General features: G+C 41.3%; 1 protein-coding gene across 1 annotated transcript; it reads right to left on the bottom strand.

Moving 5' to 3' along the window:
- Window positions 1–32,722: 32,722 nt before the first annotated feature.
- Window positions 32,723–140,760, bottom strand: CPO (carboxypeptidase O). The gene is made up of 12 exons (XM_086715224.1): window positions 140,475–140,760; window positions 139,746–139,893; window positions 139,059–139,119; window positions 138,773–138,870; window positions 46,804–46,903; window positions 44,643–44,744; window positions 43,038–43,142; window positions 41,885–41,995; window positions 40,673–40,763; window positions 38,789–38,991; window positions 33,846–33,930; window positions 32,723–32,985 (listed from the first exon to the last, which is right to left on the bottom strand). The coding sequence occupies exons 1-12, from the start codon at window positions 140,758–140,760 to the stop codon at window positions 32,723–32,725; spliced, it is 1,653 nt and encodes a 550-aa protein (XP_086571350.1).
- Window positions 140,761–144,179: the final 3,419 nt, after the last annotated feature.

The following is a 144,179-nucleotide window of genomic DNA, read 5'->3' as shown; positions in this document are numbered from 1 at the left end:
ACCAACACTCCTATCAACACACACCCAAGACAAACAGAAATGAGGGGGTGTAAAGGGAGAGAGATGATTGTTTTCTCATGAGGCTTCACATAATTCCTTTTCCACCAAGAGCATGTGGCAGGAGGTCATTTTTTGCAAATAAATTAACCTCTGTGCTCTTTAGGGTCAATAATACTTTCCCATTTTACTAGAGAATTTAAATTATTGACTGTGTTGTGTCTCCATTCCCTAGAAGGTGAATTGAAGGAATTAATGTTTTTGAAGTAGTTTCATTTCATTTCATTTCATTCATTTATTTATTTATTTATTTATTAAAGTTTATTTATTTATTTTGAGAGAGAGAAGAAAAAAAGCACGAGTCGGGGAGGGGGCAGAGAGAGAGGAAAGAATGAGAATCCCGGACAGGCTCCGCACCGACAGTGTGGAGCCCGATGAGGTGGGGTGGGGGGAGGGTAGCTCACACTCATGAACCATAAGAAGGAAATCATGACATGAGCCGACACCAAGAGTTGGATATTTAACTGATTGACCGGGCGACCCTTGAAATAGTTTTTTAAAAAGTTGGTATTTTGCTAATATTATTTTATTAATCCTTGACAGTTTTTGTAAGATGAGGTAGTGACTAAAAGCACTACCCCCGCTTTCTAGTGATGCACAGAGAAGGTTAAGTCTGCGACTTTGAGAATAAATGGGTTTCAGAATATTCACAGAACCTTCTAGCACATGCTGGCCCAGCGCAAGATTCAGTAAGCGTCCTCTAGCTCAACATCTACATTCCCACGGTAGCTAATTTCTAGGACTGTAGAGGAAAGTCTATCTTCCAAACTGATTGCATGCCAGTTTTCTAAGGACTGCTTTAACTAGTTGTGCCTTTAAAATTGAACTTAAATATTTGGAGCACTCTGAAAAGGAGAGAATTAAGGGTCAGACATCTCAGTACTTCTCTGACAGCCTAGATACCTATTTAACTCCAGAAAAACATATCTTAGAAAGCCATGTTTGAACTCTTTATTAAAATAAACAAACAGTAGCAACAAAATAACTTGACAAGTTGTTGAAAAAAGCTTGTTGATGCAGAATAAAAAGTGGGAGGCTTGGAATTCCAGATAAAGATTCCAGCTCTGCCTCTTGCTAGCTGTGAGCAAATTAGATATTTCCTCTTAAAGCTTCTGTTTCCTCATCCATAAAATGAGGAAAATATACAGTGCAGGTTTGGCAGTGAAAATTAAATAAGGCTAATGTATGCAAAGAACTTGTGAACTCCGTGCATACAATATGGGTTCGGTAAATGATAGCTATTAGAAAAGAGAATCCAAACCTAGTAAGCAGGCTGACTCGACTTGGGGTTTAATATTTATTTGCTTTTTCACAGAAAGTAGATCACTAAGTTATTTTTCTTTTGATGAAAAGCAGATGGGCTCGAAATAAATCTCTGGTTCATCATACACCCTCAGACAACTCTCCAGGAAAGGGAGGTTTTTGCCCTCCTTTGCAAGGTCAGTCTCTTTCCATTTTTTCCCCCAAAATCTCTCCTCACCCCCGCAGGCACTTCTCCTTGATATGTTTAATTACTTCATAGCTTTTCTCTATATAGTCTGTGTTTTATGCCTCCTTTCCTCTCATGCAAGAAAGATAGCTTATTTGATGATATTTCTCATTCACTAAAGAAAGTGCTAAGTCAAATAGCTATAAGGTCTGAAGAGGTGATGTTCCTCCTGTTGGGAAAGCCAGTGGCTAATAGCCATCATGCTAACTTTAAATATAGATTATTATTATTATTGAGCTTATAGCACCTTGGCTGTTTGCCCAGCATGTCCTTGCTAACTCAGGGTCACAAAAAAGAGTAATTCTCTGCCACAACTCAATAAGACATGGGATCTGCATGATTAAAATGGCCTTAGCATTTGGAATCCTGAAATAATGGCACTCCAAATTAAATTAAAAATGGGTTAGATTGCTTTCAGGGAAGAATTGCTATTACCCTGTACCTTTCTTCTTGCTCCCCTCCAAAGTCTTTATTGATTTCATTGTTGCTCAGATCTGATAACATCTGTCCTATTGTTTGGGGGAAATTTAGGATGCTTACAAAGACATACCAAATTAATGAATTAACAGAGGAAGTTTGGAGAAACAAAGAAAACAAGGTGATTTAAATACACACACACACACACACACACACACACACACACACACACACACCCCTAACAGAGGTTGCTGCTATGGTAGACACGTTCTTTGATAAAAGCAGAGTGGAATTCTTTGTTCAATAGTTGCTTTCTGGGTAAATGTGTTTTGTCAGGACATGAGACCACTGGTCCTTGGACAACTCCAGCTCATTTGCCCCCCAGCAACCACGGTGGCCACACAGACCATTCTGATAATTAAATTCCCAGAAAACCTGTTCTGAATCACCCGATAATTGACTGAATTTGTATGTGGATGCCATTGCTGATGAGAATAAAACACCATGCAATAATGCTTTCAGTTTCACCATGGTTTTATTACCTTAGTGGACCACCAGGGACCTGGTACATCCCAGGGGGAAAGCTTTTCAATTTAATTAACCTGTAGACATTGAGCTTAAAGGGTAACAAACAATAGACAAATACTCCCCTTGCCCCTGTTTGTCTCTTATGGAGAATTACAACTACTAATAATAAAATAATTGAAATCCAAAATAAAACTACATGGCCAGGGAGGTGATTGGGCAGGGAGGGTGGAGACTAAAGCTGCAGATGTCTCCCTGGGGCCTCTATACACCAGCCCAGTGACCAGGGACTCTCTCACTTTACTACGAACTGGGAGGCAGAGAAGAAAGAATTAGCTACTTTTCATGGCTAGGATTTCAGGAGTCCCAGGAAAGGGCCCTGCTCCATACAGCCTCTTTCCTCACCATAACACTGAGCCTTTAACCAGAGAGGAAGCCATTGTTTCTATTGTTACAGAGAAGGCTTGGAATGTGAAGTCTCCCAGGCAAGGGAGGGAGTGATGTAATCTCATTAACCACGAGAGGCTGATGACCGATGTCACATTCTCTCGAGGGCTGATTTTGATGATGAAAAAAGGGGGGAAAGACCTGGATTTTGAAAAGGGCCGGGGAGAGAAACAGAGGCCAGGGGTTGGCATACCTTGCATTTTAAGCCAGGGTAGTTTTGTTGGTGAACCATCATCCCTTCATCATCTGAAAGCAAAGCTCCCGATATATGGAGGTGTGTTAAGCATTTATTGTGTGCCAGGTTCTGTGAGAGGTACTTCCCCACACAGAACCTCTCGTGATTATCACAACAGGGTTGCAATGGAGGATTCGGACCCCCTTTTGCAGGAGAAGAAATTGAGGCTGGTATGCAAGAATTAACTTCTCTGAAATCACCCAGCTCCTATGTGGCAAAGCAGGAATTGAAACCAAGGTCAGCCTGATTCCACAAACCATAAGCTTTTTTACTCCAAGTTTGTACTGCAGAGCAGTAAGTAATTAGGATTCAGTGTTCTGATGTTATACCCAATTGCTTGATTGACCTCTCTTTTTGGGTTTCTCTTGGGCATCTCAACTCAGTCTGTGCAGAAGTGAACCCACCATCTTGTATTAGACCATTGCCCATACCCCTTTCCTGCCCTAACCTATTCTTTCTCATACTTTCTTTTAGGAGAACTGTGTACCATCATTCATCTTCAGTCACCTAAGATGGGAATCTAAAAGTACGTCTTTCTCTTTCCCTATCTGGAACCTCCCTACTCAGTGCCCTAATCTAATCAGTCCTATTGAGTATACCTTCCAAATATGTCTCAAATCAGCTTCCTTTTTCCTTTTCTCCATCTCCAATGTCATCTCCCTAGTTCTCGCCCCAGTCATTTTTCCTCTGTGTTCATCTTGTAAAGTCCTAAGTGAATTGGCCGTAGTGCATCCTGCCCTCCCATGCCCCTATCATACCCAAATTGATGACAGGTTGGTTTCTTTAAAACCTAAAGCTTGGTACCTAACAAATGCTGAATGAATAAATAAGAAAATAAACAAAAAACAAATTAAAAACAAACCTACTCTCAAGTACAAATACTAGAATAGCAACAAATCAGCTAGAAAAAATACAAACTGTTTGTGTTCCTTTAAATTGATGTAAGATACATACGCAGTGAGATATGAATCTTAAGTATAAAGTTCAATCAGTTTTGTCAAAATATATACCTATGTAAACAACACCTCAATCAAGATGTAGAAGATTTTTATCAGACTGGAAATTTCCTTCGTGCCTTTCCCTGATGAGTAATGATATTGAGCACTTTTCCACATACTTATTAGCCAACAATATATCTGCTTTTGTGAAATGTCTGATCATGTTTTTCACCCGTTTTTAGATTTGGCTGTTTTTAATTGCACATTTGTAGAAGTTCTTTGTAAATATAGATGAGAACTTTTATCGGATAAAACTAATGTGAATATATGTTTCTAGACTTGCTGTTTCATCTACTTGTATTTTTTGAGAAGGAGAAAAATTTGAGTTTTGCTAAAGTCTATCGGATAATTTTTTTTCTTTTATGGTTAGTGCTTTTTGTGCCTTATCTAAAAAATCTTTGCCAACCTCAGGATTCAGTGAAACTCCTTCTGTTTTCTCCTAGAAACTTGACACTGTAGCCATTATATTTAGGTCCAGAAGCCATTTAAAATCAGTTTTGTGTACAGTGAGAGGTAGAGGTCACAGTTTTGTTTTGCTTTGTTTTTTCCTAATAAAGATATCCAAGACCACTTATTGAAAAGATTTCCTTTCCCCATTGAATTGCCTTCATTCCTTTGTTGCAAATCAGTTGACTTAATATGTGTCTGTTTCTGGATCTGTTAAATTCTAGTGACCTATTTGTCTATCTTGACCCCAATCCCACACAACTGATTACTATATATTTATAATAAGTTTTAAAACAGGTAGTACAACTACTCCCGTTATCAAAATTGTTTTGGCTACTCTAAACATTTGCATTTTTCCTACATATATATATATATATATATATATATATATATATATATATTTTTTTTTTTTTTTTTTTTTTAATTATCCTGTCAATTTTCACAAAGAAAATTCAACTGAGATTTTGATTGAGAATGTGTAGAATCTTTAGATCTGTTTGGAGAGAATTAACATCTTAACAATAATGACTTTTCCAAACCACGAATATGGTATATTTCTCTAGTTTTGGGGGGGGGGGGTATTTATCTTCTCATAGATGTAGGTCTCACATATCTTTTATTGGATTTATTCTTAGCAATTTGACTTTTTGATGTTATTTTAAATATTTTTAAATTTCATTTGTCAATTGTTTGTTGGCAGTATATAGAAATATACTTAAAATGTTCTACATAAATAATCATGTGAATATGTGAATAAACTTCATTTTACTTTTTCCTTTCCAATCTTTAAGCTCTTTGTTTCTTTTTCTTGCCTTAAGACTTTCAGTGCAATCTGAATGGAAGTGGTGGAATTTGCATGCTTCCAATGTTGAAGTAGGTCCATTGATTCACCACTGGACATGACGTTAGCTTTAGGCTTTTTAGATGCAGATATAGATCAGGTTAAGAAGAGTTCACTTATATTTTCAGTTTGTATGAAAATTTTTATCATGACTAAGTGTTGAATTATGTCAAATATTTTCCTGCCTCTATTAAAATGATCATACAGTTACTCTTTTTATTGCCCATTAATATGGTGAATTATATCGAATGATTTTAAATATTAAACCAGCCTTGCTGTTCACTTGGTCATGATGTATTATTCTTTTTATATTTCACTTACTTCAATTTTCTAACATTTTATTTAGGATCTTTGTATCCATGCTCACTAGACAGACTGGTCTGTAATTGTCTTTACTTGTTATGTCTTTCTCAGGTTTTCACGTCAGAGGTATATTGGCATTATAAAATGAGCTGAGGAGTCATTTATTCCTCTCCACTGATCTCCATTGACTTAAAAACACGTCTTTATAATCTTTTTGGTTTGCTTTTTGTTGTTCTGAGGCAGTGATTCTCAAACCACCTACAGGTTGAAGCGAAATAAAAATCGATGGCCCCCTTTCCCAGAGTTCCTGATTCAGTAAGTCTGCATAGACACCAATAATTTGCATTTTTAACAAATTCCTGGGCACCTGGGTGGCTCAGTCCTTAAGCATCTGGCTTTAGCTCAGGTCATGATCTCACCATTTGTGAGTTTGAGCCCGACATCAAGTGAGCCCCACTTCTCTCTCTCTCTCTCTCTCTCTCTCTGTCTCTCTCTGCCTTTCTCTGCTCCTCCTGGGATTCTCTCTTTCTCTGCCCCTTGCTTACTTGTGCCCTATAAGTAAATAAATAAATACATACATACATACATAACAAATTTCTAGGTGTTGCTAATGTGGTTAGTCTGCAAACCAAATTTTGAGGGCCACTTTTCTAGGGTTAAAATATGCATCTTTAATTTATCATAATTTATTTACCATTAATATTACACTACTTCACATAAAATGTATGATTTTCAACAATAAAATTCTATTTACTATCTTTTGTGCTATTGTGGTCATATGTTTTATATGTACCTAAGTAATTAAACAAAATACAATTTTATCATTTTTTTTATTTTTTTTTTAACATTTATTTATTTTTGAGACAGAGAATGAACGGGGGAGGGTCAGAGAGAGGGAGACACAGAATCTGAAACAGGCTCCAGGCTCCGAGCTGTCAGCACACAGCCCGACGCGGGGCTCGAACTCACGGAGCGCGAGATCATGACCTGAGGTGAAGTCGGCCGCTTAACCGACCGAGCCACCCAGGCGCCCCTATCATTTTTTATTTAAAGAGTGAATTCCCACATAGACTTCTAGAACACCTTCTTCTGGAGTTTCCTCTTTCCTGGTACCCTATCCTGAAAATTCCAGGTATTTCTGCACTCTGGAATTCTGATCCCTGCCTTTTCAACTCAGCTAGGTGGCCATCGTATTTCAGCTCAAATTTTCCACATTGTGACAGGAAAATGCCTACCAGAAGGAAGCAATGGAGGTTCCCCTTGTGTGTTTCTCTTCTCTCAAGGATTGCAATTCTTAACTGTCTGTTGTTTAATGCTTAAAAATAGACACATCATATCCTTTGATCATCTTGATGCTTATTTATGGTAGGAGGGCAAATCTGGTACCAGTTATTCCTGCATGGTTGGGAACAAACCTTTGAAAGTTGTAATCTTAAGGTTCTATGACTGAGTACAAATGTGTTTGGTGAAAACAATGCAGTAGAAACTGAAGTTTCTGACCGCCATCCCTTCACCCGACCCTATACACACACATACACCAATTATCTGCAAATTCTGAACTCTGATTACTGTTGGGTGTTACAATGGGCTAAGACTGTATGGCTAGGACTTTGACTCCAAAGGTGTTTTACCTTTTTTTTTTTTTTTTTAAATGAGTTGTCATCAATTAAAAATTTGGAGAGTTTGATGTAGAAGTCCAGAGTTTCTGGGGCACCTGGGTGGTTCAATTGGTTAAGCATCCGACTTTGGCTCAGGTCATGATCTCACAGTTCGTGAGTTCGAGCCCTGCATTGAGTTTTGTGCTGACAGCTCAGAGCCTGGAGCCTGCTTCAGCTTCTGTGTCTCCCTCTGTCTCTCTCTCTGCCTCTCCCCTGCTTGTACTCTGTCTGTCTCTCTCTCTCTCAAAAGTGAATAAACATTAAAAAAATTTTTAATAAAAAAATTTTAAAAAGAAGTCCAGAGTTTCTACTTCTTTGAAATGGAAAGATGTGGGGGCACTCAATGAACATGGCAATAGCAGCCTATAGTAGAGTAGTGGTTGCCTTCTTTGGAGAGGTTATGTGTTTTCCAATTTGCCTCAGTCCCAAGCCAGTCCATTTTACAAAGTTACATTGTCTCTCTGATCCCTGTAGTGTTTGTATATGTCCCCCTGGCATGAAGGGAGATTATCTTACTCATAAATAGCATGCCCACCATATCCAGGGTGACCCACCCCTTCAGTGCCACATTCCCCATGACAGTTTTATGCTATGAATGCACCTAGTTTTCCCACACTCCTTATGGGGATATTATCACTAAGGAAAAGAAATAAAGGAGCAGGAAGCAAAGACATAGAATGGAGTTAAACTTGGCTGGCATAGCCCTGATCTTCATGCAGGTGGAAGTTCATCAGTAAGTAGTCAGGGGCCGGCCACACTGCCTGCTCCCATTCTGATTCCAAGGTTAAGATGTGTTTATGCCTTTCAGCCAACAAACCTCTCTCTTTTTAAGACCTTCTCAGATATTGCTTTCCTGGAAATTCAATTTGGCCCTGCTCTGAATTTTATTCCCATAGTTTTGCTTGAAAACTCAAAGAAATGAAAAATCATATTGTTTCGCTTATGCAATAGGGATATGGTCTTTGTGTTTTATAATCAAAATGCAGTTTTTTTCTTGAATTTGCTGTGTGTGTGTATGTGTGCATGTGTTTGGAGGGATAATAATATTAACTAAGATGCTTTGGCTACTTACTATGTACTAGGCACTCTGCTAAGCATTTTATATGAAAGGTGAAGTTTTATTTTCAACAACAATCTTGAGAAGTAGGAATAATTGTTTTCTTAGTATAGATGGCAAATGAGGCACAGAGAACCTACATACCTTGCCAGAGACCTAATGGCAAGTAAGTGGTGAAGCTGGAATTTGAAATCTCTGAATTGAAAATGATGAAATATCTGAACCATGTACTAGCCCGTGTGTGCCCTTTGACTCCCTGTAACGGTCATAAGCAAGAGTGTCAAAGTCACGTGCAGTTACCCCACTTACCACCACTCTAGCAAGTCCCTGGGTTGCACAATCCAGAGGGATCTTTCATACCTAGAGTTATGCTCTGAGGTGGCCCTGGAGACTCAATCATCCACTAGGAAAAAGAGCCCACCCATTAAAGTTTCTGCCTCTTTAGAGTACAAGTCAACAAAACATGTGAAACAAACCACAAAATGTCACAATAAAATAACATAGAAAGTGAGTATCACTCTCTATGCTCTACACGGAGTTTGTAGCTTGTCCCTGTGTATTGGCCTCAGAAAGCATGAAAGACAGAGGCTTGAAGAAAATCCTGTTAGTGTCCCCAGGGCTAAAAGCTCTGGAAAGACTTAGCTGAGGCCACCAGGTAAACCTTGAGGAGTGTTCTTTTTTCTCACTCAGGGTCATGGAACATTAAAGTTGGAAGAAGCCTAGGAAGGTATTTTTCTTCAGCCATCTTGTTTGGTAGACGAGGCAACTGAAGGCCAGAGGTGGGGTCTGACTCCCCGGATACTAGGCCAGTGAAGGCAGAGTTGAGTGCAGAACCAAGGCCTCCTGGCTCTCTGATACAGTGCTTTTTTTGTACACACTCCACTATGGCACCTCTTCTGGGCGGGCCGTAAGGCTGCACTCCAAGTTCAGGCGACAGGAGCAGAGGAAGAGCAGGAGTGATGGCATAGCTGGCAGTGGCATAACGGCGATGGTTCAATCAGAAGCCAAAATATCGAGTTACTAAAAAATAGAAATGTCTCCCATCCATTGCCACCAAAACTTTTTCGCAGGAATTCTCCAGCTATCTTCCAGGATATTGGAAGTAAAGGGAAACAGAGGCTATTCTTTTTACTTACTTGGTTAATTCTCTGATAATTCTCAGGAAGCAGAAAAGTTAAAATTGTGAGGGCCCTAGGACACACTGACGGGTCTATGGAGCTCCTCGTTTGTTTCCATCCTTGGACGTGGCGCCTGCAGCTTGAGTTCTTTCATGGGTAGCGTCGTAAATAAAGAAAACGGGCTTGCAGAGGTGAACTGATTTTCCTAAGGCTACATATCTTCTCACTTCAGAGCACCTAGAACCTCTGCATTTTTGGCCATTCCTTCTGGAGATGGGTAGCCATCAAATCAAATATATCTAAACTTAAGGGAGACATCAGTATGGGGAGGCAAATTTTGAGTACAGAGTGGGGATAGTCTACCCATAGACCAGTATAGCTCTCTAGCCCATGACCACGGCCAGGCACTCAATTTCCCTAAGCTTTAATTTTTCTCATCTACAAAATAACAACAATAAAGCTGCCTTGTATGATTCATATAAAGATTTCATGGCTATCTTTACATTACATAAAATGGCTTTCGTGTAGTAGACATTCAAGAAATGTTAGAGCTTGTTCTTTCCAATATCCTCTGTCAGTGGTCAAGATATTCAAGAGGGGCAAGAACAAAAAAATCTATAACTGGTTAGGTATAATCAAGATATTAACAGCAATACATACCCATGACTTCAGGAAAGCTTCTGATCAGACTTCTCCACGGCAGAGCCATTTGTTCCCCATGTATGGAATACACATGTATGGAGTTTTTAAAAGTTTTTATTGCAGTTCTTTTTAGTTAACACATAGTGTTTTATTAGTTTCAGGTGTGCAACACAGTGATTCAACAATTCCGCACATCGCCCGTAGCTCATCATGACAAGTGTGTTCCTTAATCCCCATCACCGATTTCACTCATCCCCTCACACACCTCCCTCTGGTAGCTATCTGTTTGTTCTCTATAGTTAAGAGTCTGTTTCTTGGTTTCTCTCTCTCTCTTTCTTTCTCTCTCTCACTCTCATTTATTCCCTTTGCTTGTTTGTTTTCTTTCTTGAATTTCACAGACGAGTGAAATCATATTGTATTTGTCTTTTTCTGACTTGTTTCTCTTAGCATTATACTCTCTAGCTCCATCCATGTCATTGCAAATGACAAGATTTCATTCTTTTTTATGGCTCAATAATACTCTGTTTTATGTATATATATATACCACTTCTTCTTTATCCGTTCATCAAGCAATTGATGGATACTTGGGCTGCTTCCAGATCTTGGCTATTGTAAATAATTCTGCCATACACATAAGACTGTACGTGTCCCTTTGAATTAGTGTTTTTGTATTCCTTAGGTAAAGACCCAGTAGTGCAATTGCTAGATCATAGGGCAGTTCTATTTTTAACGTTTTGAGGACTCTCCATACTGTTTTCCACAGTGGCTGCACCAGTTTGCATCCCCACCGACAGTTCACAAATGTTCTTTTTTGTCCACATCCTCACCAACACTGGGTTTCTTGTGTTTTTTATTTTATCCTTTCTGACAGATGTGAGGTGATATCGCATTATAGCTTCGATTTGCATTTCCCTGATGGTAGGTGATGATAAGCATCTTTTCATGTGTCTGTTGGCAATTTGTGCATGGGTTTAAAAGAGAGACTAGTTGAATAAAGACCTTGGATGGGTCCCTCTTCAAAGGCTATACACTCTGATACGTGCATATGACAGTCCTGTTCTCAGGTTTTGGAAATGGGAAACAGAAGTCTAGGAGGATGAGCTACATATGTCAATGATAAACCAATGATAAACCAATGATAAACCAATGATAAACCAAACTCTAGTTAAGATAAGGATATCTTTTATGGACTTATAAACACAGAACTGATCACAAGTGAAAGTACTTAGTAAACAGCTAGAAATTGACATAATGAACTATGACCAGATCTGTGTCTTCCCAGCTGCCATCTCACTTTTCTAAGAACTGTCTACCCACCCGAATGGGTGGGCTTTTGTAGCTATATTTATATTGACTGACATGTCTTTTACTGGCCATAGCTGATTGGATTAGAGATGAACAGTATGATGTTCACCATGTGCAAAAGGTGCTGGTGGGAAGAGAGAAAAGGATTAAGTAGGCACTGGGAGAGAGGCGGAGGCAAATGACACCACGGTCATAAGAAGGTTGGCAATAGCCCCCTTGGTCCTAAGGATTGTCCAGTCCCTATTTCCTTCTTTCCTGGATCACACCGGTTGTTGAGTTCTATGAGACAAATATGGATTCTTCTAACAAATTATCATTTTCACATTGAGTCTGTTTGTTACTTGTGCTAAAAATCTCTTTATTGAGGCAGTGTCTCTGATGATTAAGTGGTCAAGGTTATTATTCAGCCTCCTTGTACTGGAAGTGTCTTGTTGGAAAGGATCAGTTTCTCCTGTGGCGATCCAAGGGAGAAGGGCTTCTGCCAGAAAGTTACAACAATCTCTTTGTTCAAGGTTATCTGCCATGTAGTTCTATTTCCCCCTTTTATGTACCTGTGTTCTCCCCCGACTAAACTGAAAGCTTCTTTAGGGAGATGACTCTCCTTACTCAACTTTTCATCCTCTGTAGCACCTGGACCGTAATGCTATTAAATTTGCTGACAGTGTTTATGTAAAAAGAAAAAGAAAAAAATAATAAAGAAACTTTCTACTTCAATAATTTTGCATTTGGGCAAAACTTCTTTTGCCTCGATTTAGGAAATAATCACATTTCTTTCCTTTTTTTGTTGTTGTAACCAATCTCTCTCCTCAGCTTTGTGTCAATGAGGAGATAGGTTTATTTAGCCAGTAATTTCCACTGCAGAAAATCTTGGGCCCAGATTGCCCTGCAAAAGCAATATGTTCTGTTTTATTTTTATATTACATTATATTTATTTTAATTGCATTCTCCATCTGGTCAAAGATAGCATTAGGCACCATAGATGGAGAAAAGAAACAAAGAGATATCTAACCATGATAATAACTGGGATTATTATTTTTAAAAAAATCATCCAAGGGTACTATAACCCGCAGGCATGAGACACGAAACAATAGCCCTCACGTTAGAGAGCTCTAGAAGGATTCTGGAGAGGAAGAACAATGAAGGGAAATGGACCAGACCAGGACTCCTAGTGTCCCTTGAATGGCCCAGAGTGGACTCTTGTACTCACCTGGAACTTGTACACCTGGAACTAGTTCTAGGACAGTGTGGGCCCCAGTGAGAAATGATACATATAACCCCTGAACTATCTTGAGCATTTCTACTATTTCCAAAGTAGTTTCAGCAGTTCATTAATGCACAGTTCCAGTCACATGTTTTATGAATAAACTTTAGAAGAGACCTCCATGAGAGAGGTCATTTTCTTCTCATTTCGGGGGACGTTTCTGCTAGCACCTGGAGGTCTTCCAAATGAAGCTGATGTTCTGTCAATGGTTTAGCATGTCAAAAACCAAATCCTAAAATTGGATGCCTGCAGTGGACAGCTAGGCGCTCGGTTTCCAGGTTAGGATGGTTTATGAGAGGTTGTCAGAGATGCTGAATCAACTGTTCCTGCTTTTAAATCTGAACAAATGAGGGGACTTGAGGGGAGGGTTTACACGTGAAAGTTTGCCAAAAACGAGTAGGTGGTGACATTCCCGACGATGATCCATCTCTCCTCCCACCCCCTGCAGTCTATCGCTTAGGATAGTTTATGTTTCAAGAAACAAAAATCCATTTGAAACTGGCATCAGCAACTAATGGAATATGTTGGTTCACGTACTGACGGATTTAGGGGTATATGGCTTCCCGGACGGCTGGAAGCAGAGATTCACCATATTCTCAGGGCTGTGTTGATTTGAAAGCCTTTTGTCCACCTTTCGTGTCAGATCTTTTCTTCAGGTTGGTCCCAGGCTCAAATTCCAGAAATGGAATCACATCCTTTTCCCATGTCAGTCAGAAGACAAGACTACATCTTTACTAGTCTTTAATAAGACAAAAGAAGCATTTTCACCCAGGACTCCAAGAAAAAGTTTCCTTGTATTTTATTGGCCCAAACCAGGTCATGTGCTCACTGCTAAGGCAATCCTTGTGCTTGGGAAGGGGTGCGTTGGCTCTGCAGATTGGCTTAAGTTTATCAGAGCTCATCTCTGGAACAGAACAAGGTCATTCCCGTTGAAAGTGGGGCCTTTTACCAAGGGGAATCTGTGATGCTATCATCATGAAAGGGGGGAAATGGATACAGGCAGCAAAATCCCAGATACCTACTACAATGTTCAGAGCCATTAAAGTACCACTGTCCAAACCTTTCCCTAGCTGGGCCCCTTTCACTTACAGTTACTACTCTTAATGCTAATTTCAGTATATTTTGCAGAATAATTAAAGAATCTGTATACCAACAAAAGGCAGAATAGGACAGCTGTTATTCATCAGGGGAGAGACTTTGTGTCCTGAGAGGTCTAACAGGAACTGTCCTTGAAACAGCAAGCCCAAATAGGAAGGTGGGTTTAACCATTAGAATGAAAGAAGGCTGGGGCGCCTGGGTGGCGCAGTCGGTTAAGCGTCCGACTTCAGCCAGGTCACGATCTCGCGGTCCGTGAGTTCGAGCCCCGCGTCAGGCTCTGGGCTGATGGCTCGGAGCCTGGAGCCTGTTTCCGATTCTGTGTCTCCCTCTCTCTCTGCCCCTCCCCCGTTCATGCTCTGTCTCTCTCTGTCCCAAAAATAAATAAAAAACGTTGAAAAAAAAAATTAAAAAAGAAGGCTGTCCTAGACACAACTGGTTCCTCACCTATATCCTTTTTATCAGGTTACAGGCACCTTTCCCCAGCTGCTAAGAGCTAACAGCTTGAAGTTCCCCATTCTTTGGGGATGAACTGTGATTGGCTGATGGTCGTTAAGCCCTGCCTTCCTCCCTTACCCCCAGCCAATCACCAACTGATGAGATACAAAAGCCCCACTCCCTTTCCGCAAGCTGGGACCCACCTCTGGTGTGTTTTATCTCCTGAATGCCTGTGCTTCAGGATGAGGCTAGACTCTAGCGTCCTTGCTCAGCTCTTTCCCCTTCCTTTTGATTCCCTTACAGCTTCTTGAAGAGCAGCCCCTGCATAAGTACACCACCTGAATCTCTACCTCAGACTCTGGTTCTAGAGAACCTGACTTAAAACAGAGGCCACATGGTATAGAAGAGGGAAAATCAAAATACAAACTAACAAGTGGGAACCAGGAGCCTTTGTTCAAGATGAGTTCCCAGAGCTAATGCATTATAAGAATCAGAAGGTATTAGAATGAGTTAGGACTTTACTGTTTTCCCAGGAACAGGAGCCCCCACTCCCAAAGCGACTTAAATGTAAAAGGGATGAGGTATTAGAAAGGACTGGGTGCCACAGAAGACCTAAGGGCTGCAGGCAACCCTCGGTAGAAGGCTGTTCACAGAATGGGCAGCATCAGCTGCTGCTTCTTTCCTGCTCTCTCTCACTCTGTGCTGGCTTCATTGTTTTCTTCTCTACTCCCCAGGACATGGAGGTGGAGGAGGGGACAGAGTCACCCCAGAGCTATGAATATTTCTCTCTTATACCCAGGAGATTGGACTGGACTCCATTGTCCAGTTTGGTTCCAAGAGAGGGAAATTTGGCTGACTTATATCAAGGACGCCCCGGACCAATCAATCGGAGCCAGGGAGCAAAGTTATTTAGCAACGATGACTGCTTACTAGCCATTGACACCACAAACAGAGACACTTTTAAGGTTATTTATTTATTTTGAGAGAGAGAGAGAGAGAGAGAAGAGGGGAGGGGAGGGGAGGGGAGGGAGGGAGGGAGGAGAGGAGAGGAGAGGAGAGGAGAGAGAAGAGAAGAGAAAAGAAGAGGGAGAAGAGAAGAGAAGAGAAGAGAAGAGAAGAGAAGAGAAGAGAAGAGAGAAAAATCCCAAGCAAGCTCAGCACTGTCAGCGCAGAGCCTGCCTCGGGGCTTGAACTCACAAACTGAGATCATGACCTGAGCCAAACCAAGAGTGAGACACTTACCCAACTGAGCCATCTGGGCAACCCAGAGAGACTTTAAAACCCAGTTCCCAGGTTAGATGGGTTATCTGGAAATACAAGCTTAAGAAAAATGGAACCAAGAATGATTTGACCAGAGGGGAGAAGTCCTGAAGAAATACCAAGACAACTGCATTCAGATACTCAATAAGTTGTCATGTAGAAAAAGAAATAAGGCTGGTCTCTGCTGCTTAAGAACATAAAAAAAGTACATGCAGTGTCAAATAGAGAGAGGTAGAGGCAGATTTGTGCAGAATAAAAAGGAGCTTGCTAACAATTAAGGATGTTCTATGTGAGGGAATGGGCTTTATTTCCAAGCCTACACAGTCCCCACAAGTGTCCAGGAAAAGACTGAAGGTTAACAGGGGTAATACTAGCTGCCATTGTTGAATACCCGCTACCAGCCAGGTTCCATGGTAAGTGTTTTGTATACACTATCTCAAATTCTCACAATAATCCTGCAAGACAGAAACCCTATTATTCCATTTTAGAAATGAAGAGCCTGAGGTCTAGAGGATTAAGTGACTTGTTGAAGATTGTATTACTTATAAGGGGCAGAGCCTGGATTTGAACCCATGTCTGTTTAATTCCAAAGTAGAGATGTTGCCGAGTAGATTCCTGCCTCAGAGGGCAGTTAGATTAGACAACTATTAAGGATTATCAGAGTAATTTTGCCAATGTACTGGACCTCAGTTTCTGCCCAGTAAGGTTCATGACCTCTGAAGTCTTTACCAAAGAAAGCATACCATGATTCTAAGTAGGACCTTCTTTTGGGAGAAGAGACCAGGTGTTCTACCTCAGTGAGGTCAGAATAAAAGAAAATCGATCTGTCAGTAAGTATAGGCCGCAATGATGAACAATTCCAAAACCTCAATGGCTTATCCCAATACCTCCAGCAGAGGTGAGCCAGAGAGCTCTTCCCATGACAGTCAGGGACCCAGGCTGATGGCCCATGCTTGCATTAGCACAGCTGCAGCAGGCAAAAAGCACAACGAATTGTGCACGGGCTCTGGAAGCTTCTGCCCAGAAGCGACACACATCCCTTCCAGTGACATATCTTTGGCCAACTCCTGGTCACAGCTAACTTCAAAAGAGGTGAGGAAGTGTAATCATATCACAGGACCAGTGATGGAAAGACATAGATTTGGGATTGTATTAATGAGTTCCACAATAGGAGTTTGACAACAACAAATAGTAAGAGTTCACATTATGTAATCATGATAATTAAGAATTCCGAGAGGAAGTTGTGAAAATATAGTGTGAAGTTCATTCTCTGAAGATTGGGGGGACCATAAATTGGCTCACCGTACCAGGCTGCCAAAAGATGAACCAAGCCGGTCATTTTCATTCTGTGCCATGGAATGCCTCAGATACCTCGGTACAAAGTTAAGGGTGGGGTTCTGGATTCCCCTCCTTTTCTCTCCTCAACTATTTTCACCTGTTTCACTTGGGGTATGTGTGTGTGTGTGTGTGTGTGTGTGTGTGTGTGTTGACGTGTTTGATGGACTGGATGCGTTTTGCTTCTCAGCATCCATTCCTTCTTTCAACCAACACCCCAATAGTCACTTGAAGAATTACTTTTTCTGTATTGTATGCAACCTTAAGATGTCCTATCCACCAGTCAGAGACCACCGGTTCCTTTTATTTGCGGCTCTCATCATCCAGGTACAGCCAAGCACGTGATCAAAGCTGAATCAGATTCTCCTTAGATTTTGACCCATAGACCTGTGACTACAACGGCAAAAGAAATGGTCAGAATTCATTCAAGACCACTTTGGTTCCTGCTACCTTGTGTATTCTCAGTCTTATGCTCCCATCCTTCCTTCAGTCATATGAAAATACTAATATGTTTCCAGTAAATTCCCTTATGCTTACAACCAAATAACCCTAAGTGGATAAAGTTTCATTAAGATCGGTTTTTCTTTTTTGCTTGTTTGTTTTTTACATAGAGTTCCACTGCTAAAATATTAGAATTTGTACCAGATGGTTTCAGATGTCGTTCCTAGTCCTATGTGTTTAAGTTTAAAGAACAATAACAGAAGAAAATGCTTATTGCAGATCAGGCAGCTGACTCAATACAAACATTACCACCAACGGGGAACCACAAAGAAACCTAGGTCAGTAATATGCTTGCATAAAAAATGTCTCAATATCTTTCCCACCGATCTTCCTGCACTGGCTTGTGAAATGCAGCTCTTTCTAATGTCCAAACATTCAAAAGCTGCAGGCTTGCACATTCTGGGGCTGTGTGATTTGGGCTTCCTTTGTGAACCTCACCCTATACTTCTCTCTGTAATGGAGGAGAAAGATCATTGTCCCGTGCACTTGCTGACTTTGAACGAAGTGCTCTTTAGGTTTGCGCCATTTCTGTACAACGGAGACACCATTTTTGGTGAATAATTTGTGTGATCCTGGCACTACCTCCTCAATCTTCCTGGCTGATATTTACGAGTTTAAATATGGCTAATGATATAACAATCCTGCCAGATGGTCAATAGGAACTACATGGATTTAGATATCTGAGCATCAGGCAAAAAGCTTGATTCTTTTGACTGAGACTCAAACATAAAGCCACTTCTGGAAAATAATTTAATCGTGAGGCGTCGTAAGCACTGTAAGAAGTAAACAGAAGTAACCAGCTCAGGTAAATGAAACAAGAAAGAATGGTCTTAGCGTGGACCATACGTTCTTGTCAGCCGTTGTGTCTTCAGGGCCGGCCCATGTCTTAGGACTCTCTGCTCGTGGGTTCTGTCTGGACTACCAGTTATCAAAGGGGCTGCAGACAGTTAACGCGTCTCCTCTGTGATCTTCCCAATATTTACTTATTTTGTTTGGAGGACCTGGCTGCCTCGTTGTAACTGTGCATAGATTTTCCTGATCGTTTTCATCACCTTCGTGGTCTCCACTGCGTTTCTCTTGTAAAGTGTCTCGTATGATAGTCTGAATATCCATCCTGTCGTGCTCTGTCTAGAAGGTGCTTCATACTCTCGTTCTCTGCCGAGTCTCTACCCTGAATGTCTGCCCATTCTGTAGTGCCCCCCGGCCTCCCTGTCTCTGCCTCTCTCACTTGCTTATTGACGGTGTCCTTTGAACTCCCAGCACCCGTGCCGAACAGCCCAGTTCTGCGCTCTGAATTTTTTCTCACTCTGTGCCAAATGGATACATCTTCCTACTTGCCCAGAAAGCAGCTGGGCTGCTGCGGAAAGGCTGGCCTCTTGAAAGAACACCATCCCAGCACTCAACACTGAGTTTTTATCTGTAAATTTCCATTTGTTTGTTTGCTTTGTTTTCTAACTTTTAAAGTATCACTTGGCTGCGGCAAAGGCAGGCGTATATCAAGTGCTGTCGGCAAAGCATGGAGACGTTCCTCCCGTGCATTTATTGTCTACACTTTAAAGGCTTTGAGTGAGGATTACTCTTAGAATTAGGGAAGAGGGTTGAATGAAGAAAGCGTTTTAACGGGAGAAGGGATTTGTGGAGACTATAGAACAGAGTTCCAGCGGAAGAGGGTCAAGGAAGACAGAAAACAGCTAGCTTTCTATAAGAATTAAAGGGAAATCACATACAGACCCTGGAAGAGTTCAAAGACACATAAAGACTGGCTGCCGCTCCTTTAAGTATCATTTTCCTTCGTACAAATTTCCCAAGCAACCCACCTGGCTGACCTTACTGCTCTATCATCCATATGGAGGTCTCTGGCAAAGTCCAAGGAGCTATGAACAACAACAAAAAATACAAATAAGAACCCTGGAAATAGAGACTCAGGTCCCAAGCTATGAACACCGCTAGTAAATTATGTGAAGTTACTAAAGAGTCGTCGCAGTCCTCCTGACCCTGACCTTATAGGGCTCATTCATTCTTATAAATGCGCCTGTGGAAACCAGCCTCAGCCAACAGCTTCCTTCAAGGGAAAGATATTTGCCTGTCCTCTCTTCCATCCTCCATCTTTAGGTGTGTCCTGAGATGTCGCTGTCACGTCTTGGGAATTACAGCATCAGTCTGCCACACCAGTAATGCCGTCAGCGTGACTACCTTTCTTAACGTGTGCATCACACACGGTGACTCTGGCCGTGGCCACTATTCTCCTTTGTCCCCACTCCTCCCCGTCACCCCCACATCGGCATTTCCCTAGCCGTGTGGGATCCGGGGCCAGCCTTGAGAACAGCTCTGCCTCTCAGGGGAGAGGCTGATCGGCTATGCTCTTCACCCCGAACGAGGAGCCCTTTCGCTTGAAAAGAAAGATGTTTTATTTCCTCCCGGATGAGAATAATGAAATATTCCTTGTAAACCTGGAAATTAACATGCAGACAATACATGTCCTTCAGTTCCCTTTTATTGGTCTTCAGAGGTGAGCCCAGGAAGAGCTGTAAATACGTATCAGGGTCGCTGCTGGCCTGGAGGTACTGAAACACTGCTGACAGCCAGGCCAATTGTTGCTGTCTGATGACTCCAAGAGCCGCCTCCCATCTCCTCCCCCCCCCCCCCCCCCCCCCCCCGCCATCTCACTTCCGTCTCCCTACCCTGTTTACAGTGACTTTGAGACTGGTAAGAAGCATTTTGAGGTGACACTCCAGCCGCTGTATGGTCTGGAATGCATTATAATGCTATGTCTCAATTACAATGTTCTTTGGTTGATGCAGAAGGCATGAGCCAGGGTCCAGCCTTAGAGCACACTGCCATCTCCTGGAAAACCCTCTATACACGAGGCCTGCTGTCATTGCTCCTCTCGTGCCAGGGATCGGAAAACAGGCCTTGGTCATGGCCCGCTGTCGTTAGCACCAAAGATCTGGGTGCACCGATCTGGGTGTCCCTTCAAATGGGAACACACCAGTTCCTGAAGGAAATGCAAAGGTGTTGTATTGGCATCTTAATTAAAAGCAAGTAACTAGGTTGGGGAGGCCACTGGTGCCGAGACTGTGATTACTACTCCTGCCTTCTGCTCCCGATGCTGGTAACAGACGCTGCTTCCTGTAAATGAGTGCCTGGCACCGGTACAATCCTGCCCTCGGGATCTTGAGGAAAAGCAGCAACCTTATTCACACTATTAAGGACAGCACTGAGGACTCTGGGAAGAAGTCACCGGCCCAGGGAGAGCGTCAGAGAGAAGAGAGCCCTGAGTCCTTCAGCCATTTGCTCTGTGGCAATTGTTTATCGAGATCCCACTTTACAGACAGACTGGGATAACTAATGAGATATTTTCGGAAAGCACCAAAGACACAGAAAAGCACCTCTGAGTTTCCGTTTACACTCACAGCCTATGAAGGCCACCCAGCAGTGTCGTAGGGGGCCGGTGGATTTCCTAAGACTCAGCTTTAGTGATTAGAGCTGGTCGGTCGTCAGGTTTTGGCTGGAACAAAATGCATTTGGGAAGATATCAGACTTTTCATCATGAGTAAGAATAGGGTAACGGATTTCTCTACTAACAGCTTTCTTTTGAAATAAATGATTATCCGCATAAAGACAAATACAAAATATTCTCATTAGCTGAATTAATTGATTTCAGTTAACTAACTGAATTGCTTAATTTTCACTAGCCACCCTCTCAATGAGTAGTTCTCATCTCTTGGAAGACCCTTTGAACAATCTGAAAACGTACGTATCCTTTCCCCGGGAAAATGCGTACATGTTCCGCATATGATTTAATAAAGTTCATCGCCGTCATCATCGAAGCCAATTAAAATGCAGCTAGAATCCTTTTGCAAGCCTGCCTTTAAGTTTTGGGTCTCCTGGGAGAAGAGAAGGGCCACAGGAATATTTGCAAATGAGCTGACCTTTGGGTTGGCACCTGCAAGGAACGGCCAGGAACATTCCCCTTCCCTTCCATTCCCTGACCTTATACTGAAAATAGGTTTAAATGCTTGAGAATCCTGGATTTGCAGACACACATACCTGAGAACACCTTGCTTCAGCCTAGCTCCAGGAAAACAGAGTGGAAGCACGTGTTCTGCTCTGGCACCCGGTTGGACTCCTCCTTTGGTCTCACCCCCAGAGAGCAACCCTAATGCAAGTAATTTGAGAACACAGCCTTCCACGTGACAGGAGGATCAGACACCGCCTCTTCTGACACGGTCATGGAGGTAGCCCCACAACCCTTTCAGGGGACTCTTGTATATGAAGAAAGGAGCACATCTCATGACATGAAGGGTGAGATGGATTGCCAAACCGACACTAAAATAGCGATAAAACACTGACATCCAGAGTTTATCCCAAGGTTTGGGCTTCTCACCAAAGACTTGTATCTTTGGCTCTGTGTTTTCATCTTTGTCATCAGTTAATAGCAGGAAGCCTTTTGTCTTCCCTTTCTCATCTGTTGCCAGAGGCTGTATGGTCACAGGAGCACGTTCTGATTCAAGCCTTCAAAGAAGTTTCTATTCTCCATTTTGGCTTTGCATGGATCACTCCAGCAGGTTACTGGGAACGCACCCTTGTTTCTCCGTCTGAAGGTGATGCAAATGGCAGTGTTTCATATCTATATAATACTTGTAACTTTTTGGAGATTTCTCCTACTTCAGCCTCATTTCTTTCCACTTAGCAAATGGGAAAACTGAAGCGCACATAAGTGCAGAGAAGGAGCGCAAGCTTCTGGCACACAGTAATGATGATGACAAGGAAGCACGAATCGGTTCTTGTGTATTAGGCAGTTTGTTTCGCACATCACATGTCTTGTCTCGTTTACTGTCCCCAACAGCCCTATAACAAGGTACGATTATGATCCCTTCTTTTCAAGTTAGGAAACTGGGAGGAGATTCAGTTAGCTCTTGCCGCAATAATGCCGTGTAACAAACAACTACATGTTACCAGTCGCATGCAACAGTAACTAGCTACTGATGTCATGCATTTCTGGGTTTTCTGGATGTTGGCTGCACTCAGCTGGGTTCAGCAGGGGTGGTTCTTCTCCCTCTGTCTCTCATCCTCCTGGATCAGTGGACTAGGTGGGCCATATTCTCCCCGCGGTGCTGGTAGAGATGAAAGCAACAAAGTGGAAACGCACGAGGCCACTGAAGTCATAGACTCAGGACTCATGTGGGGCTGATTCTTCTTAACATAAAACTAACCAAAGCGAGTCACATGGGTGAGCCCAAACTCAGAGAATGGGGAAGTACACCCTGCCCAAGATGAAACCATGGCAAGAGTAGACGTAGGGAAACATGAAGAACTGGAACCCAAGCTAGCTAAGAGGCAGGGTTAGAATTTGAACAAGACTTTAAACCCAAGTTCTTAACTACTATCTTACATCACAGGGACTTAACAAAAGGCCACCGTTGTTATCTTAAAAATGCAATTTGTCCCTTTATGGATTAAATGGATTACTGTAAACAAACAAATGAGAGTAGGAGACAAAAGCTCTTAATAAGAAGCCATGGTGGAAGAATAAGAAATGGGACGGAGAAGGAATTGGTAACGCTAAATCAATTGCCCAGCGCTCACTATTTACAGAATACTTTGCTCCTATTTTATATCACCATTTCATAGCAAATGAGGAGAATGTCTCATTTTTGTCTTCTGTGTATACTGGCATGGGTCAAATGTTTTGAGATTCAAAGTCACTTTTAAATCGTGATTTGGGACATGCGCCCCATTTTAGTGGCACGCTTAACTTTAGATAAGTCAGGTACGCTGTACTCTCCTGGAAAGGGTGCAGGGGCCAGAAACATCAGGCTCTGACCTCAAGAGGAACAGCAGGAAAGCAAGCCAACATCGATGAACCAGACGAAGACAAATAGAAAGGAATGGGCCAGTGGTTTAAAATGACCCACGAAGACTAATGAGATTGGGATAAAATACAGACACGGATAAAGAGTAGATGAATGACACATAAGAAACCTTTGCCTCCCAGGAAAGTAGGATGACCTAGTTTCTGTAACTTTGTAACCTCAATTTGGAGGTAGACGGCTAGTGTCAACCACAGATAATCTCGTGGAAGGTCAACCCTTGTCAGGGCCAGTTATCCAAATGTCACCCTCCAGCAAGAAGCCAATGAAGGCTGGAGAAGAGGTCATTAAAAAAGAATTGACTGACCCCCTCAGCCATCTAGGACCTTCTCACTGGGTTTCCTTCTTCTTTTTTTTTTTTTTTTTTGGAAGTGGTCTGTTGGGACTACCTTACACAATGATTCTACTTTCCATCTCCTCTTCCCCTAACCTGAAATCATATTTAAAGGACTACTGATAACCTGCTCTTTGCTGTATATGTGTATGCCTCATTGCTGTGATGCAGAAACTTGTCTTCTAGGAGGAACAGGGAAGAGAGCCCAGAGAGCCCAGAGAAGACCAAAAACAACTCTGGGGTCAGCCAAAGAAAAAGGCAATGAATGAGAGGGATTGGTACTTACAAGAGAAGGGAGACAATGGGGCGCCTGGGTGGCTCAGTCAGTTGAGCGTCCGACTTCAGCTCAGGTCATGATCTCGCAGTTTGTGAGTTCAAGCCCTGCATCGGGCACTGTGCTGACAGCTCAGAGCCTGGAGCCTGCTTCAGATTCTGTGTCTCCCTCTCTCTCTGCCCCTAACCCACTTGCATTCTGTCCCTGTCTCTCTCAAAAATAAATAAACATTAGAAAAAAAAAATTTTTTAAAAAGAGAGAAAGGAGACAAGATCCTCCTTCCTGGTGACATCAGTGAGGCGTGAGTCTCAGAGTGAGTCTCAGCCTCGGTGCTGAGGCCCAGCAGGTCGCCAGGATGTGGGGGAACCCTGTGGTGCATTCTGGAGTCATTCACTTATACTTTGCCTCCCTCCTCCACCCCATCCCTCCACCCCATCCTTCCATGCCAAGTGTCCTTGAAGGGCAAAACCCTCTTCAGTGGTGTCACTGTGAGACATCTTACTGATTCCAGAATAACAGAATGCTGACAAACCAGGAGACAGAAGAGAGAATATTGGGAAGATTTAGTCATTGATAATCACATCAGACATATCCTAGGCAAGTCAGGTCACCATGGGGGAGGACAGTTAACAGTTCAATATACCCAGGCATGCTTTCCTTTTTATTGTTACTCTATGGTGAGAGTGCCCTTCCTGTACCTTGGAATTTCCCATGAGGGCTGGGGAAAGGGGTAGTAGAAATACTAGTTAGTCTCAACTCCTTACATATAGTGAGCACTTACTCTGTGACTAGTGAGGTGGTCTAGGGTGGACAAGTGACTTTGTCGTGGAAAACCAGCCCCCTTCCAAGTGTTTTACAAACATTATCTTACTGAATGTTCCCAACAACTGTATAAGGTAGATTGTCTTAGTATTCCCATTTTATCAATAAGGCCGTTAAAACATAGGTTCAGTAACTTCCCCCAGATATACAGTCATGAAGTAACGGGGCTGAGCTTTTGACCTTTTGAAGCCTTTTCAACAAGGCTTCAGAATTTTTGCCACTGACACTGCCCTGTATTTTCCCCCATAGACGAAACCTGGGAAGAGTCCATGAAAACAGTTACCTGTAGAACCCGTGTGGAGGCCCAGAGACATTGTTGCTACAATCCAATCAGGTTGACCTCATGATTAGAATGGGCTTTGGCTTTGGTTTGGGGGACCTTGAATCTAGTTTTGAATGTATGCCCAGCGCACAGTTTCAAGAAATGTTTGACTTGCTTCTTGGGAATATGATCCTCGGAATCTGTTGGAACAAATTCTGAGAGAAGCCCTTCCCTTTCCCTGGTAGAGTGGTCAGCTTTGCTTTCTGACTGACCGGTGCCCACCCATCCTTCTTCCTCTACAAGTGCCTGACTTCACTCCTTGTCTCCGTCTATATGGTTTGGGAGAGCTGATCTATGAGTAGACATGTGGCCCAGGCCTGGATATCAGCATATTCCCACTTCTTGACCCAAGGAGGCCCATTCTTGGGTCTTACTGGAACTACTGGAAAAGAGAAGCACTTTTCCTGGTAGCAGAGAGGCTAGGATACAGTCCTGGAGCTGTTAGGGGTTGCTTGTCCCCAAATGGGAAGGGTCTGCTTCAGTGAAACCAACAGAAAAAAAGCTGATGCAAAATTAAAATATGAAAAATCGCCAACCCTGAGAACATATTTGGAATTCCCAGATCCTTCTGTTCCTGAACTCCCTAGTCTAGACATTTCTGTTACACAAACCGATAGATTCCCTTTTTAAAGTTTAAGCCAGATTGTTTGAGGTTCCAGTCCCTTGTATCAAAAAGAAAAAAAGAGAGAGCAATCTGGCTGGGACACCTGTGGACCCTTGGAGGAAGGCACACCCCTTAGTCCTAGGACTTAAGAACTCTATTCCTTCCGAAGCAGGGTCCTGGGAATTTCCTCCTGTTATCAGGGGCAGCAGCTGACATCAGATGCTTAAGGCAAAGGTCCAGAAACAACCAGATGTTTCTGGACTGAGAGTTAATTCCAGCCTTTTCTTCGCTTGAGAGAGGGTTTGTTCAGGCTTATCCCCACAGCCACTGCTCCCCTGCAAGCCTGGCTCCCGATTCTACTCCTCCAGTCCATCCCACCCAACCCCATTCTGCCTCATAAAAGACTTTGAGAGCATTCTTACTTACAAAAACATAATTGAATGGGAAATCCATAGCCATTATCAGGATCTCAAATTCAAGAATGTGTCTTGCATGGGCTACAGGTCATTTACACAATCTGCCCATTTCTAAGTTCTACTCGAGATTTAAGACAACTAGGTGAGGGGCACCTTGGTGACTCAGTCAGTTAAGTATCTGACTCTTCATTTCGGCTCCGGTCAGATCTCACGGGTTTGTGGGATCGAGCCCTGTGTCTGGTTCCACACTGATAAGGTGGAGCCTGCTTGGGATTCTCTGTCTCCCTCTCTCTCTCTCAAAATAAATAAACTTAAAAAAAAACAAAGACAACCAGGTGACATTTTCCCTGGCCCTCACCCACCTCACACAGAGGCTAAGTTAATGGCTCTTTCATTCTTAGTTCCATGTATATGGCCTCTGTTTTAGTCCTTATCCTTAAGTGAGGTTTACTTTTCTGTGTTTTGAACTAGACTCAAAGTCTCTTTGAGGGAAGAGACCTATCTTTCCCATTTGACCTCCTTTCACTCAAAAAAATAAATCAAGGCACTCTCTGCTCATCTAGTGGCGGTTTTACCCTGATTTATTTTATCCATGATTATCCCCCAAGTGTGTTCCCTGGAGCAGCAGTATTAACATCCCCAGGGAATCTTTCAAAACTACAAATTCTCAGGCCCCACTTGCTGAATCAGAAACTGAGATGGGGCCCATCAGTCCACGTTTAACAAGGCTTCCGGGTGATTCTGATACAGGCAAATGTTGGAGAACTGCTGCTCTAGCCTCTTGCCACTCAATGTGTCGGGGGGTACCCATAGCATCAGCATCGCTAGAGAGCCTGTTACACGTGAAAATTTTACGCTCTGCCACGGATCTTTTGGCGTGGCCCAAGAATCGGTGTTTTGACGTGATTTCCAGGGGACTTGTGCACTCTCGAGCAGCACTTTCGAAATTTTCAAGGTTATTCAATTACCGAGGGATCTTGTTAAACCCAAATTCTGATACCCGAGATTCTGAATTTCTAATAAGCTTCCAGGTGAGACTGAAGCTCCTGGATCGGGGACCACACTATGAGTAGTAAGGGCCTAGAGTGAAAACAGGAAGTGTTTCAGGGCTTTGGGGAAATTGTGGGAGGGGGCTGAGGGGTGTCTCTAGACCCACTACTACCCTCCTCCTTGTTTTTGTCTGACGGATACATCATGCCGTAAGGTACATTTTTAGTCGAAATAGGAATTCTGCTGTAAAACAAATCTTTGAGGCAACTGCGTTAGAGAAAATAGTCAACCTTTAAAGTGATAGACTTGCGAACCTAATTATAAAATAAATGTCATAGGGTACATTAGCGTATGTGCAGGAAGAAGCTGGTGGATATTATGGGGTTTTTTTAAACTTTTTTTAAAAGCTTCTACCAAGTTTCCATATTGAAGGAAATTTTGAAACATAAGATTGAAATGAAGGTTGCCCGTGTCTAGAGACCTGATTTAAAGTTGGAAAATAAACCTAAGTTTCAGCTGACGCTTCACCGTGACAATTTCATATTTCCTACTTCCTGTCTGAAACTCAGTGGTTTCCTCATTTTTCCATACTGCTTCCCTTTTGGCTTCCATAAACCCACAAGTCCATTTTCAGCATTGGTCTATTGCACCTTTCTAGTTAGGGAGGGAGGAAACAAATTTGACTTCAGACAAGTTCTCATGATCTTGTAGTTCCACAATTATTCTAGTCATCCACTCCCAATGATTTCAATGCGCTTTTTTCACATTTCCGTGTTCACATAGACCCCACATTGAATCTTTCTGAATAGCACCTCTGATTTCTGTCCCTTGGTTCCATTTTTACAGCCACCAACTCACTTGAGTCTTATTTAGTTTATATGTGCACAGTATATTTTCTGAACTGTTTGCCTCAGACTTCTCCACTCCAACCGTCTCCTTCTAATTCATCCTCCCAGACTTAACTTTACATAACATGTGTTTATTTATCCTCCCTGTGCAAAAGCATCGGTATTCCCAGCAGCCTATCGGGATACTATTCGAACCGTTTGACATTCAGGATCTATAACCACCTGATTCCACCTTGACTCTCTACCTCACTTTCTCTAAGATCCTCTATCCAGTTAACTGGGTTTTCAGGGAGTTCAAACCTATGAATACATACTACTCTTTGTCTCCTCTGTGTTTCTGTGGTTGCTTTTGCATCAGAAAAGACAGTCGCCTTTATTTGCACCATTATTTTGGAGCTGACTTGCTCTTTTTTTTTTTTTTTTTTTAAAGAACAAGTTCTTAGGGGGGAAAAAAAAACCTGATAAGAGCTCTATGGGAAAGGCACACGCAGCTTGGGAGGGAGTTAATACACTCACCATTTAAGCTCTTTGGAGCTTTACTTTTTATTATTATTATTTTAAATGAATGACTCCTGAGAAAGAAATAAAATTCCTTTTTCAGGGTAGCTAAGAAAAGACTATGCAGTCTTGATTACAGCAGAGTGGAAAACTGTTGTAAGTGGCCATTATTTTCTCATAAAGTTTTATCGTAACGCCAAATACTTCAAAATTTACAAGTCCATAAAGGCTAATCTTTTTTTACTTTGCTTTCAACAAAGACAAAACTGGAAATGCATATGTTTTCCTGAAATAAAAGCCTTATCTGAAACCAGATTCCTCACATTCTAGAGTGATAACATCTTCAAAATACAAATATTTCCGTTCATGCAACATTGATAATCCCCAGGCATATTCTGATTATTAAATCCTAGCGCTACTTTTATTAAAGGTCTTTTTAGGAAAGTAAGACTGTATTTTGTTTGGATAGTACTTCCCAAGGAGGGAGTCTTACGTTGGGTTCCCTAGAGGTAGACCTCCAAGCGTGGGTTCACGCACAAATGGTTTACTCAGGAAGTGCTCCCAAGAGAAGCTGGTAAGGGATGGGGGAGAAGGACAGGAAAGGGGAAGCCATGCACAGTTGTAACTTCAGAGAAAGTTCTTCGGAGGGTAACTTCAACCTCATCCCAACAAAACCTCTCCAACATGAGTTACACTTGGGAGTTTTCCCCCAACCCACTGCAAGGGGACAGAACTTTACACTCGTGAATTTAATGGTTCCCATCCAGGCAGTGGCCAGGGGTTTCTGGTGGTAGGTACAAATCCCATACACGTCTCACTCTCTGTGACTATAGGAGAAGTACGTGCAGTAGCCAAAAGTAGTCATCAGAAGATGAGTCACACATGTGTGAACGGTTGGAGGCAAAAAATACCTCCGGGGCAGAGATAGATATAGGAGAAGGGGCCTGAAGGGATACGGATGAAGCATTGGCGGTGGCCACCGGACAGTGCTTCCGATACCCTGGAGCCAGAAAATTCCTACAAATATGAAATTCTCAGTAATTATTTGATCAACCAACAATTATTAAGAGCAGTGTGACCGCGGTCATGCTACTTTTCTTTGTCTCGATTTCGTCTTCAAATAAATAAACGTACCCGACAAGAATCGTATGAGTATTGCACGAAGTAATATGCAGTCAAGTATTTCAATCGCTTCATAGTGAAGCGGAAGTGAGTGCTTATTCATTTTAATTTTTTAACTTCTTTACAGTTAGCATTGTGATTGTATATATGTAGGCAGTGGGCTTCTCTTAGTGTCATGATACATTCATGCCAGATTACAATGTATGCATGAGATGCGAATCATACTGGGGTGATATGAAGGAGACATTTTTAGGAACATATCAAAAGATGGCTAAACTGCGCAAGAAAAGGAAGGGAAACAGGAGCTCGGTCATACATAGCAAAAACAAAAATATAACTCATCTTGCCACTGATGTAGAAAAAAAATAGGAGTTAGAGGTTTGCCTACCATCTGAATTTATCATTTTGCATCATTTTAAACTCTAAATTTACCTATAAGTCAAGAAGATTTAGATCCTTTGTAGGAACAGTTATGGAAAAAAAAAAACACACTAAGAGAGTTTGGTGGAAGGAAAGAAATAGTAACGGAAAATGCAAGATATTCAAACTTTCTTAAAAATTAAAGGAAAGGCACCATGGAGACACCTTTATTAGCACTGACAAATTATGTTGAACCACATAAAATCACCAACACTTGGACTTTTTGACCTATGAAGGGAGCAATTTCATATGACTCAACCTAATACCTGTTGGGAGACAGTCATCTATGGACTTCTCTTGCTCCTACGCATCTTGCTGCCTATGCCAAGGATGCAAGGTTCTGACCACTCTTCACCTGGCCCGTTTCTCTGAGTTGTGTTTGCAGCAAGCAAGCAACTGTGAGTGATAAGGAAGTGTCTCCTTCTGGGATAAAGAGCAGTCTTGCTGACTGCTTGCTGTAAAAGCAGTGAAGTGCTCAAGCTCAGTGTTTCTTTCCTATGACACCACTCACTGCAAGAGCAGGTGTCATCTGGGCTCTTTTGGAACTTGAGAGCAAGAGGAACCAGTGCAAATACGTTGATGCTCAAGCTGCTTATTGCGCCGTGAGTAACGTTGTCCTGTGTCTCTGACTCAGGAGGCGCATGTCTTTCAACATCGGTGAAACAGTGACAAGCTAAGTTCTTAGCTTTAAATTGGGGTAATATCAAATCCCAGACCCAGCAACATCACAGTACAAACTTGAGACACTCTCAAGTTTGCATTAATTACAGCAGTGGTGAAGTTTCCCCGACCTACTGCCATTTAAGACCAGGAAGTTGAAAGCTTCCTTAAGAAAGATCTGTGTGGGGAGTGCCTGGGTGGCTCAGTAGGTTGAGCATCCAACTTCAGCTCAGGTCATGATCTTGAGGTTAGTGAGTTCAAGCCCCGCATCGTGCGTGCTTGTGCTCGTGCTCAATGCTTTCAGTGCTGAAGCTGTCAACTCAGAGCCCTCTTGGGATGCTCTGTCCCCCTCTCTCTGCCCCTCCCCTGCTTGCATGCGTGCCTGCTCTCTCTCTCTCAAATAAATAAACATTTTCTTTTTTTTAAAGAAAGATCTGTGTGGTTGTTTATCACCTTTAGATCTTTGCTCTTAGGATCCTTTCACAAGAAGTAAAAAAACTTCCAGAAAAAGTAACATACATGTCCTGGCCCTCAGATCTCCTCATGCTCTCAAAGCCACGGGAAGCCCCCCAAGAAAGCTATGATTGTGTCCTAGACTCTTGGGAGAATCCATGTAGGAGGTTTCAGGCAAGCTAATAGCTTGCATTTCCATCTGCTCCCTTCTAATTATATTTGTCCATAGGCTCAGTCTTTAGACATGAATTAAGTTTTGTAGGTCAGAGTTTCTATAGACTTGGAGGCTCAAATTGTTAAAAGACAACCATAGAAAGTAAAACACAGGCTAGATTAAGGCTGATAACCTGTGTCCCGAGGCACAGCTCCTTGGCTTTCTTCTTGAATATGGCACTGGTGGTCACAGTAGGTTTCTTCCCTCCTGGGTTGACTACTGAGGACACCCTACCGTTTTCTCCTGACAATGCCACAATTGTGGAGTTGGCATTTTCATGTAAATAGCTGCTCTCTGATTCATTAAGCCCTATTGCCCCTGACATTTTTTTTTTCTTTCTGACCCTCATTAGCCGCACACTGGCAACACAGGAAGAAAGAAAGAGGGCAAAGAAAGGCAGTAAAAGGGTTACGACCAAGAAGTATATTGTGACTGTGACCAACAAGGAAATTTGGAAATGGGTGACTGAACACCCAAGGATGCTCTGTCGGCTGGTTACAGCCACAACATTTGTTCAAAGCCTGACAAGTGCTTAGCACCATTTCAAGGTGTCACATAGAGATACATAGGAAATGACAGTCATAGACACTACCTTAAGAGCACTTACAGTTTAATAGACAAGATAGTACAATTAAATGCCTGTATTCCCATGTATGTACGATCCGGCCCTTGCTTACCTCTCTACTTACTCTTTATTTCTCTCATAGTATCTGTCACAAGCTACAATATTCAGTTTATTTGTGTTCTTAATCATTACGGCTCCCCTGAGCTGAGATTTGCCTTGTATGCAACAGGGTGTCCATTCCAATTATTTACGGCTACCATCCCCAATCTCACCCACTGAAATAGAAATTCCCAGAGGACGGGGACCATGTCTATCTTATTAACCACTGTAAGCCCAGAGCTTAGCAAAATGTACCTAGCAGATTCTCAAAAAAATTTTTCAAGTAAACAAACAAATGAAATATTGAATAAATTAAGGCAGCAACAGCTACATAGAGGGATTACGTAACATCTTCTGAGTGCCGCTAGTCATTCGATGATGCAAAATTAAGTGTGAACCTGGTTCAAAAACACAAGCAAATTTCTCAAAATATTTCGATGAGAAAAAAAAAAAAAAAATCTCCAGGCCCTGAAACTGACCGCAGATGCGTAAGTGAGCGTGGCCAGGATCAGCAGACCTTCCTAGCTAACCGATAGATTCATGAGCCACTGAACTTTGGTCTGATCGTAGCAGTATTACAGCAACAGCTAATACTCTTTTAAAGTAATAAAAATTGATCACCAGCAAAACACACATGAAAATGAAAACGTGATTCGTCTTTATTGAAATAGGAAGTATCTTTGGTTAAATTATTTGATTCCTCCTTAACGATAGCCAAGCACCTTCGCTGCAACCACGTTCTCGTCACTGGGGCTGAGCCGGCGTGGGGGAGCATGCGCTCAGAGAAGAGACATGAAGGAGAATAGCAGGCCCAGCACCACGGCGGAAGATGCTGCCTTTCCAGCACTGTCCGCGCCCCAGTATTTCTCAGAGACGTCATCCAGGACCGAGAGTATAGCTGCCATGCTCTCCTCGCAGGTGGCCTGAATCTGAGCTTCTGGCAGAACAAATCCGTATGTACCATTGTCCCGCAGCTCAAACGTGTATGCGAAGGGGATCCCGATGTCCCGAGCCCAGTCTCTTGAAGACCCGGATGTGGCATCTACAAACAAAAGCATGAAGGCAGAGGTAGAAGTTATACTGGGAAAGGACACGTCTCCATGGCCATTTCAGGGAGGAAAGGCTCGGTGCAGGAAAATGAGTAGACTTTTTCACAGTAAGGATTCATGGGTAGTTGTCTTCTCCCTCTCGTTGAAACGAAGCCCCCGTAGGGCAGGAATTACGTCGTGTCTAACTTCTCTGTTCCCTCTCGCCCGTCTCCCAGAGTACCTCGCATCATGCCCGGCACATAGCAGAGGACTAGTTAAGCTTCTCCGCGGAATCAGAAACTAGGAAAACCCAGCATTACATGGCAAGTGAACTGACATATAAAGGAACTGAAGCAAAATGAGCAACAGGGAAAATATTATGCAAATATCATCCAGGTGGTCCTCAGGTGGGTGGGAGATGTGGTGGCTGAGGATGGGGAAAAGCAGTGCATTGTCCTTTTAACGAAATTTTTTATTGTCTTCGATCTTTTCTCCGAGCCCCACCTGCTTTGCTTTCTCAGCCTGATAGGTCCTCTGAGAACTGAATCAACTGACCAAGGGTCACTGGAAAATGTCCTTCCTGTTAACTCCTGTACCTTCTCACTTGCCAGCTCTTTTTAACTGAAGCCAGAGGGAGTTCTGGTATGCGCCAGTGTATTAATTTTTTTTTCTTTTAGCTCACACCTTATCCCTAGAGAGCATAATTCTAGATTGGTACAGATTCCCTTTTATCCTCAGTCATTTTGATTTGTACAACTTCCTGTTGACCTCTGGAGCTCTTCCGTCCTTCTCCTGCCCATCCCACTCCCCAAAGTCCACTGGTTTCTTTTGTTCCTTAGATACTATTGAAGAGGAGAAAAAAAAAGCTACTTACATAAAATATCTGCACTCGATCCAACTCTATAATTGGTTCCATGCTTTTCTTTCAATGCATTTGCTGCCTTCTGTCCAACTTGGATCTGTAGGTGGGAAATGCAGAGACAGATATCTGGTGTTAAAAATAAATCCAACAATCCAGAGGGTTTCATATTTTGTCCAAATCCTTTTCCAGAGTTCCAGACCATCTTCCTAACTTCCTATTGGACCTCTATACCTAGGTAGCCTGCTGGTACCTCTGACTCAAAACATTCACACCCAATTTCATCATTCCCCCACTAATAAAGCTATTCTGGTTTCCATATTTCTGATGCCCCATGCTCCTGCAAACACATGTAAAATCTTGCCCTCACCTTTGACTCTCCTTCTTTCAAATGGTTACCAAGTTGCATCTCCAGTGCCATCACCCTATTTCAGTCTCATTACCTCTGAAATGGACTATTGTCATCTTCTAGTAAGTTTCCCTTCCTTTCACCAATCCTTATCCTAACTGATCTCCTCTGGCTTCCAGGTGAACTTCTATAGAGTAGAACTATGATCATGATCTTGCTCAAAGGCCCTACACTTAGCTGCCCATTGAATTAAGCCCAAGCTTCTCAGTTTCATATTTGAGGTTGTAGGCTTATAGAATTTCAGAGCTGGAAGCAACACCCTTCCTCACACCTACCACCATGTTACCTGACTACACGGGAAATCCGTCAGAACCGGATGATTTCTAATGTTTCAACCTTGCTCTCTGCAGACCCTTTTCTGAGATCAGAGCCACCAATACTGAGAGATCAAGTGCATTGGCTATGTTTAGTAGCCTTCTGATAAATCTCCTCACGTACCCTTTCAACAGTCTTCTCTAAGTATTCTCCACCCCTGACTCCCTGTTTCCCCTTAGATTCTACACAAACACCACCCAAATCCTCCTACCACTCCCTGCCTAGACTGGGATCTACCTTGGCTTTCTTTACCTCTTAGGGCAGCCTGACTGCTCTTGCAGATGCGTCAGTTCCCCTGACTTCTGACTAGGGATGAGTCTAACTTTAAATCTTGTCTTTTCCTTCCTGGTCCTGTGTTGTCCAGCTGAACCCTAAGGTATGACAGAGTGGCGCTTGGGTAGAGTAGGGATAGGCACAATGAAATTCAAAAGGAAGAGTAAAAAAGGTAGTAAGTCGTGGTGGGTCACATACAGCAGTTGAGAGCAGCATCCTCAGGGTATTTGGGACTTTCTGTGTGTGGTGAAAATAGAAGAAAAAAACATTCAACTGAACATATGTATTTAAGATTTTCGCCTCTTTACTCAATACTGAGAATTCCGTCTTGGGCCATTCACCTTCTCTCTCTCTTCCTGAAAAGAGATTCTACGTCTGGCTTCGTTCCTGGTCTCACATTGTCCAGCATTGGCATGATGGGTAGTAAGGGCTAAAGACGCACAAGAAATAAAGCTGGTTTTCATCATTAACACTGCAAAGGGGTATAAGAGTTGTCTGTAGAAGAAGAGAAAATGATAAGAAGGAGAAGAAAGTCAGAGAGGGGATTTCTGGGGAGAGAAATTCTGCTAAGGAAATAAAAATGAAAGGTGAAGAGAAAGGATCAGGGTAGTTGCTATCCGTAAGTGAAATGAACAGCCAGGGGAAACAATTTCTGTGATTTACCAACTACAGTTCCTTTCGAAGTTCTTTCAAAGTCCGGTAGAGACACAAATTGCTTTTAATTATTTGTCATTCCTACATGTCTCTGCATTTCTTTGAGTGAAACTACATGCTAACTGGTCCGTGTGGGCCTTAACTTGTATTTGGATTATATGGACCAGTTCCAGGCTACATTTTCCTTCCAAATGGCACTTGGATTTTTTTTTTCTTCTGCAGTTCACCCCAGATGATGATTTCCCTCTTCTGATTGCCAGCCATTACTTATTTTATCCTACGTAATTCCTTTCCCTCAAATCCTGGCTGTGAACTTCTGATTTTTTTTTTTCAATGATTCCATTAGCAATTCTAATGGGGAAGTCGATAGGAGTAGGAAGAATAACATAGAATAACATATAGGAGAAGTATACAATGGTGGCCCTAGCTTATAGACTTGGTCCTTTCCAAGAAGATAAAATAAAATGCGAAGATTCTGACTTCTATCTTTAGGGGTGGACCTCCTGATTATTCTTCCCTCTTCTTTTGACACTATACCCCAAGGCCATACAGAGCCAATTTCTCTGCTGCCTTCTTCTCAGCCTACAGGAACTTCAGTCAAAATAATAAAAATCCCTTTGCCAGTAGCACATAGTTTACATTTCTAAAGACCTCAAGCTTCCTTCATAACTCCTTCACTGGGCCCAGAGAATTTCCTATAGTCGTATACGCCCAGGCAGACACACAAAAAAAAGGTTGATGAAGGCCCTGGCATGTGTGTGGGGGGATGGAGCTTGGGATGGAATCTAGAAGTTGAGAAGGAAAGGGTTCAAATGAAAGAATGTCCGCATTTAAAACATTAGAATTTTTACAGCTATTCTAATTTCCAGAGCCATTTAGAACAGGCCTATATATAGTTATGTTTCCCCTACTTAGTGATTGCCAAGTTGTCTATCATGCAGTGTAATATTTATCATGATTTCTACAAATTTCTGGTTTTGTAAATATATGGAGATTAATTGCTAGTCTCTGGTAGTTGTAAATAGTACCCAAACTGGAAATCTCCTTAAACAGTTGGCTTGATTCCGTGCCTCTGTGCACTCTATCAAAGCTTACCCTTAGGTTCTTAACCCAAAACCACTGCTAGCTAGCTTCAACAAGGTTGACACAAGGTGGCAAAAATTTCACACTGTCTTTTTTAGAGATGATTGTTTATGCTAACTCTTCAGCTCCTGAGACTATAAGAGATACAGAATTGAAGCAACCTTTCTCAATTCAATGTCCCAGTTTCTGCCTGTCGTCCTAAAGTGTTCTCGGTAATTCCCACCTTGGAGTTACCGTCCAGCAGTGGTGATATCTGTGTGACAGGTCTCTCCTGCCCTCTTGCCTCTTCTAGCCTGTGGCCAGAGGGCTCTAACCAGAGAGCCAACAGCACAAGAACCTCTCACCTTTGCATACAAACCTTGCAAAATGGTCACCTAGTATCTGTTTTCCTGAGCCACAAAAGGAACAAAGTTCCCTAAAATTATACCGGGGTTACAGGCTGCTTTTTTATTTTGCTGGTGGAAGGCGTGTCCCATCAAAGATCTATAACGGCCTGTCTTTGGTGGTTCATTTGTGTTTGCCACAGATCCCTTTGGGCAGAAAGTAGACGTCTACAACAAATGCCACAGAAACTGGGATATAAAAAGGGTTCTGGGCATCTCAGCTGAAAGCCCTGTTTCTACAGTTTCCTTTGCTGAAGAAATGAGATTTCTAGAGCTCAGGGATAGGAAGAACTAGGACACAGTGGTCTGGGCATCTAAGTTGATAGGAGTTCCTAGAAGTTGCAAGCCGTTGAGAGCAGAGAGGCAGTATGAAATGACTAAATGAATGTAGCCTCTGGAGTCTGAAGACATGAGTTCCAGTCCGGACTCTACCAACCACTGTCTGGGTCCCGAGGCCTCTGTGATCGCAATAACAAGTGTTGATGAGCATGTGGGGCAATCGGAACCCTTGCACACTGTTGGCCGGAATAGAAAATGGTGCAGTCCCTATGGAAAACAGTATGTTCCTCATAAAATTAAAAATGATTCATCGATTCATCTGATGATTCATCGATTCCATGTCTGGTGGTATACCGCCAAAATTGAAAGTGGGATCTCAAAAGAATATCTTTGTATACCTATGTTCATAGAGGCATCGTCTGCAATAGCCCAAAGGTGGAAGCAATTCAAATATGCACTGATGTATAAAGAAAATGTGATACGTACACATGATGGAATACTAAGCCTTAAAAAGGAAGGGGATTCTGACATATGACACAACATGGATGACCCTTGAGGGCATTATGCTACAGGAAATGAGCCCGTCACAAAAAGACAGATATCACACGATCCTACTTGTAGGAGGTTATCTAGAGCGGTCAAGCTCCTAGAAAGTGAAAGCAGAATGGTGGTCGACTGGGAGCTGTTTTTAAGGGGTAGCGAGTGCCAATTATGCACGACAAAAGAGTTTTCTCGAGATTAGTTGCACAATAATGCGAATACACTTAACACTCCCGAACTGCCCGCTTAAAAATGGCGAATTTTAGGTCTTTCCAATTTTGTCATAATTAAAAATCGAAAAAAAAAAAATAATGCTTTACAAAAGATACCAAGCGTTCCAACAATTCTAAATGTCCTCTCCCTTTACTTTGTGTCTTTTGTCCTCGGGTTCCTGAAAGGGCAAAGACACCTGTCCTTTTCAGCACTTTTGCCCGGTGCTCGGGTAAACACAGCTTCAGAAGAGCCAGGTGAGACAAAGTGCAGTTTCCCTGCCCGGCTTGGGCCTCGTGGGCGCTCCCCCTTACAGACATTCCTAGGCAAATACTAGAAGCAGAGCTTAGAAGAAAATAAAGCATTGTGTTTAGCAGAGAAGAGAGCAGATATTATTTAGCCATGTTATTTTAGATATGCCATATTCCACTAACAGCTGGCAAGTTCTTTAAAGCACGGTTCAAAAGCTATAATTGCTGAACGGAGCTTCAAGAGAATTTACAGAAATGAAAGCACATTCCTGCAGATTATTAACATAATCGTCTCATTTATATTATAGACGAATACCTAAGATGTCTCCCAACTTGACACTTTGTGAAACAGGTAGTTAATTAATGTAGGTAAAGCAGCATTTAACCTGAAGCCTTCCCAGCAGGCGTCTGGCAAGGTGTAAAAAGCAGACGAAAGAAAATAAGGAAGAGCGGGGAGAACAAAAGCGGGGCTGGAGCCAAAATCTCGAAAATGGAAACCGAGGAAAGGGAGGCAGGGGTCCCATGGAGGCTTTTGTTAAGACTCCGCTGCTGTGGGCTTACCAGCTCCTCGTGGTTACTGGACTTATTTTTAGTGTAGCCATAAGGAGTGAGAATGAGCTGCCCAAAAGAGTGCATGGTCAGGAAGCACACGATGTTGTCCTTCTTGCTCTCTATAAAGCTGGAGACAGCTTTTGTCTCCGGTTCCGATACCGGTCCTGTCCCACAGAACGTTATATCTTGGCAGTTTCTAGATGCGCCGATGCCTGGAATATACGGGACACCACGGGAAGGTCAACATGATGCCAGTTGAGAACTGAGAACAAGGAGTCACCCTTGCTCAGGGCAACCCGTGGGTGGAATCAGGGTTTTTCCTGGCTTGCCGAAGTTAGTTCCGGTTAAATTCGCGAACGAGGAGGGTCACTCAAGGAGGAACTCAGAAAGGCGGGACGGCTGGCGTTCAGACTTAGAGACAAACTCCACGCTTCCATGGGCTGCGGAAGGCGATGCAAAATGAAATGGCATTCCTTTTACTTAAATCTGTGCGGGGCCCTGAAACAGACGTTTGGGAACCAGTTCGTGGGTTCCTAGGTCAGGCTCTGCCATAGCCTTATTGGCCTAAGTCTCTTTCACTGACTTTCTGGCTTCCGTATCATGAGAGTTATTTTGCAAGGACGCAGTAGCCTGTTCTCACTGATAGTATAAGGACCATCAGCCGCACACCTTGTCCGCACTGGGCACTGTGGTTGGCTCCTCCTCTGTGGAAACTGATCAAATCTCCACAACAATCTACCGATTGGATGGTATGACTACGGGCCACATTTTATTATTTTATTTTATTTTATTTTATTTTATTTTATTTTATTTTAGCTTAGTTTAGTTTAGCTTAATTTAGCTTAGTTTAGTTTAATTAATTAATGAATTTATTTTGAGAGAGAGAGAGGAGGGGGGGCAGAGAGAGAGAAGGAGAGAATCTTAAGCAGGCTCCACGCTGTCAGTGCAGAGCTCGACTTGGGGGTTTTGCATCTCAGGAGCCATGAGACCATGACCTGAGCCGAAATCAAGAGTTGGATGCTTAACCAACGGAGCCACCCGGGCACCCCCCCCCCCCAGGCCGCATGTTAAATAAGAGAAAACTAAAGCAGAGAAAGATGAAGCAATTTTTCCAACACCATACAGCTGTCAAGTCTGAATTTTAACCCTTATCATCTGGTTTTTAACCAGACTGAACTATTTTTTTTACCTCTTTATTTGCTTCGGATTCCTTGGGCATGTTGAGATTCAGAAACATGAAAATGCTTTAAGAAAGAAATGTTGGCCTTATTTACTTCTGCCTCCCTGCTATAAAAATAATCTGCATGGATAATTCTCTGACTTTTTTTTCTTTATGATAATTCGTATATTTAAAAATAAGGTGTGGGGCACCTGGGTGGCTCAGTTGGCTAAGTGTCCGACTCTTGATTTCAGCTCAGGTCATGATCCCATGGTTCATGAGAAAAACCCAGCATTGGGCTCCATGTTAATAGTGTGTAGCCTATTTGGGATTCTCTCTCTCTCTCTCTCTCTCTCTCTCTCTCTCTCTCTTTCCCCCCTTTCTCTCTCTCTCTCTTTCCCTCTCTCAAAATAAATAAACTTAAAAAAAAAGAATTGAAGTTTTAAAAAGTAAGTAAAAATAAGGTGATAGATTTCAAACATATTCACTTTGATCTAGGTTTTCTTTGCCCTTGTTTACCCCATCCCACTTGATGAGAGTCCTACATTTGAGTGTTGCTGGTTCTTACTATATAGATGTCATTCCTTAGAACAAAAACACTGGTCAAGAAGTCCAGAGAGTTGTGCAAAATTAGCTGTCTACTTTTGTAAATTATATCTCTAGTAGTTCACCTCGGTCCTAGCTTCTCCTCTCTGTTTTTTGTTCAGCAGGTCACCTACTAAACATGTACTTACTGCACCACGATACATTGAAATTTCGATTGAGATCTGTCCCAAAACATGTGCCATTATTGTGGGGTGAACGGGATTTCCTCCAAAGCCGATCCTGTAACAGAGGAACACAGAAATGCTGCTGTTCTAAGGTCTCATAAATCACAGTGTTGGTAATGATTGGGTGGCTCTCAAACATAAAAATATTCTCTAGGATTGTCTGGAAAAACTTGCCTTTAACATAATGAAGCTTGTGCATGTAATTTTTAGTCTCACATAGGGGCCAGCAACCCCCAATAACAGAAACATGTGTACAATCCAAGCGTACCTACATGTAAACCATCAAATTGGAGGGAGTATGGCCTTTTCCTCATGAGCAGATGAGCAGTGCCTGGTGGACGTGATCTGCTTAATCAGGGATAGCTTCAGAGAGTCATTTTTTATGTCCGAGTGATACAGGATGAAAGGTAAATAGCTTGGCAGATGGAAAAGGGCTGTTCCAGGTGTATCAGTGATGGTCTCTGCATATTTCTGGAAGCAAAAGACTGATGAGCAGAGATGAAGATAAAGACAAGTTTCTCCAGACAAGCTCAGAGGAAAGAATTTGATTCACACCCACGCCGAAAGCCTATTGCAGAGAAAGGGGTCCCAGGAACAGCTTTTGGAGGAGCAAAGGGAGAGAGGGAGGAATGGATACTCTTTAGAAACAGGGCTTCTTGTTTGTGGAGTGATATGCTTTAGTGAGATTTTAAAGAGGAAGCTTTCTACTAACTAAAAACCTTACAAGATATTGGTTCCCTGTGTGAATGATCACAATGAAAAATGAAAGTTGGGTTAGAGTTTATATATCATTTGTGCCCCTCATGCTTCAAAACTAGGTGGATACTAGGCAGCATATGAATCTTACACCAATCTGGCAAGCAAGCCCCAAACTTTAAGGAGGTGGAGTTGGAGTTGGAGAAACTCCAACTGGAAAACTGGGGATACGTTAAAAACAAACAAACATAAAAATATGTGTTGGATTTCAACTGTAAAAAGACCTCAGCTCTCTCAATCCTAAACTTGATGTAGATTGTTGGCTTAACATTATTGAGTTGATTTTTATTCCAAATGGGGTTTCTTTCTTTCCATGGCCACAAAACATGTTGGTCGCTCCAACGACTAAGGTCAGAAAAATGAACCTGAGTCAAGATCTAGTTCGTGAACTCATTCCAGAACCAGACTCGACATACTCACAGTTGTCCAAGTGTAGATATAACCATCTATGTTCAGAACGGGAAGCACGTAAAAGTCCAGGTTTCTAAGCAACTTTTTTATCCTTGAGTCGTCTTTATAGTTTTGTAGAATCTGAAAATTTAAGAGAGAAACATTTGGAATGCTCCTGGGAAGAGATATTTTCTTTCAATTTTCTAACAATTTCAACTTAATTACAAGAGGTGATTGCATATGGAACTTCTACCCTTCTACCCTCCAGCCTGCCTCAGTTGTCCTGTTTGTTATGGTAGTGGTTCTCAAGCTTCATTGTGCATCAGAATCATCTGGAGGGCTTGTTAAAATATACACATCCAGGCTCTCTTCCCTCATTTCCATCCCCTACCCCTAATTCCCTAGGTCTAATGTGGTAAGAATTTGCATTTCTAACAAGTTCCCAGTTATGTTGATGCTGTTGATCCAGAAACCGCACTTTGAGAACTACTCTTTGTAGGTATCTCTCTGTTGGTTTCTCAAGACTTATAGGGTCCAGCTAATAGGTAACAATTCACTGAGCAAGGTATTTTCCACATGCTAAATCTCTCCATCCATACAACAGACCCCCTGAAGAAGCCACTCCATGCTCCTTCTGCTGGTGAAAAAGTAGGGATCCTAGTGTTAGAAAAATTGCCCAAAATTATTTGAAAAAGATAGCACCAGGCTTTACTCATCTCTGACTTCCAAGGTGTATTGTCATATACATTTAGGTATGTTAACCTTCCAGTAAAAATTATTTGGGATCCACTAAAAAGAGATCAGAATACCTAACCCAGTTTTCAGTAAAGCTACTTATACATTCCATGTTCCTCGGGGTGAAGGAGTAATTCATGCCTACATGGGAAAGAAGCATGCTTTCTAAATAGCTGTTGTGACAGGTATTTTGTTGGGTGGTTAACCATTATAAGAAAACTAAAGAGGGACACCTGGGTAGTTCAGTCATTTGAGCGGCCAACTTCAGCTCAGGTCATGATCTCATAGTTTGTGAGTTTAAGACCTGTGTCTGGCTCTGTGATGACAACTCAGAGCCTGGAGCCTGCTTTGGATTCTGTGTCTCCCTCTCTCTCTGCCCCTCCCCCCTCTCAAAAATAAATAAGCATAAAAATAGAAAAGGACCGAAAAGGAAGCTAAAGACACTTACTTCTTTCACAAACCATTGGCAAAAAGCTGGGGCAATCCATTCCCTGGCATGAATTCCACAGTCCATCCAAATGATCTTCTTGGGATTATTGGATGGTTGGCTGATCTGGAGGGACATTCATGCTCTGTTACCAAACAATTGCTTATAATCATAAGCCACTGTGCAAAGTTATCAGGGTTTGTTTATTCCCCCACAGGTCCCTTTCGTCCTCAACTCTGTGGTTCCAAGCACGAGGCAGGGATGATGGCAGAGACATTTACCAATATGACCCTTTCCATGGCTGCCCTTGCTCTCCTGCTAGGTACCTTGGCTGCTATTCTTAGGACCATATTCTGACTCCCCATGTCCCCCACCCAAAGCCTGGCCTTCCCTTCACCCCTATTTCCTAATTATAAATAAAGGCAGAAACCCCCAAGTTATAAACCAGGAGACCAAGTCTTTATAAACCTTATAAAGGCTTACCACATAGGATTCACTCAGAGTGGTAAAGTACCTACAAGAGGTAAGGTTCAAGTAGTTAAAAATGAATCCGGGTCTTCATTTAAACTTCTTGGAACTGTTGGGGTGCCTGGGTGGCTCAGTCGGTTAAGCACCCGACTTCGGCTCAGGTCATGATCTCATGGTCAGTGAGTTCGAGCCCCGTGTCGGACTCTGTGCTGACAGCTTGGAGCCTGCTTCAGATTCTGTGTCTCCCTCTCTCTCTGACCCTCCCCCATTCATGCTCTGTCTCTCTCTGTCTCAAAAATAAATACTTTAAAAAATGTTTTTAACTTCTTGAAACTGTGAATGGATCCAAATACATAACCTCCTGCAATATCTACTAAATTCATTAACTTCCCCTATTCCTTAGAGACTCTTCCAATCCCAGTCAACCAAATCTTCTTTCCTTTCTCCCTGTGCCATTCTTGAACATCAGTTCAGCCTTACTCCAGTAAGAAAGATCCCCTCCTCTTTCAGAGGGGTGGGGTGAGTGGGGATTAACCTGGCAAGTGTGGATTCCCTTTGATGGAAAAGAGGTTGTGAACACTCCCAAGTTTGTAACAGTCATATCTGTTTTGAATGTAAATGGCCTAGACTCTAGTCATTGAAAGCCTTTGGAAGAGGTTGATCAAGACTCTCCCTCTTTATCAATGAGAAATTTACAAATTGAGATAAATACAAGACTGGATTCATCATATTCAAGGAACCTTTTCCCTCTAACCTCACCCATTTTCAAAACTGCCAGCATATTTCCTAATCCACCTTTTATCTTAACTCTCTTTTATAATTACCCCTTTTATGAGTGCGTGTATTTGGTGATTAGTTTCTTTTTATTGCTTCCTTATTCTTTAAAATATGCCCCAGGCAGAGGATATTTACACATCTTTTTTGGCTGACTTAGCTCAGAGTTTGATGGCCTATTGAAAATCAGGTAGGTAGTGAAAGAACCAATCATTCACTCGATTCCTGAGTAAATTCTATTTCAGAGCCAATACAACTTATTTTTTTGTAGTTATAGATAACTCTCAAATTTGGGAATGTGCTTTGTAAATTAATATGTCTACAATAAGTGGTAATAGGGCAGTGAACCAAGGAATTAAGGTAATTCTCAGCCTTCTCACTCACCTTCAAATAATACATGGGCCGGGTCTCATAGGTCATTCCCAAGAAATGCTGTGTTACGACTTCTGCATACTTCTCACTTATCTGGATCATCCACTGATAGATCTGAAACAGTCAGGAAGGACTGCGGATATCAATAAGAAAATCGTTTGCTTGCCTCTAATTAAGATAACTGCTTCTCTCATTAAGAAACTGAACTCTGGACTATTTGTTCTACATTACAACGACTGTGTGCTAAACAAACTACAAGACTCAACCAATAAACTACCACTGACTGCCTCCCATTTTCTTTAAAGATCTACTCTGCCACCCAATCTTAGAACACCTTATTGAACTTTACAAATAAATTATTGAGAATTCATAGTTTCAATAATCCACTGATAACAGGGAATATCAGAACATCATACTGGGGCAACTGGGTGGGGTGGCTCAGCCAGTTAAGCAACTGACTTCGGCTCAGGTCGTGATCTCACAGTTCATGGGTTTGAGCTCTGTGTTGCGCTCTGTGCTGTCAGCTCAGAACCTGGAGCCTGCTTCAGATTCTGTGTCTCCCTCTCTCTGCCCCTCACCCACTCATACTCTGTCTTTCTCTCTCTCTCAAAGACGAATAAACATTTAAAAAAATTTTAAAGAAACATCGTACAATAACACGTCCTTCAAATGGTCACACACCTCTAGGCTTCCATGTGGTACCCAATCATGCCAGAAGTTTCAGTCAGGCTTTTGGGGGATCTTTTTGGATCCCAGCAATATCCTTTGCTAATGCCCATGGATCCAAGATTAGAGAGGAGCTGGATATGCCCTTTACAGAACATGCCAATAGAAGTTCCTCAATCAATCCCAAATCAATCATTTTGATTCATGTGAGGAGACCTGAATGGATGTTGATTTAATTAAAAGTCTTATATCATGCTTGGAAAAGCAGGGTCTTATACCTTCACCTGTATGTCAGTACTATGGGATTCTATAATGGTGAATGGAATAAGGGAATTCGTAAACATAAAATATATTAGGATAGCCATTATCCTATTGAGTGTGGGACAGTCTCACACTCAATATCTGTATAGTTGAAACATCTCTTCCATAAGAGTTATGGTAAATAGCAATAATTACTTTGGGATAACAAATATTCTATTCAAAGAATTTGTATCTCGATTGAGATACATGGAATATCTGTAGATAAAATTCGTTATTATAACACTAGTAATAGGTCAGTGGGGTTTTTTCAACTCAGTTCTGTTAACTGAAGAGAGCAACAGCTTATCACGTGGGTATTGTGCATGCTTCTTGATGGCATTGAGTCAGATGAAGGTGTCTTAAGCCGTGGGAGGGCTACAAATAACAGCACAGCAGCAGCAATTATGTCTTTATTGTTTAATTTTTTTAATGTTTATTTATTTTTGAGAAAGAGAGAGACAGAGTGTGAGTGGGGGAGGGACAGAGAGAGAGACACAGGATCCGAAGCAGACTCTAGGCTCTGAGCTGTCTGCACACAGCCCGATGTGGGGCTCGAACCCATGAACTCTGAGATCATGACTTGAGCTGAAGTCAGACACTTAACCGACTGAGCCACCCAGCCGCCCCCTCTTCATCGTTTAATCAGATGTAGTGCAGTGTATTCCATTCACTCTCACAGAAAAGCTGCAAGATAGGTACTGATTTCCTGTTTCGCAGACGAGGAAACTGAGGATCAAGGAGGTTAAATGTTTCGGTCAAGGTCACAGAGCAAGTGGCCAAGGCAGGTGTGACCTTTCCTGATACCAGAGCATAATCTTTCCAGGGGCCTTACTGTGCCTTCTTCAAATTTTTAGAATCTTTACTGCTTGAGGGTGATTGTTACAGAAGAATGTGTAAATTTGTTCCTGCATTCTTTGAAAAAAAATTCTGGAAATTATTAATAGACCCCCCCAAATGCGGAGAGAATTAATGATAAAGCCTATTTGGAAAGCCACTTGGGCATTTATATAAAAATTTAGATGTGCTTATCCTTTAACCCAGAGATTCTATTTCTAGAAAACTTATACTTCGAAAAAAGCTTGGCATAAAGTCACAAATATGTCTATAGAGTAGCTAATTCTTTCCTGTATCCAGTTTCAAAAACAACAACATCTTAGTAGCAATACAAATATTTCTTTAAAAAAATTTTCCCTGTGTCCTTGCTCACCTCCTCCATGGGGTGATATCTGGTATAGGAATAGGCGTCCAGGCCTCTCCTCTGGCTCACTGTCTCTTCCACAACCTCTCGTCTGTGTTGTGCTAGGAATCTGCAGAAGAAAGCCAGACTGAAAGCAGGGAAGAAACTCGGATGTCCTGAACAGTGAAAAGCTGATAAAAAGGTGGTCAGAAGCGATGTGAACAGGATTTGGAGGAGAGAAATTCAATGTTAGCGTCTTCTCGCTGTGACTTACTGACTCTGAGACCTTGGGCAACAATTGAGTCTCTCCAAACTGTAGTTTCTTCATCAGTTGAGTGAGGGGAGGACAGCCACTCCAATCTTGCAAGGAAGCTGAGATAATTCAGTGAGATGTTGTAGACTAACATACTTTTAAATTTGTAAAAGAAGTAACAGCTATGATTTATTGAACTGAAACTTATCATGAGACACTCAAGCAATTTTTTAATTTTTTTAATGTTTATTTTATTTCTGAGAGAGAGAGAGAGACGGCAGCAGGGGAGGGGCAGAGAGAGAGGGGAGACACAGAATCCGAAGGTTCTGAGCTGTCAGCACAGAGCCCGACACGGGGTTCGAACTCACGAACCGTGAGATCATGACCTGAGCCAAAGTCGGGCGCTTAACAGACTGAGTCACCCAGGGAGACACTCAAGCAATTTAAATCTCCTTCACTTCTCTTGACCACTCTGGGATAGGTACTCATAGTATCCCCATTTCAGAGATGAAGAAATTGAGTCACAGGGAAAGTGTTGGGATTGACGATAACTAAACAGCCTGATTGAAGAGCCTGCAGTATTCTTTAAACTATTTTTAAAATGTTTTTGAAGTATGATTAACATACAGTGTTACATTAGTTTCTGTTATACAATATGGTGATTCAACAATTCTATACATTTCTCAGTACCTATCATGATAAGTGCACTCGTAATCCCTTTACCTATTTCACCCTTATCCCCATTCACCTCCCCTCTGGCAGCCATCAGTTTGTTCTTTGAATTTAATAGTTTGGTTTTTCTGTTCGTCTCTTTTTTTCTTTGTTCGTTTGATTTGTTTCTTAAATTCTACATATGAGTGAAATCACGTGGTATTTGTCTTTCTCTGTCTGACTTATTTCATTTAGCATTATGCCCTCTAGGTTCATCCAGGTTGTTGCACACAGTAAGATCTCATTCTTTTTTACGGCTGAGGACTATTCAACACATGTATTATAATAGGAGAAGATAGGCTAAAACAGGCAGAGAGGAAAGGATTAGGATCTGAGTTCACGGGGGGGGGGGGGGGGGGGGGGGGGGGGGGGACACATATTTTGCAACAATGCTGGGAGTGTCTGACCACAGCAAACCCCCTCAAGGCTTAAGGCTCCTCTTAAGAATGTAACAGATCCCCCCCCCCCACCTCTGATTTCCCTCAGGAATTTGACAAAAGACCTAGGTTCTGCCAGAAACACCCCTCATACAATGGAAACTAGCCAATCAGGGACGGAGAACTCAGCACCTAGCCAACAGGGGTAGAACATGAGAAGGAACAAGGGAGAAGTGAAGGGGAGGGGGAGGGCCGACCAGAACCTTATAAAACAAGGACCCTTGCCTATAGTCCTGGGGCATTCACTTCTGAATGTCCCTTCTCTGTAAAGAGAGCTTTCCTGCTATTCTTCCTTTCTAATCTTATACTCTGATAAACTTTTGCCTGCTGATCATTTTGTGTCCACCTCTTCATTCTTTAAAGTGGCAAGACAACAAATCCCGGGTATTGTGGTAAAAAAAAATCCTCCAACAGTATTGTATATTTATAATACTCCATTATATAGATACATATATAATGTGTGCATATATATATATACACACACACATACACACACACACACACACACATATATATATCCACCACCAGCCCCCCCACACACATATCAGTAACCCACATCAGAGTGGAACATTTGTTATATTCAATGAACCAACATCAACAGACACATCTTTATTTTTCAGAGTCCATAGTTTACATTAGGGTTTACCCTTGGTGTTATACATTCTATGGATTTAAACAAATGTATGATGAACTGTATCCACCATTGTAGTATCATAGAGTAGAGTCTTACTGTCCTAAAAATCCTCTGTGCTCTGTTAATCCCTGTCCCCCATCCCCCAACCACTGACAAACATTGATATTTTTACTGTCTTCATTGTTTTGCCCTTTCCAGAATGTCACAGAACTGGAATTACACAGGGTGTAGCCTTTCAGACCGACTTCTTTCGCTTAGTAACATGCATTTAACTTACCACCATGTCTGTTCATGGCTTGATAGCTCATTTCTTTTTAGAGTTGTCTCACATTTCATTGTCTGGAATTACCACGGTTCATTTATCCATTCACCTACCAAAGGACATCTTAATTGCTTAACTGGCAATCATGAACAAAAATATCACAAACATCTGTGTGCAGGGCTTTGTGTGGACATAATTGCCAATTCATGTGGGTAAATCCCAAGACACATGATTACTGGGTCATATGGTTAAGAGTATGTTTAGTTCTGTAAGAAATTACCAAATTGTCTTCCAAAGTGGCTATACCATCCTGTGTTTCCACCAGCAATCTCTGAGAGTTCCTGTTGCTCTACCTTCTTCACCAACATTCGGTGTTGTCACTGTTCAGGATTTCGCCCATTCTAAGTATGTAGTGGTATCTCATTGTTTTCACTTGCGGTTCCCCAATAACATGATGTTGAGCATCTTTTTGTACCCTCACTTGCCATCAGTAGATCTTCTTTGGTGAGGTATATGTTCTGGTCTTTGGCACATTTTTAACTTAGGTTTTTAATTTTCTTATTGCTGTTTTAAGAGTTCTTAGTATATTTTTAAATAACAGTCCTTCATCAGACGCATGTTTTGCAAATATTTTCCCCCAGTTTATGGCTTGTCTTATTCTCCTGACATTGTCTTTTGCAGAGTAGAGTTTTTTAATTTTAATGAAATCCAAGCTATCAATTATTTCTTTCATTAATTGTGCTTTTGGTGTTGTATTTAAAGTCTTGCATTATCTTCTAGAAGTTTTATGGTTTTGCATTCTACATTTAGGTCTGTTAATCCAATTTGAGTTCATTTTTATGAAGGGTGTAAGGTCTATGTCTAGATTCACTTTTTGTTGTTTGGCATGTAGATACCCACTTGTTCCAGTACCATCTGTTGAAAAGAGTATTTTGCTCTATTGTGTTATCTTTGTTCTTTTGTCAAAGATCAATTAATTATATTTACGTGGGTCTATTTCCGGGCTTTCTATTCTGTTCCAGTGATCTATTTGTCTCTTCTTTTCATCGATACCACACTGTTCTCATTACTGTAACTTTATCATAAGTCTTGAAGTCAGGTAGTTTCAGTCCTGCAACTTTGTTTTTCTTCAATATTGCGTTGGCTATTCTGAGTCATTTGTCCCTCCATATAAACTCTAGAATCAGTTGGCCAATATCCACAAAATGACCTTCCGGGATTCTTATTGAGATTTCATTGAATCTATAGATCAACTTGGGAAGAATTGACAATAGTGAGCCTTCCTATCTATTAATAGGGAACATCTCCCCATTTATTTGGTTCTTCTTTGATACCTTCCACTAGAGTTTTATGGCTTTTCTGATATAGATCTTGTGCATATTTTTTTAGGCTTATACCTAAGTATCTTATTTTGGGAGGTGATAATACAAATGATAATATGCTTTTATTTTCAAATCTCTCTTATTCTTTGCTGTTATATACAAAAGCAATTGACTTTTGTACATCAACCTTGTGCCTTACAACCTTGCTTAATTGCTTCTTAATTCCAGGATGGGTTTTTTGTCAGTTCTTTCAGATTGTCTACATGGGTGATCATGTCATCTGTGCACATAGTTTTCTTTCTTCCTTCCCAGTCTGTATACCTTTTATCTCCATTACCTGTCTGATGGTATTAGCTAAAACTTCCAGTGCAACGTTCTAAAGTAGTTGTGAGAGTGGACATCCTTGCCTTGTTTCTAATCTAAGCGGAATGTTTCTAGTTTTTCACCGTGAAGTATGATGTTAGCTGTAGATTTTTTTGTTGCTACTCTTTACGATGTAAAGGAAGTTCCCCTCTATTCCTAGTTTACTGAGTTTTTATCAGGAATGGGTGCCGGTGTTTGTCAAATGCCTTTTCTGTATCTATTGATTCTGCATCATATGAGTTTTTATTTCTTTGCCTATTGGTGTGATGGATTTGCATTAGTTGATTATCAAACATTAAACCAGCTCTACACGCTTGAGATAGATTTCAGTTGGTGGCTGTGATGTATAATTATTTTTATATATTGTTGGATTCAACTTGCCAGTATTTTGTTGTAGATTTTTATATCTATGTTTATGTGAGATATTGATCTGTAGTTTTGTTTTGTGTTGTTTTCATAATGCTGTTTTTCTGATTTTAGTATTCGGGTAATGCTGATCTCATTGAATAAGTCAGGAAGTATTTCTTCTGTTTCCATCTTCTGATACAGACCGTACAGAATTGGTAAAATTTTCTTTCAGTGTTTGGTAGAACTCATCAAAGGCCCCATTGGGGCCTGAGCTTTCTGTTTTGGACAGGTATTAATTATTAATTATATTTCTTTAATAAATATAGGCTTACTCAGATTGTCTATATATTCTTCAGCTTTTGATAAACAGTTTAATAAAACTATTCAGTTCCGCTCCTCTATGTCAGATATTGTGCCAGCACTTAAGAGAATATATTCATGCACGTTATATAATTTATTCTCATTACAACCCTGTGAAATGTTATCACCCATGTTTTATGAATAAAACAACTGAGGCCAAGAGAAATTCAGTAACTTGCAAACGGTTGCGGAACTAGTAAGTTGAACAGCTAGTACCCTATCTCTAAGTCATGCAACCGTTTGATAAATATTTTAGTTTCCTAGCTAAAAGGCTTTATTTAAGCAAGAAGTATATAATATTTTCATTATGAGCACATACCAACTGATACTTCATTCACCCAACAAATATGTATGGAGTGATTATCATATTAAGAGCACTAGGATGGGAGGCTTTGGAGAAGCTGGGGTGTGAACTTTTGGATTGTGACCTTGCACTGCAAGGATGTGTCAGAGATTGAATTAGTTAATGTTTCAATGACTTTTATCTATTTTCTCTTTTTTTTTCCCCTCTGAACATTCGTGGTATTTTATCTGCCCTTTCCCTAAACCTTCATTTCCTTATCTGCAGAATGGGAATAACCATACCTTCCCAAAGGATTCTTACGAAAACTAAATGAATTAATACACTTATCCATGTTACAGTGAGCATAATTCTGACAACTAGTTAATGCTTAATCAGCGTTAAGGCACACTAGTAGTTCAAAACAAAGCAAAGCAGAATGCTATTTAGCTGCAATCGTTTTAAAAATAAAAATTGTGTGGAGAATACTTTAGCCACCTAACTGGTATTGTCTTCACACAATACTGAGCAACAAAATATTTTGAAAGAATTAATTAAAACTCAAGTTCCATTCATAGCTACAGGACTCCAGTAACTGAATTGACTAAATTTTATTTTTCAATCTGGTTCATTGAGCACCATGTACCACAATTACCCACTGTAATAGAAATCAATCTCTCTAACATAATTCCATGGCTTTCAACTTGGAACCACACTTATTATTTTTAATTGTTACTAATATTTATAAGAATAGCTAATATTAATAAGAATTATTATTCTAAATTTAATAACAGTATGAATTTTATCTTATTCACTCTGTGCAAATGAAAATCTCATGAGATAGGATTGTCTAAATAATCAGTTAAAATAATGAAAATGAATTTTAGGGGATTAAAAGAAATAACTGTTATTAAAATTGTAATAGTTAAGAAACAACATGTTATTCAGGGATTGGTTTCTAATATTTATCATTCATTTGATTTTTTTTTTTTTAGTAAGCGAGAGTGCTTCATTCAGGGTGAGCAGTTCTAATATAAAATATATATACTGATGCAAGCAATATGTTGAGGCTGATCAACAAAACATATTATCATCTTGTAAAGAAAATATGTACAACCCCTGGTGTGTTTAAATTAATAAAAATTCAATCTACACATAAATGTTCAAGAGCACGTTTCATGTCTTTATCAAATAATCAGAAGATATATATATATATATATATATATATATATATATATATATATTATGATACCAGCTAATCTTTATTGAGCACTATATGCTAGGCACTGATAAAAGCATTTACTTAATTCATTCAACAACCCAAGAGGTGGGTGCTCTTGGTACTGTATGCAAAATTAGTAATAGATAATAATAAAAGAAAAGTCGATTTTGTTTTTACAGACCTTAAAATCTACTTAAGGGAATAGACATAAATACTCAGCCATTAAATAATAAGCCATAAAGTGTGAAAAGGAAAGTGCCCGATTGACTACCAGTTAAATGGTACACTAAATGTATTGGAGACAAAGGAGGGAGAATTCTTAACCTGAGAATAGCCAGTAATAACAACCAACTTTGTGCGAGCAATTATACGTGCCAGCACAGTTCAAAGAACTTGATACATATATATACACTTATTTAATCCTGACAAAAATCCTTAAGGTAAATACTATTATCCCAGGTTGTTGTTTTATTCTGAAGATGTTGTTACATAGGTAAATTATGCATTTATTGTACCCTGGGGAATCAGCATAAAATATTTATTAGCCCATTTAAAACTTTGTCCAGCTCTAATTTGGACTATGAAGAGAGCAAAATACGAGCATTATAAAGTCACTAGAAAACAATTTTAGTGCTTTTCCTGGAAAGAGGGAGAGAGGAAATGAAGCAAAGTAGAAGGATATCTTTTCAGCCTTCCCTTCATCTTTCCTCACATTGGCTGTCCTGCCTGTCCAGTCTGGCCCAGAAATGAGATCATCAGAGAGGCTTTCACAACACTGTTGGGACAGAGATGGTCACTATTCAAGAGCAACCCTGTTCCATCCTTCATATAGTTCAGCATTTATGGTTGAGTATTTATCATAGTTATCTACTCAGCAGGGTAGTAAAGTGATTACACAAAAAACAGGGCTGGTCCCTGGTGAGTTCCTGTTTCAGTTGGGTTGATATTCCCTGGCAATTCCACAATAGAGAAGGGAAGAAATTAAAGGTAACTGGACACCATCAAGAACCAACATTTGGCTTTCCCCTAGCTAATGTCTGCTAAATGTATGAGTACCTTGCCTATTAAGCCCAACATCGAATGACTGAGTTCATTTAATATGCAAAAAAAAAAAAAAAAAAAAGAAAGAAAGAAAGAAAAGAAAAGAGGAAGAAAAAAAAGAACCGTATGGGATCTGAGTGAAAACATCTGATATTAAGAGTGCTTATCATTTTTACATGAGATTAAACACAATACCTAAATCTCAGAAACCCAAATACTTAGTTCAAGCAATGTTTAAACCATATACTTAGGAAAGGCAATTCCTTGTTTCTAGGCGATTTCTTGGATGATGCATAATGCATGCAGAGAGAGGGAAGAAAAGCTGGCTAATCCCCCAAATTATCACCAGTCTCATCTCACCGATCAAATGAAAAGATTATTGTACTTTGTGTATTCTTTTTGAATAGGAATTCATGAAATGTTTAACAGAGAAAATGATCCTTTGGGGTACATTATTAATAAATACTGTGGATCAAAGATTGTCTAGTGGAATTTTGACTGGAATGCATAAAGAAGCAAAAATCTAATGAACACTGAGGCAAATTTTGTATTTTCAATACTTAGTAAGGATACAGTTACATGAATATTTCATGACAGTAATGTATTTTCAAACTTTTTTTCCCTTCTTATAAAATTAGCATACACTTAACCATGGAAAATTTAGAAAGTATGGAGAGGAGAAAAATAGAAAATAGAAAGGAGGAATAATCCTTAATAATCCCATCTCCCTGAGTCCACTGTTGATATTTTGGCATATTTCTTATCTGTATTTTATCCGTGCACATTTTTTTTCTTAAACACAATGCAGATTATATCTACATAAAATTTGTTTTTACTCCTTTGTATTGCCTATCTACCAGAAGCATTTCCTCAAACCAATGAAAACTTTTTATAAACATTAGTTTTAATGACTGCATAGTATTTCACAGTAGGTATATATTACTAAGCATCACTTATTTAAACATTGTCATCTATGCTACATATTAAATCTATTTCTCCTTTTATTTTTTTGTTATTGTAAATAATTCTGGAGTTAATGACTTTTTGCATAAATCTTTGTGCTCATTTCTGACTATTTCCTTGAGCTACATCCCAGGGAGAAAAATTAATAGGTCAAAGAGGATGAATATTTTCAAGCATTTAGGTCACATTGCTAAATCCCAAGTGATTTTACAGACTGACACTGTCTTGGGAGTATGCAGTATACAGGAGCTCACTTCCCTACATGCTCAAAAGAAAGATTGGCTCAAAAGAAAGATTGCAAAGCTTGTAATCTTTGTTAATCATAGGTTTTCTGGACCTGTATTGCATCACATGGAATGAATAGAGTATCAAAAATGGCAGGTAACCGATGTTTTGAGTTGGTAAGAGCCATAAAAAAAGTGGACATTATTTTATATTAGTAAATAATAATGAAGATGCAAACAGTCACTAAGGACCAAGACTAGCAGATTTAAAATGTTCTCCTTAAGAGCAGTCATAGCTGCACTTGAGTTATCCGATGGAAGTCATCTCGTCAGAGTCCCATTGCCTGAGCCAAATCATTCCCCTAATTTAACCTGGGCTTGAAAAATATTTTTTTCAATAAAAGTTTTATGCATCTTTATTGAAGAAAATTCACAAAATGAATAGTTGATATTCACAAAATGAATAGTTGAAGGTAAAGGGGGAAAAATCACCATCCGAAGATAACAATGACCATTTTGGCACATACTTTTTCTTTTCTTTTTCTAGCTATTTTATTACATTTTTCCATTCCGCACCTTGCTTTTGGCATAAAACGTGCTTTTTCTAATTCTATTAAAATTTTTTCATAATCATTATTCTAATGGATAAATAATACTCCATTATCATAGATCATATATCAACATGTATATAACCTAATATGGGACATTTAGGTTGTTTCCAAATATTATAATATTTTATGCAATATTTATATTATTAATAAAGCTACATCTCCGTGCATAAAACTCTTTCTGTGCTTAGCTTATTTTCTCAATATAAGTTTTCAGAGACAGAGCTACTACTTGAAACAACGTGTAAGTTTTAAGGCTTTTGATATTTTTAAGCAAGTTGATTTTTTTCCCAATCAAAGCCCCATGACATATGCAAGTCTTTGTCTCTAATTTGTAAAGGAAGAACCTCAGGTGGAAAGATAAATGATATATATGAAACCAAGTAAACTGATGGAAAACATGAGATGGACTGTTCAAAGAGGTTTCGGCATTGGAAAGATCCTAGACTCTCTCTATATCTCTGAAATAAGACTTCCTATCAAGCTAAGAGATAAGCTGAGACTGCACTGTTCATCTGGGGCAAAAATCAGAGTGAACTTCCCTGTTCTGTGACAGTGGGTTTATTGCAAGATTCTTTTAACCATGAAGCAAAAGGAAAAAATACTATCTACAACCATGCATGCTTGATGAGATATGCCAAATGAGCAGGATAAACCATGCATGAACAAAGGAAAATACACACTTTATGTGAAAACTATACCCCGTGACACACACAGATGTGATATACATTTTATGTTTTAAAAAGTTATGATTCATTATGAAGAGAGAAAGAACACAAGCATAAGCAAATGATACGAACAGGCAATTTATAAACTAATAAAATGAGTAATAATCAAGACAAAACCCACAAAATTTTACTAGAAATCAACAAAATGCAAAGTAAGGCAAGTGGATATTTTCACACACAAACTGATACAAGTTTTCTAGAGGGCAATTTGGCAATAAGCAATATGATTCTTACATTTCCCTCAGCTTCTGAATGAGGAATTCTCCTTCTAACTTATATTAAGAAAATAATCAAAGACTTGCAAAAAATTTTTATGTGGCTGGGTGCTCACCATGGCATTATTTGTAAAAATGACAAAGTAGAAATCAAGCATATGCCCCGTAGGGTACAAATGATGGGATATTATTAATGATTGCAATATGTTTTAAATGAATTATGAATGTCAAAGGAAATTTTCAATAATACAATTTAACAGAAAAATTCTGACAATAGTACTGAATCTATCCATCTATCCAAAAACATTAATAGTAACTATATCTTAGTGAAATTTTAAACATTTTTAAACATTTTCTCAAATAATTAGCATAATCTTATTTACCAATTATGAACCTGTAAATAAAGGATACAGAATTTTCATTAATATTTCCTTTTTTCAATCACACATGACATATCTTTGGTATTTATCATATGTCATGTTGGAAAATATTTGTCAGATATTTATCTATTTATTCAAAGATTATTAGAGTAACATTGAATGACAAAACTTCCACAATCTTTATTATTCTTATTTCATGGTAGGTGCATATGGGTTGGAAGAGGGGAGAATCCAGCTATACTCATCTTGAAAAAAGCTTTCCATTTAGATGGTCTAAATCAAGATAAATCAGCCCCTCTTCCCACGTCACTCTCACCCATCATATCCCAGCTCCTCAGGAACCAGGATCCCCAAGAGGTAAAGGGTCCCAAGCAGCAGCTTCATTCTCCTGCAGAAAGAACTAGATACTCCTGGGCTTCTCTTGCAGGTTAATGGACCAAGCACCTCTGAGAATGCATAAAGGCAGAGGCTCTCACAGTCAAGATAAGATAAGTCAGTTAATGGATGTCTCAGCAGAATTTTATGTGAGCAGTTGCTTTATTAACTCTATCGTGTCCTCAAATAGCTTTTTTTTTTCCTTAAGTAGTGGAAAACACTACCATTTTATTTTTCATTTCTCCTTGAAAACCAAATTCACACAAGCTCTTGGCTCCACTAGATCCGGAAAGAAGTTCTTCCCTACATGAAGTCCTCATTGCCAGGCATCCCCATCACCTGTATTTACTTAGAAGCTGATTATTCCTACTGTTCTCTCCACACAGGTCTCTGAGCATAATGGGTTGTATGTCTTCTGCTCTGGGTACGGTGGGTGTGGTTATTATCAGGATTTCCACTCACCTCTTAAAGCTTTACGTTGGGTCAAATTCCTTCTCTTGTTCTGAGAAATCACCCCACCAGCTTCTTAAACAAATCCAGGTCTCTCTAAATCTGAGCAGTGAAAACATTTTAAATCCCTTCCAAGTGGATTTTCCCACACACCCCTCTCACATAAAGGACTCTGTCACACACCCCACCATGTTTCCAGACAAACCCAGGATATGCCTGAATCTCAGTGATCACTAACAAGTAAAAGTTCAAGTTAAGATTGTTGTTAAAAGTCTAATTGAGCAAGGCAAGCTTTCGTGCAGAGAAGTGGAGGATTTAAACAGAGTCTTTGGCATTTGGGGACTTAGTCTAAATCCTGTGCTCCGTATTCATTCATTTATTCGTTCATTCATTCTACAACAGTGTAACAAATACCAACTACACACCGGGCATTAGTACAAAGATGAAAACATACAAAGATGAATGAGGCAGACCATGACTCTGCTTTATGGAATTCACAATAGAGTGGAGAGAACAATAAACACGTGTGCAAACAATTTCAAGTACAATTTCAAGTAAAGGGAATCAAATTAAGGAGCTAGAGAGTGATCATGGGCCAAGACCATACTGAGATGGAGAGGTCTATCCTGATTTAAGATAATATTTTTTAAATGTTTATTTATGTATTTTGAGAGACAGAGAGAGAGAGAGTAAGCGTGAACAGGGGAGGAGCAGAGAGAGAAGGAGAGAGAGAGAATTCCAAGCAATCTCTGATCTGTCAGCAGAGCCCAATGTGGGGTTTGAACCCATGAACCACAAAGTCATGACCTGAGCTGAAATCTAGAGTTGGATACTTAACCTACTGAGCCCCTTATTTAAGATGATTTTTGAGTTAAGTTCTAAACGATATGGTTCATGCAAAGGGTTGTAGGAAAAGTATGGTAGGTGATGGGGCAGCATGTGTAGGGGTCCCCGGGAAGAAATAAGTTTGGTGCCATTGAGGAACCGGAAGAAAGCCAGTATTTGAGTGAAGTGGGACTTAGAGAGTGATGGAAGATGGGGTCAAGGAGATAGGCAAGGGCACAGGTCTTGTAGACACCATGAGCCATAGTACGGACTTTGAATATTATTCCAAGAAATCACTGAAAAGGTTTTGCCTTTATATTTTAAATAATTTGCCTGGCTGCAGTGTAGAGAGTAGGCAAGAATGGAAACACAGAGGCCAGCTGGGAGGACACCATAGCAGTCCAAGGGAGAGATGATGGGGCCTCGGGTTAGTCAGTCACACTGATATCATGTGACATGGCCACACTGGGAATTTATTTTAAAAGCAGACTCAACAAACTTGCTTATGGAATACTAATGAAGTGTGAGGGAATTAGGAAACTCAAGAACAACTCGTAGACTTTGGGACTACAAAATGGAATGACTAGTGGTGACTTCTTATGAGATGGCGGAAATTGAGGGAGATGAGATTTGAAGAAGGGGAAACTCAAGAATTATGTTTGGCTCTGATAAGTTGAAGGTGCTTATTATTATACATCCAGGGGATTGTCATGTGGGCAGCAACAATGGCAGGCTGGAGCTGAGGAAAGTTGGAGTGAGGTGCATAAATTTGTGACTCTTCAGCTTGCAAAAGATGATGCCTGAAGCCACATGAGGAGCTCATCTAGGGTGTGAACATAGATCAGGAAGGCAAGAACGAAGACTGAGCCTTGGGCTGGTCTAACATTTAGAGGTCTGGGTAGAAGAGAGGAATTCAGCAATGGAAATTGAGAAAGAACAGCCAGTGAAGTAGGTGGAAAACTGAGAGACTGTTGTATCCCAGAAGCCAAGTGAGAAAAGCATTTTAAGAAAGTGGGAGTTACCAGCTGGGCCAAATGTTGTTCAGAAGTGGAGTCAGATGAGGACTGAGAACTAGCAGTCTCATCCAGCAGGATAGAGGCTCCTGGAGACCTAGAAAAGAGCAATTTCAGTCAACATGTGGTAGGGACAAAAGCCTGACTGGAGTTGGTTAAAGAAGGAAAGCAAAGTGAGAAAGTGGAGGCAGCGAGTATAGAAAACTGCATCAGCATAGCTTGCCTAATGGAAACTTCATTGTTATGATCTTCCACCATCCCTTTGGGATATTGTCAAGTCAGAAATCTTGAGTTCATATATTTTTTTTTTAATTAAATTCGAGTTTGTGAACATACAGTGTAATCCTGGCTTCAGGAGTAGAACCATCTTGCACATGACATCCAGTGCTCATCCTGAAAAGTGCCCTCTTTGATGCCCGACACCCATTTAGCCCATCCCCCCCACCCACCTCCCCTCCATCAACCCTCAGTTTGTTCTCTATATGTCAGAGTCTCTTCTGGTAAAATCAGATAAAAACGGAGAGGGAGGCAAACCATTGAATTCAAATTTTGATGATGTCCAGCATGAGAGGTAAGATGCAACACCCGACACTTTTCCCCTCACCCAAGTGCGGGGACAGAGCAGCCACCTCAGAGTCTTCATTCTGAAGCAAAGGTTTTAATGGAGCTGTGAGTTCCACAGAGGAAGAGTGGAAGAGAGGAGTTGAGGGTGTTTTCTTTCCAGTCTCCTCTCTGCCGTGAGGCAGAGAGGCAGAGAGGTGTATGGGGGTAGTCCAAATAAAAGGTGAGATTAGAATAGGCTTCCCCCTCCATCAGATATGTGACTCTATGCAGTTATTCCGAAGCTAAAGAACGCAAGTAAAAATAAGAAATACATGAAAATGCACAAACAATATATACAAATTGCTATTAGAAGCCTACAAATAATTTTTAAAACTATGTTATGAGACTTGGGTGCTCGGGTGGCTCAGTCAGTGAAGTGTCCAATTCTCGTATTTCAGCTCAGGTCATGATCTTATGGTTCATGAGATAGACCCCCATGTCGGGCTCTAAGCTGACAGCGTGGAGCCTGCTGGGGATTCTCTCTCCCTCTCTCTGCCCCTCCCTAACTCTCTCTCTTATGCACTTGCTCTCTCTCTCTCTCTCTCTCAAAATAAATAAATAAACTAAATTTTAGAAATATGTTGTAAGCACATTTGGCATTGCTACACAGGGTTTTCCTAACAGTCACTGGTAATTGGATCTTCCTCAATCCTCGTGTCCAAATGCACTGCAGTATGTGGTTTCCTGCCAATTCACTGGCCAAAGATTATCTTTCTGCAACCTTATGGAATGAAACCAGTAACCTAGAGCACCCAGAGCCAATGAACTGGGACCACTGGACTCCTCACTAACAAGGATGAATTATTATCACATCTTTCCCGGTGATTAGATTATTCCTCACTGTTGTGTTTTATGGCTTTCTAGTTAGTCATCTCAAACAATTTATTCACAATAGTAGTGTTTTTTATTATTGCTGTTTTATAGTTCCTATAACAGTAAAACTTATCCTCAATTCTATTATTACGATATTCAACTACTAATGGAATTTTTGTTTCTATTTGATTGTGTTTTAAAGCCATAACAATAAAATTTACTCCCAAAACTGTTACCGCAAGTTTTATGTTCTTTAAACTACGCGATAGCATGCTCACAAACACATGTGGTTCTTTAAACCCACATGAGAGAAGACCTGCCAAACCATAAACACTGTTTTATGGGAAAAAAAAAAAAGGGGGAATTTGTTGCTATTATGGTGAGACCCATGTTCTTTGAGAGAATAAGTAATAGGATTAAAGAAATGAAAGAATCTTAGTGACTACTGATTTGGAGGATGATTACGTTGTAATTGGCAGAAATATTTGTTTAAAAGATCAACCTCTTTTTATTACATGCCAAACCCTAGATATTTCCACCGTCTTCGTCCTCCAAAATAATGTGGCCTCAGAAGGAGGTCCATGATTTCCCATGGCTGATTGCCATATTTGTTGCAAAGAAGCTCTATGAAATATTAATAACAAAGACCAGGGTCATTTTGAAGGTAAACAACTTGAGTGGCCTAAAAATTGAAAGTTATACAGCCAAGCCAGTTCACCACCTCTGCTGCTCCTTAGTTTTTTCCACTGACCTTGAACCCATGGACATTGCAGTAAAACTCATCGCTCGCCATGCACGTTTTATGCCTGGTGATGTGACTTTCACAACCGGGTCAAAGGGCTGGAACATGAATCATCATCCACCCAGTGGAATAAAATACCAGCAGGAAGCAAGAAGGAGGTGTGTCAGACAGGCAAAAAGTGGGCTGTGTTTAAGGGTTTGGTCTCAGATGGATAATAGGTTGACTTATGGTCACAAGTAGGGACGCAGGCAGATTGCAGGGAGACACAGGCTAGTTGTCACTCAGAGATGATGGCCTTAGTGGCAGAAGAAGCAAACTCTAGATTTGGTGTGTGTGGCAGCACCTAGCATACATTCATGTCCTGACAGAAGCTTCGGAGAATGCTGCTGTCATCTAAGACAATAGATGAGTGGATGGGTGGGTAGGTGGACGTGTGGATGCATGCATGCAGGAGTAGATGGAGGGATGCATGAATCTATATGCCTGTTATCGACAGACGGCATAAATCCATTGGCTAGATCCAGCCTCTCACCTTTATGGCTCGGCACTTAATTTTCTGTGACCATCCCCTTCCCTTCTGCCGGATGCGGTAGCCGTGATTATGCCAGCAGATTGAGATCTACTTTCAAGAGAAAAACTGCTGCCAGTCTCTGGCTGTGAGTACTTTCAGAGTCTGACTCAGCATTCAAGCTGAGACTCAGTGCTACCTAAGAGGCATTCCCTAACCAACGACTGAACACAGAAGTGGCACAAGGGCTTACCACTGTACCTGTGCAGGATTCCTCTGTTAGCAATCTTTTTGGAGTTGCACTACGGTCTGAGGCCTTTCTTACTCAGTCCCTCTTTCCTGCCCTTCACTTTTCACAGTTGTCAGATCTGGGTCATGCCCTGAAGGCTCTCCTTGCCTTTTCCTGTCTCCTCTCCCTTCTGTCTTTCCCAAGGATTACCCCCTGTAAATCTCTTCCACTTCTAAGTTCATCGTGACACCTGCTTCTCAGATGGCCCAGCCAACACATCAACCAGACCCCAGGACAAATGAAAATAAATGAATACAACTGTTCTTGAGTCACAGGGATCTTTCTGGACTTTGCGGATAGTTAGATGCAGAAACAGACAAAACTGAAGTTCAGAAGAGCAGGGACCATCCCACACAGCCAGTCCTTACCAGGCTTCCAGAACAGCCAGTGAACTACAGAAAATCACATGCTGGCTAGATTGCACGCCATACTAGTTGGCTTAGAAAACAAGCGTCGTCTGTCTCATTGTTCGCTTGCCTTGCCAAATGTGTTCACAGTACTGTGTGACAGGGTCCTCAAGGAGGGAGATGATAAACTTCGCTCCTTCCCTCGTGCTAAAGTATCTTTCATTTAGATCATCATGGAAAGGAAGAGGAGCAGAGGGAAGAAATACATGCTCTCAAGCGTCAACAGGAGAGGCGGGAGGGCAAGGAGATGGGAGGAGTTTGGATTTCCTCCAGAAATCTTTGCCACCTGTCTGGATGAGGGGTGGGCATAGAACCAAGGTGTGGTAAGGGCAATTACCTTGGGAATTAGCCCTTTGGATACTTTTCTGTCTTTTTCCCAGTTGGATGGTATTTCACTCAGCATTAACCACCAACTAATTTTCAAAACAACAACACGACACTTTTGATTCATCACCCTGGGTCATACAATACGTATATGTACACACTATATATATATATATATATATATATATATATATATATATATACACACTAATATGATACAATATCATTCATCTATGAGAAAGAAGGAAATCCTGCTACTCGTGATAGCATGGATGGACCATGAGAGTTAAGGGAAATAAGTCAGAGAAAGATAAATACTGTATGATATCACTTACATATGAAATCTTGAAAAAGCCAAACTCACAGAACAGATAGTAGAAGGGCAGTTACCAAAGGACGGGAGGTGGGAGGAATGGGGAGATAGATATAGGGCAAAGGGTACAAACTTCCGGTCAGAAGATGACTAAATTCTGGGATTCTCATGCACAGCATGGTCATTACAGTTAAGAATACTATATTATATGGGGCGCCTGGGTGGCGCAGTCGGTTAAGCGTCCGACTTCAGCCAGGTCACGATCTCGCGGTCCGTGAGTTCGAGCCCCGCGTCGGGCTCTGGGCTGATGGCTCGGAGCCTGGAGCCTGTTTCCGATTCTGTGTCTCCCTCTCTCTCTGCCCCTCCCCCGTTCATGCTCTGTCTCTCTCTGTCCCAAAAATAAATAAACATTGAAAAAAAAAAAAAAAAAAAAAAAATACTATATTATATACTTGAAAGTTGTTAAGAGAGTAAATCTTAAATGCTCTCGCCATAAAAAAAGAAAAGGTAATTATGTGGCATGATAAAGGTGTTAGCTAATTCTATGGCGGTAATCAGTTTACAATATATAAGTGTATCAAGTCAATATGTCATACATCTTAAATTTACACAATGTTATATGTCAATTATATCTCAGTAAAGCTATAAATATATATATATATGCAAAGATATATATATACACATATGTATACATATATATGTATGTATGTACATGTATGTATAAAAGAAAGGCAACACAATTAGAACAGGCTTTCTTCTCTTCTCTGGATTTTCCCCCAGCTTCATTGCCCTAACCTTTCATTCCTGTTGACTATATCTAGCAAAATCATTACAGATTACTAGAGATTATTACATTCATTGTCAGAATCTCAGTGCATTACTAGATAGACCATGTACAGAGCACTGGGTTAAAAGTCAGAAGCCTTGGGCTCTAATTTTTGTTCCCCCATTTATCAGCCATATGATTTGGGGCAAACCTCACCTGTCTTCCTTCATAAACAATTGTAACAGTCTGCCCTCCCACTCAGACTTGTGGAGCATATTAAATGAAATAATCTATGTAAAAGCCCTGTGAAGATTGTAAAACCTATCAAAAATGTATGGTGTAATTATCATTGACACTAATAACAAGGATCTGTAACCAGTTTATAGTTCTGCACAAGATTATTCCCGTATGATAACCACATTCTATAGAAAAGAAAAATCAAACTTCTAAATAGCAAAATGTAGAACTGTTTTCTCTTTTACCATCAAATTTCCTAATAATATAAAGTTCTCTAGAGAAATTTTGATTTTTTTAAAAAAATTATTTTTTTCTTTTACATTTATTTATTTTTGAGAGACAGAGAGAGACAGAGCATAAGCGGGAGAGGGGCAGAGAAGGAGACACAGAATCCAAAGCAGGCTCCAGGCTCTGAGCTGTCAGCACAGAGCTTGACACGGGGCTGGAACTCACCAACCCTGAGCCGAAGTCGGACGTTCAACCAACTGAGCCACCCAGGCACCCCTCTAGAGCAATTTTCTAGAGGTGAGGCAGAGGGTGGAGGGGTTTCTCAGCTTTATATCCATTAGCAAAACGGATTTTTGGAAATGAGCATCTGCTGAAAACGAGCTGTATATTAGCTACTAAAATCAGCTGGATATAATCTATATAATCCTAGCTTTCTGTTTATGACCTAAGAACGTATTAATATGAGAATATCCCTAATTTAATGTATATTCCTATTCTCATGAGTTTCCTATATATCGGAAATAAAAACACAGGAGTAAGACTCCTACTCTATTTCACATATGGAGATTCATTTTATACAGAAAAGTAGTTACTAAAATTATTATGGGGTTTAATAAACCCAAGTATACTAAAAAATTTCAGTTCCAGTTCCACACTTGTACTCTGAGACTACCACATTTCACAAGATTCATACCTGTTATTCTCTTGTATGGAAATAACGTCAGCAAAGCATTCACATCCCTTACCCTAATTGTCCTATGTCCTCATCACTTCTATTAGCATTTCCTTAACCCCCCAGGAGGATGCCATTTTACTCTGATGGGAAGTCTTTTAAAAGCTAAAGCAAATTATAAAATTATAAGGAAAATTTTTAAGTGATTACTATATTCCCAGACGCTATGCTTTAATGCATAAACAACCTTCATGTAGTAGGATCAGTTATTGACCCCAATTACAGAAAAGGAAACTGAGACCCAGAGGTCTGCATTGATCATGCTATCTAAAACCAAAAATTACAAGTCAGAATATGGACTGGGAACCAGCATCATCAGCATAACTGAAGCAAGGTCAGAAAGGCCGAATCTCCATCCCAGACTCTCCATTTTAATAAGACTCCCCCGGGGGCGCCTGGGTGACTCAGTCTGTTAGGCTTCCCACTTCGGTTCAGGTCATAATGTCATGGTTCATGAGTTCGAGCCCCATAACAGGCTCTGTGCTGACAGCTCAGACCCTGGAGCCTGCTTTGGATTCTGTGTCTCCCTCTCTCTCTGCCCTTCCCCCGCTCCTCTCTCTCTCTCTCTCTCTCTCTCTCTCTCTCTCAAAAATAAATAAACATTTAAGAAAAAACACTAATAAGATGCCCCCAAATGAGTCCTATTTTGTTACTTTTGTATTCGTTTGTTTATTGTGGGTCCTATTTTCTTCTATCAGCATTTCCTTAATACTCTAGAGGAATGTTATGTCACGCACCACTGGGCTTGCTTTTCTCTCCACCCAACGCTAACCAAGATTTCCCTCATTCTCTTAGCAGCACCCCACCCTTCCCTCACCTCCATCCTCCTCCCCCCTCTCCCCTGCTGAGGCAAGTCACCAAGTCTCTCCCAGCCTTTGTTCCCTCCTTTATAATATAAACAAGGATGAAAATACCCCCCTTAGGGCGTTACCAGGAGGGTTAAAATGAAATGGAAGATCAAAGACCACTTGTAAATCGCCTAGCACTGTAGTTTGCTAACGTTGTTTCCTTTCAGAACCATCTGGAGAGTTGCGGGGGGGCACCTCCCTTTTCCGGGCAATTACATCAGAATTTCTGGTCAGGGCTCCCTGGCCGCAGCATTTTTACATTCCCAAAGGTGATTTGAATGGGGAGGCAGGTGTGAGAATCTCTGGCACCCATTGCCATGTACATTGTAGATGCTGAATAAAATTTAGCCTTGATTATTATTTCTTCTATCCAGTCCTTGTCAAAGAGCAAAGCTCTCTGAACAGGCCATGCTGATTTCCTCTGCATCTTAGTACAGCAGGCTCTACCTTCCCATCTCTCCTGGGCTTTTTGAAGTCCTGACTCTGAAATCATACCTTTTCTCTGAAGTCTTTTCTGGTTACTCCGCCCTAATCTCCTTCTTTCCTCAAATCCAGTGGCAACCTGAAGTCTCTACTGTAAAATCTACTCATTTGCCCACCTCTCTTAGGTGTAGTTTGTAACTGTTTCCCATGTGTCAAATTGCCTGTTTCCCAGGCTTCGTGAGTTCCAGGCCCACATAGGGAACCTCTGCCGGCATCACCGGGCCTGCTTAGGATTCTCCATCTCCCTCACTCTGCCCCTCCCCCACCCCCCAAATAAATAAATAAACCTTAAAACAATTGATTCTATTTACTGCATTAATTAACAAGAGAGCAAATAGGAAGTTAGAACCGGTTCAAGGGAGAAGTCAAAGAAACACAGATATATAGGCAACAAAGAATGCTATATCGAATTTACAAAAATATGCAAAATTAGTCATTTCCTTCCACTGAACACTTTTCAATGGTATTTGGGTTTTTTTTTTAATTTTTTTAATGCTTACTCATTTTTGAAAGCTGGAGACAGAGCGTGAGTGGGGGAGGGGCAGAGAGACAGGGAGACACAGAATCTGAAGCAGGCTCCAGGCTCTGAGCTGTGAGCACAGAGCCCAACGTGGGGCTCGAACCCACATACCGTGAGATCATCACCTGAGCGGAAGTCAGACGCTTAACTGACTGAGCCACCCAGGCGCCCCTCAATGGTATTTCTATGGACAAGAATCATTTGGATTATTATTAATTTTTCACAATGTACGGAATTGTAAAATATATCAAAAACAATGAAAACCAGGTAGCCACAAACATAGATAGTGTTCTACCTTTACCATTGTAGATGCCCCATAATCCTCGTGGTCCATTACGTAGCTTTGCACAATTTTTCCTGACAACACTCTGCATTATTATGGTCTATTCATTTCAGGGGCAATTAGAAAGGGTAGTTGAAAATCAGGTGAAAAGCTTCACTTATGTAGGAATTTGTGTGAGATTAATTCAGCTATTGGTATCTTCAAATAACTGCAACCAAGGTAAAGCCCAAATCCAAACTTTATCTGGAGTAACCCAGACTTTTGAGATGTCTGTGCAAATTTTACTAATAAGGAGATCAAACTTCCAATGTTGCTTGGAACGTTGTTATTATCAAGCTGGTCCAGCTGGGAAAGAAAGGCAACTTTTAAAATTGATAATGACAGGGGTGCCTGGGTGGCTCAGTCGGTTAAGCACCCGACTTTGGCTCAGGTCATGATCTCGCGGTTTGTGGGCCCAAGCCCCATGTCGGGCTCTGTGCTGACAGTTCAGAGCCTGGAGCCTGCTTCGGATTCTGTGTCTCTCCATCTCTCAGCCCCGCCCCTGCTCATGCTCTGTGCCTCCCTGTCTCTCAATAATAAATAAATGTTTTAAAAAAATTAAAACTAAATAAATAAAATTGATAATGACAAAACAATCATGACTGTTAAAAATACATATGGATTTTAACACTGACTTGGCTGGCCAAAGCCCATTTATTCAACTTTATTCATTCTGAAATGTATATTATTAGTCTAATGTTAGTCACTGATAACTTCTGATGAACATACAAGTATCTGGGGTGTATTTCCTTAGGACTTACCAAACTAGAATGAATAGGTCTACAATTACTCTGTGGAAAATTGAACTAAATTATAAATTACAGGACTCCTGCAGTAGTCTCCTAATTCATCTGCCTGAAGCCATTCTTTCTCTCCTCCGATCTGTTCTCTTACTCTGATTCCAAAAAAAAAAAGCTTTTCAAATCCCAAATTTGTTTATATCTTTCCCTGACTTCACATTGCTTTGAGGGTTAAGACCATCTACTTGTCATTTCCTAGGACCCTGTGGTTTGACCCTTTCTGATAACGCTACCCTAGTTTAGGTAACAACCATCACTGCCCCCGTCATACCTCAACCTATTCATTTCTCAAGGAGGTCTTCCTTGGCCCCCTCCCACTCCTAATTGGGGTACCTCTTCCTCTTATACGCTCTTTTATTAGCACTAATCAAAAGTCCTTTATAGCACTAATTAAGGCCACAATTTCATACTTACTGATGTGATGATTTGGTTATTGTCTGTCTTTGCCATTAGACTATCCATGAGGGCATGGATGTATTTCCATTGCCTAGCATGGGGCCAGGCCCAGAAATGTATCCAATAATTATGAACTTAATAACTGTATAAACAGTCACCAGTTACATACAAATGTAGCAGGTTCTTCTTGGTCCCCGGAGCTTTATCAATGTATTTGCTGGTGTGTTTTGCCTGAGCTTTTCTTGTTTTGCTTTCCTTTGTTGCTGGTTTTATAAGATTGCATCATACTAAAGAGAAGGAGGAGGGGTGCCTGGGTGGCTCAGTCGGTTAAGCATCTGACTTTGGCCTAGCTCATGATCTCGTGGTTCATAAGTTCGAGCCCTGCATCGGGCTCTGTGCTGATAGCTCAGAGCCTGAAGCCTTTTCAAATTCTGTGTCTCCCTCTCTCTCTGCCCCTCCCTGACTCACACCCTGTCTCTCTCTCTCTCTCTCTCTCTCTCTCTCTCTCAAAAGTAAACATTAAAGAAAATTATTTTTAAAAAGGGGGGGGGGAGGAGGAGACATGAACTAAGCAGGTACCAGGCCCTTCACAGCATATTTTCACATGATTTCATTTGATCCTCATAATCTATATGGCATGTATTATTTTTCCAGTTTTGCAAAGATGACACTGAGGCAGAGATATTATGCAAGTTACACCACCAGGAAATGGTAGAGGTGAGTTTGAACCCAGATTTGCCCTTTACTGCTAGACTTGGCATCAAAGACCTTGCTTGGTCAGCGGGCTGGGAGGTTATCTTCTGTACCATCATAGCAAAGCTTTGGGCCTCAGTTTCTTCCTCTACAAAATAAAGGCTGGAAGCCAATGTTATGCATTTCTTTATTCACTAGTACTAAAATCAAGTTTCCGTGCAATGATCTGCTATTCTGTGTGAGAGCCGCCTGTCTCCTTTGCCAATTACTGACGTGGGGTAGGTTACAAAAATGGTCACCGATCTGCCTCTTCCCTGACTCTACATACTTTGGCAATGCGCTCCCACATGGACTCTGGGACTGATCATGTGATTCTTTTGGCTCATTGAACAGTAGCCAACGTGATGCAAGCGGCGACATGTAGAGCACTTGTTCACTGGGGTTTGCCCCTGGCTGCACTTGAAACCCATCTGCCGCACATGAGCAAACCTCGACAAGACAAGATGGGATCAGGTGCCCCATCGCATCAGCCAACAGCTGGCCTTAGGGGCCAGACCACCTAACTGACCCCAGATGCCTGAGTAAGCCAGTGTAGACCAGCAAAGGAGCAGTCAGTCCAAACTACCAACTCATGGACTCGGGCGCTAAATAAATGGTTACCATTTTAAGCCACTACATTATGGGTTCTGACTGTGTATATAGAAAATTTTGTTTTTAACAGTAAGTTTGTGTTATACGTTGATCTTATAATTTTCCCATTCCAGGAGAAATGGCTCATATTTCCTAGATTTATTCTATTAAATGATATAAAATGTATAACATAATAGGCACATATCTCTTCTTCATCGGTGGGAGAAATAGGCTTTTTTATTTTCTTCTGATTGTAATACAATTTAACCCACTAATTCATTTGGAATTTAATGAAATTTTAGGGATGAGGCATGGATTTAAATTTTTTTCCTCCACATTAATATTCAATTGTGACATCCCTTACCATTTAATAACTCCTTTCTCAACCGCTATATTGCTTCTTGATCCTCAAGCATTAATTTCATATAATGTAGTAGTTATATTCTCTGGGATTGCTGTGGCGTTCTACCAAGTAACTTTTCTTTTTATAATTTAATACCATAATTTTATTACAAATTTACTATTCATCAATACAAAACATATTAGTGATATGCAACTCATAAAAGTTGTTTGTTTCTAATAGTGTAATTAATGAAGGCCCTTTATGCACCGCAGAAAGCAGTTTCTTTCTCTCTACTAATTTCCATGGCCTTTTATCTTCCCTCTGGCTCCTCCACAATTCTGCTTCTCTTGTAGTTATTTCTGCCATTCCCGGCATTCTCCACCTGACTGTAAAATTCTTGAGAGCAGGAAGAGTGCGTCTCTTCCCTTTGTTCAGTGTTTTCCACAGAGAAGATGCCCAGTACTTGTTTGCTAGAGTGATGTGAAATTTCATATCCCGGCAGACATTCATTCTTAATGCAGTCTTCCTGAGCCTGTGAGCACTCCTCACTCATGAAGTTCTGAAACCTGTACAAAGCGTGTCTTGTCCTGCCTGGTATTGTGTGAACAGGATATCTGCAAGCTAGAAAGGGAAACTTCTTGGGTAGCTCAAAAAAACAGGCCTGTAAATTTAACCGATCGGGGTGTCCGTGGAAATAGATTCTAATTATTAGTACAGTAAGTGAATGCAAGACCTGGGGACAGGTTTTAGGTCAATGCCAGCCTATCGGGCAATACCCCCACATGCTGGGCCCAGGGCCTACAAGGGTGACTCGGTATGGTCCGTGCTTTCAAAACCGGCATAAAAATACTGACCACTATGGGAGCCACAAAGTTTCATGACGTCCTTTTGCAAATCTCATTTCAACTACTTGAAAGAAAGATTCTCTGTAAGAACTGAATGTCAAGACTGTCATTGAAAAACCTGGTTCTAATGTCTGCTTTCTTCTCCCACTCACAAATCTGTTTTCCAAGGAGGATCTATTTGCTGTTTAAGCTTTTTCCTCCTCCTTATCCTTGACGGTGGGAGGTTCCCACTAGGTTGTGAGGAATGCACTGAGAAGTAGAATGTCAAGGCCAGGAGCACAGTTGGACCTGCCAAGGTCATAGCCCAGCCCTGCTCCGTCTCTAGTGGTTCCCATAAACACTCCACTCCCAAGGCCTCTCCCCAGACCTTTTCTTCACCTTGGCATGCACCACCTCTCAAATCCTGTCCAACCCAATCCTCACGGAGCATCATGTGTCCATAAGGCTCTTGCCGGCACCCTTAACGTCTTCACCCCCAGCTACACCCACCTGAAAATCTTCTAATCACTCTGGACCATTCACTCCATCTGCCTCTTTTGCATCTCTACCCCAGCATTTTTGAGGGAATGGAGAAATCTCACAGCTGCCATATCCCTGAGGCTTATTCAACCAGTTTTGTTGAGTGGCTGCTAGGCACTAGAAACAGTAGAAGAAACTATCCTAGACTCAGAAAAGAATACAACAGTATTCAACCTCAGAGAGAGAGGTTCTTCTTCTTCTCAGAGCGGGGAAGCTCTACAACTACACCATAGTGTTATCATATGGGAAAACAGAGTACCATGGAAACGCACAGGAAGGCACCTAACCTAGAGACTTAAGGGGCTGAGGAAGGCTATGTCACTTCAAATTCATGGCCTTCAACTCCAGGGGGGCCCTTGGCACCACTCAGCAATTATTTTATAATTGTCTGGTCAACCACAAATTCCGAAAAGGAGTAGCTAAGCCTTCATGGCTCTCCTAAAGGGCCCCAATCCACTCTTGTCGTCCTCATCTCTCAGCAGGCGAGATAGCCCCTGACTACACTGAAGAAGTCCAGTCCATGTTTATGAAATCATTTCCACTGCAACTCTTCCCCTCCTGACTTCGGAGAAAAGGTGCCCTTTTTTAAAAAATCCTATCTCTCCACCATTATCCCCAATTCTGGGACCAGGGCCTTGGCAATTTGGTTGATTGGACTCCTTCAGAGAGACTCCATATACTCTTCCATGTTCGAGCTCTTCCTCTTAATTACTCAAACACAGCCAATAAATACAAGTCTCTACTACACAAAAAGTAAATCATAAATAAAGAAAAATGTAATGCAACCCAAATGCTCCCGGGTTTCACCAGTTTCCAGATTAAACCCGAATTGCACCGGGTTAAAAAAAAAAAAAAAAGTTTACAAATGCTTTCCTGCACCTTGCCAAGTATTCTAACCCAACCTCCACCTACCTCTGCCTCCAGCCTATGTGAGAGCCCAAGAAGGAAGGAGGATCTTACATGTAGTCATGAAAATACTGTGTTTGTTGCTGCTGCCTTGCTAGAGACCTACCTCTCCCAGCCCGCTCCCAGCCCATGTCGGGGTTCTGTCATCCCCTGCTGGAGAGCTACTGCACTGTTGTCAAAAGGTCTGCAGCCTCCGACGATTCCAGCTGAATCTGCAATGCGCCGAAATGCTGGCCTCACTCTGCTGAGCTAGGACTCCATGCCGGGGTACAGAGTCCTGCTGATGGTTCTGCCCCCTCAGTGTTCTCAGTGTGGACACTGACCTCGGTACCTTGCATGGGGCCTGGACAACTGCAGGGTGCAGACAGAAGAGAAGAGAAAGGATCCCACGTGTCTGCCCTAATTTCTTTAAAGAAACCTGATGGCAAGCGTGTCCCTGACAGACCTAATGCCCTATACAGCTCCAAGAGGGCTCCTTGCACACTATTTGCTATGTGAATGGCAAACTCAGAACATAACTCCTTAGAGTCCTCTCGGCGGCAGTCCTGTAGAATATTCCAGTCTCTGCTCCCCCCACCTCCATTTGGGAGACGTGTTGATATCTTCCGAATCCCCATTGTGGCTGTGACTCAAGATCTCCCAGGAGGATCTCAAGCTTCCTGCCACTCAGCGGGTGTCAGAAAATACTTGGGTGGGAGAAGGAGGTCACAACTCAATATAGTAGCTGTAGGGAATGAACAACATTTCCTTGACCCCCTTAGAGTCCCTGGCTGGATCTGAATATTAAATGGACACGAAGACTAGTTAACAAAAGAAAAGCATAAAATTTTTTTTTTTTAAATACAGGTTTTACGTGACCTGAGGGCCTTCACTTGGTCCTGAGTATTTTTATGCTCAAGTTGAAGGGTAGGCAGTCAGGTAGAAATGTGATAGGTCAGAGGGTTTGAAGGAAGTGTAATGAACTGGGGAAAATTAGCAAGACTTGTTTGTTAGGATTCTTCTCAGTATCGCTTTGTCTTTGCAGATAAGGATGTTTCTTCCCTCCAGGTATAGAGAGGGCACCTCTCTCATGAAGGTCTTGTGATCTCTTGCAGGGCAGACTGGTGGGGGGGGGGGGGGGAGGGAGTCAGAGTGACCTTCCTGCTTCTGCCATTTTCTCAAACCCCTTTAGTTTAAAATAATATGCCAAGGAGCCATGATTTAGAGTAGCATTTCCCAAACCCCATCATCATTTTATACAAATCATGGAATAGCCATGACTCTGCTACAAAAAAGAAAACCTCACTCCTCAACCCTGCACCCAGTCCTGGCTCCTACTCTTTTCTTTCCTTCACAGCCAAGCTCTGGAAAGAATCAGTTGTAATCTCTACTTTCTCACTGTGCGTGCGTTCTTTCAATTTAATACTACCTTCTTTTTAAACATAATCCTATATTCACTTGGTTTAAATCTCTAAAAGTACAAAAAGCTACCCCTGGCTACCAAACATCCCTCCCTAGAGGCAACCAGTTTCCTGTGTATCCTATCAGAGATATTTTATTAAACACAAGCAAAAACAGATCTATTTCCACTTTTTTAAAAATAGCAATCGCATCCTGTATCTACACACTGTTCCTTTTTTTTTTCCTTTGCTTAACATTGTATTTTAGGGATCATTTCAAATCAATAAATAAAGAGTGTCCTCGTCATTTTTGGGGGGTGGGGTGCTACAGAATATGATCTTGAATAGCTGTACCCCAATTTTACTTAATTAGTCCCATATTGTGGGTCGTTTTCAATTTTTCATGCCTTCCTGTAGAGCAGAATTTTTTAAAAATGCAAGTTTCCACTGAGGCACCAAGATGTTACATTTTGTTAAAAAACAAAATCCAATGGAATAAATTTTAAAGATCTTATTGGCTTTAGTTAATGATTCATGAATCATGCAGCCTCTAATCTAGCAGATAGAGAGAAGCTCCAAAAAGCTGTACAAAATGAATGACTTTTAGAGGCAGAAGGGAACAGGAACAAGGAAGTTATACTAGACAAAAATAGATTGGTTATCACAAGGTTGCTTTCCTTTAGGGGATAGAAAGGGTCTACTGGGCAGATTACCTGACTACTGCTGACCTCGCAATTCCCAACTGCCTGGTTTAAGATTCCATTTGTGGCAGAGCCAAAACCGTAATTAAGTAAAGTTTTGCTTTGGTGACATGGGGCTTAGCGGAAGCCACTCAATTTCGGACCCGTTGTCTAGTGTTTAACAATCCCAAAGCGAGGTAAAGATCATACGATTTCTAAAAGAGGTGAAAAACCAGTTTTGTGACTCTTAAGCTTCTGACCCACAGAAAGGATATAAAGAGGCGGAGATTTGGAGATGAGCAAGTATTTTGGAGACCATAGTCTTGGGTTGTGAATCCTAGTTCCCCATGGGGGGGAGCACTGGGGATCCTCACTCTCCATTTCATGACAAAGAAAGATGCTTCCAGATGCTTGCCCAGAGAGTGTGATACATGGCCATACATCTAGAAAACCTAAAGGTAAGGGTTGTGAGGCTAGCTGCTTAGAAGATGAACAAAGAGATGGCACAGGGAACCTGCACTCCTAAAGTTGGGCAAGGAATGTGTGTTTCCTCAGGACCGGATGAGGACCCCAAGCAAGGACAGTGTGGGATGTCTTAGGTTCTGTTAAACAGGAATACCTGGAAGAAAAATTCACAGTTGAACTGAAGCCAGAGTGTTAAGAGCTAAGGAAAACATAAAAGACGTGTTGCAGGGGCACCTGGGTGGCTCAGTCGGTTGGGCGGCCGACTTCGGCTCAGGTCATGATCTCATGGTTTGTTGAGTTCGAGTCCCGCATTGGGCTCTGTACTGACAGCTCGGAGCTTGGAGCCTGTTTCGGATTCTGTCTCATTCTCTCTCTGCCCCTCCCCACTCATGCTCCGTCTCTCTCTGTCTGTCAAAAATAAATAAATGTAAACAAACAAACAAACAAAAACCCTTTGCAATAAAGGTGGATCTACCTTCCTGAAAGGTAAGCAAGATGAGAGATTCCCTGGAAATAAGGGAGACAGACCCAGCACTCCAAAAATCCATGAAAGGTCTCAAGGAAGAGCTGGGTTTAAAAAAAAAAAATCCAGCACAGCCAGAAATTGGTGTTGGTCAAATGAGGCATTTCTGCTTCCTCACTCTTAGCTCTCCCCGCTGTTTCCACCTCTTGGGGGGTCTGAAGGGAGATTAGAAAGACAAGAGGAAGCACAAAAGCATGGGATGGGGAAGAAAAAGGCAACGATGCCCCCTCTCCCACGGCTGGTGTCCAGCCTGCAGTAAGCTGAACCCGAGAAAAATGGGACTTAAATGAAATTTTAAGTATTTATTATTATAGTGGACTAAACATTTGACTTGCTGACTATGAGACCTTTTTATTAACTGAAAGTGATCACAGAAGTCATAAAGCTTATACCAATTTTCACTGAGGGACTGGCTTCCACAAATAAATCTAAAGTGACATCGGGTGACTGCCATTTCCTGTGAGGATGTAAAAAGTCATGAGAAACTGTTGCTTCTATCCTAGCAACAAGAACACTCCAGAGAAGTTACTAAATCATAGCTGTGGGCGTTTTTTTCTTCATCTGTCAGAGAGATAAGGACACAAAGAAATCTAAATGAACTACATTCCAGAAAGTGACCGGCCCTTCTTAGGGGAAAAGAGACCCGTGGCTACATTCATCCCTGGCAGAGTAGAAAATCGGATACTGAAAGGGGTAAGGAGAAAACAGGCAAAATCTAAATGAACTTTTAATGGCCTGCAAAGGGTCTTCTGAGACCAATTTCCAATGTGTGCGGTGTTCTTCCCCATATCGCCAGTGATTTTCTACACACCGTCTGGGTGTCCTACAATTCAGCTCAGTTCCGATACTCTCCACCTGGAGATAGAATCAGATTCCACACATTAAAGGCTCAGTCCTACAGGACTGCCTTCCCTGCCACTGCAGGTAGCAGTCGCAGGCCCAGGTGACCACCTGTGCTTCTGACCCACAGGCTATAGATTGGAGACCTTGTTACCGGTGGGGCAGTCTGAGCTGTGTGAATGGAGGTCTCTGTCCTTGGATTCCCATGAGAAGATTCATGTGAGGGTCTGTGCTCAGAATAAAGACAGCCAGAAGGAAAGTTAACAGGGCCAAAGCGGTTTACTAAAGCAAAAGTACACTTCCAAGGTGGGAGACCGGCAGATTTCTGCTTCTAATCCTTTGGAGAACTCCTCCCACAGGTTGGGGAGGTAGTTTTTGACCCTACGAAGTTGTACCTGAAGGGCCCTGGCAGCCTTTCTCCATGGTGGTGGTGGTAATACCCGCAATGCAAATGTACTATCATGAGTCTAGAAGTTGTCCTTGGGCACAGGTGGAAGAGGAGAGTGCTTCCTCCACACCTGTGCCTCTTGATCTCAGCCCCGAGGTTTTGGAAGCCTGTGACCCCAAGCTTTTAATGTGTAACTTATTTACCCTTGCCTCCAGCACCGGTCTTTATTGTTCCCCTTCAAGGACTTGGGACTCTGCCTCGGGGTGTTCCTTCCACTGGGTGGCTCAGTCATTAAGTGTCAGACTTTGGTTCAGGTCATGAACTCGCAGTTTGTGAGTTCCAGCCCCACGTCAGGCTCTGTGCTGACAGCTCAGAGCCTGGAGCCTCCTTCACATTCTGTGTGTGTCTCTCTCTCTCTGTCCCTCCCCTGTTCACACTCTGTCTCTCTTTCTCTCTCTCAAAAATAAATAAATTTTAATAAAAAAGTATTGTTTGAAGATAGACTATGTTAAGTTAAAGATGCTTGTTGTACTATCTAGAGCAAACACATAAAAAAAAAAAAAGTACGGCTAAAAAGTCGATGGAGGAGATACAGATAATTAAAAAATCACGTTCAATTCACCAGATAGAAGTCATCAAAAAATGAACAGAGAAACAAAGAGGAGATGGAACTATCAGAAGCAAATAGCAATATGGTAGACTCAGACCCAACCATACCAGTAATTACATTAATTATAAATTAACTAAACATTCCCACTAAACACCAAAGATTGTCAGACCAGATTAAAAATACAAGATACAACTCTACGCTGTTTGCAAGAAACTCACTTTAATAACTTTAAAAAAAATTTCCTTAAGTAATCTCTACACCCAACATGGGGCTCAAACTCACAACCGAGAGATCAACAGCTGCATGCTCTGCCAGCTGAACCAGCCAGCTGCCACACAAGAAATCCACTTTATTTTATTTTTTTTTCAACGTTTATTTTTATTTTTGGGACAGAGAGAGACAGAGCATGAACAGGTGAGGGGCAGAGAGAGAGGGAGACACAGAATCGGAAACAGGCTCCAGGCTCCGAGCCATCAGCCCAGAGCCCGACTGGGGCCTCGAACTCCCGGACCGCGAGATCGTGACCTGGCTGAAATCGGACGCTTAACCGACTGCGCCACCCAGGCGCCCCAAGAAATCCACTTTAAATAACACACAGGTAGGTGAAAAGTAAAAGTGTGCTATAAGATAAAACATGCAAGCACCAAGTATAAGATGGGTTGTGTGACTATAATATCAGACAATGTCAATTTCAAGATCAAAGGTATTATCTGGGTTTAAGAGGGACATTCCTTGATGAGTTAAAAAGGTTGAGTCATCAAGAAAACATAATAATCCTCTAAATATTTCAAGATACATGGACAAAAATCTGAGAGAATGAAAAGGGAAAATGTGTAAATCTACCTTTTTTTTAAAAAAAGGAAATAGGAAATTTTTATATCCCTCTGTCAGTAATTGATAAAACGAATAGACAAAATCAGTAATGATATAGAAATCGTGAAAACTGCTATCAGTCCCCAGACTAACTGATATTTTAGAACAATACCCAACAGCTGCAATACTGAAAAGATATATTCTTTTCAAATTCACATGGAGCGTTCACCAAGGTAGACATACGGAGTATGCTCTCTGACCACTAGAATATTAAATTGGAAATTGATAATAATAAGACATCTAGAAAGTCTTCAAATATTTGGAAATTTATTAGCTATACACATCTAAATAACCCATGGGTCAAAGAAGAAATCACAAAGGAAATTAGAAAATATTTTAAAATGAATGGTAACAAAAATACCACACATTAAAATGTGTGAGGTACAGGGGCGCCTGGGTGGCGCAGTCGGTTAAGCGTCCGACTTCAGCCAGGTCACGATCTCGCGGTCCGTGAGTTCGAGCCCCGCGTCAGGCTCTGGGCTGATGGCTCAGAGCCTGGAGCCTGTTTCCGATTCTGTGTCTCCCTCTCTCTCTGCCCCTCCCCCGTTCATGCTCTGTCTCTCTCTGTCACAAAAATAAAAGTTGAAAAAAAAAAAATTTAAAAAAAAAAAAAAAGAAAAAAGAAAAAATGTGTGAGGTACATTAAAGTAATCGTAGAAGGCAATTTATTATATTAAATACTTGTATTAGAAAATAAAATAGTATAAAAATTGATCATCTAAGTTTCCTCTTAAGGAACTAGCAAAAGGAGAGAAAATTAAACCCAAAATAAGCACAATTAAGGAAATAATATATATGAGACCAGAAATTAATGATACGAAAAGACAAAATTGAGAAAAATCAATGAAGTCAGTAACATTGATAAAATTAATAACATTGATAAACCCCTAGCAAGATCAATGAAACCACACACACACACACACACACACACACACACAAGCAGGGGGTGGGCGCCGGGGGGGGGGGGGGGGGGGGGGGGCGGGAGAGAGAGAGAGACAACAATAAAATGAATGAAAGAGGCAAAGTTTTTTTGTTTTTGTTTTTGTTTTTACTAAACTGCATTCAAATGATAATAAGGGATATTATAAGCAATTTATGCCAATAAGTCAAGAAATGCAAGGGTTCTGACTTCAAGAACTATGAAGATATCGCTATATTTGTAAGCTAATAAGTTAGCCTGCCAATTTTGCGTATGCTGGAAAAAGACACAAGACTCCTAGGTCAGAGACAAATGATATTCCTCACAGCAAGTCTATGAGCTTCATGTTTGAGCAGGTTCTCCCTTGATCCCTCAGTTCCATCAGGTGACACGGTAGTTCAGCTGGATGCTGCACATCAGTTGGTTTGTGTCACAACTGAAGAATCCCAAGGTTGAGAAACTCCAATCTTTGAAAAGGAACAGCAAGCAAACCGGTCTGACATTTGCCCCAGAGGAAGACCTTATCTTTATTATACTGGACAACAGAAAAACCTGCCCTCTACTCCAGACAGAGAAATGACTTCTATCTTCCAAGCTATTTGCCATGTAAATATCTTCAAAAGACAGTCTGAGACAAAAGCTGTCAGTGTTTCAGCTCACAAAACATGCAAAATTTGGCAAATCCATGGATAATTATCTCCCAACACCAACTAGATCAACTTTGGACAAATTCCTTGAAAAATACAACTTACAAAAACTTGCAAAAAGACATACAATATTAAATAACTCTGTATCTACTAAATAGAAGTTATAATCAAAACATTCCCACAAAGAAATTCCAGTTTTTATCAGTTTATTCTATCAAAGATTTTAAGAAGGAAATTCTTTCAGAAAATAGAAGTGAACACTTATTATTTTTATGATGCTAATGTAACCCCAACAGTAATATTTGACAAAAATATTTTTTAAAGTTACAGGCCAATATCCCACACGAACATAGATTTGAATAAACTTAAGAAAATATTAGCAGATTCAATCCAGCAATGCATAAAAAGCATGCCAAAGTAGATTTTATTCCAGGAATATAAAGTTAGTTCATTATTTGAAAAATCAATGATTGACACCAACAGAAAAAAAAGATCAAAAACATAATTATTTGAATAAATGCAAAAAAGTATTTGACAAAATTCATTGCCTATTCATAATAGAAATTCTCAACAAATGAGGGATAGAAGTGAATTTTTTCAATGTGATAACTTTTCATATGGAAAACCTATAGGTAACATTGTATATCATGAAGCCACAAACACGTTTTTTCTATGATCCAGAACAAGGCAAGGATGTATACTGTTATCACTTCTATTAAACATTGTATTGAAGTCTAGTCCAGAGCAATAAGAAAACAAAAGAAATAAAAAAGCATAAAGATTACAGAGGAAAAAGTAAAACTGTCACTCTTTGCAGGCATGAATTGAATTTACAACACTCTTTGAAATTTGCCAAAAACTACTAGAACTAAAGTTAGGATGATACACAAGCAATTTGCAAATCCATCGTGTTTCTACATACTAGCCATAAACAATTGGAAAATGAAATTAAGCTTAAAATGCTGTATATAATAGCATCTGAACAATCAGATATCTGAAAATTAAGCTAATGAAAGACAGGCAAGATGTGTACATTGTAAGTTACAAAAGACTGCTGAGAGAAATTAAAGGAAAACACAAATAAAGGGGGAGAAACATATGGTATTCATCATTTTCTATTAAGTTTTTTATTTTAATTCCAGCATAGTTAACATACAGTGTTATATTAGTTTCAGTTGTCCAGTATAGTGATTCAACAATTGTACCCATTACTCAGTGCTCATCATGATAAGTGTGCTCTGTAATCCCCATCACCTATTTCACCCATCCCCCGCCCCCCCCCCCCCCGTAACCCTCAGTTTGTTCTATATAGTGAAGAGTCTGTTTCTTGTTTTTTTCTCTATCTCTTCCTCTCTCTCATTTTCCTTTGTTTTGTTTCTTAAATTCCACATATGATTGAAATCATATGGCATTTTTCTTTCTCTGACTTATTTTGCTTAGCATTACACTCTTTAACTACATCCACGTTGTTGAGGATGGCAAGATTTCTTTCTTTTTTATACCATTTATGTATATATAATATATATACATGTGTATATATCATCTCTTCTTTATCCATTCATCTATCAGTGGACACTTGGGCTGCTTCCATAATTTGTCTATTGTAAATAATGCTGCTATAAGCATAGGGATACACGTATCCCTTTGAATTAGTGTTTTTGTAGCTTTGGGGTAGGTACCCAGTAGTGTGATTGCTGTATCATAGGGTAGTTCTATTTTTAACTTTTTGAGGAAACTCCATACTGTTTTTCACAGTGGCTGCCCCAGTCTGCATTCCCACCAATAGTGCACAAGAGTTCCTTTTTCTCCACATTGTCACCAACACTTGTTGTTTCTTGTCTTTTTGATTTTAGCCATTCTGACAGGTGTGAAGTGATATTTCTTTGTGGTTTTGATTTGCATTTCCCCGATGATGAGTCATGCTGAGCATCTTTTCACGTGACTGTTTTCAGATGACTGTTGGCCATCTGTATGTCTTCTTTGGAGAAATGTCTGTTCATGTCTTTTGCCCATTTTTTTAATTAGGTTATTTGTTTTGGGGGTGTTGAGTCATATCAATTCTTTGTATATTTTGGATTCTAACCCTTTATCAGATATATCACTTGCAAATATCTTCTTCTGTTCAATAGGTTGCCTTTTAGTTTTGTTCATTGTTTCCTTTGCTGTGCAGAAGTTTTTTATTTTGATGTAGTCCCAATAGTTTATTTTTGCTTTTATTTCCCTTGCCTCGGGAGACATATCCTGAAAAATGTTGTTACAGTGGATGTCAAAGAAATTACTGCCTGTGCTCTCTTCTAGAAATTTTATGGTGTCACATTTCACATTTAGGTCTTTAATTATAGTGTTCATTATTGAAAAATTCAATGTTGTTAAGATATCCATTCTCCACAAATTTATCTATAGGTTCAATACACTCTCAAACAAATTCAGCAGCGTTTTGTTTTGTTTCGTTTTGTTTTGTTTTGTTTTGTTTTGTTTTGTTTTGTTTTTAAAGAAATTCAAGCTGATCCTGGGGCACCTGGGTGGCCCAGTCAGTTAAGCATCTGACTTCGACCCAGGTCATGATCTTACAGTTTGTGAGTTTGAACCCTGTGTCGGGCTCTGTGCTGACAGCTCAGAGCCTGGAGCCTGCTTCAGATTCTGTGTCTCCCTCTCTCTCTGCCCCTCCCCTGCTTGCATTCGGTCTCTCTCAAAAATAAATAAACACTAAAAAAAATTTTTTTTTTTAAGAAACTCAAGCTGATCCTAAGTTTTTTCTGAAAATGCTAATGATCTAGAAGTGCCAAAATGATTTTGAAAATGAACAAATTCGATAGTATGGAAGACTTAACCTACCCAATATCAGCAACTACTATAAAACTATAATCATCAAGTCAGTTTGATATTACCATAAGGACAAATAGGTCAATGACAGAGAATATAGAGTAGAGGCATTGACCCATACAATTGATTTTTGACCAAGGCAACAAGTCAATTTAATGGTGGAAAGAAAAGTCTTTTTAACAAATAGTGAAAGGAGATTGAAAATAAAACAAAAATAACTTTTCAATGGCTGCTATGGTGCACAATCCAGATTCCCTCTTCAGACTCATTTCTCTGTCACTGGAGTGTTGGCGGCTGATGGCTCACAGCTGAGCCCGTTCTCCAGAAACTGTTGTCATCAACCAATGTTATAGCCTCTCCTTGGTAAAAGCGGGAATCCAATAACTGGCTAGTGTGGAGGTACAAAGGTTCGGGACTCTCGCATCACTTAAAACAATGTTGAAGAGGCATCTAAATCCTGAGCCCCTCATAGGATTGCCTGATGCCTTTTTTGCATCACACTTTAATTTCTCCCTCTGCCCAATCCTGCTTCCTTCACGACTCACAAGTATTTTTCCTGTGAATGAATGCTCCCCAATAAACCTTCTGTATGCAAATGTGTTTCACGGAGAACACCATATATTACAAACTGGACTCTACTGACCCCATACCAAAAGGAATAATTTGAGATGGATTATAGAGACAAGTGTAAAAGGCAAAACTAGAAAACTTCTAGTAGAATAACTCATGGGAGAATTTCCTCGTGACCTTGGAGTAAATGAAGATTTCTTAGGACACAAAAGGTACTACCCAGGAAAGGGAAACATTGATAAATGAGCTTCATAAAAATTAGAAATGCCTGCTAATCAAAAGATACAGAAAGCAAGTAACGGACGGGGGAAAAAAATACAATATTTAAAAAAAATAGCTTGTGTTCAGAAATATAAAACAGTCTTTATAAATCAACAATATAAAGACAAATGGCCCAGTAAAAATGGACAAACGACTTAAAAAGAGATTTATGAAAAGCATATGTAAAGATATTTAACGTCATTGGTTATCAGGGAAATGAAAATTAGAGCCAAAAGTGTGATACTGTTTACAACCACTTACAATGGCTAAAGTTTTGTTTTTTTTTTTTTAATTTTTTTTTCAACGTTTTTTATTTATTTTTGGGACAGAGAGAGACAGAGCATGAACGGGGGAGGGGCAGAGAGAGAGGGAGACACAGAATCGGAAACAGGCTCCAGGCTCTGAGCCATCAGCCCAGAGCCCGACGCGGGGCTCGAACTCACGGACCGCGAGATCGTGACCTGGCTGAAGTCGGACGCTCAACCGACTGCGCCACCCAGGCGCCCCTACAATGGCTAAAGTTTTTAAGACTGACCACATAAGGCAAGGATGGGAGTACCTGGAACCCTCCTACATTGTTGGTGGAATGTAAAATTCCATAAAAACTTCAGAAAAATGTTTTTTTAGTTTCTTATAAAGTTAAATATACATCTACTCCAGGACTCAACAGTTCCACTTCTAGATAAGAAATGAAACCTTATGTCCCCAAAAGGATTTGTCAGTAGTGTTCCTAGCAGCCTTACTGATGTTTGCCAAAACCTGGAAACAGCCACATGTCCATCAATAGAAGAATAAATAAACAAATTGTGTGTGTCCACTCACTGAAAAGAACACTCAGCCAAAAAAAAAAAAAAAAAAAAAAAGACCTACTGATACACACATCAATATGGACGAGTCTCAAAAAGATGTTGAATGAGGAACACCAGACACAAAATAATCATAGTGACTGATTCCATTTATATGAAGTCCAAGAAGAGAAATATAAATCTATGGTGATAGAAAGCAGAAAATAATTGCCTCTAATTGTAAAGGAGCATGATGAAATTTCAGCTGTGGTTAAAATATTCTCAAGTATTTTTACTTGAAGAGCTTTAAAAAGAGTTCAGAAAGATTGGGATCTCCAAATAAAAGACACTACAGTTTTGGAAAACAACCTCACAAGTTTACCAAGATTAAATTTAGTCTTTTTAGGGTGAGATAAACAGCAATTGCTTCACACAATTATTCTATCTTCAAAGTACCACATATCTGCCAAATTCAGTATTGCAAAAATTGGGGATAACTTTTTCCTGAAGTGTAAGCAACTTAATAGAAAGGACTCGAGGCTTCATTTATTTTGGAGATTAGTGCTAAGCAGTGTACTTACTGTTTTCTTTTGTTTTGGTTTTATTTATCTCAAGGCAAAGAGCTTGGGTTTTTGTTTTTGTTTTTTTTTTCTTATTTTTTTCACTGGTATAATGATGTGTTCATCATTCCGGCAACCAGACAAGGAATCACTCTGGTTTTCTCAAAATCAGAGACCCCATCCTCAAAATAGTAAGACCCCATAGGCTCTTGGAAAGAATATTAAAATTATCCTTTGTTATATCACATTGTCCTACTCTTGCTAACAGATCGGGAAGAAGTATGATGAATCCTATTTTAATGATAGTAGTCTTCTCAATAGCTTCCTTTTATGGTTTTCTACCAGAAACATTACAATCCCCCACTAAGGGCACTTGGAGTGGTGTAGGAGCACTTTTCGGTTGTCATGGTGACAGAGTAGTACTACCACTATTTTAACATTGGGGACCAGAGTTACTGAGTATCCTGCAACGTACACAAAAGTCCTGTATTGTAAAGGATTGTTCCAACCGATGTCGGCAGCACCTGTCTCAATCTGCTTGGGCCGCCATAACAACATATCAGAGACTGAAAGGCTTAAACAACAGGGATTTATTTTCTTATAGTTCTAGAAGTTGGAAGTCTGAGACCAGGGTGCTAGCATGGTTGGGTCCTGGTGAGGGCCCTCTCCCTGGCTTGCAGACGGCTGCCTTCTTGTAGTGTCCTCACATGGTGGAGAGAGAGAGAGAGAGAGGGAGAGAGAGAGAAAGAGGGAGAGAGGTGGCGATGGGGACTGGGAAAGAGGGACAGAGAAACAGTGGTGGAGAGAGAGAGAAAACTCTCTGCGTCTCTTCTTTTTTTTTTTCAACGTTTATTTATTTTTTGGGACAGAGAGAGACAGAGCATGAATGGGGGAGGGGCAGAGAGAGAGGGAGACACAGAATCAGAAACAGGCTCCAGGCTCTGAGCCATCAGCCCAGAGCCTGACGCGGGGCTCGAACTCACGGACCGCGAGATCATGACCTGGCTGAAGTCGGACGCTTAACTGCGCCACCCAGGCGCCCCTGTGTCTCTTCTTATAAGAACACTAATTCTATCAGATTAGGACCCACCCTGTGACCTCATTTAACCTTAATTGCTTCCATGTAGGTACAATCACATTGGTGATTGCTGTAACCAGGACATCACCATATAACTTGGGAGGGACACAACTCAATACATAGCACACCTCTACTGAGAACAGTATATGTGAGTCTGTTCCGGTTTAAGGTTATACCAAGGTTATACCATTAAAATTAATATTGTTGCTTCAAGTTAAAATTAAAATTATGCCTTCAGGATAAATCTAAACTCCTAATCATGATGTCTAGGCTTTTAATATCCTAGCCCTAAACTATTTTTCCTGTCTCACTTCTGTCCATTTCCCTCATTCCCAAATTCCATTTTTATTTCCACACCTCTGCCCTTGCCCCATTATTCCCTCACCCTGGAATGTTCTTCTCTTTTCAGTCTGCTTAGGAAGTGCTTACTCATCTTTAAAAGACCTAACTCACATGACTTCCTCTTTGCAATTTTTTCTGATCACATCACTCCTGTCAAAATTAATTAATTTCTTCTTTGGATTGTGCCAAAATTATTTACAGCCTGTCTCTTCTGACAGTTTGATCTTTATATCTCCAGCATCTTAAGAGTCCAACGTACATATGTGCCTAACAAATAGTTCTTGAATTGTATTAAAATTTAATTGATGTAATGGTGACATCATATATTTTTTCCACTTTCAACTCTGCCATGTATCTCCTTTCTCCTTGGCTTCCTGCTATAGAAAATTACGATTTAGCATCCAAACCACCCTCATGACTTCATTTCTTCTCTCCCCATTCTCCGGATTCTTATATAGCAACTTTTCATAAGGTGAATAGTAATTGTTTATAATAACGATGCCTGTAGAGTCATGAAAAATTATTATACTTCATATCTTATTTTTTCTTGTATATTTTGATTCCCAAATAATCTTCTATCTGATTCATAGTTAGTCCTTGTCTTGGACAAGACACATCATGTCTTGTCCTTACCACTAAAGTTTCAACAATGCCAAGCAAATCTTCCGTCAATATAGTAGTGTCCCCCTCCCCCCTTACTTCCGCAGTTTCACTCTCCCCCATTTCGGTTACCCAGAGTCACCTGCATTGTGTACACAGAAGATTCTCCTTCTGACCTATCATCAGATGATCAATAGTAGCCTAACACTACATGACAATGCCTGCGTCATTCACTTTACTTCATCTCCTCACATAGGTACTTTATCAACTCACATCATTGCAAGAAGGGTGAGCACAGTACAATAAGATATTTTGAGAGAGAGAGACCACATTCACCTAACTTTTATTATAATATACTATTATAGTTGTTCTATTTTATTATTAGGTATATTTATTAATCTCTTACTGTGCTAAGTTATAAATTAAATTTTATCATAGGTATGTATTATGTATAGAAAAAAACATAGTATATATAGGGCTGGTACTATAAACAGTTTCAGGAATCGCCCGGGGGTCTTGGAATGTATCACCCAAGGATAAGGGGGAACTACTGTACAGATTTTGACTTTCTCAAAATCGCCAATAATTTTTTTTGGTTGATGGATGAAATTCTCAATCACATATAGGTAAAACAAAGAAGCTAAATTTACTGCTTACTAAACAATGGAGAGCTAGTCTTAAAAATCTCATTCTCTCTGTACAAAGCAAAACTTGATATCATAAAGGGTTTTAGGAACCATGGTGTTCAAGGATTGGCAGACTCTCTAAAGTGGGAGGGTTTAGAGATTGCCTGACTTTCAGCTGTGAAGTCTAGGGATTAACTGACTTCAGAAGCAGGTCCTGGAGTGCCGCTGCTGCTGATTGGCTGACCTTCAAAAGCACGTGGCTATCCCTCATTGATTCGTATGGGCTGAATACTTGTTCTGTGGTTACTTGTTTGCTACTCTGGACTCAGACCAAAGAACAGTCTTTTAATCTTCATTTTCAAATTAGGAAGCAAGACCTTTCCAGGTAGGGCATGCATCAGAATCACCTGGAGTGCCCGTTAAGACAGATTGCTGGGCACCCCCCCACCAAAATTTATTATGTCATCAGTCTGGAATTGTACCTTAGAATGCACACTTCTAACGAGTCCCCAGGTGCTGCTGCTGCTGGGGCAGAGACCACTGAGACCACTTTGAGAACCACTGAGTTAGAGATGAAAATGTCATAAAAGTAAACGGTAATTAGAGCTGGCCAGGTTTAAGAACTCTTTGGTGGTAGTGACCTACAAGATCAGCCGGGTTACAGTTGGATACAGGAGCTAAGGCAATGGACGGAGGCATGGGCAAGGCTAGCCATGGGGGCTTTCTCAGGGGCCCATGGATGGCAGAGCTTAAGACCTGTTGGTGTGAGATATCTGCTGGAGAGGCAGAAAAAGGACAGCTTTTGCTCTCCGCCTTCCACACAATGCATGACTGCCTTCCACTTCTAAATTGTCAGTTAGACAAAGGAAGCCACTTTACCATAATTTGTTTTCCCTTGTGTAAACATAGAATACCTAAATACAACGGGATTTTAATCTCCCCTTTCTTCTCAGTGTATGTCCATAAATTTTGCCTTTGCTAATTAGCCCATTCCTTCAAGGTAGTGGATACTTTATACATCTGAACAGGCAATTTAATGCCTTAAGGAAAAGAAGATCCCCAAGGGGGGAAACATGTGCATCATCAGTTCCTAACACATGGAAGATCTATGTTGAAAAATCAAGGCCCATGCCCAAATGTGCAATATATTTTTTGTCTCCAATCCATTCCAGCACAAGAAATATGATTCCAACTAGATTGAAGATTTTTCTTCTCCTAAGAAATGTGATAGTTGCCAACTAGTGATGAAGTTTCCAGAATTCTTCTCCCGATACTTAACAGATGAATTTATTGGATGGAAAAGTAAGAGCAAAATCTGAGCTTCTTTGGAAGCGTGCCCAAACTCAGCAACGGTGATATCCATAAGTGTCACGTGGAGGCATGTATAAAAGACAGGAAAAGAGCGAAGCAAACACAAAACCACCAAAAAGGCAGCAAAGTAGAGCATAGCTAACCTTGATGGAGCACCAGAGTCAGGATCTGAGCCTTACCCATCCATCACCATTGCGTGGTGCTCATCAGGGTAACCAGAAGGAATGAGTGTGTCCTCCCAGAAGGAACGGAATGCTCTGGGACACAGCAGGTTGTGTTTCCTATTCTCTATAACGACTATGACAGCTCTTATCCTCCACAATGGAGGTCTTCTCTACAGAATGTTATTGACCATCCATGTTTGGAAGTACCAAGAGCTTCAGGAGAAGTCTCCAAAAAATCAGAAACTGTGAATCTCTGCATTTTGAAATGACAGAATCTTTAATGGTGGGAGAACGCAATGAATTGGGCACAGAAATTCATACTTCTCTCTACTTTTAATTCCAAGCATCCCCTAGTGAATTTTCTGTGCCTATTTCTGCCTACCTAATAGAGTGAATCATTTACCAAATGTGCAAAATTTCAGCCAGAACGACATCTATTTTAACAATATTTTATTTTCAGGGTTTTTTTTTTTTTTTCCCATGGAGGGTGAGCAAGCACTCTGTAGGTAGGATGTGGGGTTTTTTTTTTTTTTAATGAGTCTCATGGACAGCTCCAGAAGGCCCACAATGGCACAGATTCTCTGTGCATGCACCATTTGTATACTTTTTTTCTTTTCGCTGAGGGATATGCTAGACTGATCTGACTTTATTGATTCAACAAACATGTCTGTGCACCCACCCTGTCCCAGGTGCTGTTCTCAGGGCTGCACTTCCTAAGTGAGTCAAGTCTCTGGTTGCCTACGAGTGTGGTCTCCAGTTTTCCTTACTAGCTTTTTTATACCTGACATCACACAGAGTTCTAGTCCCTTGTTTCAAAATAAACAGGGGCTTTGTTCCTTGTTTAAAAGTATGAACAATATTAAACAGGTCCCATGGTTATTTACAATTTTCTGCCACTTAACTCAGAAATGTGTATGTTTTCCAACAAACGATTTTGGCTAAGGAAAGATTAAGGGTCTGGAAGAATGGAGACATGTGAGTCTCATTTACTTCTTTCCTACTTAGGGTCTTAGTGAGAGGGCTCCATTTTGGATATATTTTCCATAGCTTTGCTTCTCACAGTGTAGTCCCTTAGCAAATGCTATCAAAGTCACCTGGAAGCACTGATCTAGATACACAGAATGCAAAGTATAATAGATACTTATTGGATATAATAGATATAATAGATATAATATATATATCTATATATCTATATATAGATCTGTTATATCTATATCTATATATAGATATATCTATGTATATATCTGTTATATCTATATCTCTATATATCTATGTATGTATAGATATAGATATAACAGATCTATATATATATAATCTATAATATAATAGATATAATAGATACTATGCGTGATTGACTGCCACTAACCCCCTGCTCCCCATAAGTCTAGCACTTTGTTAGTCCCGCCATTCAACATTTCTGAAATACCTACGATGTGCCCATCACGATGCCAAGGACCAGAGGCACAGTAGGAGAAAACACATACATCTCTTTACCCAAGTCTACATTTTAATGGTGAAGATAGATGTAGAAAGTTGTCATTTCAGTATTTTGTGATGAGTGCTATAAAAAAATAAGAACATGCCAATATAGCAGGTTATAATTGGGGCACCTAACCTAGCCTAGGGAGGGCTGTGAGGGAAGACAAGGAGGAATCAGCCAGGAGGAAAGGATTTAAGGTTAATATTGGGGGGGCGCCTGGGTGGCGCAGTCGGTTAAGCGTCCGACTTCAGCCAGGTCACGATCTCGCGGTCCGTGAATTCGAGCCCCGCGTCAGGCTCTGGGCTTATGGCTCAGAGCCTGGAGCCTGTTTCCAATTCTGTGTCTCCCTGTCTCTCTGCCCCTCCCCCGTTCATGCTCTGTCTCTCTCTGTCCCAAAAATAAATAAACGTTGAAAAAAAAAATTTAAGGTTAATATTGGGAACATTATTTGAGATTTTATATATATCTATATCTATCTATCTATCTATATATATATATGTATATATCTACAGTGAAGATATATATCTACAGTGAAGGTCTACAGTGAGAATGGATGTGCAATAATAAGAATATATTGGTTTCTGCCCCTGGTTCTTGCAAATATTTGGGCTTTGATCCTGGTTTCTGAGACACGGAGATTTTAAAACTCCTGCAATTTCCTGAGTAATGGGGTGATAGGAGCATCTTACACAGGGCTCCCGAATCCCTTAGAATTTCCTGGGTGACGGGAGCATCGTTAGTTCTAATAAAGCAACTCTTAGTGGGCTCCTGGATGGGGGTTGGTCACTAAAAAGACCAATCAAGACCGGAAGCTTGGAACTTTCAGCCGCACCTGCCATTCTCAGGGGATGAAAAGGGAGCTAAAGATTGAGTTAAATGGATCGTGCTTACATGATGAAGACTCCATAAAAATCCCTAAGTACAGAATGGGCCATGCCTCAACTGAATGAATGCAAGTACTGTATGCACAGAGAGATGTCTAGAACTTGATAATCATAATAAACCCACTTTGCAAAAAATCTACTTACTTTATGATTTTGAGGTCTCCAAGAAGAAATTAAAAGCTATTCTATTATGTTAAAGAGAAGGCTGTTACGTCTTTGCTCTTTTGCCCACACTACTTTCCAGTCTCCTTGGTCATCTAAAAGGTCTTTGGCTTTTCTAATGGAAACAAATTTGTATTCCTGGAGAACCACAATAAAAACCCAGCTGAGTTCTGCCAGCCTGGCCCCAACCATGGACTGTTCTCCCCTCCTACATTCTTCTTCTTCTTCTTCTTCTTCTTCTTCTTCTTCTTCTTCTTCTTCCTCTTCTTCTTCTTCTTCTTCTTCTTCTTCTTCTTCTTCTTCTTCTTCTCTTTCTCCTTCTCCCTCTCCCTCCCTCTCCTCCTCCCCCCTCCCTCTTCTCCTTCTCCTTTTCTTCTTCTTCTTCTTCTTCTTCTTCTTCTTCTTCTTCTTCTTCTTCCTCTTTTTCTTCTTCTTTTTGGCAACGTATGTCTTCCCTAAAGTTGAAGCTGAATCTTATTAGGTAAAAGTAGAGTATCTCCTGGTAGGAGACAACAATTTCACCTGTTACTTTAAAAGAAGAGATTTTTTTTCATGTTTATTTTGTTTTTGAGAGACAGAGAGAGACACAGAGCAGAGAGAGGGAGACACAGAATCCAAAGCAGGCTCCAGGCTCTGAGCTGTCAGCACAGAGCCCCAGTTGGAGCTTGAACCCACAAACCATGAGATCATGACCTGAGCCTGAGCTGACGTCAGACGCTTAACCAACTGAGCCACTCAGGCACCCCAAAAGAAGGAATTTAATATTGACAATTGTTCATTAGATGCAAAGAACTGCTATCTAAGAAAGAGAAAGCTAAGGTAAGATGAAGTAACAACTGCTGGAAGCAGCTCTCACTCCTAAAAATGAAGAGAAATAGCAAAGAGAGGTTGGAAATTTTGAAGCTTAAAGCCTTTTGGAGGAGGGTTGGAGGAGGGGCCCCTCTGCGGTGGGGGTGTTACTCCGCTAATGCTGTGGGTGTTAGGGACACTGCAAAGTGGATTCAATGAACTGCTGTTGGTGAGATTAAAAAGTCTTGCTGTGTTATATTCACTGGAGAGAGAGCTGAAAGGAAGCCCATAGGAAGCAAACAAAAAGGAGACAGTCCATACCTCCTCCTCTAGCTTGGCAGCTCCCTCCAGCACCTCCTGCTGGCAAATCAAGCGTGGAATCATCTGGCAAAGCAGATGAGTTCCCAGCCTCAGCAGCAGAAAGAAGCAGGTAGATTGGTGAGTTTAATTTAAGAGAAAATAGGGGCGCCTGGGTGGCGCAGTCGGTTAGGCGTCCGACTTCAGCCAGGTCACGATCTCGCGGTCCGGGAGTTCGAGCCCCGCGTCAGGCTCTGGGCTGATGGCTCGGAGCCTGGAGCCTGTTTCCGATTCTGTGTCTCCCTCTCTCTCTGCCCCTCCCCCGTTCATGCTCTGTCTCTCTCTGTCCCAAAAATAAATAAACGTTGAAAAAAAATTAAAAAAAAAATAAATAAAATAAAAAAAAAGAGAAAATAAATGACACTCTTCTATTTTTTTGTAAAGAAGAGGTCCTTAGTAAAAAATGGGCTATAACTTCTGAATTGGAAATCAACATCAGTGTTGAGAAATGGAAAAAATAAAACATCAATTGTAAGTACAACAGATTTTATGACTTAACCACCACTTGTACAAAGTATAATAAATGATAATACAGTTCAATTTTCTTAAAGATGATGAGTTTTACTTTACACCAAATGTGGTAGATTTAATTAGTGGTTCTAATTGCTTCCTCAACCATAATAGAATCCTATAGCCACACCCCTGCCTGGCTTTATGGTGGGCAGAATGTACTCTTCTAGCTCTAGCTCTAGAGTACGCTTCTACTCTTCTTGCTGTGTCATGTGATTTGCTTTAATCAGTGAGACATTCAGTAATGTGACCAGGGTGGAAATGAACTTGCACAACTGAGCTTTGGTCCTTTGATGGTCCACTACGTGATTAACATACTCCCCACTGTAGCTGCTGCCCTTTCAACTTTGGCTCCAGAATAAGGTACATGGATCATACCAAATGCTCTGGGTAACCCCTGGTCCAAGAAAGAGCAGAGATACATGGGACAAAACCTGATTTCAGCTGGAAGCCTGGAGTCCAGCCTAACCTAGCTAAATAAAATTCAATCTACAGATCCATCAATGTAAGAGAAAATCTGTTATGTTAAGCCTTTGAGTTTTGGAGTTTGTTATGAAGCATTAGCATGGCCATAGCTGACTAAAACATTAGGTTTCTCAGGGTTCTTTGATGCATCAGTAGATCTAATCAGGAAGCAGAAAACACTCATTATTTAATAAAGAGACATTTAATGCAGAGAATTGATTATAGAGGTGATAGAAAAGGCTAAGGAGTCAACCAGAGGACATTGAGAGAAGCCAGAGATTGGTAATAATAAGAAACTGCTTCCAGACCTAGACTGGAGGGAAAACAAGAGGAAGGCTGAAGTGGAGACTAAAACCTTGATAGGTCTTTCCGATGGCAACTGGAGTCACTGAAGATACATAATCACTTAAAGATGATGCCACTTAAAGCCAGACAACAGGGGAGAAATACCCTGGTTTCTCCCTTATTTCCCCTCTCCAATCTCCTGTGAAGTGCCAGTCATTGGCCAAAGCCCCCAGAAACCAGGTTTATGATGCCTGAGAAATGCAGCTTGCAGGAGACCGCATGTCACACAGAGCCGAGCCCAAGGGAAGGGCAATGAATGGATCTACAGGAGATTCTCTAATCAACAGGAATGCTTATATTATTGCCTGACCACAGGAAAGTCAGTCTTCTAGAGTCCCTTTCTTCAAGAAATTTCTAGAATGTCCCCCAGGGGGGCTTACATGCACTAATTAATCGGCCTTGATCATTGTCACTGTGGCGACAGGTTAGAGGACTCAGGCCCCAGCAGTTCACAGTAGTTTCACTTCAAGCTATAACTCTGCTTCAGAGGCCATGGCTGCTATGCGGCCATGTCTCTGGAGCTGGAACTCTGCAAGGCCCGCACGCTGATGGAATAAGAACGCAGCAGAGCTGAGATAATACCACCATTCTTTACAGTCAGAGGTCCACATTACTAATTTCAAGAAATGAAAAGCAACACATTCTTTTTGTTTTTAACCAAAAGAAGAGAAGGTCCCAGAACTAGCCTGAGTGAATCCTAAAGCATTACAGCATAGCGGTAAAGCGTGGTCCATTCCCATATGTCATTTTCTCCCAGAGCATACAACTTATGCTAAGGCTGACTAGTGGCAAATGAACTTCCTACCACTCGCCAAACCATTGATGGAACTATGACCTTCCTTTAATGTTTAGGGCTTTTGTGTGCTTCACGTTTTTTTTCACTTATGGTGTGTTCCCTTAGAGGTCCCCGATGACCTTTTCTATGATATGGCCTTAGTCAGAGCCCCCCAGCTTATTAGACATGCTTGTATGTGAGTGAAACTCCAAAACTGAAACCTTGGGTAGGGCTTAAATATTTTCCCAGGAGACTGCTTAACCCCATTGTAAATTGGTAGAAGCAAGAGTTAATGGAGTGGGGATGACCACATCCACTAGCCAGAGTACCTGGGCCTCTCAGCTCCTTCCCAAATGAGTCACCTTACTCTGCTCACGGTTCACACACTAGAGGGAATCTAGAGGTTTCACTTAACCGTGTCAATTTCAATTTGAGAAAACTGAAGTTCAGAAACACAAAATGATTTGCCTGAGGCACAACTTGAGGTAGTGAGATGTGAAAAGTCATCCAAATAAGCCAGAGAGGACGCAAACTAAGGGAGAGTCAGCGGCAGGCCAAAGCAGATGAGTGGAATGCTGGAAAAGAAAATAAGCCCAGGGAGAAAGTAGCTTAATTTAAAGAAATAAAGTAAGAAAAATCAAAAGATGACATCTGTATGTATGTATGTATCTGCTCACCTACCTACCTACCTACCCACTTACCTACTTACATTTAGGCTGTGATGAAGAAACTCTATTCTCTTCAAGAACCATACCAAGTCTCTTCTTAATTCCTCTCTTCTTGAGTTGTAGAATTACTCAATTCATATTTTCCCAAACTAAACAAAAAACTCACAACGTATATTGAGATAATAACATTGACTGAGAGTCTACTGTGCTTACTAGAGCAGAACACAAAGCAAGAGAGACAGGCTCCCCTCCTGCATTTAGGAAAGAAATAACGTCATCACTGTGGCTCCTTTCCTACCCACAGAGGTGGTTTCACCTGGTGCAAGCCATCTTGCCTCCCCGCGTCTGTTTCCCCATCTCTAGAATGTGATTAACTACATTAACTCCATGAGACCCCGTCCCTCTCAGGGAAATGCTGCTAGAATCGTGTTGATCTTGAGATGATTTTTAACTCTTTGGATTGATGTGGGAATACCAAAGGAAAACGAGATGAGTTGTGGAAATACAGATGATTATTGTTTTGTAGGTGTAGAGTTTTAATAATCAGAAAATAGAAACGATAGAAAACCTGCTCTTATTGGAGTTTAAGTTAATAATCATCCCCCCCCATCTTCTTTGAGCTCAAATCCAATTATAGATAAAGGGGTTTAAAATTTTTTTTTGATTCGTACTAGTACAACTGCATTGAAGAACAAAGCTTGGACTTGAGGCCAGTGTAGGCTTCTGGACACTTCCCCCTCACCCTTCACACACTCCAAGACCTCAGACCTGCAGAAAAGACACTCGCCCCACTAGGTGCTGGAGGATCCTGGCTTGTCTCTCCCCTTTGAATGCAGAGGGTCCTATTAACAGAGACAACACAGGGAGGCCACAAAGTGCCTACAACCCTTCACACGTCAACTCCACCTAACAGCAGACTGCTAGAGGCCCAAACTCACCATCACACCAAACAGATAATACCACCCTTTCTTTTATGGAAATGGCCCAGGAAAAGAGAACACACACACACACACACACACACACACACACACACACACACAGTTCCTCTTACCTCACACGGGCTGGAAATGTCTATTTTATTGGCCAGGAATCGAGGGAGAGGATGGTGCCTCTATAGGTCCTCACTGTCCCAGTGACCCTGGCAGAAAGGGACAAGGTAGCAGCGTGCAGCATGCTACTGACAGCTGTGTCCCTGCAGCTTCCTAGACAGGGCACCTGTGTGAATAGTTGACTGAAGCAATGGCAATGATGTTTGTGGCTCCCTCGGCCTATGCTGACCCCACTGGATGAAGAGGGAGCTATAAAATCAGGCAGAAAAAACCCCAGTTGACCAAGTAGTCCATGTGTAGAGACTATTCATTTCCTCTATGGTTAACTGGAATTTGGGGTTTGGAAATAAAGTCTTTTTTTTCCCCTTTTGATAGATAAGAGGGTGGATCTTCACAATATTCAAGAGGAAGCAGCTGCATATTTTGGCAACCATTTAGAGGAAAAGAGTGAATATATGAAATATTACTGCAAACGTATAAGGGAGAAATTTGAGTAGACAGCCAAGAAAAAAAGCGAGGAGTGGAGAACAGTAAATTTAGGAGATCTCCATATGATGTGGTTTCTCAAAGATGGTGTATTAAAAAAAAAAAGGAGCAAGGAGAGAGGGATAGAAGCAAAGGCTTGGAACAGTGAGCACCAAATTGAGGAAAAACTTTCCTGAGAGACACTTAAAAAGTAATCACAGAAGCAAGTTCAAGACCCAGAAAGGGCAGTTTGTCTGGAGCTTGAAATGGAAAGAATCACAACGAGATTCCCCTACTATATCAAACTCTCACTGGACCGAGAAATCTGCTGGGCTAATAGCTCTGAACCAATTGCTTTGCATGAGATCTGGGCTAATCTAAATGACTTTGTCAAACTTCAATTTCCCATTTTAAACGCAGAACAAATAATGACTTCGAGGTGTATATAGCATTAGAGCTATCCAGTTAACTCCTTGCCAAGAAGCCAAGTTAAGTGTATACGCTCGGGAGTTTTCTCGTAAGATTGATTCTGAGAAAGGCTGGATTAGCCACTTTCTGTAACACACCTTTCCTGCTCTGCCCTTCTCACCTTCAGCGTGCACTTTTCTTCATCTCATAGCTCATTCCTGGAGAATGCTGGGTCATCATTCCATTCTTCTCCCTTATCTGGCATATCTACTGATGGACTCGGTGTGGCTACAGAGAATTCATTGTTGATATAAATTTAAAGTTTCTGCGACTTTAGATGACTCTCTGTTTTACACCTAACCTGACTTCTTATCATGCTTGGATAAAAAGTGTGCTGTTCCTATGTAATCAAGTGGTATATTTTGCTGAAAGCAACCCTGAAAACTGTCTTAGGGATCTAACATTTAAATCAAATAAAATCCCAGCTGAAAAAAGCGACAATCATTAAAGGGTATTAACATTGAACTACGACCGAGTAAGGGGTCATTGAATCAAGACGTAAGTATCTGAATTTCTCAGTGACACCATCTGAAACAGATCTCCCTCTGCTAATCAGCCAAGTGGAGGGATGGAGAGAAGCGTTGGTCAAAATATTGTGGACTGTCTTCTGGAATCAATGGAAAGAAGCTCAACTGTAAATGAGAGTCTTCTAAATTCCACAGCCTTTGCCAGCTGATTTTATAAACTTCATCTCACGGTGGCATTGGTATCACTACTTTCATTTGAAAGGCATGTAAACAAAATCAAAGAGTTTATGGCACTCACTCAGATTCACACTGCTGTTACATGGCAAATCCAGACTCCATGCTCTGGGCTATTTGACTCTGAGTTCACTGCTATTCCATTCTTCAGAAGTGAGTTCTTAGAGTTGTCCTACGGGATTCTTTTTCCTCTTCGGGCCACAGCCCTGGGTCTTATCTCAGGGGGACTCCCAGAGAGAAGTCAACACCCACTGAGAGAACAGATTCCTCTGTGGACCTGGAAGAACTCGATTTGGTCCAGTGGAGAACATGTCTAAGACACTATGATAGGTGTCGGGACAGACAGGAGAGAACCTGGAATAGAAATACAAATAGAAGTATGACATGTCTTCAATGCTTTGCAACAGTTTTTCTTGCTATGAAGTCTTTTCTGCATCTGCCTTCCTGGATTGACTTCTCCCACTTGAGGCCCTCACTAGACCAGGGACATCCTCCACCTTTGCACCTCTCGTGTTTCATTCCACTTGGAGCCTGTTTTACAAAGGAGAAGTCAGCAGTTGGCCCCCCTTAAAAGGGCTGGAGGAGAGGAGAAATTTGTAAACGAAGCTAACACTTATTTTTCTCCCTACATTTGACTGTCCGCTCCTTGAGGGCAGGGAATGCATCTGTACTGAGTGTTTAGCACAGGGTCTGGGGCATAATGAAGTTCAGAGTGAATCACTACATGAACGAATTGGGTAATGCACTCTAGTAGTGGAGAGAAATACTTAAACGACTCAGTAAGAAACCAGACAGGTCAAATTCAACTGACTGACTAAGGGCCAATTCAACTGATAAGATTTTTCCAAATAGGGGTTTGCAGCTGAAATAAAAGAATCATCCTAAAACACACCGGCAGACATTGAAACACTGATGAGAAGAATCCATAAAATGTGCAGTGTAACGTCTTTTCACCTTTTTCGAGGTATCTTCTAAACGCATCTGTAGACACCGTAATTTATTCTGCCCGCCATTCTTCAACCGCAAACTACGGGGGAAGGTGTGCAATGTTCACTGTAACAATATTTGTTTTCTGATCTGTTCCCCTCAGCTCATCTTCCATTATCTGTTTCACACACTATGAGGCTACATATGGGACATGCCTCATAAAAGGGCATAAACACCTTCTTTTATTCACAGTAAGGTGAATGGCTGCTATTTATCGAGTACCTATGATGGCTGAGGCACCCACTAGATTCCTGACAGACTGATTTTATTTAATCGTCACAAATATCTTGATGAAGTGACTGTTAGGTTTCCACACTTCACAGATGAGATTTCTGGGACCAAGTCAAGTAATTTACCCCCAAACTCAATGGTAACAGGAGGCAGAGTAAAGATGTGAATTTTGATTTGTCTGACTTCAGAGTCAGACTTAAACACCCATCTAAGCTCAGCAGCCTTAGACTTCCTTTGCAGGAAACAAGGATATCAAACACCACTCAACTTCTTCATTTCCAGAGAAAAAGCACCCTCCTCATAACGGGTCCTGCTGTTCTGAGCTGCTGTGAGAGGGTAAAGTTGCAACTCTGACATGCCATGCTAGCCCAGCTTGACTGCCTTAAGGAACTATTGGCCATGATAGAGCTGGGGAGAAAGTTGGGGCTGAAATGAAGTCACACTTTATTTTGTGGGGTCGTTTTCTGCATCAGAGAAAGGGGTCTTAACACATTTCCTACCAGCAACACAACAGGTCCCCAGTAATCTCAGGAGGAAGCATTTCCCTTTCTCACAGTTGCAAATTCTCTACTCCAATGCAGGCTTGTAAATAATTAGAATAACTAGAGTCAAATGCAGAGCCTCTAGAGAGGGAATTCATAAACACTGTGCAAAGTAGTTTATAAATGTCATGTTAGGATTTCTTAAAATGGGTTAGGCAGGTGTTTATCCGCGCTTTTTTAGAGACCAAAATGATTTCACATTCTCAAATCTTTCTCTGTGGACTAGAAATGGTTGCAGGCTATCTCTAAAGGAGAAACTGAATACACATACGCACATGCGTGTTAGGGCTGGAGGAGCCTCAGAGCTCAGCTTGCCTGGCCATCATCCAGCTGAGGCCAGGGGAGCCGGTGATTGCCCTCAGGACACATCCTGGGCACATCAGTAGCCGAGCCCAACCTGAAACCCATGCCTGTCTGTTCTCAGCGTAGGATGACTTTTATAACACCCGAGGGGAAGCAATGGTCATTCAGGGAGAGCAAGAGTCAGAATGTCATGTAATGACTTGGAAGGCTCATACCAAGTCAATATGCACCAATATTTTTTTAAGCAAATATAAGGACTTTTACATAAATAATACAGATTGATTTTTTAATAGATAATAAAAAAAAGAATGGATGGGAAAAAATGAAACAATCATCTTATCACCCAGAGACAGTCGCTTATTGAACCTGGGTAGCAATGCCTCTGGATGTTTCTATGCTCACATGTGCTTAGAAATTGATTCTTTTATACACATGAGACCACACTATAAACACTGTCCGATAATTAGCTTAGTAGCATATTTCAAACATCTTTCCAAGCGGATGTATCTTCATCTATGTTATTTTTATAGCTGACTAGCATTCCAAGGCATGGCTCCTCCATAATTTATTAAACTGGTTCCCTAATGTGAGACCTCAACTATTTTTTTTCTTTCGCTAATAGAAACATGGTGTGATAACTGGACGGGCTCGGCCCCCTTCCAGTGGTGTTTCTTAGAGCTGTGTCAGGACGGACAAACAACTAACTTCTCCAAACTTTTTCCTCAAGGAGCAGTCACGCTTCTCACGGGGGTTGTTTGGTATCTTACGGGAGGGGGTGCGCATAGGAAGGTGCTTAACACATGTTAGCTGCTTTCCTCGTTACCATTTAGTTGGATGGTGTTGTCAGTAACAAGTCTCCCACAAAAATTTTTGCTAAATTTTTGTGCCCGCCCTTAATTATTTCCTGAGAATACGTCTTAGAAATTGTATCCTGAAATCACAAAATATTTCTAGATATTTCACATTTATTGCCAAGTTGCCCTCTTAAGACTATGCCAGGTTGCTGTCCCCTGAAGAGAAACCAGTGTGCTCATTACGTCATACATTCTCCACAACTGGCATTATGATTCTTTTGAAATCATCGTTGCCAAATTGAGTATTGATAAAGAGTTGCCATTATTGTTTGAATGTTATTTCTTTGTGTGTCAAGAAGGTCAACCTGTCAAGAAGGTCAACCGGTTCCATCCATGTTTTGGCCATTTACATCCCTCCCTCCTTCCCTTCCTCCTTCTTCTCTTTGGACTTGTCTCTGGCACAATCTTCTCTCTCTGAGATTGTTCATAAAGTCCATTTAGCAGCTGCTTTAGCCCTTTGGGTAAAAAAAAAAATCCTCTAGATTACATAAGCACCATGAGGTCAGGGATGGAGACTGTCTTCTTCACTGTTCTCATTCTCCATAGTGCCTGGTTGTGAAATGGCCCCAGGAAACATTGATGGAATGACGATTGATTGAATGGATGATGGATGATGGGTGGGAGACTATAAGAATGGTTCCCTAGAATCAATATTGCGTACCTACCAAGTGAAGGCACTGGGCTCTGGGGGGAATAAAACAACACATGACGAACTTAGAGGGAGGAACAGGGTGTGCTGTCCCCGTCCTGGGGAACAGGAGTTCCTTCAGTCCTTGCAGATGTTACAGGAGCCGGGCAGGTCAGTATTGTGGTAACACAGCCACCACCAAGGGTGAGGGAGCACGATCTTGTTTTTTTCTTTTTACTTTTTTTAATGTTTATTCCTGAGAAGGGGGGTGGGGGGGTGGGTACAGAACATGAGCGGGGGAGGGGCAGAGGGAGAGAGGGAGACAGAATCCAAAGCAGCCTCCAGGCTCTGAGCTGTCAGCACAGAGCCCCACGTGGGGCTCCAACTCACGAGCCTTGAGATCATGACCTGAGCCGAAATTGGCACTTAACCGCGTGAGCCACCCAGGGGCCACGAGGGAGCGTGATCTTAAAGAGGGCAGTCACTTCTCAGCTCTAGTCAGAGCAAAAACATGGGTTTGGAGCTGGCAGCATCTATCTGGGACGGGATGTGAAATCACACCGTTGGTTTACTTTTCAAACATTATGTAGGTCCAACAAAAGGTTAGCTGGCCCATCCGGGAGTTCTGCTCGGGAAGCAGTCAGCTCCTAGGAAACAAAACGGCCACACTGCAAATGAGGGGCGCAGGTGGTAAAGTGCAAGGGCACGAGGGAGGGAGTACTGCTTGCGGGCGGGAAGCAGCTGCAGACAGAGGTGAGGCATGAACCTCATTTTGCAGGGCGGCGTTCAGATAGACCGAAAGGGCCATTTGAATGAACACTGAATGCATTTCTCGATCTTTCAGTTGCAAAGAACTGGTGTGTGGGGCGTAAAGGCAGAGCCCGGGGCAGAGTGCCTTAAGTGAAGTGCATATAGAATCCACCGTGAATATAGGACCTGGCGGATTCAGCAAGACGTTAGAGAGCTAGTTTGGGGAAGATGGCAAGCCCACGTCTCCACCAGACGGAGTCCCCTCCGGCCTCCACGGCATTACAGATACAGCTCTTACCCTGCCTTGTCCCTACTGCAGCGACCCAGGACACCACCAGTCTTGGACCCCCGCCAGCAGGTGTGCATGGCAACCCTAACTGGCTTCACAAAAACCAGGAGACTCAGGAGCCTGACATTGCAGAATGTATCCTGGCAGACTCCCGTTTTTCAAGCCGCTGCCCATCCTTTTTCTCTTTAAACAGCAGACTCATGTATGATGTTCTATTTTTCCATCTGAAAACGCTCCAGCCGAACACTTGCGCGGTTACCATGGCAACTATCAGGTAGCATCGTCTTGTGCCTGAAGCTGAGACTGCCTGCAAGAAAGCCAATGCGGTAGTATATTGTCTCTTCCTGGACGAATCTTTTCCACTGTAGCCTATAGTGTTCCCATAATATATTCGATCAGAAGCTTGAGTGGTTTATTGAATTTAATGTGCCATGGCTCTCCTTTGACTGAGCAATCCATTCAGTGGTCGGCCTTTATTTTGAATCTTCTCCTTGGCAATAAAAAGTGCAGGGCCTACTGTGGTGCATGTTTTGTGATTTCTAAGGTTCTAAGAAAGCAAATGGGTTTGCACCCACCAACAGACTCTGTCTTTTTTAATCTCACACTAGTTGAGGAATTATTCATCTTATTTTGACTGGACCCGAGTGGGCTATTTGCCAAACATCTGATTTCTAGATATTGTATATATCACCAGGGGAGAGCTAATACATTTCTGTGATTAGTGAACACTGTAAGGAGGCATGGAGCAAAAGCCAGCTGGCTCAGCCAGACAGTGGCCATCAATTCTAAACCCTCCAAGGTGCCCCCCTCCACCTATGCCCCTTATAGAGTGTCCATGCCCCCCAGCCTCCCTGGGCGAGAGACGTAAGGTAAGCAGAGGATGGGGGTACGTTTACCGTGGAAAGGGGCAACCCAGCAGGATACCATGAGTGGTAGTGTTCTTTGGGATCAAGAGAATGAGACACTCGACTGTTTCACAAAGTTTCAGAGTAGACTAGACACGGGGAGAGAGTAGGGGATTTTGAAGGAGCTGTTATACACCTGTGCATGCACCTTTGCATGTCTGAGAGAAGCGTGGGTGGACACTGAAATCCTTTTGTGGGCTATGCTTCTTCGACTGTGAAACCACTCGGGATAGGGCTGGACCGCATAGGTCATAGCTTAGTACGCACTAACAATTTGTTCATTGGAACGTTAACGTTGCCTAATAATTTAATTAATACTCGTACCAAACCACTGACTGGTTATAAAATATTTAGCATTAGGCTTCTGGGTTTTGATTTTTTTTTTTTTTTTTTTTTTAAATCAGACCTTAGGCACACACTCATCATTGGCCCAAGCATGCCCTTCTTTGGTAATTGAAAAATCTACACGTTGGTTTACTTGCTAATACCTTGTGGACACCCATGAACCCACCATCCTCTATTCACAGTTCTAGATGTTGTAGGAGGTACAAAGAGGAGGAAAATGTGTCGCTTCTTCCAAAAAAGCCTCTAATTTGGTGTGATAGGCTGATGATGGCTCCCAAAGATATGTTCGAATCCTGCCCCTTAGAACGTGTGAATATCAACTTAGTTTGAAACAGGGCCTTTGCAGATGTGGTTAAAGTAAGGATCTAGTCACGAGCAGATTATCCTGGATCCTCTGGCTGGACCCCGAATGCCATCAAAAGTGTCCTTATAAGAAAGAGACAGAGAGCGGACCCACCCAGACAGAAGAGAAGACACTCTGAAGACAGGGGCAGAGATTCAAGTGATGTGGCCGCAAGCCAACGAACACCCAGACAATCCAGCAGGCATCAGAAGCTGGAAGAGGCATGGGATAGAGTCTCCCCTAGAGCCGCCAGTGGGAATGCAGCCCTGCTTAACATTTGACTTCAGACTTCTGGTCTCCAGAACTGGGAGATAATACATTTCTGTTGTCTGAAGCCACCAAGTTCATGGCGATTTGTTATGGCAGCCCTAGGAACCTAATACATTTGGTGTGATGGCGAGGCACGCACACAAGCAGCAGTAACTAGAAAAGCCAACACTTACTAAACACCTTGTCTATGCTAAGCATTTTACCTGCATTCTCTCTTTTCATCCTCCAAACGAATGGAGTCCCTGTCAAGCAGGGACTGTAATCCCCTCCATTTTGTATCTGAGCTAATTGAGCCTCAGTATCTTAGAAAACTTTCCCAGAGTCCTACACCTAATTAGTGGCATTCAGGGAATTCAAACCCGGGATTCTCTGCTGCTATATCCGAAAGCAGAACATCCCCGTGAAAACTTTCATCCGCCAAAATGGTGTAAACGGAAAAGTATCCTCTGCTTCCTGAAAGTTCCTGTTAGGCCACGTGGTTGAAAGAAAGCCAAAAGGATTTTTGCTTTTACAAAAACAGCCTTAACTGTACTAACGTAGGTTTTTGTAAAAGGGAAGTGACAAATTGCAGACTCTTTGTGCCGGCGGGTGAGGGACGCTTGTAGTGAGCACTGACAAGTGCACCCTCTAACTCAGAATTGAAACACATGCACACCTGAACTCTAACGTGCAGCTCAGCCATAAGTGCCGAAATGAACATAGTTTCCTTCTAGATTTCCTAGTAGAAAAATTCCAGATAGCTTAATAGAAGCTTCATTTTTCTCTGCACGCTCGGTCTTTATTTCACTGGTATTCTAAGCCATACCTCATCTGTCTAATAAGAAAATTGCTATGTTTGCCTTGCACAAAAATGTGCAGAATGCCTTCAGGAAACATGGGGTAGACCAGTTTTGCTGAAGCAGAGCTGTTTGCATCAGAGAGTCCCAAGGGAGGCAAACAGAATTTTGGTGCGAGCCAGATTGCAAGAGGACAAAGGAAGTCTGATCTAAGGGATCCGGACTTGATTCCGTCATCAGAAGTCGGTGGAGGTAACTATGAAAAGACAATCAGCCTAGTAAGTAGGGGTCATTGGTGACTTTGAACTTAACAGAGTCTGGGGTGAGGATGATGGTAGACTGCAGGTACTTAAGGAAGAAGAGGGCATGTGGACGTGGAAGCAGATGGGACAAAGTCCTCATTGGAGGTGTCGGGCAGTGGAATAAAGGTGACAAACAGAGTGAGAGGGGGGTAGGTGGGTGTCTGGGCATCAGCAGGTCAAGTGTCTTCCCTGTAGGAGAGACTTAGTGGGTGTGGGGCTGAAGGAGACTGGAAAGGAGCGCAGGCATTTTTTTAATTGAAGTATAGCTGACACACAATGTTCCATTAATTTCAGGTATGTGACATAGTGATTCCACAAGTTTATACTTTACGCTGTGTTCCCTACAAGGGTAGCTACCGTCTGTCACCATACAACACTATTGTAGTACCACTGACTATATTCCCTATGCTGTACCTTTCGTCCTCGTGAATTACTCATTTCGTAAGTAGAAGCCTGTACCTCCCGCCCCCCTTCAACCCATTTCGCCCATCCCTCCACTCCCTCCCCTCGGAAGCCAGTGATTTTTGTAAAGCCCCAGGGTAAAAGCAGGGGCCCTTCCTAGATTCCAAAGCAAGTGGATTAAACTGAGTTCAGTAATTCTCAGAGGGCTCCAGGGAGGCGCTGGAGTGTATGAACTCCTTCGAGAATCTAAAGTGCAATCTCAGACACACCAATGCTGTGGTAACGTCTGTTCTTTAGTTTTTGCACGAATCACTCCCTTCGCTTCAAAATAGTCTGCTAATATTTAAAGTGGCTGAGAAAAGAAGTTCCGTTTCCTTCTCGCCCCGGCCCAGCTCTGGTCCTGTGATGCCCAGCACAGAAGCCTTGTTTAATAAGTGTGAGCTGAAGGAATGAAGGGTGTCTACAGCACGACTCTACCATATAAGTTCCATGACCTTGGGCAAGTTAGCTAAGCTAGTTTCCCGATCGCTAACGTGCAGCTAATAATATCCCAGTCGCAGAATCATTGTGAGCATTAACAGAGATAATGAGTGTAAAACATATAGCGTGGCAGCTGACACATAATAGAGAAACTACCAAGTTGTTGAAACCACGTTTTGCAAAGCCATGTAACAGAGCTGTCAAGACAGAAACTGTGAATCGAGCTCACTTGACTTCCAATTCAGTTCAGCTGCTTACTGTCTGGATGACTGTGGACGGTTTACTTATCCTCGCTAAAGCCAGTCTTTCATTTATAAAATGTGGACAATAACATTTACTTTATTAGGGATGTTTTGAGGAATTAGTGAGGTATTATATGTAGAGCTGGACTCTCCCTTCTTTTACATTAATATTTTAAAATTTGCATAATATTTCACTTTGAGTGGAAAAAGAACATTGAAATTTCCAATAAAAATCATTTGGATGCACTCTCTTCTTTTTCCAAATAAACGATGCTGTGCTTTCTTCCCTATTTTCCCTAATCCAAAAGACAAGGCGTTATGCACTGAAAAAAATCTTTTAATGTTTATTTATTTTTGAGAGTGAGTACACGCAAGTGGGTGAGGGGCAGAGAGGGAGACAGAGGATCTGAAGTTCTGTGCTGTCAGCGCAAAGCCCCATGTGGGGCTTGAACCCACAAACTGTGAGATCAGGACCTGAGCCGAAGACGGATGCTCAACCGACGGAGCCCCTCAGGCATCCCACACTGATAAACTTAATATCATTCCTTCCCTAGATTAAAAGTGTCCCCAGCCTCTCTATTCTGAATGGGGTGGAACTTTACAAATTTACATATAGACATAAGAACATGATATTCCGTAATGTTCCTTATTCTAGTCTCTCTCTGGTTGGTTTCAATACTTCAAGGTATATAAAACTAACAAGGTTCACACTTTCTATCCCCCAGATGATGTGAGACAAATGGGAAGGATAGCAAGTAAGATCTGAGAAGATTTTGGAATGTAGATTCTCACGGTTCACACAGCCTCTGAGTGCCAGCCCATAATATCACTTCTAGATGATTATTGAAGACATGAACATGAAAATATAACAATTAGATATGACACTTCAGGGTCTAAAATCCCACAAGGTTCTGCTTGATTAAAAATGGTCCATGTGGAAACTTTCAAAACCTGAAATTAGTTTCAATATATGAGGAACTCTTCTCACACAGACTAATAACGGACAAATGAGCTTGCTACCAGGCCTTGGAAATAGTCAAAGGAAGCACAATGAATCAATGCTCTAAGTAATAAATTCAAAACAGCCATGTGTTCCAACTTTTACTCCATAGAGTGCATAATGATTGAGTGTCCATTTAAACCAAGGTTCCTGACATATAGGGGTTCGAGTTGCAACGGGGGAGACAGACGTGGAAACATTCAACGTAAGTGCTATAATAGAGCGGGTCTTGAGGAGTGGGTCTTGAGCAGTGGGGCTTGAGGGTACCCAGTTTGTGGAGAACAAAGCCCTGAAGCTGGATTGACAGATTTAGCAAAACAGTTAATTATTTGGTCTTAATTCACTGGCTGCAGAATGAAAAAGACAGTTGGTAGAGCTCAATTTTCAGCAAAATATGAAGCTCGAATTTCACATTCTTCCTTTTTAAGATATCCATCTCTTCTGCCTCTGATAGGAAAGTGAGGTCTTGGTGCCATGATGTATTGAAAAATAAACTTGAAAAAGAGGAAACACAGACAACCTATTGTTTATGTGACCTATGTGCTATCAAAATACTGATTTGTGTGGTGAATTGTTGTTCCATTTCTTTCTCATTGACTTGGTAGGTAGGTACACTGGGTACAAACTAAGTGAACCCAGAAACAGCAAAAGGCCCCAAGAAGATAAATCTATCAAGAATTATGAGAAGACTGATGTTACTAGAAAAGAGGGAAGAGTCAGTTGAATGTAAATTTCAAAGCCGTCTTTATCATGCCGTAAAAAATTCCAGGTTTTGACGTATTTTTAAAGTCTTTGAATTGAGAAGCTCAGAAATTGGTGCTAGTCCTGCCTCTGACTTTTTCTAGGTCTGTCTTACCTCTGGATAGGTCACCACCACCAGTGTCGGCTCCCTAAGCCTCTAAAACGAGGGGTTTGTATACCCAGAACTCTTTTGGACCTAAGTAAGAGAAATTCAATTCAAACTGGCTTCATTTTTTCAAAGGGGGAACTTCATTGGTTTCGGTCACTGAAAAAGGTACACCAACTTCAGGCATAGCTGCATCTAGGAGCTTTGAATTATGTCACCGGGACACTGTACCTCTCCATCTATTAGCTCTAATGAGCTCTAATTTTTATTGTGCTGGCTTCATCCTCATGCACATTCTCCCTCTGTGATGAAAAAATTGCTCCTCACAGCTTCAGCTTTTTTCCTAAACACGTAAAGCCCAGCAAAAAAAAAAAAAAAAAAAAGAGTTTCTCCTTCACCGTAATCCCAGGAAAAGTCCCAGAATTGAGTTTCATTGGATTTAATTGACTTCAGGCACATGCTTAAACCACTCACCTTGTGAATGGGGAATACAGTGTTTCAAACTGGTCGGGCCTGGGTAAAATGGAGCCACAGGTAGAGTCAGTACCAGGTCCGAGAGCGAGGGAAGACTGATTTCCAAAGGAAAGCCAAGAATCGGCTACAGAATAAAGGGGAAATGGAGTTTGGAGGCCCCTAAACAACAGATGTCCACTGTAGGATGAAACACATCGCCTGTAAGGCCCCTTCTAACCCCAAAACCTACCTCTTGAAACCTACCTCTTTCCTTTGTTAGATAAGGAAATTGTCACCAAGAAAGGCCCGGTGATTTGCCCGTCTCACAGTTAGTTAATGACAGAAACCGAACCTCTGGTCTCGTAAGCTGCAGTCATGTATCCCACATATTTTCAAGGGTTCCGACTCCAGGATCACAACGGACAGAACACCAAGCGGTTCATAGAGTGTGATCTCTGCCACTCCGGGAGAGCATCGCGTTGAAGGTCACTCCTTGTTTTGCTTCTGAAGATGCCATTAGGGACTGCTGATAACCGATCGCAGGTGCGGCCGAGAACCTCTGCATCGCCTCATGTGATTGGTTGACTCCACTTCAGACGTGCTATATACATCGCACCTGTTTCCAGTCCAGCTGAACACGCTTTGCGTTCTCATTTTTAACGTCTTAGAAGAACAAGCTCGTGGTTACCATAGCAACTGTCCGGCGGCGACTTCTGCTTGGAGATGAGCATGCCAACAACAATACTGCTTCTTTTTCTTGATCTAGACTAGCCTTGCGGGTGGGCCCAGGCACGGGTGATTTTTCTCTTATAAGCTTCTCAGATGATAATGTACGGCCAGTGTTAGGAGATCTGATACAGCCTTTTAAATTCTAATTGAGACTGGTCTGGCCAAGAGTTCAGCCAGTTCATTCAATCTCATGCCTCCTGTTTCACTTCCGAACTTCCCATAAGTGCCTACCTGGTGACTTATTTAAAACCCTCTTCTCAAAGGAAAGGATCTGGTCCACTCTGGCACAGTATGTGATTTCTGGCTTTCCGAGGTGCAAACTCATGAATATTCTTAATTAGAACTGGGGTTTCTCCATCTCTTTCAAATTGGGCTATGCTGCAACTTAATTGCAGCAAGGGACTAGGGACATCTGGCAGGTCTAACAGCCATGATCTGTGGTTCTGAATATACCATATGAATTACCAGCAGAGTAGTGCGTCACTGCTGTTGCTGATATGCTGTGGAGATGTGGAGAAAGAAGGAAGCAAGGCAAATAATGACCTCTCAATTAAGTTTTCCAAAAGGCCCAGATGATTAACTGCCTACAGGCAAAATTTACTCCTCAATTGAAAACATAAGCAACAACATAAAACAGGAACACCTGCCATCCCAATAACTTAGGGATGGTGAAAAGAAACATTCCATTTTTTTAAATTAGCGCGTGCCCAACGTGCGGCAGCTCTTTTCCAAATGATTTTATGTTCCTTCCTTCATTAGTGTGAAGCTTGAAATAAGGTCTATTCAGTTTCATACTATGGACTTGATTTATGTCAAAACATTGTACTGGTTATGACCTAGGCAGTGATAGACGTCTTTGAGGGAATGTGGCTCGGTATTTAAAATGTGGTCCTTGAAAACTGAGTGAGAAATATTTAGTAGGGAACTTCTGCCGCCTTATTTTTGAGCTTTTAACAGAATAAATTTAAATTTTGTGATTGAAAATCATGTGGACCGACAGATTCTTTTCTACACACGTTATCACCTTTAATTCTTGCGACAACCCCACGAGTTTATTCACAGATAATTTCCAGATAAATAGACTCAAATTCTGAAATCCTAACTCATTTTCCCCGGATCACTCAAGCAGTAATATTCACGTTCATGGAAAAATGATCAGCTCAGTTCGACCACCCCGAAAGAGGAAAAGAGGCTGGAATGTAGTCAAAGAAAGCAAGATCACACAGGGCTGGAAAGTCAGACCGACGAGTTCAAAGTCAACTCCACAGGTAATGTGAATCATTCGCAGCCTGACCTAAATCTCAGCCAGTTCGCCTGTGTCAGGAGAGCGATGACAGGAGTCTGATGCCACCCTTGTGACGGTTCAAAGCCCTCCTACGTTTCCCATGCTTTCTTACACTCATTTCCTCTCTCTTCCCGATGGCTCCGTGCTCCTGTGCCCTGCACATTTGTGTAGACATGACACCCAGCTCCATAGGTTCTCCCCAAGGCCACTACTTCCAAATATTTCGTAAGCTTGGCGGCTTTCTAAAAGTGAATGGGGGTCATGAAGCAAGACACATCAAGAAGAGAGATATCTATGACCCCGGGCCCATTCCTTCTATTTCCCAGTCCCTGCTTTTTGACTTTCTACTCCTTTTCCTTGTGACACAGGCAAGATGCTGCTCGTATTCATCTGTTTTGGGGAAGTTCCACCCACACCCTTGAGTGGGTCCTTGGTGCTTGTCTTCAGCACCCCCTCCCCGCCCCCCACCCTGTGAGCTATTTCTTCTAAACAAATGCCAAGAGTTCTCCTCGGCAGGAGTTCTAGTAGATAGATGGATGGGACCCTGAGAGCCTGAAAGCGGGGAGACATGTACTCAAGGCCATCGCCCAAGCGCAGCACGAGCCTATACTGACTTTACCTAGATGTTGGCAGTAAGGGCGGAAGAATAAAGGGCAAACATGAGACACGAGGAAGGCGAAACTCTATTTCAAGTGACAGGAAGGAGAACTTTTCTATTTCGTAGATTCGTTTGCACCATGAAAACTACTTAAGTTCTTAATGAGGTTTATGGTATTTTTTTTTTCTTTCCCATCAAATGCTTTAGTTCTATCTAAGTTTTGGACATAAGGCAGTATTCTCTCTAGTTATAAAATAGACTATCAGCAGGTGGTCTCAGAAAGGAATTTTCCTAACAGGCTGTACACTTTGTCAGAGAAAATTTTTCGTGCCACTAGATCTTTTTTAAAATCATGATTTACTTTCCAGATATTTCCACCTTTATTTCCATTTCGTTTGCTTTGAAACACAGTAGATTAGCTAGAGCACGCGGTTGTCTAGGATCGGCTGAGCAGCACAGAACACTGACACAGTGAGAGAGCGGAATGTGAGTCATTTGTCTTCTCTGCAAGCACACACAAATGATCCTTTCCTGCCATATGTTCCAGAGAGTTCTTTTATTTCCCTTCAGGTATTTGACCCCCTATTGAATAGAGGCATTGATCAAAGTGGAAGCTGTAAAGTGACTGATAGAACAGCTTTAGTTCTCAGTAAATCAAATGTTAAAAAAGAATCAAAAGTTAAATTCTTGATGTTTAATTCCTGTTCCTGAGCTTGGCTTATGTGGACTTGAGGATATTGCTTAACAGTCTTGTGCTTCTGGTTTCCCTTTCTTTCTTTCTTTCTTTCTTTCTTTCTTTCTTTCTCTCTCTTCTAGAATAGACACAGCCAAGAAATTCTACAACGAGAAAGAATTTTTTTTTGACTTGTACTGACCTTAGAGATGAGACTCCTTAAGTAAAAGATGGTAATTTGAAATAAAGCTCCTTGTGTCTATTTCCAAAGAATTATGACTTGGAAGGTTCATGTGAGGTGAAGGAGAACAAGAAGAAATAGGCATCGAGTTGAGATGCTGTGCCAAACATCTGGAGGGGAGAATGAGAGCATTATGGGAAAACAGATGGAGGGAAGCTTGGCCAGATGAAATTAAAGGAAACGCCGCTCAACATCTGATTAGCTAAGAGAATTCTATGTAAAAGGAAAATATCTATAAAACCTGTACTTTAAATTGTCTCTTGACATAAAAACACTTTTAAAAATTAGAGTTCTTATCAGGCTTGAGATTTACTTTGAAGGTTTTAATTTACTAATCACTCTGTGCATTGTCTTGTTTTGTTTTTTAATTAGAAACACGACCCTAACTGATAACCAAAAGGCTTATAGATAAAGACCTACACTAAAACATTATCTCTATGCTATTTTCATTAACCCACTGAAATTCTGCTTGAAAAACCAGGGTCTAAATTAAGCATTTGTGGGTGTGAGTTAAATATTTGTATTTATCAAGAGAAGCTGATAATACCTCTTTGGAAATTGGCTTTCCCTCTGCAAGAAAGAGCTTACTGTTGCGTATGAACATTTTATCCATCAGTTATGTTGAGCACAGGGGCTGAAGGTTCAGAAGCTTTGCAGAGGTCCATGAAAATGTCTAAGATCTGATCTTAAAAATTCATTGGGTCCAAATTAAAACACTAAACTCTGAATAAAAACAAATAATTACATCAAGAATATATATTATCAAAAGCAAAATCACAAAGATGGTTTCAGATTCTTACAAGAGAATATTGACCATATGCAATGTGACAGATGGGACATGAGGGCTCTATAATAGGGACACCCAGGTCCTACAGAGGCCGTGGAATAGCCCTGCTAGTGGGGAGAAGCATCCTTCCGAGAGAGCACACACACCCTTATGTTAAGCATTTCTTTTGTAGCCCAAGGGTAAAATCATCCTTTCCTTTAACATCCAGAGGAAATGGTTTGAGTCACTAATCCAGGCCCCGGGAGATGTAGAGCATACTCCTCATGACTCTGTGGTATTCTCCTGGAGTCTATTGCTACCCTAGTTAGCTCCTGCCCAGACTTCCTGCCTCTTCTGACTTCTTGATCCTTGCTTACTTTCCCTTCTCCTGTGAGTCCTCTCCTCTTTTCATGCTATGTGCAGCCACCTTTCTCCTCATTTCTTCCAAAACACACTGCCAACAAAAAGCCATTGTTCACAACAGACTTTTTTGAATGCTTGGGTATAAGGAAGAGGGACCAGCACCTCATGGAATAATAAACAACTCAAAATTGAATACAAGGGAATAGTGTTCTTATAGTTCCTCATCCATCCCCCAAGGGGAAGTTTCCTATCAGCACTTTCCTGCCTTGCACGCTGGCCCGCCACCATATTTCCGGGTCCCCTCTCCCTAGCAAGATTCCCATTTCCAACTCTCCTCTCCTAGCTCCCAGGAACCCCTGCCTACCAATAAAAAGTGAGCATTCCTGTCACAAACCATCTAGCCTGTGTACTTTCTTTTGCATACCTAGTGATGCCCCTGATTGCACTTTCCTAGCAAATATACATTTTGCCCGTAAATTCTGTTACATCCTTGAAATGTGGACACTGCTAAGTAACTTTCTTTCTTTCTTTCTTTCTTTCTTTCTTTCTTTCTTTCTTTCCTTCTTGATAGCAATCTTTACCTTTCTATGACTTCTAAAGAAGACCCACATGCTCAAAATAACAAAAGGCATATGTTTCAGTAAACCTTCTTTCCCCTGAATAATTACTTTCTGATTTTTTTTCTTTTTTCTTTTCTTTCCTTTTTTTTTTTTTTTTTTTTGACAAGGCTTTGAGAAAGAGTCCTTGGAGATTCAAGTACTTTGTTGATTAACAGAAGAGACAGTACAAAGAGCCATGAGACCCAGCTTTTGCTTCCATGGATCAACATATTTCAATTCAAAATACTGACTGAGTCCAGGGTAGGGAATTTAGGAAAGAATTATGTACAAACAACCATCATTAGAAGAGTTAAATAGAAAGAGACAAACATAGGAATGATAAGCCAACAGAGGCCCCAGGGAGAAGGTAATGTGTGAGTTAAGCCTTGAAGAAGTAGGATCACATCCTGGGAATGCTGGGGCACCATTTTCTTCAGTTTCATTTGACTCTGGACATTGTGACTGAAAATGTGCCCTAAGAAGTCCATTTTGTCTGGATGACATACTTGAAAGGAGAAAACCACAATGTCCATTTACTTCACAAATAAAGACAACATTCACTTATTTTCACCGAGTTTGCTAAGCTATCAACGGACTCAAGATACTCTTTGATTCTGACTCGGGCTCAGTGCATTATTTTTCCCCATTTAGCCAGCGATGATCATTTCAACTTGCTGTGGACAAGCACGATGCTAGGAGACAGGAACAGACATGGAAGAACACACAGTAAGACATGGCCTCTCTGATCACCGAGTGAGGAATAATATGGCTACAGAGAGAGAACTGCAAAACGATGTAGTAAATGGCATCATGGAAATGGTCAGGGATAACCATGGGCACAAAGGGTGATCGACTCTCTCCAGGGATGTTGGGGACGGTTCCAAGCGGGGGTAACACCTGAGCCCCTTCTCCAAGGCTGAGAGGAGATCACCAGGCAGCAATGAGGAGGAGAACATTCCAGGGAGGGAGGTAGATGGTGCAAAGGGGGAGAGCACAGGAAGGGGCCCAGAGTTGAAACGGCACAGAAGGGGAGCTGGAGAAGCTGTGCCATGTGCTTTGGATGCTCATGATTAAAACAGGTCCTAAGGGATCCTGTGCATGCCACTGAGAGGAGGAGGATGAGGGTTGGTCAAGGACAAGGGGGCCAAAGATGTGGGGACATAGACTGAATGAGCAGGGACTCTGCCCACACCCAACTCTACTCCTACGGAGCAGAGATGCTTCAGTGTTTTATATATTGGGATGCCATATTATACTTCATTTGGGGAAGGAAAGGGAAATTAAACCTTAAAAATCAGGTGACAATGGAAAGCAGGAAAATGGCAATTGTAGATTTGTGATTTAGAAAGACAACTTCACCATCAGTTACAAAGTAGATTGGAAGACGTGGAGACCATGAAGGGGTTTATCGCAATGGCTCGGGAGAGGTGATGAAGCTTTGAACAAAAGCATGACATAGTTTGAAAGCCAAGTATAACTACCTCAAGGTTTTCAAATGTACTTTAGGGCATTTTGTTTTTAAAAAAATTTTTTTTTACATTTATTTATTGATATATTTTTGAGGGACAGAGACAGAACACAAGCGGGGGATGGGCAGACAGCGAAGGACACACAGAATCCGAAGCAGGCTCCAGTCTCTGAGCTGTCAGCACAGAGCCCGAAGCGGGGCTCGAACCCACAAACCGCGAGATCATGACCTGAGCCGAAGTCGGATGCTCCACCGACTGAGCCACCCAGGCGCCCCTACTTTAGGGCATTTTGTAAGCCAGAAAGTGTTCTAGAGATCTAAGATCGTGCTGGGTAAAGAGGGAGAAATGAATAATACATAAGACTACTTACTCATTTCACTTAGACCTGTGCCCCTTTACCATAGCAGGAGGGGTGATATGCTGACTGCCCACTGGTTAAATGGGTCCATTTAGGACTGTCTTCAGGACTGTCTTCCTTATGGTGGAATCCAGCTGACAGCTGGTGATGGGGAGGATGAGCAGAGCACCAAAAAGGTGGCAAACACAGACTGGGAATCCCTAAAAGGTATAGTCACTTCTCTGCCTTCGACGTGAAAAGAAGCTTTTCATGCAGAGCCGGAGGATAATGTCCCTCGTCTATTTAAGGCACCCCCGAGTTCACAGGAGTAAGACCTTTCTCTTCCCCACTTGCCCGTAGCCTCTCCCACACATGTTCTCCCTCGACCTTGTTAATTCCTGCTTCCCTCCCTTCCTGTCCCCAAGGTCCCCCTCCTCTGTGCATTACCAGTAGCCTCCCTCCTCACAGACTGTTAAAGACTCCAGAACCCAAGGATGGAGGGAAAAAAGGAGGGAAGACCATCATTGTGGCTGAGCCTAAGGTTAGAAATATAAGATATAGTTAGACACTAAGTGAACTACAAAGATTACATTCTGCTAACCAATCTTCTTATAGCTCATAATGCTAAGAGTGCTTCCAAAATTCTGTTGCATTTCAATATGGATAGATATTGCTAGAGATAGATATAGATGTTTAGATATAGGTATAGATATAGAAATTATGTGTATACATATTTATACACACAATAGTTCCTCTATTTCCTTAACTTGAAGAGAAACCTAGTTCTCCCAAGGAGAACAGAGGTGGTACACCTTTCCTGCCACAGTTTTAAATATTGTTTCTAACTTAAAGAAAGTATTTACATAATTAGATGCTAACATATTAGATTTTTCTTTCCCAAAGTCACATGCAGATTAGCAAGAGAAACCTAAAATAGAGCAAAAGACACCAAGACCCAAAGAGACCACTGTAGGAGATTCTTGAAGGGGTGGGGAGGATTTTTGACCTTCAGGGCATCTTCAGTGGTGGGTATTTCAGCTGCTCTAGACAGAGCAGAAGAGAAGAAGCCCTCAGAGAAGAAGCCAGGTCTCCTACCCAATTCCCCCTAGAGCAATACTGGGAACCTCTGTGCCAGTGTACGTGGATCAGAGACAATTCTAGATTGAGGCAGTGTCTGTCGCTGTGGGTTTTCCCCAGTTTAATCCGGAGGAATTGGCATTGTGGCAGAGTATGTGTTTACACACATTCTTATCTTGTGTCTTCATAATATGCACTGGCTTGAAAACAAATATGAGTCACTGACCCTGCCATAAAACAGAGATTGCTAGAAATAGAGAAAGAAACAAAGACAGAGAACAAGAATATGTGGGAGGGGAAGGAGGGAAGGAGGGAGGAAAGGAGAGAGAGAGAGAGAGAGAATTCTGTTTCATTTTTGAGCATCTTTAAGCATCCTTAAGACAAGTTGTGACATTCTTCTATTTGTCCTGAACCCCAGCTTCCAAGGGTGATTACAGTTTGTATTAACCACCATTCCGGGAAAACTTATATCCCTTCTAAAGTCAGGCAAAACCAAGAATGTGGCAGTCATAAAACTCCCATTCTGCTCTAACAGAATCAGTATTGCCACCTCAGGAATCGGGGACGTAAGTCCTCTGCAAAGTTGTCAAGGAGGTTCTATTTTTGGCCCCCAGTCTGTTTCAGCAGTGATGAGAAAAAGCAGGCCAGAAAAACATGAAAAATAGTTGAGGGCATCTGTAATATCCATGAAAGGGACACGGAAGAAACTTGCATGTGTCAGATGGAGGAGAAAATTTGAAACAAAAGGAAAATCTGGAGGCAGATTATTTAACATTCATTTATGCATTCATTCAACAAATATTTGCTGAGTCCCTACTTGGTGCAAAGCACTGCACAGGGCGATCTTATGGAGGATATAAATATTAAACAGGCTCAGCTCCTGCCTTTATCTTACAGTCAAGTAGGAGGGATAAGGCATGCATGTATTTATTATTTAGTGGTGTCGTGTAAACGTTTGAGGTGGGAATCTGTGGGCTAAAAGGCTATATTAGTCACTCTACCCAGAGTGGAGGCACAAATCAACCTGGCCCACAGCACCGTCAGCCGGCACATGGCAATGACCTTCTGGCCTTTCCATAACCAACAGCCCACAGGTCCTATGTCACGGACCCAGACTCTAAGGAATGCAACTGAGTCCTCTCTCTTTCAGAGGTAGCAATGGCTACGGAATTGCAAAAATCCTGTATTCAGTGGCAGAGGATTTCAACAGCCTAACGCGAGTGGATTCAGAATTCAAGGAGGCAGTGGTCTATGGTGGCTTAGCGCGGAGGCTTTGGAAGCACAGCCATGGATTTGCTTCTCACTCCTGCCTATTGGTTCCTTGACAATGAAACGCTCTGAATCTCTGTCTCTTCCTTTGTAAAATGTCGTTTGAAAGGATACTCTGAAGCAATGTGCTCTGGAATAGAGTACTCAAAACACAGACGTTGGTAATAAATAGAACGCTAAAAAAAAAACCCAGACATTAAAGTTATCTTGGTCACTTTGTGTTCAAAGAGCCCTGTACTATCTGCTAGGGGTTAGTCCTGCAGCTTATGCTCGATTTTTCCTTTTGCCTCGTGGGGTACTAGATTCGCCATTTTCTCATTCTCTCATCCTTTTAAATCATCGTAGTAAAATATACATAACATAAAATTTACCTAACCATTCTTAAGTGTGCAGGTCAGCAGCATTGTGTACATTTGTATTGTTGCACAGCCGTCACAACCCTTCATCTCCAGAACTTTTTTCATCTTCCTAAACTGAAACACTGTACACATTAAACACCAACCCCCATTTTCCCCTTTGTCCGGCCTCTGGCAACCACTATTCTTTGTTTTTGTGAGCTTTTTTTTTTTTTAATGTTTATTTATTCTTCAGAGAGAGAGAGGGAGGGAAAGAACAAGCAGAGGAGGGGCAGAGAGAGGGTGACACAGAATCCGAAGCAGGCTCCAGCCTCTGAGCTGTCAGTGCAGAGCCCGGTGCGGGACTCGAACTCTCGAAACGTGAGATCATGACTTGAGCCAAAGTCGGATGCCTAACAGACTGAGCCACCCAGGAGCCCCAACAACCACTATTTTATTTTCTGTCTCTGTGAACGTGACTACTCTAGATAGTTCATACAAAAGGAAGTATGCAACATTAGTCCTTTTGTATTTGGCTTATTTCACTTCGCGTTACGTCTTCAAGGTTCATCCGTGTGGTAGCATTGTTGGAATTTCATTCCTGTTTAAGGCTGAATAATATTCCACTGAAAGTGTATATCACATTTTGTTTATCTGTTCGTCCATTGATGGGCATTTGGGTAATTTCCACCTTTTGGCTATTATGAATAGTGCTACTCTGAACATCAATGTATACATACCTGTTTAACCCTTTCTCGTTTTTTAAAACAATGTCCTAAAAATATTAATGCTGTATTTTTAAAAATACTCTCTTATCCCTCTAAGTGACAATATAAGGATTGGTGAAGTAGGTTCTCTTTGACCTATTCTGTGACCATAGTGGGATTATCAGGAAAGTTATTTTATCTGGGTCCTGTAGAGGGTTCTTTGATAAGCCTCTATAACCATAAAGCAAGTACCCTTATAACTGGCAGAAGTTTTGTCAAATCAGATAGGCTACATTTAAAAATAATGTATTAAATGAAAAAAAGGAAAATATACTATTGTTGAAAAGTATTACATTTGTCCTATGAATAAATTAGGCATAAAGAAATAGGGATTGGCCAACAATGGCCCATGGGCCAAACCCCAGCCCACTGCCTAGTTTTTATGGTCTACAAACTAAGGATGGGTTTCACACTATTTTAACGGTTGAAAAAATCACAAAAAGAATAATACCTTGTGATATAGTAAAATTAAACACAATGCAGATTTCAATGTCCATTAGTAAAGTTTACTGGAATACAGCCACATGCATTTAATTATATACTGTCTATAGCTCCTTTTAAAGTACAATGGCAAAGTTGGGTAGTTGTGATAGAGTTTATATAACTCTCAAATTCCAAACGTGTATGCTCTAGCCCTTTATAGAAAAAAATGTGTCAACCTCTACCATAAATCATTGATATAATCAATCCCTCATTTACAGTTAAAGAAATCAAACCCCAGGTAAGTGTCCTGTCAGACCATAGATTTTAAAGCTTGAGTGGCTAGGGGCGCCTGGGTGGCTCAGTCAGTTAAGTGTCCTACCTTGGCTCAGGTCATGATCTCACGGTTCGTGAGTTCGAGCCCCACGTCAAGCTCTGTGCTGACAGCTCAGAGCCTGGAGACTGCTTCGGATTCTGTGTCTCGCTCTCTCTCTCTCTCTGCCCCTCCCCTGCTCACGCTCTGTCTCTCTCTGTCTCAACAATAAATAAAACATTTAAAAAAAAATTTAAAGCTTGAGTGGCTAAAAGGAATCCATGCCCCAACCCCCGACCCTGAGTTCCTAACCATCTCTCAGTGTATTCCTAGGTTACAGTACAGTGGTTTACCTTACAGATGTAGATTATAGATGAAGACATCGCTGTTTCACATTACTAATGCAAGACAGTCAGCTTCTGTTCTTTATTTCCTCTACAGAATGCTTGGAGTACAGAGCTGGATGCTTAGTTGTTAGCTTCTTTGTGAGGTTCACATCGGTTCATATCTTTAGGTGTTGACCTTGGTCTTTAATTCCTTAAGCACTATTTCATATAATGTCAATACTTCCCAACTGCTCTTGTGATGAATCCTGTAAGATTCAATATGTCATGAGGCTTTTTTTGACATGGCTTCAACTTACCTTCCCAATCTTATTTCCCCATCTTTGTTTTCCCCTCTTCGCTCCTTGTCCTCTATGCTCACAGGACTTCTGCAAACTCTCAGCATCCTCTGCAGACCTAGCTCATCTCTGAGTCTTTGTTCACCCTACCCATCACCAGGGAAACATTAATCTCACTCACTCAGCAAGGTCCTCTTCATTCTCCAAGACCCAGCCCAAATGCCTCTCCCAGTGAGGGGCCTCCCCAGTTCCTACCACAGGCAGAAGCAATAACTCTCCTTCCCTGTGGGTTGTGGCCAAAATCATTTCAGGAAGGTGTATTAAACATCTGAATTTATTATGAGAATAGACAAGAAGTTATTTCTATAGATAGCAGACAACACAACATCAAAGGCAAAGGTCTGTAGACATTTCCCCAGCTTTTAATTCACAGAGATGTGAATCAATGCCATTTGCTCATCAAAATTCAAAGAAGCTTGTATTATCATCATGTGTTTTTATAGTAGTTTTTGCGTCAATGTGTAGATATTGTAACTACAGTTTCTGACTCATGGTACTTTACGCTAATATGTACGAAGCGTTATGTTTTGAAAATGAAATATTTTCTAGTGTTTATTTTGAAAGAGCACTCTGAAAACTAGAATAATGATCTCAGAGCCTCATTTTGATTGATTCCCAACCAAAAATAAAATCTTGACTGCACTGAATCTTTTTTATTATTATTTTGTTAATGTTTATTTATTTTTGAGAGAGAGAGAGAGAGAGAGAGAGAGAGACAGAGCATGAACAGGGGAGGGGCAGAAAGAGAGGAAGACACAGAATCTGAAGCAGGCTCCAGGCTCTGAGCTGTCAGCACAGAGCCCGACACAGATCTCGAACCCACGAACTGTGAGATCATGACCTGAGCCGAAGTCGGTCGCTTAACTGACTGAGCCACTCAGGCACCCTGGCACTGAATTTTACATTTGAGTTTCCTTCACTCTTGTTGGACTGAAAAGAACTTAATGTTGACAATTATCAATTCGGTTCATGAAATCTTCCTGAAGATGAGATGGCATACAAAGGAGTTTATTTTTTGGTGTGAATTACCAATTTAGATCTTGCTGTTTTATAATCAATTAGGTTACAATAGAGACTTGAAGGAAAACATAAATGGCATGTTGAATACGCCACTTGGATCATTTCTACCACGAATTCATTACCTCCCTGTTGATTTTCCTCTCTTCTGTAGCGCGCACTGACCAGAGGGACAATCGAATTTCCACGTGGGTAAACTTTGGAACAGCCATCCATATTTCAGGACTCCTGAGATCTTCTCTAAAGATAATTGTACAGGTAAAAACTGACTTGTTATCAGAAAACCAGGATCCAAGCCTTTATTCCTCTCATTAACTTATCTTGATCAAGTCAATCTGTCTTTGAGCTATTTCTTTTTCAGTAAAATTGCAATCGTAATTCCTACCTTCCAGTTTGTCTTCTGAGAATTATATTATGTGACTTCTTTCAAAACTGGGGCCACCCATTAGGAGTAGGAGGGTAATTCATCCCAAACTCATCCTGCCAAATGCTCACCAGATGCTGGCGAAGTACCACACAGTGTTCTGTCTAGTGAAGAGAATAGGACCGTCTCTGTGCTTGAGGAGTCAACACCCAGGTCTCAGAGAGGCGGTAAAGAAATAAATATGTGAGTAAAGATTGTGTTGGGTGCTACAAAGGAATGGACAAGCTGCCCTGAGAGACAGAAAACACCTCTGAGGGTATGACATGTAAGCTCTAGTTTCTACAGGCCGAGAAGGCATCAGCCATGGAAGGGGGATGGACGCCACGTGAGTGATTAAAAAATAATCAAAGCCAGACCCCAGCGAGACCAAAAAGACACTGCTCCCTGTGACAGGAGAGACGTTTAATCCCCTCATCTATGCCACAGAAAGAGGAAGGGCTTGTACAACACGTTTGCCCTCTCTAGGGGGCACCCAGGGGGAGGTGTCAGACATCCTGAAACTTCATGGAGCATGCAACCCACGTACAGCATTATTTAGGTATCCTGTGTGAAGAAGGTTCTTATGCATTTTCTGTAGTATTAATACTGAGAGTACTGCAGCTGGCTTTCTGAAGCCGCCCCAAGTCATATCTCTATTTGAGATAGCAGCATGAGACTTTGTAGAGCCATTCATCTGTTCGGTCAGCATCTATGTGGGCCATGCCATCTGTATGCCCGGCACTGTGGTAGGCACTGGAAAAAGACGAAGGCACACTCCCCGCCTTCTGGGAGCTCAGAGCCAAGCCCAGAATAGACAAGTAAACAAAAGAGGCCAGTGGAACACATCACAATGTGAAGGAGGACGTGAGCTCTGATGTGATAGAGGCGTGGGGGGTGGGGGGACTCGCTCAGACTCGAGGGGACACGGCTGGAGGAGGCTTCCCAGAGCCGCCATGTGTAATAACGGAGTTGGCACGCCCATTTGGAATATTGCAGGGGTTCCAGTCAGAGCAGAAACGTACATTTTAGGACACTAAGGAGAAGAAAAACAGGCCAATAGAGATGGGCCTTATGTGCCCTTCTGGAGATTTGAGATTATGCCCTAAAGGTCATGAATTGCTAGCAAATAGTTCTGAACAGAGAAGTTATGCATCTCCTTTGCATCCATGAGGAAATGTTATTATATTTTAGATTTAACTTTCAGAATTGTTCCATACAAGAAAATACATAAATCATAAGTGTGCAGCTCAATTAGAATTAGAAATTACAGGGGTGCCTGGGTGGCTCAGTCAGTTGAGCAAGCGACTTCGGCTCAGGTCATGATCTCGCGGTTCGTGATTTTGAGCCCCGCGTCAGGCTCTGTGCTGACAGCTCAGAGCCTGGAGCCTGTTTCGGATTCTGTGTCTCCCTCTCTCTCTGCCCCTTCCCCACTCATGCTCTGTCTCTCTCTGTCTCAGAAATAAATAAACATCCAAAAAAAATTCTAGAATTAGAAATTACATTTTAGGAGGGGATTTTATGTTATTTATTTATTTTTTTATATTAAATATAATTTATTGTCAAATTGGTTTCCATGCAACACCCAGTGCTCATCCCAACAGGTGCCCTCCTCAATGCCCATCACCCACTTTCGGGATCTTATTATTCTATGATACTTTACAGTCATTTTGGCTGCTGTCTTATATTTTCATACTACAAGTGTTTAAAGTTTCAACTAGAAGTGAAGACATTATTTATTCTGGCCTAATTCATGATAGAGCAGTCCTAAATTACTCTAATTTGTATATCTGAGGGATGTAAAGGAACTCAATAAACACTCACCAAGCTTCAGTCGTATCAGCCTCCCTTCTGTTACACAAACACCATAGCACTTGCCTCAGCTCAGAGTATTTGCACCTGTTGTCCCCTCCACCCAGCACTCCCTTCCCTCGGCACCCATTAGATTGGACCCCTTTGCATTCTTTAGAACCCAACTTAAATGTCACCTCCCTGAAGAGATAGTCCCTGACTTACTGAGTCAGCAACTCTGGGGTTGGGCACAGGACACACTGAACTTTGAGAACCACTGGTTAAGAATTATAGGATAAGCCAGGGAGATTCTGAGTTCTAAAGGACTTAGGCACCATGATGAATGTATTCCAATAAATAAAAATCCTATATATATATATATATATATATATATATATATATATATATATACTTACGCATTCTTTGTGTAATAGGTGCTGTAAAGAAAAGAAGATAAGTAAGGACCAATGATAATAGTGGACCATGAACCCCAAGGTTCACAAAAAATCCATTCATTTCTCCATTAAATAGGGCAGTGGCAGTGGCCAAGTACAAGGGATAAGATGGTCACAGACGGCATCCTGTGTTCCTGAATCAGCCTTGAGTTGTGATGTGACTCAGGGGATATCTGAGGATCTGGGGACAGTGCAGTCCAGGAAAAGTTCTCGAAGCAGCAAGAGGCTTGGTGTGCTTGAGAAAGAGAAGGGAGAGCAGCATGTCTACACCACCAGAGCAGGGGCAGCGAGAGAGAAATGGGTTGCAGAATGAGGTACAAGCAAATGTTCGTGGCCATGGTGACGTTTGGATTCGACTCTTCATGCAAGGACAGTTTTGGAGTGTTTTAAGCAGTCAGATGACATGAAGGGATTCTCGGTTTTGAAAGATCACTCTGGATGCTGGGTAAGAAGGTACCATGAGGGCAGAGGTGGGCCTGATGCTATTACTGATACACTTATGAGGCTTACAGCATACTCAGCCCTGCTTTAAACAATTTACAAGCATTAACTAATTCACCAATACCTACAACACCTGATGAGGTGGATACTATCGCTCGCCCCACTTTATGAACAAGACAACTGAGGCACAGAGAGGTCCATAACTCTTCCGAGATTGGACAGCTGGTAAGTGGGAGAGGCAGGACTCAAATGCAGGCAGCATGAATTCAGAGTCTGCACTCATAACCACCATGCTAAAATAGGCATACTGCTCTTGTCTTCCCTCCTGACAAAGGAGGGCTTTGAGCTTAAAATAGAACACTCTAGTAAAGTGCTTTGAATATTAAGAAGGGTACTATGTGAATTTAACAATGCCGTTGTATTGTATAAATATAACTCATTAAACAAAGTATAATGAATTGGCTCCTAATCTTCTGTATGTTGTGGTTAAAAGCAGCACTAATATTTCCAGCAAGAAAAACAATTAGCACATTCATTAAGTAGAGTCCTGCTTACACTTCACTCATTAACTTTAATCATCTATGAAATGCTTAAACTAAACTAACCTGTCAGCCCCAGAGTCATTAGTGCCTGTCTGCAAAAGATGATGCTTTAATTTTTAGGGTATGTTTTAATTTTACAGACTAACAAAGAACCCAGCTCAGTCACTGTTTTCCCTTAATGGTACTTGTGATCGAGATATTGAATATTATTTAAGCTAAGAAATTATTATCCTTCACAATAGCACCATAAATTGGATCCTAATTAATGGTTACATTTGTTTCCCTTCACTTTCCCAAATATCACACTCCTGTTTAGCCTTCTTTTGTCAGCAATACGCATTCTTAAATGAAATAGGTCAGTACTGTTGACCCTTGAACATCGTGGCAGGTAGGGGTGCCAATGCCCCGCCTAGTTGAAAATCCACATATAACTTCTGACTTCCCCAAAACTTAACTACTAATAGCCTACTGTTGACTGATAACATAAACAGTCAATTAACGCGTATTCTGTAGGCTATATTTTTATATACTGTATTCTTACAGTAAATTAGCAAGCTAGAGAAAAGAAAATGCTGGGGGACTTGGGTGGCTCACTCGGTTAAGCGTCCAACTTCTGCCCAGGTCATGATCTCACGCTTTGTGAGTTTGAGCCCCGCATCAGTCTCTGTGCTGACAGCTCAGAGCCTGGAGCCTGCTGCGGATTCTCACCATTGGGAAAACTTGAATATGGAGTTGATATTAGAGGTTTTTAGGATATTAGTGTTTCATAAGTGATATAATAGTATTTGTTAGGCAGGAACAGACTCCTAGTTTTAGGAGATGTAAAAGTCTTCGGAGCTGAAGGGTCATGACTGAAATCTACATGAAAAAGGTTCAATAAGATTAGATATACAGATGGATAGATAGATGGATTGATCGAGGGACTGAATTCTGGTTCCCCCACCAAATTCTTATGCTGTATCCCTAATCGCCCATGTGATTATATTTGGAAAGGCTGTTAGGTAATTAAGGTTAAATGATACCGTGAGAGTGGGACTTAATCAAATAGGACTAGTGTCTTATAAGAAGAGGAAGAGACAGGAGTGTGCACAGAAGAGACTGGGGGAGAGCACACAGCAAGAGGGCGAGCCAAGGAAAGAGGACTTAGGAGAAACTGAGCTTAACAACTTTGATCTTGGACTTCCAGGCTCCAGAAATGTGAGAAAATAGATTTTTGTGGTTTAAGCCACCCAGTCCGTCGTATTTTGTTATGACAGCCCTAGCAGACTAAGACAGATAAGGAGATGATAGATAAAGGTTGCATGATAGATGAGAAAGAGAGAGGGAGGGAGGGAGACAGAGAGAGAGAGAGATGAGAGATAGCTAGATAGAGAAATTAGATAGATCATAGATAGATAGATAGATAGATAGATAGATGATAGATACTAGGTGGTGAGTATATAGTTTCTATCTTACTATTCTTGAAAATTTTTCTGACTTTGAAATTTTCATAATAAAAATGTGGAGGGAAGCATCCTTGATTTTGAGCATTTGGGGTATGGGAAAAGAAAGCATTAATGCAATGTGCAAATCGAGGGGGGGAAGGTAGGATTTACATGGATATTCTAAAATAGAGGCTTCTAGTAGAAAAGTCCAATCAATAGAAAAGAAGTTTCAGAGTTGTTCTAGAAATAAGATTAGGGAAGAGGTTAATAAAAAAGGAATGCCTCAGGTAAGGATCATAAATGGTCTACACCCACCTTAATTTCAAGTAAACTGAAACTTCTTTGCAGATTTGGCTTATTTATTCTTTTCTATATATAGCTATCACTATCAGCCTTGATCACCGGAGGATTAATTTTTGGAGGAATCTGTGAAAAATATTGATCTGACGTATGTTCTTTCAGAGTTCAAGGATATTACCAGTAACTGTAGCAGGTAAAGCTGATGTGAGAAAAGGCCCTCCCACAGCCAGAAGAATCAATGAATAAAAGGAATTTTAATGCATTACTAGGACACGTAAGAAAAACTGGATAAACAGAAAGCTATACTACATCCCTGGGTGGGAAAACTATTGTAAAAAATATCAATTCTCTCCAGATCTATACATAGATCCAATGTAATTCCAATAAAAGTCTCAGCCAGATTTTTCATGTATCTTGAAAAGCTCATTCTAAAATTTGTGTTGAAGACCAAGATTGACAATAATAGAAAAAGAAAAAAAAAAACTTCTCTGCAGAAAAAGAAGAAAAAGATTTAGTGATTTGTCCTCACAGATACTAAGCTGTGGTTATGAAAACAGCATGATGGCATGCTACTGGTGTGGGATAAATAAACAAAAGTAGAGTGTCCAGAAACTGATCCTCCACAGATGGAAAATTGATGTATCACAGAAAAGACTTTGCATATTAGTGAGGAAAGGATGGATTTTTTAAAAATTTTTTTAATGTTTTTATTTATTTTTGAGACAGAGTCAGAGCATGAGCAGGGGAGGGAAAGAGAGAGAGGGAGACACAGAATCTGAAACAGGCTCCAGGCTCTGAGCTGTCAGCACAGAGCCTGACGCGGGGCTCAAACTCACGGACTGTGAGATCATGACCTGAGCCGAAGTCGGACGCTTAACTGACGGAGCCACCCAGGCGCCCCAGGATGGAGTTTTGAATAACTGGTGCTTGGACAATTGGCTATGTGTATTAAATATACAAACTAAATCCCTCATGGTGTAACCAAAAATCCCTTTTAATTCAGGTTAAAGTTTGAACTAAAACTTTTCTTTGTAGACTCTGGTTAGGAAAGAACTTACTTCAATATGACCAAATAAGAGAAGAAAAAAAAAAAAAAGGAAAATACTGATATTTTCCCTACCCCCAATTTAAAAATCCCTGTCATCATTTAACAGGTGAAAATAACTCACATGTTGGCAGAAGATATTTACAATTCATATAGTAAACAGAGGACTGGAATGCAGAATACTTAGAACTCCTGACGGTGAAGAAGACAAGTGAATGGGCAGAAGCATGAACCACAGCATTTCACAGAAGAGCAAACAGAGAGTCAATAAACATACAACATGTTGTTCCCTTATTAGAAGTTGAGGAGGGGCCCCTGGGTGGCTCAGTCAGTTAGGCCTCCAACTCTTGATTTCGGCTTAGGTCATGATCTCAAGGTTCGTGAGTTCAAGCCCCACGTGGAGCTCCACACTGACAGTGCGGAGCCTGCTTGGGATTCTCTGTCTCCCTCTCTCTGCCCCTCCCCTGCTTGCTGTCTAACTCTCTCTCTCTCAAAATAAATAAACATAAAAAAAAAGAAAGAAAGAAAGAAAGAAAAAAGAAAGAAAGAGAAAGAAAGAAGAAAAAAAGAAAGAGAAAGAAAGAAAGAAAGAGAAAGAAAGAAAGAGAAAAAGAAAGAAAGAAAAAGAAAGAAAGAAAAAGAAAGAAAGAAAGAAAGTAAGCAAGTGCGGGGGCCTGGGTAGTTCAGTGGGTAAAGCACCTGATTTCAGCTCAGGTGATGATCTCAACAGTTCGTGAATTCCAGCCCCACATTGGGTTCTTTGCTGTCAGCTCAGCCTGGAACCTGCTTTGGATTCTGTGTCTCCTGTTCTCTCTGCTCCTCCCCCGCTTGCACGCTGTCTGTCTCTCTCTCTCTCTCAAAAATAAATAAACATTAAAAAACGACATTGAGGAAATGCAGATTGAAACTGCAAAAAATATACAACTTACTCTCACCAGATTGTAAAGTCATACAGTCCCACATGTTGGCCAGGATGTGGAACATCAGTGACATCTCTACATAGCTGATGGGAATGTGCACCGGTGCACCCACATTTCCCAATAAAGTAAAAAATGCAGATACCCTGCAGTCCAGCACGTTAATTTCAAGCACGTACCATAAAAAAGGCTTTCATGTGTGCACCCAAGGCACAATGTGTGAATGGCCGTAACAGTGTTGCTCATGACAGCAGAAAACTGGAAAACTGGAAAACTGCTGTTTTCCAGTTCAGATACATGATCACCATGACACTGAACAGATAGCTGTATCTATATAGGTAAACAGATAGGTGGACAAATAGATAGACCCTTCAATATTTTACTTCGTATTTCCTGTAAGGATATTCTCTTTCGCAAATCCTAGGTAGCTCAATTATCAACGTCAGGGAATTTAGCAAAAATGTACTATTTGTATCTAATCTTCAGTTCTTAAGACTTTAATCTTCCAGCCACAGCCAACCTTTCCTGTTGTTTCAATTATGTACCTTTCCCCTCCCGTATGGGATCCAACCCGGGATCACGCATTACATTTCGTGATCAGGTTGCTTTAGTGTCCCTTAATCTGAATTTCTCAAATGTTTCTTTCGTTGGCTTTCATGGCATTGACACTTTTAAGCATTTTGGCCAATGACTACACAGAATGTCCTGTTTTTTCTTTTACTATATGTGGTTTCAAGTCATAATTGTAAAGGCTTTTTCTACAGCTGGATTGTAGAGGAATTCATCCGTGTCTCCTAGTCATTGTAGTCCTATTTTTTCATAAATAGATCATTTATTAATTTGGAGTTTATTCTTGTGTGTAGTGTGAGTTTTATCTTTTTCCAAATGGCTCTCCAGTTGTCTCAACACCACACAGTAGAAAATCCCATTTTTGCCCCAATGATTTGCAATACCGCCTTTTTCATACACTAGATTTTTCCATGTAGGTGGTTTATTTATGAATTTTCAATTCTGGTCTGTTGTTCTACGTGTTCATGTGCCGGTACCATACCGTTCATCATAGAAGCTTTGGAATGTGCTCTGATAATATGGGAGAGTCAGTCTTCTCTCATGCTTCTTTCTTCTCAGCACTTTTCTAATGATTCCTACGTGTTTATTTTCTCCTATTATGTTTAGAATCAACTTTCCCACCTTCAACAAAGAGCTTGTCAGTACTGGTGTTTTTATTAGGATTGCATTAAATTTATAAATTAACTTAGGGAGAAGTTGCATCTTGACTATGTTGAGATGTCCCAAGCAAAACAAGAGATGTCCTTCCATTTGCTCAAGTCTGCTTTTGTGTTTTGATCTACAAAAAATAAAAGTGGCATTTTAATATGGTTAAACCTAATAAATGGAGAAGGTTTATCACGCCTTTGGAGAGGAGATTCGATATAATGAAGATGTCATTTCTTCCCAACGTAAAGACCAAATTTAATAAAATTCTAATCATGGTCTCAGCAGCAATTTCATTACCCTTGACAATAATCCTAAAATTCATTTGCAAAGGTAAAACATCAAAGATAAGAGAGAGAAAGGGAATGCAGACTCGCTCTATTGGAAACCAAGACTTCCCCTCACACCAAAATAATTAAGACACTGTGGTATCGGTGCTTGGATAGGCAGATAAACCAATGGAAGAAAACAACCCAGAATCAGAACCATGGTATATTAATCAGGATAAGCCACAGCAACAAATTAGCCTGAAAATCTCAGAGGTTTAGCACTTATAGGTTACTTCTTGCTCGTATAGAGTCTGCTGCTGGTACAGATGACTATGAGGTGATGTCACAATGCAGACAGCTCTGTCTTGTGGCCCTGACATCTCAACACACATTCTTCAGGGCATCTGAAATATTGATCAAGGATTTTTCATTCTTTTCCCAAAATTGACACACGAGGGCTTCTGCTCGCAGGTCACTGGCCATTACTAGTTACACAGCCTTGCCAAGCTGGAGAAGAGCTGGGAGGTGGTTTTTGATATATCCAGAAATGACAGGATCACCAGCTATTGGCGAGTGCTAGGAATGTCCGGCTTACACAAAAACTTACCATACGAAAGAGACAGCATTACAGATAGGTTATTTTTGTGGAATATGCAAGCACTGGTAGAAGGTAAATTGGTTTTCATATAGAAAAAATATTAAATTTGATCCCTGTCTCACACTATGTCCATACATTACCAATGGATTAAAGATTTAAATGTGAAACATAGAACTCCAGCATTTTAGTAGAAATTAGAAGGATACACACAGGGATTTCTTTAATAAGACAAAAAAGCACCAGTTATAAAGGAAAGAAATGATAAACTTCACCAGGAACAAAAGAGAGCACAAGCAATGTGTAAAAATAAACCATAGAATTGAAGAAGATATTTGTATTATATAACAACAACAGATTGTATTAAACAATGCAAATAACTCCCTCAAATGAACAAGAAAAATAAAAGAACACCAAAAAAGATGAATTATATGAACAGGCAATTCTACTTCTTGGTACAAAGGTGTTTTTTGGAATATTGTTGGTATTAAAGAAAAAATTAGAAGTGACCAACATGTTCAAGGACAGAGACTTGGGTGAGTAAGATATGGTATATCTTGTACAACGGATTCTAAACCAGAGTTAAAAGGAAGATCTGGACCCACTTGTATTCATAGGGATAGGACCTGGAAAACATAACGTCGGATAAAAAAGCAAGTTGTAGAATATGTATAGTAATAATGCCATTTATTCTGTGTATTATCCTGTGTGTTTTAAATAGGTATATGTATCATCTTGTATATTCTTATGCATACACATGCCTCTAGTCAAATAAAAACTCATGGAAAGGAAGGACACACATCACCTTTGATATAGAGATTTCCCTTGAGGAGGGAGAAGAACGGGCTTGGAAAAGTCTTTCTAAATTCTAGAGTGTTCTGTTCTTCCCACCACTTTCCCATAAAAGACATGAAGCAACACGGCAAAATAGCAGCATTTATTAAATCTTGGTAGCTGGTAACTGTGTTTGTTATATTGTTGTCTGCGCATTTTGGTGCGTTGGATACACTTCTTAATAACGAGCGGAAATAAAAGAAAACAGAAAGCACTTAGAAGGCGTGATTTGTTAAAAGGTACCTGTTTGATCAAACCGGAGCTCCCTAACTAGTCAGGAGAAGTGAACAGGCATTGTATTCATCTATCAGAGACCAAACTAAATAGGGAGTCAAGAAGCCTGAGCTCATCTTTTAGACCAGTTCTTAGTTCTACAACTGGCTTCCTTTTAAGGATACTGCAAACACCGCAGTGTTGGTAAGAACAGATCCTACCTGGGCACTGGAAACCTTCAGAGGTGCATTTAAGTGTGCAGGTCAGAGGGATGCTATTTTATTCTGCAGAAGCAATAATTGAAGTAAAGGTATCCCAACCACCCACACAGAGTGAGCAATCACATAAATAGCCCTGTTCTGTGGTTACTACTCGGCCTGTGTCATGTTCCCGACATGATAAGGTGCTTTGAATTTCTAAGGAAAAATGATAATAAAATATTATTAACCTGCTCTTTTCCTTCTATTTTTGGACCTCAATGGCATTTTAATAGCTGCCATAATTTTGGCTACACTGTAGTCACCCATATATCATTTATGAGGCTCCCCAGACATCTTTCTTGCATTAGGTTATTAGTTCAGCACAAGTTATGGTGAATGACATCTATTCAGTTGACCATCTGCCTCCACAATGCAGTTCAGTTTCAGGAAATGGCTGTCGTTCTGTCACACCATCAGTATTCACTGCATAGGTGCATTGCCCAAAGTTCCACTTCTACTCTCTGATCACTTGTATCTTAACTCTTTCCAAAAGATTTACAGAGCAGACCCACAACTAACACAAGGGAGATTTAGTATTAGAGAGATTTAGTAGATGCAGTCAAATCCCTTTAAAGATGGACTGGTCAAATGGTTATAAATGGATGTTTTTATATGTGATGTGGTTTTCCTAAATCAACAAATCTTATTAGACGTCATACATCACCATTACAATGACAACCAAGAGCGTTGCTCCAAAACAACTCTGAAGTGTCACAGCCAATGTCTGGCATCTCTTCTGGGAAAGAACAATAATTCTCAGGACAGTGCCATGACACCAACTTTGAAACCATCTTGAATTTCCTGTTATGTTCAAAACTGCCTCTCACGTGCTGGTATAGCAGCCTTCCTGGCTCCTTGTTCTATAAGCCTTGTAAAAGTGGATGTTCATGTTATTCACAAGGGAGTTAGTTTGTGGAAAAGACCAATAAGGAAAGGTGGGAGGAGTGTGGGAGGGAGACAGGGAGACTTATAATTTTCCAGAAGATTTGAGCTATATAGGATGCAGCACGCGCGCACGTGTGTGTGTGTGTATGTGTGTGTGTGTGTTAACCTGAGACTTGGTTTTCAATCATACCATTGAAAAACCCCTCCATGATGACATCACTCCTATTTTCAATTGCCACACTGCTAGTCCTGCCTTACCAAGAATTAGAGGTAAATAATTCATCCCAGTTTTCGCTTGTCTGCGTTTCCTACGTTTTTTACAACGAGCACATATTAATTCTATAAGTAGAAGAAACAGGCACTTTAATTCAAAAATGTTTCAAGGTTTGCCAAAATATTGGGATTTCATCATATAATGGTATTTTTTTTTCTTATCTCGTTCTGCCACACGCAGATGTGAAATGTGATAGTAACGGGGAATTACTTTCTATCCATTGCTTTCCTGTATATTTGAGGTAACTATGTCATTTTAGCCTCAAATTTATTATTGTGTCCCTATTGTTACTAGGTTACAACACTCAACTGGCGAATGTTAACAAGTAGCAGAGCAAATGTAAACAACACTTGCTCTACGATATTTTAATAGGCTTCCTTTGCTGCAACGTCTCTTGACAACCATAAGATGGTATATATGCAAATATCACTTAAATAGTTAAATAGCAATGTAATGTGAGTGGATCAATAATGAGATCCCCGCAAATTTAATACACTACGAGGTTCAGCTGAAATGAAGAATGGAACAGCAAAGTGTGATTTTATCTACTAGCTTAGACCAGGATGAATAGATAAATGCACATGTTTTAGAGGTCAATAACCATAGGATCACACATAGTAAGTGTGTCATATTTTTTTCCTTCAAGGCCTTATTCAAATTCTACCTCTCCCATGAGGCTTTTCCTGTTATTTCTGGAATATTCTTTCTTTCCTTGGCTCTTTTCGTAATTTGTGTCTTTTCATCCTAACGCTCACCACTGCCTCATACTGCATTGTCTCCTTACTGAGGCGCATAATTAAGCACATTTTAACATTTCTGAAAGTAAGATGCATCCTATAATTTATATGCATATTTAACGTGGTGCTCTTTTCCCCCTTCTCTCCCTCCTGCATCCCCCAAACAGCTCTCATAAATCAGTGGAAGAATTTATAATTGATCAAGCCTGGAAATAGCTTTGCTGTCTACCTACCTGGAGGACAGGTAGCACACCTTTGATTCTTGTAGTTTCTGATGATATAGACTATAGCCCTTACAGGATAGAGACGTGGGGGAACTGTAGTTCCTAACACTCAGGCTCTCCCAGACTGCGAAGAGAGAACTTTAAAGAGGAGACCACCATCAGGAAGAATTTTTGGATTTATATCATTGGAGTGCCATCCAATGATTTCCCCTTCATCTCTCCAAATTCACGTTAGTGTTCTAAGTCTCAATCTCAGAAGATTCTGTGATACCATATCTGTCTATATAGCAGCAAACAAATCAGACTTTACATATTTTATGTAAGTGACTTGAAGTTCAAAGCCCTAATTGCTTTCCTTTCTCTAATGGACACTCTGCTGGGCCATCCAGAGGCCTCCCCCTCTCAGCACTAAGGCAGTCATTTCCCCAGCTGCTGGGAATGTTGGTGGCTGACAGCTCGTGATTGATTCCTGCCGCAGAGATTGCTCTTTGTTAAAGAGAACTGCCTAAGCTAAGCTCACATCACCTTCCTGGGAGAGCCCACATGCAGTGACTGGTCAGAGATGTAAGGCCTGGTCCCCTGCCCCAGTTTGGGATGACAATCCAGAGCCTCCTCAGCCTCAGAGCAAATCATGGGATTGCCCAGGATCTTGGTCATCACAGCCACCTTTCCCCTTCTGCTCACTCCTGATTCTTTCCCTTTCCCGTAAGAGTCTACCCTCCCAAGATTACTACCTCCCAGGGTACGTGATTTGTGACAGTTGGTGTGTTAGGAGTGGTCTGCAAAATGATTCAACAATAAGATTTGGATCATCCACGAGCCAGTTAATAATAACTCCTACCAACTGATGGTAGGTGGAGCATGGGTGGACCCCAGCATGAGGCAAAACTTTCATTGGTGGTGAACTGGGATGGTAAAGTAGTGAAATAGAATATTCAGCAGGTCTGATGTACGAGGCATTTGAGAAACAGAGGGAATAGTAATAATAAGGATAACTCATCACCAGTTAAAGACTAGGTGGGTAAGCCAAAGCCTGCTTTGTGGCATATCAAGTGACTTTCGTCTCCTGCTATTGGAGGGCAACCAAATCTGAGAACCAAGCCCAAGACTTACAAAAACAAGAACCGTATAATTCCCAACAATTCAACATCCCTGGCAGGTCTGACACGCCAAGGCCAATGCCCCAGGTTGGGAAGAATGGACCTTGAGACATGAGATAAAGATGTCTAGGTTGATGCACTTGGCAATCTTAAGTCCCCAGATTCTCTTGAACCCTCTGTAGAAGTGATCCACCCCTCCCCATTAAAGGCTAATGCCCCCTCCCCACCTTGATGAAAGACAAGACAGAGGGACTCTGTCCTTGCAAGACAACATAGACTCTACTCAGGGTCTGTCCTATCTTCCTCTTCTGGCCACTCAAATAACTAGATTAATTCACACCAAAATTTAGCCTGGGAAGTACTGGGCATGCTAGGGGAAGAAAGGGATCCTAAGCCAAAGGAGCTGTAGGACCTAAACAACAGTACTGACGGGGACAGGAGAAGATATCCAGGACTAAATTCCAAGGATTAAGGAAGGAGAGTCAGATAAGGGAGAATTTATAGGTGTGAGAGTCACATAGAATTTAACACTTGGAAAGAACCCAGTTAGGTAGTGATAGGGGGGGCAGGGACGGGGGTGGTTTCAGGAGCTTAGAGAAAAAAGTGTCCCACGCTAAATAATACTGTGCTGTTGGTTGAAGGAAGGACCAAAAGCATCAGGAAAGTAGGTAATAACGGGTGTACCAGTTGAAGTTGGAAAACCTATGAGACGACCCTGCTCTATGAGAAGGTCCAGAAAGCACACTATGTAACAAAATGGTAAGAATGCACTGTTGCAAGGGGCAGGAGCCTTGCTGGGAAGCTCAGTGGTGGCCAACATTGGTAGATCACGCCCGGCAGTGGGAGTTGGTACAGAATTAAGCTCCTTGGTAGTGGGGAGGGGGTGGCACTTAGTCATGTGAAACAAAGTGGGTGCAATTATTGTGGCATGCATCAAGGACAAGGTAAGAGTTTCTAAACATATGTCTTTGGACTTGCTAGAGCAGAACTATCTGGAGGAGAAAAAAAAAAATATATATATATATATACATATTTCTCATTTTCCACCCCATACCTCCAATCTTTGTGGGCGGGCCCCAGGAATGTGTATTTTTTAAAGCTCTCTGGATAATTCTGGTATGCAACCTAATTTAGGAAATGCTGCTACATCAAGAACTCAGATTCAATGCAGCCTATGATGTATGCACATCTTTCTCCATCTTCCTGTTCCAGCTTCTTACAGAAGGGGGAAGTCAAAACGGTCAAAAGTTCGGTACTCCTAAATACAACGTGGAGAGCTAATGTATGAAGTTCGCGGGAGGGACTGGGATACTTTTGACTATTGGACACCGACAATTGCAACTCAGCCCCTTGCCTCTGTCACTCAAGAAGCTCCGAACAAGCTCCAAACCTCTGGCTTTCAAGAGGACTTTACCATTTGGGCTTCCAAATGATAACCTCATCCCTGGCGGTCTCTCATTTTTGCAATCCAATTTCCCTCTCCCATCAATTTCCTCACTTATTTCTCGTTGTGTTTATATTCCACATATTACTGTAGGCAGCCTCAAACCCATTTTTTGGTTGTTGTTCTTGTGAGGAACAAGTGAAGAATCAATTCAATGAAGAAGGCGAAAAAGGATCTTGTCAGTGCTTAGAAATAGAGGCAGTCATGGATGTACAGGACCTGAATTATTCAGAATATAGATTATCACAAGCTGCTTTTATCAGACCATTATTTTAGAATGAGAGTTTACCACTGAGCATTTTTCTAAGCATTGGGCAGTTACATATGCAGTATGTCTACTAGGATGAAAGGGTGAGAAGGATGGGAGGGTGAATTAGGCTATGGTTGGTCTGGGCCCTAACTGAAGGTTCAGGTTTCAGCGTTTTTCCTCAGGCATGACCAGATCCCCGCGCCGGGCACTGGTCCTGAGTCCCACATACTCACAATATCTGTACACAAGGCAGTTAGTCGGGTGGAGAAGGTGTGGAGGGCAGGGCTGAGGGGTCTGTTTAGTAATTATTCTTACCTTGCCCAGAGAGTGATATTTATTATAATTGTAGATCCCTAAATTCCCATCTGATACTGTTCTTTTTCTACCCGGTAGCCCCTGTGTGTTTTATATTAAGATTCTGAGTCATGGGAGGGGAAGTGAAAAGCTTTCTCTGGAACAAATCTGGAATGGAAACCTAATAATGTTTTTTTTTTTTTCTTTTTTCTCGGGCTGGATAAATGTCCTAAATGAAACTGCCAGAAAGTCTGACATTATGTCCCTGATTATAAGCTTTTTCTCTCCTTCTGTAGTTGGCAATTCCTTGGAAGAATAGAGCTACAGTTTCCAAATGTAGCAAAATCTTAAAAATACAGCTTGCGCACGTTGAACTTTATTCTCTCCTCTCTGGAAGGTAAGTGATCGTGATTAATAGCAATTCCACTTGTGGGACTCCGAGGCAACGTGGCCCCCTAAGGAAAAATGAGAAAAGAAAATCAAGCTAAAACACATTTGTCTTCATTTCAAGAGTATGTTATTCACTTCTATTTATTTAATGGTGTGTTTTGTCCATCTTGGACTGGGTTTGCCTAATATTCTTGTGCCTCCTAGAGGACTTACAATGGCCCTGGTACATTCCAGAGCTGGCCCCTGAACTAACCTTGTCCACCGTCCTGTCTTTCCCACCCTCAGGTGCCCTCTGGGCCTTTAGAGACATCCGCCTTGTAAGGAGAGGCAAGTACGGGTTCCTAACTCTATACCAAAGTACGAGATGACCCTCAGGGCTTCACTTGATGTAAGTGCTACCCTAGTCTCATTTGGAAATCTATCAATGCTTAGGAGAGCTAAGAAATCTGAAACCAGACGGATATCAGGGCATAAGGGAATGAGCTCCTCTCTTAAGCACAAGTGACTTTGGAGAAAATTAGCCAACATTTAACTGACTTATCTGGAGAAAGAAATACAGCCTCACATTTGTATGTCATTTTATGGTTCATCGTGACATTTCACGATATTATCCACGGGGTCTAATGAAAAACACTCTGAAGGAGGCAGAATTGGCGTCTTCATTTTCTTCATACAACCACCTTCCCTGCCTCGCTGCCAGGTACTTACTCCTCTTGGTCCCTAATATTTATGGATTTATATTTTTGAGATGCAAAAGAATTAAATTAGTGCAATTGGTCAGCCTAATAGAGTTGCTAAAATATCATCATCGTATCCTTTTGGACAGGATGACCACTTTCGGGCCTTAGCTTCCTCATCTTAAAAATAAAGGGTTGGTATTATAGGATTATTTGGCATCTGTGTACCCCTGGTACTCTATGGGCCACTAAAAAGTCCTCACCAGACTGGGGGTTTCTCCGTGGACTTCCGCAAGACAGCAGTATAGGAAGACCCTGAACTCGCCTCCCTTAGACACACCAGAACTATGGCGATATATGCAACATTTTCTTCTGAAAAAGATCTGGAAACGGGGTGAACTGCTTTTCCACCTCAACAGACAAAAATGCCACATCAAGATGGGTAGGAGAGGCAGACACACGGTCTTGCCAAACACCCCACCCCAAGTGTGGGGACGCACAGTAAGTAGAGAGGGATCTCACCAGGCTGGTGCTTCTCCTGGAGGAGCGAGGGGTTGGTGCCTCCACCTCAGGCACCTTAATATCTGGGATCTTCACAGAGATGAGCCCCTATAACATGTGCCTTAGAAAATCAAGGGACCCACGGGCACCTGGGTGGGTCAGTCGGTTGAGTGTCCAACTCTTGATTGCAGCTCAGGTCGTGATCCCATGGTTGTGGGATTGAGCCCCACGTTGGGCTCTGCGCTGAGCGTAAGATTCTCTGTCTCCCTCTGCCCCTCCCCTGCCCCTGCTCATATGCACGTTCTCTCTCTCAAATAAAAAAGAAGAAGAAAGAAGAAAACCAAGAGACCCAAAGAGCTATAGGAAATGGAGACTCCCCTTTCAAAGAGCTCATATGCAGCCTGTTCACCCCAAGACCCAGGAAAAACCCAGCAATTTAAAATGCACTTAGACGACACCTGAAAGAGATTTATTTACTCATCTAATAGTACCTGCTAGAGGGTCAGGGGATATTTGAAACTCTCCCCAGAGATGGAGGCACTGACAGACGCCATTTTGCAGGTGGGAGAGCTCAGAGGTGGCACCCTCCTTTAAGACCAGCATGGGGCCAGTGGTCAGGACACTACTCCACTGCTTTGCTGAAGCCAGAGAGCATGGCCTAACCCCTACGCTCTCTAGCTGCCTAGCTGAAGTCAGTGGGCATATGCAGTCCACACATGGGTCGCCCTTTGAATGCCTGGCCCCGGCGGTCAAGTGGGCTGCGTTCCTGAACTTCATGGGGATGTAACAATTGGAAAGACAGAGTGTTTGCAAGCCACCACCCCACAGCACTGCACAGACAATAGAGTGACACACAAGCCCAGTCTTCCTATGAAAAAGGCCCACCGACTTAGCCTGGAGCCTCAGCTTGAGGAACATGCTTCAGGTTTCCCACACATCTAGAGGTTGCAGAGGCACTCTCGGGAATGCAAGCATGGAGACTCACCCTCACACACCCCCGTAGCCTTCCTGAAGCTTGATGAGATCTGCCGGAAAAGAGCTTATACCCTTGGTCTGGCCCCCCCAGTATTTGTCATGCGAGCAACACTTGCAGATCTCCTGGTCTGGCAGCCAGAATACAATAGAGATATAATAATTTACATCTTCAAATAAATTATACCTTCAAATAATTTATATCTTCAATAATTATATCTTCAGTTTCACGGGAAGAGTTTAATACGGTAGGTGTTAAATATTCTTTAAATGTTTGGTAGAATTGACCAGTGAAGCAAAGTTTATGCTTAGAAATCTCATGATGTATTTGTGGGAAATGCTTCTAAACCATTTTGCGAGGTCAGCACTACCCTGATACTATCCCCTGACAAGGACACTACAAAAAAAGAAACCACAGGTCAATATCCCTGATGAACATAGATGCAAATATCCTCAACAAACTATTAGCAAACTGAATTCAACAATGCATTAAAAAGATGATTTGCCGCAATCAAGTGGGGTTTATTCCAGGGATGCAAGAATGCTTTAACATATGCAAATCAACGAACATGATGCACATTAACAAAACGAGAGATAGAAGTCATATGATCATCTCAATAGATGCAGAAAAAACATTTGGCAAAATTCAACATCCATTTGTGATAAATACTGCCCAAAAAGTAGCTATAGAGGGAATGTACCTCAACATAATAAAGGCCATAGATGACAAACCCCCAGCTACTACCGTACTCAATAACGAAAAGCAGAAAGGAATAAGACAAGGCTGCCCATCTCCTCACCTTTATTCAACATTGTATTGGCAATCCTCGCTAGAGCAATTAGTCAAGAAAAAGAAAAGGCATGCAAATTGAAAAGGAAGAAGTAAAACTGTCACTATTTGCAGATGACCTGATACTATATAAAGAAAACCCTAATGATGCCACCAGAAAACTGTTAGAACTAATAAAGGAATTCAGTAAAGATATATGCCCCTCTGTGTTCATACTTTCATTGCCATGTTATTTACAAAAGTCAAGATATGGAAATAATCTAAGTACCCATCAATAAATGAATGTGTGTGTGTGTGTGTATATATTCATATATATGAATATGAATATATATATATGTGAATACTATTCAAGCATAAAAAAGAATGAAATCCTGCCATTTTCCACATGGATGTACTTTGAAGGTATTATGCAAAGTGAAATAAATCACACAAATAAAGACAAACACCACATCATTTCATGTATATGTGGAATCTAAAACACCAAACAAACAAAACAGAACCCAGACTCATACATACAGAGAACAGACTGGTAGTTGCCAAAGAGAGGGTGGTGAGGACCTGATATGGGTGAAGGGGATGAAGAAGTACAAACGTCAGTTATAAAATAAAGAAGTCATGGGGATGTAATGTACAGAATGGGAAATATAGTCAATAATATTGTATTAATTTTATATGGTAACAGATGGTAACTAGATTTATTGTGGTGATCATTTTTGAAATGTACACAAATGTCAAATAACTATGTTGTACTCATATATATAGGTTATCTCATCTAGACTTATGACTTTAAATAGCATCTATATACTGAAGACTCTCATATATACATCTTTAGATATGATTGCTCCACTGAGCTCTGGTTTCATATTCAATGGCTGATTAAGCATCTCAAACGTATCATAAGCAAAGTAGACTCATGATCTCCTCTCTACCCTGAAAACCCCATCAACCCAAATCTCCTCCTCCATCAGTCCTCAATCTCAGCAAATGGCACCACCTCCCGTTAGTTGTTTAAACCCAAAATCTATGCATCATCCATAATTCCTTTCCCTCCACTTTTAACCCCTTCATTCTGCAATCTTGTCAGTCTGCCTATCAACATATCCTGAATCCATTCACTTTTCTCCACCTCCATTGCTATCATACTATAAATTACCATTATTTCCTATCTGGAATACTGTAATCATTGTTGCAGTGCCTCTGGTTGCCAGATATAGTATCCAACCTGTAGGTATAGATGCTTGTCCATAGCTAGGTCAATCAGATTCCCTCTCCCAGGAATATGAGTCTTAATCAAAAGGACACACAGAAGTCCCCTCAATTCTATCACTATTTTAGGAAGTTAGTTGTAGATGGGTCAATAACAACTTTATTACCAAGAGGAACCAATTCAAGGATTCCTGACCTTGAGACGCTAGAACTTTTTTGGATCCTTGGAAGCCTCATCATTACCTTTTTTTTTTTTTTTTTTTTTTTTTTTGACTTGTGAGCTACCCAGTATCCTTCCCTAAGGAAGGGTGCAGCAAAAAGTCTCCCTTGGACATCTCTAAAGAATCCACAAATGAGCTTTAGTTGGATTCCTGTCATGACAGAAGACACAAAAACTTGATTAGAACAGCACCAGTCCTCATGTTAGTGAACAGGGACTTTTCTTTCTTACTCATTAGCCTTATCCTTAATGCTTAGTGCAGTGTGGCACTAATGCTATAATACATTAACCAAATATTTGTTAAGTGAATAAATGCATGAATGTTATCCAGGCAAAGGAGGAGAGAATAAAGGGGGGTCTAGACAGAAAAAGCATCACATTGGGATGAGAGAAAACATGGTACGTTAAAGAACCAAAAAGAAGTCAGTCTGCATGTGGTCTCGAGAGTCAGTGAGGGGATGGTTAAGTATGAAGTAGGAGTGGTCAAATCGTAAAGGAGTACAAGCCTGTAAAAGTGCAAACTTCATGGAGGAGGAAAAGGGTACATCTTTACATTTTAAGCAGAGGAGAAAATGATAAAATTTGCATTCAGAGATGACCCTCTGGTTGCAATATGGAGGTTTGAGTTGGAGAGGCAACGGACTAGAAATAAGCGGCTAGCCTAGGGTAGCAGTAACATGTTGCTGTATTTTATGAGAGTTTGAAGAGGTAAAATACAGTGATGGAGAGCTAGCGGTCAGGGATGATGTCTGATTTCTGGCTTGTCTGCCAAATGGGTGTAGATGACATTGACTAATCTAGGGAATATGGGAGAAGCAGCAGGTGTCAAGAGAATGGTGATGAATTGAGTTATGGACACAATGAGATGAGGTTTCTATAAGACATGCTAATGTAGAGGTCCAGGAAGCAACTGGATATACGGATCCGGAGCCAAAGGGAAGGAAGTATATAAGCTGAAAATGTAGGTTAGGCAGTCATCAGCATAAAGATACAACAGAAGATGTAGGA

This window comes from Puma concolor, chromosome C1 (genome assembly GCF_028749965.1).
Source record: "Puma concolor isolate L17-30 chromosome C1, mPumCon1.1.hap2, whole genome shotgun sequence".
NCBI lineage: Eukaryota > Metazoa > Chordata > Mammalia > Carnivora > Felidae > Puma > Puma concolor.
This window is presented reverse-complemented; position numbering and strand designations above follow the sequence as displayed.

Coding starts and splice junctions, on each gene's coding strand:
- CPO (XM_086715224.1), bottom strand. CDS start 140,760: ATGAAGTTCAGGAACGCAGCCCACTTGACCGCCGGGGCCAGGCATTCA. Junction 139,894..140,474: donor ATCCCCTGACCCTCTAGCAG/GTACTATTAGAT, acceptor TTGTCTGTTGAG/GTGGAAAAGCAGTTCACCCC. Junction 33,931..38,788: donor CCAGTAACCACGAGGAGCTG/GTAAGCCCACAG, acceptor TCCCACCTACAG/ATCCAAGTTGGACAGAAGGC.